Below are 144,179 nucleotides of genomic sequence, written 5' to 3' on the forward strand. Positions count from 1 at the left end.
GACAGGGATGCCAGAAGTGAACTACGTGAGCTTCGTGCTGAAATGAAAAGTTTGAAAGATTCCATGACTTTTATCAATGCAGAATTTGAGGAAATCAAAAAGAAACTAGCTGAACAACAAGATGAAAACAAAGATCTTAAGAAAGAGAATGAAAGTCTGCGGAAAAGGGTCAAGGCAAATGAACATGCCATTGAACAGCTTCAGCGAAGAATGGTTCAAACAGAGCAGTACTCTCGAAGGTGTAATGTCGAAATAAAAGGCCTGGTGCAGAAGGAGAATGAAAATGTTGCTGAACTGGTAACAAAGGTAGGCAGTGCTATAGGCGAGACTATCACTGCTGATGACATAGCAGTTTGTCATCGCGTGCCAACTCGTGAGGAAGGCAAAAGCAACATAGTTGTGCAATTCAAATGCCGCGAAAAAAGAGATGCGCTTCTGGAAAAGGCTCGAAGCAAATACATAACGAATGAACAAGTCGGCTTCGTAGATAGAGAAAGTGTGTTCGTTAACGAACACCTTTGCCCTACGCTGAAGCGACTTCTTTCCTTGGCGATAAAAAAGAAACGTGAGTTTGACTGGAAGTTTGTATGGGCCAGGAACGGAAAAGTTCTTGCGCGGAAAGCTGAGGGAAGCGATGTGGTGCGAATCGAACACGATAAAGACTTGTCAAAGATTGACTAAGGTGGTATGTTGCTAGTTCTTTGCTTTCATCGTCATCATGTTATATCGAGAGTTCTGCTCACCTTCTGATATAACACTGCAGGCGCCAACCCAGGCATTAATATCGGCTGTCCATATCAATGCACGTTCGTTGGCATCAAAGCTAGAACAATTCACTATGTTTCTCGACGAATTCCGGTTCCGAATGCATGTCATCATGATCACGGAAACATGGTATCACGATGAAAGCCAGACGCTAACATTAGCAGGCTATAAACTCTACTACCAAAACAGAACTGAGGGACGGGGCGGCGGCGTAGCGATACTTATCAGGGATGATATATGCTGTGAAGTGGAGCACCGTTTCACGTGTACTACTGCTGATCTGGAGGCGTTATGTGTTTGTAGTGGGAAAGATATGTTTTCTGTAGTATATCGCCCTCCTTCCGGGAACAAAAACCATTTTTTGACTTTCATCGAAGAAATGTTGGAGTACGCTTCCTGTCATCAATACCGTTTGCTTCTGGGAGGCGATTTCAATATTAACTTAGCTGGAAATGACACACATTCCGTTCAGTTCAATAACACACTTCTGGCTTCTGGCTTTTATTCCGTTATCAATACACCAACGCGGGTAACCGAAACAGGCGAGTCTGTCCTTGATCTTTTCATTGTCAACTCAGATATTTCCGTACATACTGCTGGAACCATATGCTATGACTTAAGCGACCACTGTCCAATATTTATTGCGTACTCCAGCTATAGACCACGAGAAAAGACAAGCAAGGACGTACCTCTGTACAGGAATATATCGAATGGTAATATGGAATCCTTTAGGGCCCGCCTATCAAACAACGACTGGTCTCCAATTTATAACGAGAGTAATGCCTCTGAAGCTTACAACAAATTCCTGCTTATGTTCTGCTGTCTCTATAACGAATGCTTTCCATACAAGAAAGCAAGAAAAAAGAACAAAATAAGGAAGCCATGGATAACACCCGATCATTTGAAGGCGATTAAGGAGAAACAAAAACTATTCCAAGATTTCTTGCGTACGAGAGAAATGACAGCACTAACAGACTTCAAGAAATACCGAAATAAGTTAACCGCAGAGTTAAGAAGAGCAAAGATCGCTTACTATAATAGCCTCATATCTGATGCTTCAAGAACCGGTCCTCGGGAAGTGTGGAAGGTGGTCAATGAAATTCTCCAAAGGAAACGTCGGAAGTGCAGCCCCCCTGAAATGTCAATAGATGGCAAATGTATTTCGGGTGTAGCTTTAGCTGAGCATTTCAATGCGCACTTTGTAGACATGATAAAGCCAACCTGTGACGAAACAGGGTCAACGCCCACTGACGAACAAAATGCCACTATATTCTTGGAACCAACGGATGAAATCGAAATTTGTAGCGCATTCCTGAACCAGAGAAACACCAACTCAGTCGATGTCGACGATCTTCAGATAAAGCCTGTCAAGTTCGTAATTGACGTTATTGCGCCTCACTTGACATATATTTTTAACCTCGTCCTCACAACTGGCTGTTTCCCAAGTCGCATGAAAAAAGCAAAGGTATCGGTCATCTTTAAAGGCGGCAAAGAAAACGACGCGGCTAACTACAGGCCGGTATCTATATTACCCGTGTTTTCAAAGGGCCTAGAAAAAATAATATTGGTGCGCATAGAACACTTTTTCTCCAGACATAACATATTACAAGAGTACCAACATGGTTTCCGTCGAGGCAAATCAACCGAAACAGCGCTACTAACAATGAAAGAGCTCATCATCAAAAATATTGAATGCAAGACGCTTACGCTTGGTATTTTTATAGATTATAGCAAGGCCTTTGACTTTCTAAACCACAAAATTCTTTTGAAAAAACTTAGTGCTTACGGTGTCCGCGGTGTATCTTTGGTGTTGTTTAACTCTTACCTGAGTGATCGAAGGCAGTGTGTTAGTATTGGGGGCCATACCTCATCGTTTAAGAGTATTTCATCTGGTGTGCCACAAGGCAGTCTTTTGGGACCATTTCTTTTCAATGTATATGTCAATGACATTGTTCAACCCAATTCCGATGCTTGTTATGTTCTTTACGCTGACGATACCAGCGTGTTTGTTTCTGGTCATGACATACAAGAGGTGATTGCTAAAGCAGAAACTGAGATGACAAAGATAATCAACTGGTCCAATGCCAATGGTCTTAAGATTAACGCAAAAAAATCGAAAGCCATCATTTTTAAACCGAGTGGCAAACAGGCTATAATGCACCATCTTTTAACACTCGGTACTGCTACTATTGAAGTTGTCAACCAACATAGGATTTTAGGAGTGACATTCTCGTCTGATATGAAATGGACACACCACATCGATTTCTTGCGCAAATCACTATCATCGGCTGCGGGAGCACTTGCCAGATGCCGACATTATCTCCCGGAAAAAATAAAGGTTCACATTTACCACGCATTATTCACGTCACATTTAAACTATTGCTCGCTTGTTTGGGGAACAACAACGATTAGTAACATTAACGCAATTTTCCTTCTACAGAAAAAAGCTCTTCGTAATATTGGTAATGTATCGTACTACCATCCGACAGAAGAATTGTTTGTGAGGTATAAAATAATAAAAGCAAAACATTATCTAGAATTTCGCTTACTGCACACTTTCTTTTATGCAAATAATGCCCTTCAAACGTTTTTAAAGAACACCGCAAGTTTACGTAAACAAAAAAGCGATGGTCGTACTCGCAGTTGTGACAGATGGTTTGTACCACACCGCCGCACCGATTATCTCTGTCAGTCCCTACAGTACCTGCTTCCATTTCTTCTGAACGATTATGAAAAGAAGGATGTATATTTCGAGACCTACAGTAAAAAACAAATGCGACAGTATTTTGTAACCCACTAAACAACCTGTGTAAAATAACCATGCTAACTTTGTATTGTATGTCAATTCCGCTATGTTTTGTGATGTTCAGCAAGAATTGAGGCCGTACGCCGATCACCTGAAATTCTCATTAACAACGATTGTTTTGTTAATAATTGTACTGTATAGTTGTTCTAATGATTGTAGGAAGATGTGTACTTACACTGTAATTTAGTTTGTAACCACTGCTGCTTTGTATGGGCCCCCAGGCACCTTTCAAGCTGTCGTAGAACAGCTTTTACGCCTGGGGGCCTTCAACCTCGAGTTGAAAATAAATGAACTGAATACATATTTTCTGATTTCAAACATTCTACTATTTTACTTAGCTTTTTTTTCCCGCACTCATACCTCATTGGCATTCACCATCGTACCTTGGTCAACCCCCCGCGTGGGTATGTGCCATTTTCATATGGTGAAGAAGAAGAAGAAGAAGTACGTGACTCTGCGAACGTTCATTCAGCCCGAGGACATCATCATCATCATTGAAAGGCAGTCGTCGTGGAGCTCCCAGGAGCTAGCGAAGAGATACGAAGACGCGACAATTAGTGCGCCTGCGCCTGTTTTGGTGAGTAAACCAACTCTTTATCGCCATTCCGAGTACAAATGTTTGAGAACGAGAGCTAGAGGAGCTTCCAGATTGATTCATTTCCGTAATCGCATTCCCTAGGCAACATAGCAAGAGCAACACGTTTGTTGAAGTTCTCTTCGGTAGTATGCCTGCCTAAGTAGCGTTTTTTACAGCAAGCAGCCGTAGGACCCACACAACAAGCCGACCGCCGCAATTTCGGACAGATGTTGTTGTTGCGTCTGAGAGAAGAAAGAAAAGAAAAATGCACGGGCCTACCAACCGGCTCCAGCCGAGCCACCACCGCTGCCACCTGCAGATAGAGAAGGGAGTTAAAAGATAGGAGGAAAGAGGAAAAGAATAGAAAAGACGCGCGTCGCAGCAACAACCGCGTCCGCCGAAGCGGACGCAGGCTCAAAAAACAGATAAGCGGCCGTAGCCGCGATTCGTCACCACCTCCCACTTCGCACAGATGCAAATTCGATTCGCCTTAAACATCCCCTCCCCCCTGGCCAACATCAACGTTTTGACAGAATTTCCGACTACAAACGTATCAAAAGTTTCAGGAACCGTTCGTCCTACAGCGTTCCGGGTTGTGTCTTACCATTTATCTTTGCATGTAGCTGACATATTCTAGCTAAATTGGCGGCTAGCTAGCGACAAAGATTCGAACCGATGACATATGCACATTCAGTTGTATGACTTCCCCGACTTTATCTGTTTCCTGAAGGCGCGTCTGACGTGTCCACTAATTTGTTGTTGTTGTGACTGCCCTTACGAAAATGGCAGATATGGGCCAGATATATTTTATATATGGCTGTATATACTCATATATGGGATCATATAAAGTTAAATAGGTCCATATATGCTCGTATATATGGCCAGATATGACCATGGGAAACCTGATATGCCGCTATATACTGCTATATATGGGCGTATAAGACCACAAATACGGGCAGATACGGCCATAAGGTACCTTATATAGTGCCATATACTGTTATATATAGTCGTATTTGCGTCCTTATATAGATGCTCTTTCTTTATATGGGGACCTTCAAATCCTTATATGGAAACAATCTCGCAGATATGAAACATATCCTACCTCATATATGGGATGCTTGTGCCATATACTTCCGAACTTAAATAATTAACTTTGTGTCAAAAATAATATTGTTGGTCAATTAAGATGGTGAAACACACCGCACAACAAGGTACTAAGCTTTGTATGATTGAGGCTATCAAGTTGGACTGCTATTACATAGCGGCGTTTAATTAAGGTGAATTAAAGTACAGTGCTATAAATCACCTTCAACTTTTCTATGATTTAAATGCGCTTATACATGCATATACGCGCTTTCTATCTTGGGTGGACTTCGAACCTTCCTGACAAACTGAACCTTCCTGACTGGGTCTAAATAAGTGGATTACAAGTCCAGCGAATTGGTTGCGATCGAAATCATAGTTTTTAGAAACATAGATAGATTATAGAGTTCCGAACGTACAACAACCGCTTGGGGATCGAACTCAGCCCCTTCGCAAACGTGATGAATACTCAAACCATCAAGCCGGTGGTGCGGTGTACGTTCCTTCTTTGGGCGCTGTTCCCCAAAACTATGTCGTTCTGAAGGACTGGGAAATCTGCATTAATTGTTTGCGGTAATGCCGTACAACAAACGTTTGCAAAACCGCTGCAGCATACAGCCATTTCTTGTCCAGGAGCGTAAATAACACATCGCTCCTTGCGGCACAGGGATGAAGATTAAAACGCTCTAGTATAATTATCAGAGAAAAAATACAAAATGTTTGTAAATTCATCTATCTAGAGTTGCCAGCAAAACGTTTACAATGCAGATGAGAAAAACTCCACAGCTACACGCAAATCTTTTACCTATCGCCTTTTCCGCGCCACCGAGTCTCCGTGGTGTACTGACCAAGCTCGCCATTCTACTCCGACTGTTGTGCCAAGCTGAACAGTTTGTAAAAAATCTTCTGCAAATAGTTCTTGATACTATGCGCGTTGGTCTGTTTCTTTTCGCCTCAGCTTTTTCTTCCCTTGATAATCCAACCTCCCCTGCCGGCCGATATTCAGATGCCAGTTCTGAGACCGACCGTCACGGGAACGCAAGACATCCCTTATTTGCGTAATAAATGAGTCGCCGCTGTGTCCACGGTCAGCCACCACTCACGGCAAAATGTTCCTTACCCTACTGAGCGAGAGATGGCGTTGCTGAGGCGGTGAAAAAGCAGACCTTCGAGACCCGCCCAGAATAGCAGAAAAGCGACACATTGCCGCCTTCGGCGGTGCTCAGAAGGTAGCTGGAGGGTGGGTAGTCCAGGTCCGTGTCACTTTCCCCCTTTCTTTCGCTCCGAAAGGCACGCCGAGGGTACCGAGGGAACCAGAGCTTTGCAGAGGGGCGTTGCAAGCGCGAGTGAAAAGCACCATAGCACCGTCTCCCGCGACTCCCCACAATTGACCGGACAGACCTGTCACCCCTCCCATTGAGAAGTTGCGCGTAACGCCCTTTCTCTTGAAAAAAACCAGTTCCGCACATACTTTGCACGTGTTGGACTAGCTGGAAATCTGGTTGCGCTGACGCTTGCTTTTTCCTTCATGCTAGAACGCTGACGAGATTAAGAGGATTAGGAAAATGTACAAGGGCGATAGAAAATAATGTGAACAGCATGTTGCCTACGCACTGCGAAATTGGAATTCATGTCTGTAGCGTACTTGCGTTCGAATTAGGCGCCGCGCTGTTCGCATTTCTTTCTATCGCGACAGTACCCTCTCAGGTGCAGGTTCCAAGAAAGAGTGGTCAGCGATTTTTTTTTTCTGCGCCGAACCTGAAAAAAAAAAGAGAGAACTGACAGTGCATCAGGTCCACTTCGTGGAGCAGATTGTTGACGAAACCGCCGTTACCGTTGCGGCGAAATGTGTGTCGCAAGTAATTGGCAAGTTCATTTAAGACGTGTAATTCGAGCCTAATACCTTTTTTTTATGGCCGGGACATTTTCGCAAAATACTTAATTTTTTTGGGTAGCTGAGCAGTTCGATGTACGCAACTTTTTTGGCCAAATAGTTGGAATTTCTTTACGTTTTTCGCTGAATAATAACGAGTATGTGTTTATTTGGATGTAAAATGAAAATATTCCAGGCTGAAAAGAAAAACGAAAATACGCGCGAAATGCGCTTACCAGCTGCTCGCTTACGGCTAACAGAAAAAATGCTATAGTTTGGTCAATCACTACGCAGTGGTAGGTACATTAAATTTAATGCCGATTGCAGCGCACGTGCATTCCCAAAACAATTTATTTGCAAAGCCATCTCTTATATTCAAATGCTCACTCATGTAAAAGCTAATATCTTTACTACTTTTACTTGGAGACATTTTTTACATGTAGCAAAATAACTTCGGAAATTGAGCCGGGCGTCACACAAAGGAACAATGAGGCGATCACTGACCTTGCCTCACACGCGTCTGCCCAACGCAGCTGTTGATGTCAGCCTCCAAAATATTTGTTTGCATTACCTTACCGGCGGAGGGCTTTAATGGCAAAAAAAAATAGTTTCGTTAGCGCGAGCTCTACGACTAAACACTGCATGCTTAGTGAATTACAATGAAAGTTCGTCAGAAATAATATACACGCGCAGCATACCAAACCTATTTAGCAAGAGAAAACCGCCTACTTCAGCTTGCGCAAAGAAGTTATCCAGGCTTGCCGTCTCTCGTTCTCAATCATTTCACAGACAGCAATTCCGAGGAAAACCTATTCTTGAATGGGAAAAAGTGCATGAACGTATTTTTTTTTTGTACACTCGAAGATTTCATCAGACATGGCATTTGCGCGAAACACACACACACAAGACAGGTTACTGATTTTATTCAAAATGCAAAGCACATATTTAAAGGAAGCAAATAGAATGCACTAGAATGGAAAATAGAATGGAAGATTTCACTACACCAACTTCCCGTCGACATAATTGCATTCTTTTTTTTTGTCTTGCTATTAATGTTTTTGCTATCGCTCGATGCGAGCGATGGAAAAGTTCTGCAAGATTTTGCTACACATCGATAAGATTCACCATTACCTCCAAAATTTCCTTGGCAGGTGGTGACAAATTTTGAATATTGAGTTTTTTTTTCAGGAATGTGGGACATATGTCCAGGAAATCTATAGAGTTGCACGGGCTGCTCTTGGCCGTTGATGTTGTGAGAACTATTTTGGCAGCACCCGACACAACAATACGTTTCTCCACTCTCTCAACGTCGCGGCATTCCAGTCATGACTCACAACGAGCGGCAACCCCTCTTTTGTGCACACACGAGCAGGAAGGCACGTGTTCACAATGAAAGAAAGAGTGTCAGCAGCGCGAGCAGCACGCGGGTACCTGTCGAGGCGTTGCTGACTCCATGCGCTCCGCCGGCGACGTGCCCACACAGAATTTCGGAAATGACCAGCAGGCATAAAAAAAGTGCAATATAATCACTGTTTTACATTCCGGATACATTACAAGTCCGGATAGCGAAGCTGGTTGACTGGCTTTAGCATTGTAGTGAATTAAAACGAGGACGCAGGGATTATATTGCAGTTTTTCGTGCCTCACTCATTGACGTCCCACTCATAGTTAAGTTATTGAAATTTAAACAGCAAGATAAAAAATCGATAACAAATTATTTAGCAGTTGTAGGAACACCACGTGGTACTCCATGTATAATAATGCCTCATGCATGCAAAGAAGAAAACACGCATCCAAAAGTTAGGTGTCCATACTCCTTTAAGTGCCCTTACAGTTTGAAGAACAGGTGTCTAATTGACTCACATAATGAAATCAGCCGCATACCTAACATGGTCGGCTGGAATTGCGAAAAAAGCATCGTTACTATACACAGACAATGGTAGTGCTATATACTGGATGTCTTCAGGATGAACACTGCTTTGCTTTATGTAGATGTATCCCGCATGTAAGGAAACAAAAAGTCTAAGCATTTCTTGCTGAGTATGTTACAGGACTTTTGTGTTAGGTATTAACTCAAGGCTTAGGGGACAGCAAAGGAATTTTGCCGTGGTGTATCGCATTGTGATGGTAAACTTCAGGAAGGGTTTAGCGATGTGGCATGCAATAAATTACTTTACAAAATGTAATGCACTTTCTAGTTTTCTTTCTATTGATCCAGAAAAAGGTTTTACATGGCGGGAATTCACCAATATCAATATAAGAATTTTAAACCGCTCTATGCAACGTGATAAAAATCAATACAGAAAAACTTATAAGCGAAACATCGTGAAAAACTACGTAAGCACGCACAGAAAAACGACATCGTACCTACAACGCGCACGCACGCATGTAAAAAAAACTGCCCTAACCCGCTGAACCACACAGATGTATAAAAAACCGTAGTCTGAAACTACAGATGCCCGCTCCAAGAACGCCCCAAAAAACCACGGCCTATTACTCAACGCATTCCTTCTCTTTACACAAAGAAACAAAGCAACTCCTAGGACTCCTACCAGTGATGGCTCATTGAAAACACCCCAGACTATGTAAATCCGTTCCCATTTTGCACTCATGAATTTAGTTCCAAAATAGACTCTCTTCGATATATAAACACAGCAGTAGGTCGAGCCACCCATAATTAGCGAAGTTTGTTTTCGCTTTCGGAGGGAATATCTTGGCGCTCTCCTAGCTGACTGCAAACTGAACGAGAGAACGACGTCCACCCCCCCCCCCCCTCCCTCTTCCCTGTTACCCAGATGACGTCACTCGTGCTCGCAAACTGCAGCGCATGGAGCCTATACCTAACTTCGACACCACAGCTGTCGTTCGGCTATTAAAACCCTATTCGAAACACCATGTGAAAAAAAAATGCAATGTAAATTATTTACTGGTCACATGTTAACAGTTAAGCCCACTTTGTTCCGTCTACAGCAAGGCAAGGGAACAGCGCATGGGAACAAAACAAAATATTTTGCCTGTCTACTTTCAGCTGTCGTGCAGAACTAGCCTGATTCCTGTGTCTGGGTGAAGGGTCTACCGAAGTATATGTTTTTAAACTGGCTGCAAGTGAACACCTCTCTGCAATGTAGAAAAAGAAGGCGATATGCGTGTTCGCGTTTCATTCCGGCTGGATTGTACAGCCGATCCTACTTATAATGAACCTGACGCTCACGCTCATTATGTTTGCTTCTTAGTATGATGACTCCCCATATTACCGCAAAAAATACTAAATCAGAGAAAGATAGCTTTTGTCTCTTGAATTGAAGTCCATTGTGCACGCAACCAGAACATATCATGGCGCTTTCCGAGCTCTCCAGCGCCGTCATGAGCTGCTTCGATGAGACCCTTGCTTTCGACGAATAAGCGCTAGTCCGCATTGTTCGCGTATGTGGTCTCGGCTTTTGTGGAGTGTGAATACACAAGTTTTGGCGAATGCAAATTGTCACAAGTGAAGTTTTGGAAACTGTAACCCTTAGCGGAGGATTGCTGATATCGCAGGACGAATAGAACGAGCGGGAAGCGCCGGTGTCACCCGGCATGCCGAGCATTGTTTTAGGGAGCCGTCAACAGTCGACCACTGGCGCCGCTCGTGGATAACAAATGAGATCCTTTTCGTTGATGCGATCAATCGTCGAACATGCTTCTGGATAAAGCAGTTCAGCACCGAGTATTTGTGGTATGGAAGATAGCGGATCTGCCACGACCGAGAAGCGCCAGTTCTCCGGCTATCAAGTGTTTCGTCGCAATCATTTGGTCTTCTTGCAGTGATCATGCTGTGTAAACAAGTATAGTTACAATCCGCGCATCAGAAAGAGAATATTTAACATAGCTTGCGTTTTATGCCATACAAACGATCACAGGCAGCGGTGGTACTGCAGTGCAGTCGACATTTGTGTATTCCCGCTGAAATTTCACGCACACGCTGTAAATGCTGAATGACGAGTCATTAACTTGAAGCACTAAATTAGCGACAACGCAAGCAGTGTGCTAAACAAAGAGGAGAAGAAACAAGTCAGCAGCAGATGTCGAAATCAAGAGGGCCGAAGCAGTTGCGGGGCGCGGCTCTGAGGCAAGATAACGGCCACCGCCAATGACAGGGGCGGTCTCTGTTCGCATTTCGTAAGCATTTGAAACCGTCGAATGTCGGCCGGACGCCGAAGATCCTCTGAGTGCTCAACTTTCCGCTAAGATATCTTTTTCCCATTTTCCGCAAAGCTCTGTCGACTCGAGTGGCGATCGGTTCGACGGGATTTCAAGCAGCCGTATAGCACGCATTGGGCATGGCAAGGAAAATACTAGCGATAACGTCAAGGGGAGCGATTAGAGTATTACTGAACAAACTGGTGTCATCCATATCTTAGCACTAACAAAATGCGGAAAAATGAGCTTAGGGTGGCCAAGTAACGAGCCGAACAAAGGTCGGCGTTTAGAGTGGCAGAGTGGACTCCAAGGGCAGCGAGTCACAGTCAAAGCTTATGGAATGTCTGATGAGCAGATGTGACAAAAAACAAGGGTAGCCTTACCCTGCCCGACTGAATTCAACAGCAGCTAACCGGTGGTCGATGGGAGGGTTCTTTGTCTTGTAAAATTGATCACGGATGACGATGATGGCGATCCCCGTCCTCAACTTTGGAGTGAAAAGCGACCCTCAGATCAGGCAATTCGGTTCTTATAGACGTTGCAGCCTTCTGCTTCTCCTTAAAGAACTACAACATGTTGTTGTGTGCTGCAATGGAGTACAGCGCACACAAATCCCCCCCCCCCCTGAAAAAAAGAAAATTCCGACCCAATCCGTGCAGTAATGCATGCAAAACAGTATATACCAGCGATCTAATTTTTCCAATGAAGTATGCTAACTGCTGTTCCCTGGTAGAAGGCATTTGTTGCTGATTTTTGTGTGTTCATGACGACGAGCACTAGAAGAAGCTGAAAAGTGTTTTGTTTCATTCTAGGCAAGAGAAATCGAAGAAACATCACGAGATGCACCTGGTCATCACACCAGGGAAAAGTTTGGCGCCCTTGGTCACTCTAGTCAGGTCGTAATCACGTCGATTTAACCGGACATTGAAGATACCTCAGAACGCCGTCGTTTTTTGAAAAATTCAGGCAAAGATAACGCACTAACACAATGACTGCCTGTGTTTTCACAAAAACAAGCACTTAAGCCTCAACAAGTAATTAGAATTTTAAGAGGTTTGTTAGGAAATTAACGGTGATAATTCCACCACACTATACGGCCGCTTGGCCGAATAACTTGCATACAGAAACCGCTGTGGTGTACCGCTAATCATTTCTTAATATAAATTGTGAAACCGCACCTTCACAACATCATTTATGTGTGCAAAAACTCATGAAACCTATTTGTCCAAAACGGAAATTGCCGTTTGACTAGCTACATATTTGATAGAGAAGGCGCGCCGTTACCTTTGATAACCAGCTGAAACTTTCCCGTAATCTACCCTGTCCTAAAGCAACAAACATGTAAAATGACGTGATTATGTGCCACAACGGGCAGCTAGTATAGGCATTCAAGAAGAGAAGACCGCTCACGCATGGGGTGCCGAATCTGCGGAACAAGCAGATGCTAAATCTGCGAGCGAATGCAAACGTCAAGCTGCGCATCGTATCAATCTCTAGGAAAGGCGATTGGGACCTTTGTGATGTATCTGACGTGATGTATGGTCGAATTCATTGCGCAGTGTCCAGCACAAGGAGCAGAGAGCTAGCGATTTTCGAAATTCGCTTTAACAATCACTTCGAATATAACAGGTTTCAATCAAGCCTCTCTTTGGTTTATGTAGATAGGACGAAATATTTATTCGGTTCAGTTTACATAATACGTCCTACAGAGTGATCCGAAAACACGACGCAGCAGGGGTATCGTTAGTTATATTTATTTTGATAAAGACACACGCGATATAAAGCCCCATCTCGATGGACACTTCCAAGGCATACACGCGAAGCGCCTGCGCGCCCAGCACGCACCGCGACGGCCGTCGAAAAGTGGCATGAACCTCCATGCTCCTGGTGCTGGCTCGCTCTCCCTCGGGAGCCGACTGAAAAAAATGTCAAGCCGTGAACAAGAGATGGTTGGGGAGCTGCAAGGATTCCAAGAAAATTTAGGGGAGGAGAGCTTCAAGCCATGAAGAAAAAGAGTCCCCGACAGCCCCCGCGGTCCTCCCATTGTTGTAAACCGGACCCCGCTTCTGACGCGCGCGCGAGCGCCCGTGCGCAGGTGCCGATATCTGACATGCACAGATATGCACAGATATCTGCTAAGGAAGGCATTGGTGGCGCCACCCTTGACTGTCGTCTGTTGCACAGAGCTAGAAGCCGGACTCTGCAGTGTGCTACGCACTTTCGTGCCGGGCGAGCAATTTCCGGTTATACCCGTTGTTGCATCCACTTGTTTTTCCTTTGAAATCATGGTACAGCGCCACACTTGTGCGTTTTGAGGAAGATGACACTTTTGACGTCGTGAAAATGACCTGCGCCAAGCATGCATGGGATGATGAGCCATCGGAAGGATCCAGGGTGCAAGTGAGCGGGAAATACCAAGGTTTCTGTGAACCTGTAATCGTCAATATTTCAGGTAAGCGTGAACAACCATTTACTGTTTTTCCCGTATTGCTTTGTTGGTTACCTTTGTCAATGCCGTCGGCAGTTTTCGATGATAGGGCTATAAATTAAGCTAAATGGTATCATAATGCATGATTTATTTCTATGTGCAGTCGGAGAGTAATCTCTCATTTTTCAGTAGCTAAATTTTTACCGCCACCGAGTTGCGTTCCTGCCAGCGGTAGTTCAAGTGCATGATATGAATTGTGTAACGCAAAAAACATAGACTAACCTCGCTAAGCACATTGCGGGGCTAGTTAGGGATGTATTTTCTAAGTAACGAGACGTAGACAACAACCTGTCATGGATTCTGTCATATGCACGTATCAGGAACTGAACCCTTTTCATTGTCGTAAGTAATAGTGCTAATTCTATTTTAACACGGGATCAGCATTGCTGCGTTCTGCGTATCCAATTAGGCTACAATGGCCCCATTACATTTGCCACAAGGCTTGCGCTCTACAGCTAAGCAGGAGCAGTGGAATGAAGAGCTGGTACGCGTTTTATTTCGGGTGGTTAGTGCGAACGAACGTGTTTCAGAAACAGTTGGCGTATACCTGTTTCCGTTCGCGGTTGTGCCAGGAAACTTTAATGGTAAAGCCGAAAAAAAAAAGCATGAGGCTAAGCTTTTAAAGGGGCATCGCGATGATTTGCTCTGTACCAGTTAATATTATTAAATAGATTCATCATGCGTTCCAGAGACCAGAGCAAAAAGAATTATTGAAATCGGAGCATGCAAGCCAAAGTTATTCCACTCTAAAAATTCGAAATGAAAAGCTCAGACGAAAACGCATTTCCCTCTCCCATTTCACTCACCCAGTACCGAGATTGGGCGCTACAAATCAGAACCGCGCCTAGCGCCCACGCAGCGGAAGCGTGCATGCAGTTGTTGCTTTGTCGGGGCTGTAGACAGCCGCGCATTTTGACGGCGTCTTCCCCCCGTGTACGCGACACCGTAGTAAGGGCAGGGGGGACTAACGACAAAGGAAGCTTCCCGAAGTTTCTTTTTTAGTCGGACTCTAAAGCTGTCAGCGGTAGCCCCCCTCCCCCCCAAACTCGACTCCCGTCTCCTGTCCCGCCTTTCTCTTCACATTTTGGGCAAGGTGTATCGACTGGCTTTTTTTTCGCTGCCGTCTTGGTATGGTCACGGCCGGTCTCGACGCGCGCGCTTTCTGGTCTGAGCCAACGTTTTTTGAACAGCGCTGGCCGCCATGAAGGTTTGAAGCGGAATGGAAAGTGTCGCCCCTAGCTGCATTCTTGTTAGTTTTCGTTCGCTTTCCCTGCTTCTTTCCAGTTTTTGTGGCATGCGAAAAAGCTTTCAGTACTCAGAGACATAATATTTTGGATTCATTTCACAAGTATGAAGGAACAATATGCAAACTGGACGCCCAATCAATGAGAAAGGCAGCGCTCTATCTAGATGCCACCTCATTTCCGCTGCCGCAAATGGCCGCCGCGTTGCGACACCATCGGCTCGAAACAAGCATTTCTAGCGAAGATTAAAATATCAAATATTATGATTTCGGTGATCTCATTGCGCGTTCAGGACTCACAATGTCCCTTACTCTGCATACAAAGATTAAAGAACCCATGCTTTATGTACGTCGCAGGGCACCTTTAATATCCCACAATGGATTTTACGGTAGGGTGTCTCGGATTCAGTGCATAATTCTTCAACTTATGCTACTGTGGCCATGTGCACAAGTTCTGCGCAGATTTATATCATGATCGCTCTAAATTATCTCCCACGCAGCCTACACAACGGCCCTGCCGACCAAGAAGGGGCGGGAGCTCTCCGGAAAGCTGCTGTTGCTGGCCGTGGGCACTAAACTCAGCGAAATAAGGAGCGAGAAAGAAAAGCATCGACGATAAGAAGGATACAGAACTATAGAACCACAAGAGCATTAAATGGACCCCAATAAAATTTCCTGCGCAATTTCTATGTGGTAATTGTGTTACTTGTGTTACCTATGCTATATGATTATCAGGAGCTTTAGAGCAGCATAAAACCGAGTGGTTTTTCAATTTAAAGCAGCACTTAGAGATATGTATTGGATGACATTTTTTAACGTTTACAGATTTTTATTTTACAAAGTGCGAGAGATGTCGGTTTGGTCAGTGAAGGTGGACCGTACAGCAAGACGGGCATTATGTGCGTAATAGAGCTCAATAATCTGAAAAATGATTAATTATATTTAACTAATCAGCTCTCATAATTTTGATTTTGGGGCGTAAGTCTGTATCGCGAAAATGAAGGCCGTCAGTAAAAAAAGATAACCTTAGCTTTTAAATTTTCGTAATCGTTAATGTGGTTCGAAATACTGAACATACACACTTGCAAGCTCAATGAATTGCCTTGTCCGATTCGGATATTCATAAACGCGTCGCTGCGCGTCGTATCGTCGCCGAATTCAAATAAACTTTTTCTACATCACAAAATACACAAACGGTGTCCGTGTTTGATGCATAAAAAAAGTGACCGACAGTTTTATGCATTTTCAATGCGGGTAAACCAACTCAGCGAGCTTTGAAATGCGCAAAATCTGGCGCTCGATATTTCATACCCCTATACCAATTAAAAAAAAAAGTTAGAAACTGGGCTCACCTTTTACGATGACGGCCTTTAATTTGGCAACATAATATTGCCCCTTAGAATCAAAATCAAAGGTTCATTAGTTAATGTTAGTTAATTAATCGTCTATTAAATCAGGTTTATCGCTTACATAATGTTAACCATCCTGTATAACCCCCCTACACAGCACCAACGTATCTCTCAAAGTTTTAAAATAAAAATCTGCGTCAAAAATTTAAGCTGTATTACATATATGAAGTAGTAGCGGTAAGGACGTACTGCACAGTCGCTTACGTCTGCATGTGGCGATAACGGCATATGTATGACAGCATTCTGCAATGGTTGTAGCTAATTTCATTACATATTTTGTTTGGCCGCCCTCCATCACTGTTTGGAGACGCCACGCCCCAGGCTCACTCTTTATTGGCTAATGTGATAGAAGGCTGCGTCGCTGTTGCAGGCAGTCACTGAGAGCGAGCAGTACAGAACTCGAATGAGAATAGTTTTACTGGCTGTGATGCTGGTGTTGTTCTAAAGTAGCAGCCTGCAACATTGGAGAAGGGGAGCCTAGGTGCTTGCAGAGATTGCAGAAGAAGCGCGCCGCAAATCGTTGGATTTCTTCAATTTGTTTTTTGTACCGTCTCCTTCGGTAGATCTCGCCGTATGAGGGCACATATACATAGGCTGCCATTTATTATATATTTCCATATGAAAGCTTATAAGGTTTTAATAAGGGAGTAATCACTCATTTTCATTCCGCCAAGCAGTCACACGGCTACAAAGGGACGACACAGCTTCCACAGAAACTTTTGCTCTTTCGTAAAAAGATTCGTCCTGGTCTGGGGACATGGTGTATGACTGTGCTTGGATGGATGCGAATAAGTAATTAATAACTTAATGGAAGTCTGCTCCGCCTTAGGGGAAATTTCCCTTCAACATTTAACCAAAAGTATATAAGGTTATGTGCAGATCTGTCAGTATATGTTCGTATATAGAACCAGCTCCATATATAAGCTCCAACCAAATATGGACATATACAGATTTATCTATATTTGGCCATATATGGCCCATATAAGTATATTCATTCATATATGACTGTTCGCAGATATGGCTATATACGGATTTGGCCGTATCTGGGTATATAAAGACCATATATAGAAATCCCATATATGGGCTCCATCAGATATGGTCATATAAGGATAGGACATGTCTGGCTATATAAGGACCATATATACATATATTTCCATATATAAGTTCAATCCATATATGAATATATAGGGAATTGGGCATATCAGGCCATATATGCCAGATATATCCATATATGAGTTCAATCATGATATGGATATATAGGGAATTGGGCATATCAGGCCATATATGCAAGATATATCCTTATATGAGTTCAATCATGATATGAATATATAGGGAATTGGGCATTTCAGGCCATATATGCCAGATATATTCATATATTGTCATATATGAGTTCAGTCATGATATGGATATATAGGGAATTGGGCATATCAGGACATATACGACCATATATACATATATTTCCTTATATGAGTTCCATTCAGATAATGGTATATAGGGAATTGGGCATATCAGGCTATATATGCCCGTATATTCATATATGACCTTATATGCCCAATTCCCTATTTGTTCATATCTGGATTTTTTCATATCAAACCAGATATGACATTTCCGTACGGGTGAGAGAAGGATGAAAAGAAAATTGCACGGGCCTGTCTACTGTCTCGAGCCGAACCACCACCGCTGCCACGTGCAGATAGAGGAGAGTTGAAAGATCAGAGGAAAGAGAAAAAGGAAAGAAAAGACGCGCATCGCAGCAACAACTGCGTCCGGCGGAGCGGACGCTGCTGAAAAATAAAGATAAGCGGCTGAAGCGGCACTCGCCGAAGTGAGGACAGATACTGAGACAGTTACTGCGCGCTTTCCTTTTCTGAAAAACCCATTTGGGTATTAAGATTATGACGCGATCGTTCATCGTGCACCACTGCGGGTAGTTTCATACGGTTTCCCACTCGATATAGCACACGCTTCTTACTCAGGTTGGAGGCTAGCTCGCGGCAGGTATTCGAACCGTGTTTCCGAGAGTTTAACTCGGTCCTTTGTGGATTCAGCGTTTGTGTGATCAATGTTCGGACGCTTCATTTCTCATTGCGCAACCTGAGACGAGGCCAAACGCTCACGATGACCACTCATGCTTTCGCCTTCCCAGCACTTAAGCAGCCTTAACTGCCCCCTGAATTTTTGTTCCCGCGGCAACGACTGTCTTGAAGCCCCTCCGGAGTGATTTTTTCTGACAGGCGTAGGTGTGAACACTGGGAGTATACACTGAGCGGACATTTTAGAGCGGTAGCTCTACTAAACACAAAAGTCGGTCACCATTCCGTGCCTTATTTAACCTTTGTTTAACCTCGAAAATCATAGCAACAGACTGACCTTGACCGATTTTGACCAAAATCGGTGTCCACCCTAATACACCGTGCACGACACGATGGTGACCTCCAAATTTGGCATGGGTCATTTCGAAAAATTAGCCCGGGACAGCCCCGAATTTTGACCCTGGTGAGTTTGGACCACAAACGAAGTACATCCATAGCTGAGCACGCCCGGCAGGATGGTGACCTGCAAATTCAGCCTCGCCGATTGCCAAAATGCTGTCCCCAAGCAGCACAAATTGATTGGTCCAACAGTGGCAAAATAGTGGCGGAAATTGGTATGAATATTGGTCCTACACTAGCATTTGAGCAATCCGAGACTTTTTCCAACAATGGCCCTTCATTCATGCCTAGATTGTGCCTATACTCAGCCAGTCTAGCTACCAGCATTGACCCAACATTCAGCCAGTCTATTCACAAATGGCCAGCGTTCGTGCCAAGAATATGCCCATGTTCAGCCAATATATTAATTATGGCCCGACATTCGTGCCAATACTATGCCCATATTCAGCCAATTTATGAATAATGGCCCGAAATTCACGCCAATAGTATGCCCACATTCAGTCGATCTGTCAATAATGGCCCGAAATTCGCGCCAATAGTATGCCCACATTCCGCCAGTATCAATAAGAGCCCCAGGTTCGCTCCGACTTGTGCCCACTTTTCCACCCTTGATCTAACTTTTATAGGTGGCATATCAATTGCAAGGCCAGCGGGAAATTGTATGCGATCGGGGGTTCCACCTAGTTTTGTACCACACCTCTTGCTGGCCAACAACAATGCAGACATATACCGCTTGTTTTCCACCAGCCGGAGCTTGTATGTGTGACATTTTACATATAAGCAGTCAGCAGACATACAAAAAAGAAATAACGGATTCAAAGAACGAAATTTATTGCATCTACGGTGCCAGTACATCGTGAAATGCACTGTGCCGGAGCCGCTGAATCGATGAGTCATATCGGCACTAATCGTTGCACTCCCCTTGTAAGCGAACTTTTGCAGTGCCTTGAAACAAATTCCTCGCCAAGCTCTTGCACGATGACCTGGCTGTACATCGCAGCTGCAAAGAGGTGCATGATGTGATCATGAGTGTAAGTACAACCATCGCAGAAAAAAGACAAGAAATAAAATAACACATTGATCTTAGTGGCGCGCAGTGTGCGAGAAGGTACTCGCAACATATGTTGAAAGTATAATTTCTAAATGGCTCTTAATATAAATCCCCACACTAATAGCAAAATGTTGAATTGAATTTAACAATTTTTCCCACCGTATTGCTAATTTCTAATCCCAATTTGCCGTGTCACACCCTCAAATACATATTAAAAGTCACAAAAAGAGATAAATATAGAGTATTACAAATCAATCTATTTTTATATTTGCTATCAAAATTACATGTCTATTGCGAGCTGGTTGTTTGCCTTTTTGTTCCAACAAAGTATGGCACAGATGGTAGCAGCTCCTCCCCATTGAATAGCTGTGAGCAATTTTTTTTTCGCTATGAAATATAATATTCCATGCAAAGACGGCTTGCACAGTTTTGCGAAATGCGCTGAACGCAGGAGACCGAATAAACTTTTTTAAAGTAAGCAGATTATCGATGCCGCTTGGCATGCATGTAACGGGGCAGACCGAAATCTTACTTGAAAACCACACGAAATCACTCTTCTGATAGTCCATGGGTGATTAATTCCGGGACAACATGGATAAAGTTCGCTGGGACCAGGAATTCCGCTTTTTCTCGTACGCCTGCAACTGGCCAAGACAAAGGCACTCGGCACGGGAATATTACACGCGGCCAGAAAACTGCTGCAGTGGAAGAATAAGCGCTTCTGGTACTCATCTTGCACAAACGATAGACGACCAATGTCGTAATGAACGCAACATCAGTCGAGACACACAACACTCCGCCACGGTGATTGAAGAGATAGTCAACGTTCGGTAAATCCATTTTATCAAAGCTGAAAAATAAAGCTCTCACCATTCTGTGCATGCCTTTGCGCTAGACATTTCGCTGTGAAAGTTGGCATTCAGAAGTTGGCGCCAGTGCTTTGTCGCTTTCTCTTTTCCTGCCGGAGAAAAAAAAGGTCGGTGCTGATTCAAAGCGGCAATTACGCCAAGAACCATATTCATTTCCGAACACATTTCAATATAAAAGTATGGTGGTACTCGCAAATAGAATCTTGCAGGTCAGGTACTGAATTCCGTCATAACTGTCAAATCGTATCGGGTGTGGATTCTCGACAACGAACGGCGTCAGCTTGAGCGCGCATGCTTCGTCGGCACGCGGGTTGTGTGGTTTTTCGCCGCCTTGGTAGCTACAGGCGATACTCGTTGGGCGAGTGCTCGGGAAAGGAGGAGACGACGATGGGACAGGTTTCTTATATTTTTCGGAGAATTTGCTGCAGCAAGAGAAACGGCAGCTGGAAAAGGGGTAGAAGAAAATCTAGGGAGGGTGGATGAGCGGCGTTGCGCTTAGTTGGGCGCGAGGGGAAAACAGGCTAGAGAAAGTCAGTGTACCTAAAATCACAAAGAAAAAAGTAACTCCTAGCACGGTGAGGGCCAGCGCTCTTCCAAAAAAGAGGCTCGGCCCGGCAAAAGGTGGCTGTATCTGTATGGGACTTCAATTACGGGGTGGACAGGGGGGGTGGTGAAGTGAGTGAAAGAATTCCGGAATGTCCGGAGGATGCGCCATAGTCAGTTGAGCACGTGAAAAGCGGCAAGGAAACGACAATGCGGAGATGTTGGAAGTGGAAACGTGGAGCTTGGGCATGAATTTCGTCAAAACGGCTCCAAACATTAACGTAATATCTGCGGTCGTGTGCCTCTTTTGGTTGAAGCTGAGATAAATGTTTTACTATTAAAATACTGGAAATATAAAACAATAAATAAAATTAGCGGGAACAATGCGTGTGCTTTGAGTGTTTCATATATGATACTTGTGGCGGACAAAGTGGGATGACATACGTCCAAGCAACACCATTCATCAATATAATGCAATGATTCGCTTCTAGAGCGACGAATACCCTACATTTTATACACACCAGTGTAGGCAGGTCGGTCTAAGCCATAGTCATGCGGCCCACCCGTGCGTGTCTGCGCTAGCTCGAAATGACGCGGCGCGCTACTCAGCAATGCACCTGTTATGGCTCATTGGTATTAAGGATACGCGCAAAGAAAAGGCAAAAGAAAAACTAGTGGAAATGCGACCGGGAAAAAGTTCCGATCTTTAATTTGATAAACGTGATCATTTAAAGCAAAAACGTATGCTAGAGCCGTCGTTATAGAATACCCAAAAAGCACAGCAGAATAACAAAACAATTTGCGACATTAAAAAAACCTAGCCACCTTAGCTTCGCGGCTTCAGGAAGCAGAGCCGTTTGTTCGCTTATTTTTTTTTAATTTAACATACATCTACATTTTCTTTCCCGTCTACTGGTTCTTCACGCAGTAAATGTGCAGGAAGTTGTTCACGTCAACTGTTTATTTGCGATAAAACCAAAATTCCGTTTTACTCAGATCGTTCTTCTCTCCAAATGCGCCACGCAATAATTTGTGACCTAGTTAAATTGTAGTAGAGGAAAAAGCGATTTATTTGTTTTATTCTAGGGTGAGCATCCTGTGGGTGAGGCATTGTGTTCCGGATTGTGTCATACGATTCAGCGTTTCGTGCAGCATAAATTTATTAGTTAAGTTGAGCCTATATCTTGAGACACGAATTTGAACCGGCAGCCTATAATCGGGGGCTGTGGTATGCGAGGTATGCGAGAGATATGCGAGGCAGTACGTTAATTAGTGCGTTATTATACCACTCCTCGAATCGAAATGAAATGAAATTTCATTTTCTTGATTGTGGCACCTCTTTCTCTCTTTCTTTTTTTCTTTGCATACCATAATTACAAAAGACGCCGCTTTTCAAAATTCGTATACCTTCGGGAATGAATCTGACCTCTGCTCACTTTCGCACGATTAATTACATCACGCTTTTTATTGTAATTTCGCGTCAGAGTTCGACGCTAGCGTTGTTGTTGGTCATAAAAAATAAATAAATAAACAAGTCCGAATATTGAAAAAAAAACGGATTGAGAGAAATAACCACAGATAATCACAGGGACATCCTTTGGTGTGTCGTGGAGCGGCACTGCCAATACAAAGAAAACAGCGGACAAGTAGGGCCATCGTTGCGGGTGTAATGAGGCGGCACTGCCAATATGGGGAGGACAGCGGACATTTAGGGCCATCGTTGGAGGTGTAACTAAGTAGCATTGCCAATATGAGGAAAACATCGGACAAGTAGGGCCATCGTTGGAGGTGTAACTAAGCGGCATTGCCAATATGGGGAAACATCAGACAAGTAGGGCCAATGTTGGAAATGGCACATTGTGGCAGTGCCAATATGGGGACAATGAAGGCAACATTGGCCCTGTATAGGGCCACACATAGCCAACAGACTCCCAATACTGGGCCAACGGTTTGTGCTGCCTGGGATCCTACTTAGTCAATTCTCATGATCCGGATCTGCAGTCACTACCTGCCTTAAGTAGACGGATCGACGCTGTCTGCCGGCACCAGGCCAACCGCCGTGCTCGGGAAGACTGGGATGGCAACTGCCACTCCATCCGGTCTGTCCGGCAGCGGGCAACAGCCTGGCGCCTTCTGCGGTCCCTGCTTCAGGTCGGCACCAACCGGAGCACGGAGCGGCCTTCGACCGAGGAGTGCCTTATCGGGCACTGTCGGAACAGCTGGCCGACCACTTCTCCAAGGCAGCCAAACCGGCCCGTAGCCTCTCGCTGCCCCCCCCCCCCACCCCCATACCCAGACAACACAATGCTGCCCTCCCGCCTGCACGCTTTGTATGTGCGACCACGCCGTGCAACCAGCCCATCACCGCGCCACGAGCTCTACAGGACACTCAACCGGTCCAAAAAGAAGAGCGCTCCTGTGGCACACGGGCTCACGTTGCAGATGTCGGGGAACCTGGATGCCCCGGAAAAAGCTCTCCTCCTGGTTGTGTTCAACGACATCTGGACCAGTGGCACCTTACCGACGTGTTCTACCACAGCCTCATGGTCCTCATGCTCAAGCCCAGCTAGTCATCCAGGGAGCTTTCTTGCTACAAGCCATCTCGCTGACCTCCGCTGCCTGTAAATTAACAGATTGGGTGGCCCTCTAGCGACTCACCTGGATCGCAGAGGTCGCCAGTTTCCTCCGAGAGAAGCAGACAGGGTTCCGCTGGCATCAGTGCACAGCATACTCTATCGCGGACGTGAAGTCCTCCCGCTAGGAGGCGAAGCATCATGGAGACGTCCCCTTCTAGTCCTCCTGGACGCCCAGTCGGCATTCGATTGTCTGCTTTAAAGCACCATCGAGATGGAACTGGACGACCTGGGGGTGACGGGAAACCTACGACGCTTCATTGCCTCCTTTTTCTCCGATCGTTTTTTCCAGGTACGGGTAGGGGGCACCATACCACATTCCACCTCATCACCTCCGGGGTACCTCAGGGGATCGGTCCACAGCCCCTTGCTGTCCAACCTGGTCATGGCAGGCCTCCCCATCTCCATCCAGCTAGGCAACCGCCAAAAGGTTCTCTGCTCAGTACGCGCGGACGATGTGGTTCTCTGGGTTCGAGAGCGGAGGAGGCAGATCCCCTCACCAAGGCAGGCCCTCCAGCTTGACCTCAGTGGGGTTCAGTAGTTCCTGGCGACCAAGGGCCTGTCACTCTCGGCCACTAAATCCGAGACCCTGTTTGCAATCTGAGGGGAGCACGAGCCACGGCTCAAATTACTACAATCAACATCAATTGGACTAACCTCCCTTCGAAATCCTAGCTGAAGTACCTCGGCCTCACTATCGACCACCGGCTCACCTGGATCCCTGCTGACAAGGCCCTCCTGGCCCAATGGATCGTGTTGGCCGAACAGCCCAACGCCTCTTCGCCCGATGCAACGGCTGCACCCCCACCTGGGCCATCCGACTGTTTCAGGCAACGGCCACATTAGCCATCCAGCACGTATCGCCTCTTGTCCCCCTCAGGACTACCCGCCCTAATCGCGTGGAACTCTCCCGCCGAAGACGGATTCGTCGCCCACAGTGATCGCAGGCACTGGCCACCCTGGAAGATGCGGGCGTCTACGCGCTGCGCCCCCTGCTGCTCCAAAGAGGCCTGATGCACATGGACCCGCTCTCTCACGTTCTAGATGGGGGGGCCCTCCGTTAGCGCCTGCAAGACAACCCCAACTCCAGGATGGAGAAACACTTGGCCCTCCACCGGGGCGCCCGATCCTCCCTCCCCTGCTGGATATCCTGGGCCTTGATGGAGTGACCAAATGTCGCTCCCCTCCTACCGCACTCCGCTATAGCACCGCAATCTTCCTGGAGGAGTGCAAAGCTTCAACCCTCTTCTAAACCGACGGCTCGGTTCGATCAGCCGCTGTGCACGCGGTAGTGAGTCTGACGGTGCCCCAGTCGGAGCAGACCCGGACATGCAGGCTCTCTTTCCCGGCCAGCTCCACAGAAGCTGATAGACCCTCCTGGCCCCGTTATTGTCCTGTGCGATTCTCGGCCAGCCCTCCAGCTCCTGAGCACGCCCCACACCTCGACCCGCGTCCTTCGTGCCCAGCTTCACGCCCTTGAGGTCACCGGCTGCCAGACGTGTCTCCACTGGCTACCTGGCCATGCCGGCTATCAAGGCTACAAGGACGCCGACACCCTTGTGCAGTGCAGCCCACAGCAACGGGCTGCCTGTGACTACGAAATTTCCCCTACGACTTTGCCCGTCCGCTGCTCAAGCAGGTAGTAAGCCACTCCGAGATGTGCATCGCTGCATACCGGCCCTTCCACCGACTTTCCGACAAGATGCCTCGCCGGGAAAGAGCCCTCCTGCTGCGACTCTGCATCGGCTGCTCCTGGACGCAAAAGAGGACCATGAGTCGGTCTTGGGCCTGGCACCCTCCCCTGCCTGCGCATCATGCGGCGATGCAGGCACTTTGGAACACTTGCTGTGTGCGTGCCCAACCTTTTATCTGCACCGTCCCCGCCTCTTGCAAGTTACCGGGCTTTCGAACAGTCAGCCGACTCGGAAGACCAGCTCCTGTTCCCGGCTTGAACCCACCTCCCCGCCCACCGCGTCCTATTGATCGACCTCGAGGAGACCGGCCTGGACGCCCAGCTCTAGGCCTGCGGCCCCCCTGGACCTGTGCCTCCCCCCCCCCCCCCAAGACCGGCGGCCCCCTAGACCTGTGAATCCTAGGACCTGGACCATGACAGCAGCAACGAGGTTGACGCTGACTGCATCTTCCTCTCAACAACCCCTGCAAATCTTTCCCCCTCCCCTAGATGACAAGAGGGATCCCACAACTGAGGGTACCATAACCCGCGTCCAGTATACTCTCCCAAGAATACCCCTAAATAACCGCCACCACCAAAGTGTCGGGCTGTCACGAATGTGGCATGTGACGCCGGATCTAGAATGCCGAGTGCGCGCTGTATCGGTCTGTCCTTTCGGTGTCTCGACTCCCTGTCCCTGGTCGCCAGGCTAGCTCTTTACTCTTTCTCTCTCAACGTTTCTCTCTTTCTCGCTCGGCTCACCGTTCTCTTCCTCTCCTTCCCTGCTCCTCTCCGACTACTTCGTCCGGTTCTTGTCATTTTCTCTTATTGTTCGTCTCCCCCAAATCGCCGCTTCTCTCCACATCTCAGTTGTGAGGCTTGTGAGGCTTGTGAGCGCCAACGCCCAATTTTTTTTTTTGAAGTGGTGCTTCTAACGCTAACAGGATAAGAAAGATGGGATCCTTCCTAATGACAGTTTAACAAAGGAAATGCCAAAGTTTTTAGGTGTTCTCTTCGCGCTGTCTACATAGTAATTCGAAGGACGTGCCTGCAATTAAATTGTGTACCCTTCGCCATCACCATTTTACATAGAAACACAAATAGCTACCTCACAGAAAGGCCAATATGCGGCTGGCCTAACCGTCAGTTCGTGGGAAACAGACATTCGGGTCCACATCGCCGAAGGTATACCATCGTTCTCTGCCAATAACCGCTTGAAACGAAGTTTTTCCGCCCACTATGGGACCTTAACTTATGTCAGCTTGGCCGAATGCCCATTCTGGTGGTGGGCCAAGTGGGCGTTCTGGGATGGCAGACTGACAATTTTTTGCACGTAGGCTAATACTGAAACTTTGGGAGGTGGGACAAGTGCCAAATTTGATGGTGAAATGTTTTGGAGGTGGGCTAACTTTTAAAATTAGTGCGTAGGCCAACTGCAAAATATTTTGAGGGTGGGTCAACTGCTTAGTCTTCAGAGAAAGCCAAATGCAAAATTTTGGGGGTTGGCCAACTACCAAATTCTGGGGATGTCCAATTGACAATCATTATAGCCGGGTTAAAAGGCATAATTTTTGGCCATGCAAAGTGCCATATTTTCGAGGTGGGACAAAAGAAAACTTTTTCGTGCTGGCACCTGCCAATTTTGGAGGTGTGTCAAGTTCCAGAATCTCATGGTGGCCACCAGCCAAATATTTGGGTCAATTGGTAAATTTTTGTGATGTCGGCCAAATGGTGAACTTTCGCGGTCCTTCATAAATTTAAATATGCCAGTGTTCTCTGATTGGGCTCTGTACGTTCACGTAATCATGATGGCGTCATCTCCAAATTCACTTATCAGGGGATTTCGTTGTGAAGAAACCGGGTGGGTTTTGCAAGGCGGACCCAAAAGAGAAGTAGGCACGGTTGAGATGTACATTGTGATGTCGAGATTTTAGAGCTACTGCACCCTTTCCTCAAAAATCTTTGCTTCCCCCGAAAGGCATGTTTTTGCATTCCTCCACGTAAGCAGACTTAGTGTTCTCAGAATTCTGATGCTAACAAGAAGTTGCTTGTTTTTTCACTCTCGTTTCAACAGGCGGAGAGCGACAGCACTTGAAGACTCCGAACACGCCTAGCTCTGAAACCTCAAACATGATCCATGCTGTACAATACCGGAGAGTGGCCAGTTGAAGTGTTCATTCTTGCAATAGCGAAGACCCTGGGGTGGCGTCAGAAAGCGACCACGAGTCATTACTAACTATCCTAGATGAATTTTCTGCAAGGTGGAAGACCTCGCCTTCTGCTGCACCGAATCCACAGCAGAATATATACAGCCGAGAAGAGGATGCATCCAGTGAGAGAAGTTATTTTTATGGCCTTGACTTTGACGGCATCGCACCGCAACGCTTGCAGGGGCTCGGAGTGGCCAGTGGAAATGCTCAGTCTTGCAATAGCGACGAGCCTGGGGCGGCTGTAGAAAGTGGCGACAAGTCATTTCTTTCTGTACTTGATGAATTTTCTGCAAGAAGTACGACCTCGACATCTCCAGCGCGAAGTCCGCAGCAGATTATAAACAACCCCGAAGAGATTTCATCCTGTGACAGCAGTTCTTTTTCTGTCCTTTACTTTGAAAAGAGCGCACCGCAAAGCCTGCCGGAGCCCGGGTGCGTTGTTTCTCATTTCCGCAACTCGGAGGATCGAAGCTTATTTTGGCCAGACTGTTACAAATTCAGGAGTGATCCTGAGAGGAGCAGCCATGTGGTTTCTATGGAATATCAGATCGTTCAGCTCGGGCTTCACGCGATGGAAATGGAGTGACCCGTGCAGGCAACAGCCAATGCCAAGATGAGGTAAATGAGCGCTCTCACCAGGACAGTGAGTACGGAGTTTCTGGTCAGCCTAATAACGGCACTTGTGACAAACAAGATGCACTCGGCGTTCGAGATTGCGGAGGTTAAAGATGTATCCCGATAACAATTGATAGCAGTGACGATGAAGCCTCTTTCGTTGTTGGAGAGAACAGTCTCGCAACAGATGCCCAATTCACCATTCCAAGCGTGCAGCATACCAGCCCAGGCACTGTTAGGGCATTTGACTTTAACGCCCTAACTTTTCCAGGCCAGCCTCCGCTCAACTACATTTCGAATGTATCATGTCCATGTTTGTTTTGTGTGCAACGTTTCCAGCCACTATGAGTGACAAACACGGCCAAAACGCAGCGATGCTGAACTACATTTCTAATGAACCGGGCTCTTGTGCGTATCTTTGCGCCTGTGTGTCTCTCCGTGCTTGTCCTTGTTTGTTGTCTGCGCGAAATATTTAGAAATAAACGTTTAAAGAATCCAATATCCGCTATGAGCAACCAGCCCACTCGAAACTCAGCGGTGATAAATTATATTTCTAATAAAACGGGCCCTTTTCAATGTGTTTGTCTGTTCGCCTGTTTGTGTCCCTTTTCTTGTCCATAATTGTGTGAAATATTTCCAGCTACTATGAGCAACCAACTCGCTTTAAACACTGGGATGCTGCTATCAGGTGCCACCACATGGTATGTTCGTCAAAATGGCAAGCATAGCATCAAGGGCGATGGTAACGTAAGCTCTGGTTTTAAAGACGACCTTTGCGGGACGACAACAGCAATTATTCTTCAAGAGTTCAAGTTGGCACCTACTCTAGACGCATGTGAAGTAGGTTACGAATTCCAAGATGTTTATTTACAAGATGCTAAATCGACTGCAGCAGCTGATTCAGATGATTCCACGGCATGTGCTCGAGAAGAAGAATCGTCAAGACGTCCGACGCCACGAACGTACAGGTTCCAGAGCACCTTTGAGACCTGATGGACATGAACCCGAGAAATTAGGTCCCAGAAAACAGCATCCAATGCAGCCGCGGCCGCGTACTGCAGACGCGCGTACGTTACCTGACCTGCCTGAGTGTGCTGATGCACAAGCTGCTGTGCCGGCTGCAGCAACTAAAGATAAAGAGCCAATTGTATTAATTATTGAAACGCAGCTTCTTATGCATACACCGAATTTCAACCCACACCGGTCAGATCCGGGGCCGCTGACTCCTTCATTGTCGGGCAACTAAGTACAACAGCTAAGCGCAGAACAGAGGGAAAAGACATTTACAGTCCACTTTCAAAAGTGCTTGGTCACAATCAAGGTTCCGTGAGCAGATCTGTGACGCCAGCTCGGGTGCTACCTCACCGTGTGAAATAGAAGGGGAAGTAATGGTCACCAAATACGGCTCAACAGCTCCAATTCCTCCCTCCTGCTCGTCCATGTCAGTGCTCACCGAAGGAAAGGTCATTAATTCTGAGCATAAACTAGATATTGCCATTTGCGTGTCAACAGTTTCACTGGTTTCACTGAGCGAAGACGAAACAGTAAGTAGACTCTAAAGTTTGCTTCGAAATTCTCCCTTCTCAAAAGCTCCATGAAAAAAGCAGCCGTCTGCTCTTACCTGCTGTAAACAGCCAAACGCTGATTTGTGTTCTTCAGGCTAATCCTTAGGAATTTGAAAATCATCGCCCAGCTACTTCAATATTTGAATGTGCCACTCAAACAAGGGATGAGATTGTCCCGCGTAAACATTCAGATGTAAGAGGAATAAAGCGATTGAGGCTGCAGCTTTTCAGGAAAAATAAAACCGAAAACTTCGCACAGACAATAAAAGCTTAAAGAAAAAACTAAGCCCAATACAGTGCAATCTGCATTGAGCAAATGCTTGCAAAAAGTGGCCACAGCAAATTTTTGCCTGGAACACTATAGTTGAGCAGCTAGCAAACGCTTCAAGGCAGCGTCCTTCTTGGTCACAGAACTTTGTGAAGGAGTGTGAGTCGTGCACTACCTATCGCCGAAGACCTACCATTACATACATAACCGAGGCCTTCTGAAGCTACCCTCAAAAAATGCTGTGCTCCGGTATGTTGGGAAGTCCAGCAATAGGAGTGGAGTCGTATTGCTGATGAAAGAGCGTCGCATGAAAGAAGGCAAGCAGCTAAAAGAGCAAGGAAAGATATGTTCAATAATTATTGACGAAATGACCATAAGTTCAGAATATATATATGACCGCAAAATGGGCTCTTTCTTTGGTCATGAAGCAACAAAGGCTGACACCACCAGCCAGGAAAATGTAAGCAATGTTGTTCTTGATAATAAGGTGTGGTGCTTTGTGGCTGCAGGGCTCTCAAATCTTACAAAATTGTATGCAGCTTCTTCTTCACGAACCGGCTAAGTGGTCAAATGCTGCACAAATTGACAAAGCATGTGATCGAAGAAGCCGAAAAGTGTGGTCTTCACGTTTTACGAATCATTACAGTCAGCCACAAAATTAATGTGACTATGATGCGCCATTTTGGAAATGGAGCTGTCAGTTACCCATCTGACCCAAGCTCGTCACTATTTTTGTCCTTCGACCCATGTCACATCATAAAAAATGTGCGAAATCTGTTTATTGAAGGTGAAATGACTTATGAAAGCTTGCCAATAACCAAAAGTGGTTTGCTATCCATAATGCTATCAGTAAAAGATCCCACTTGCACTTAAACAAGACCGACCACATGCATTTTTTCTGTGCGGCAGATGGACGCTGGAACTGGCTTGAGGACGATTTCCCGCAGTACCTTGAGAGTCTCCACAGTGCCTGCAAATCAAATGGAAAAAAAATGTTTAGCGTAGAAATTTACGAGGCACTTCTGCTCACAAGCAAGCCTTCTGTTCTTTGTAGTAAATACCTGCTGGAGAGTGGGATCTTTTGTGTCCTCACGAGAAATCTGTTGAGTGACCCGGTTCAGGCCCCCCTCAGCGCTTTGCGCGAAATCGCTGGTTAAATAACTGTCTCGACGCCAGAGCTGCCGCCTTCGGCATTGAAAAGTTGCGGCGGACCGGCATCCGGTGTGCATCGCAGGCATCAAATGTGGGAAATGGTCACAGTGTTATGAGGTAAGCACACAAGTTTTCCTGCAAAATGAAGTGTATTTCGCTATATGTCGAGTTCTTGTGGTTTCATTTCACTTGTTTACTAATGCTAGTCTGAGCTGACCATGCAAAAAAATTTTCTTGGCCTTTTCTTCTTCTGGTGTCATTTCTAGCATATTCACTTTTTTTTGTTTTCCAGCTTATACAGTGCTTCTACATCAACCCATTTGAGCAGAGTTGATCCGGCTCTGCTGGGCAGGACATCTTCAGGACTGAACACATCGAGCTTTCCTCAGAACCTCTTGGCTACATATAGTAGTGCATTACTCAGGTATGCACATCTGCTGTAGCGCCATTTATTTGAAGTCTGTTTTTCAAAAAGGACGCGCGCTTCCTTTGGTTGTTTTACCTCTGTACACCACATATAGTGGTAACCAACTTCAAGTTTTTTGCGCTGTTCTGTTTTTCAGGTTGTCTGAACCATCCGATATTTCAGGTGACCAAAGCAGTGTGTCAGATGATGATGATGTATGCGCTCACAAACGCAATGACGAATGCCAACATCAATAGAATAGAATGTTGTGTTCACACACATAACACAATGTTCGCAGTGCACTTAAATTACGCCGAAATTCGGCAGTACATTGACACAAAATTATAAACAGGCAGCACACAAGTATGATACCTACTTCCTCCTATACTTCCACATTTAGCCTACTGAGTTCACACTGAACATACTGGCCCGGTGAGGTAATTCGGGGGCACTCCTGGTTCTCTTTCTTACGCGGCTATGTGTTTTCTTCCTGTCATGTGCTCTAGTCTTCTTCCTCCTTATGCTGAGGCTTCTCTTCCGAACACGGTTTTGGCTCCGCTTCCTACTCGTACTCCTGTCAGATTTTGTGCCCTTGGCCTTCACCTGGGGCGAGCGCGACTTGGGCGAACAAATTTAACTCCAGTTCGCATATGACGGCTCCGCATCTAGTGTTTTCTTTCTTTTCGGTGCGCGCTGTTCTGTTTGCGCTTTCGTCTCCAGACTGTGTCTTTACTGGACGCTGGGCTCGTTCGTCTCACTTTCTTCCACACTTTTCTGCGATGCTCGTGCAGCTCACTTGCATCTGACTCTGTTGTCTTCAGCTTAGTTCTGTTTCTTTCCATTCGCTTCCTAACCTTTCTCCGAGATTCGTCCGGTTCGATTTCACCTTTATCCGCAGTGCTCAATTCACTTCTCTTTCCTTTTGCTTTCTTCCGAACTCTATTTTGTGGCGAGCCCGGTTCACCGACAACTGCGTCATCCGAGTTGCTCTCTCGCGATGAATCCACTGGTTCAGCTCCTTTTTTTTTCTTCGAGGATTGAGCTTTCTCCTTCTTCTGACGTTTTCTCTTTTTTCCTATTTCTGACCTTGCTTCGGGCACAGTGCTCGAAGCACGGCTCGTCACTCATTGGAGAACCTTTTGAATTCTTGAACTCATTGGAGAAGCTTGTCAGTTGGTCACTTGCAGTGCAGTAGCAAAACGTCTTTCCTTCTACGGCACCTACTCCTTCCTCAGAGGCGAAAATTTCGTCGCCTTCGTCATAGGCACCAATTTCGTCGCCTTCCTCGCTGCTCGAGGGTTCACTCGGAATGGTTTCCGGGTTTTCGCTGAGTGCGCTCTCCTCAGCTATTCCTATATCGGTGCTTTCGTTCTCTTCGACATTTGACCGCTCTGTCTCACGGTCACTACTGCAATACTCACTCGAGCACTTCTCTGTCTTTTCGCTGGAGCTCCAGCTTTCTTCCTGATCTTCAGGGGACTGCCTTAAAGGGCCTTCTGACTGCAGCGACTGGTTGGGCTTCTCCTCGGTTGCTACTACCTCGGTAGTAGCTACACTTTTACTTTCCTGAGGAAGCAACACTCCGGTCAGGTCATCACTCTCCTTAATCAAAGGTATAGGAACCGCCTGCTCCACAACGAGGCTCTGACCTGTGGAGCTAGCTACCACCACTTGCATTGTTCCCAACAAATCAGACTCCTTAGTCTTCCACCCGGCCTCCTCTCCGTGGTTAAGCTCCACTGGCTCCCTGACGTTGTTCAAATGCCGAATGTCAGCAAGCTTCCTCTGAATGATTGCCACCTCTATTTCATAAGCTCTTCGGCTTCTTCTCTTTTTTTATGTTCTCTCTCTTCTCCTTCACGTTTTCTTTGCCTCGCTTTCTCAGTGGCATCTCTAGCACGCCCTCTTTCTTTCCTTCTTTCTTTCTTTCTTTCTTTCTTTCTTTCTTTCTTTCTTTCTTTCTTTATTTCTTTCTTTCTTTCTTTCTTTATTTATTTCTTTCTTTCTTTCTTTCCTTCTTCCTTTCTTTATTTCTTTCTTTCATTCTTCCGTTCGTTCGTTCGTTCTTCCTTTCTTTCGTTTTTCCTTTCTTTCTTTCTTTCTATCTTGCCTTCTTTCTTGCCTTCTTTCTTTCTTTATAAGCTCTGTCTCTCTCCTGGTCCACCCATTTTTGCAGTTCGGCTCCGGTCATCCCATCTGGATGCCAGCCTCTACTAGCTCCTTTAGCTGCTTTAACCTCATATTTGGAGACTGAACTGTATGTTGAAGGCAACGAATACCTCTATACAGTGAACCTCACTACCCGCTTCGGCGTGGCACCTCACAATATCACTTTGCTGCTAACACTCATCTAAGACCTCTTTGTAAACTCCTTCCGACTCTTTCTCCGTTCCGTGCGCTTAAAAAACACCAAACATCCTGTCCGCGGACGCTGGTATATATGTCACCCAACTTCACGCACTTTTTGTTTATTTATTTATTTATTTATTTATTTATTTCTTGATACTGCAGGCCAATAAACTGGTCCTAGCAGGAGGGGCAATACAGTAAAAAGTGTGATAATGCAAAACAACAATAAACACTAACGAAAAATAATGCTGGGTGTAGCAGTGTTACTCAATGAATACATTCTGGTACCAGCACAATAACTAGCAAAACATGAAGAGCTGCACAATTGAAATAACAAACAGACGGGTAATATTTACTCAAAACAACAGAAATTTTTTGGGGAAAAAAAGGTATCACAGAGTGAAGAAGTTAGGAAAACATAGCAGATTGCGAACAGTGATTTTGTTTCAGTTAGTTTATAGAAGAAAGAAGTTTTTCCAGCTCTTCTGCAAAGTTTTGTGACTGCAATACCTCGACAGGTATAGAATTTCATTCGTGTATAGTACGCGGAAAGAAACTATTCATATGGTATTTTGTTTTAGAAACTATTGGCGTAAGTGAAAGGTTATGTCTGTGTCTTGTCCGGCGTGAACTTAGAGGTTTTACGCAAGGAGGCTGCTGAAGTGCGCTTTTTCCATTTATAATGTTATGTAAAAATTGGAGATGATTTACCTTACGCCTGTTTTCCAGCGCATTGATTTTATTTGCAAGCATTATTAAAGACTGGGAATCCTGTCTTTTATATTTACTGAAGATGAATCTGATAGCTTTCCGTTGCACACTCTCTAAATTCATTATATTCTTTTTAGTATAGGATCCCATACAACTGTTGCATACTCCAATTTAGAACGGACAAATGTGTTGTATGCTAACATTTTGGTATTTCCAGGTGCGTTTCTAAGTTTCCTTGTCAAGAACCACAACTTGTGCAACGGTGCTGAACATGTAATGGAAATATGGTTTGACCAAGAGAGTTTATTATTGAATGTGACACCCAAATGCTTGTATTTTTCAACCTCCATTATTATTCTGTTGTTAAGTACATAAGAAAATACACTAGGTTCTTTTTTCCGTGTGACTCGCACCAAAATTTTTTTGTTTGCATTGATTTCCATGCACCAAAGTTCACAACAATTACGGATAGCATTAACTGATTTCTGTAAGTAATTGCTGTCGTTCCTGGAAACAATTTTTCTAAAAATGACACAGTCATCTGCAAACAAATTAACATGGACATCATCAGGAATTACGTCGACTATATCATTAATATAGTTCAAAAATAAAAGTGGTCCTAATACGCTGCCTTGCGGTACACCAGAAGTTACCTGACGGATATTGGAAGTACATATTGGAAGTACAGCGCTCCATGTGTGTCGTTTCTTTTCTTTGTGTTCGTCTTTTGCGCTGAACGAAGTTTCAACTATGCCCCACCAAGTAGCCCAGCACGAAGTATTGTTGAAGTACATTGGTTTATTTCTACAAATTGCTGTCTGTGACGGAGATAGGCCTGGATCCATGTTATAATATTTGTAGGAAGACCAATGCGCTCCAGTTTGTGAAGTAATTTTCCATGGGGAACCTTATCGAATACTTTACTAAAATCAAAAAAGAGCATATCGACTTGCCCAGATCGCGTCAAGCACCTGATATTTCATGAACAACTGACACAAGTTCGGTTGTTGTCGACAGTCCCCTTCGGAACCCTTGTTGTAATGGAGAGAGGACATTATGGTCTGTCAAAAACTGACAAATAAAGCCTGCGACAATGTTCTGTAATAATTTACAGCAAGTGATCGTTATAGAAATGGGACGATAATTGGATAGTGTAAGGTGGTTACCCTTTTTATGAATTGGAACAACTCTTGTGGTACGCCAGAATTGTAATGATAATTTTAAAAAGTCAGTAGAAAAACGCATATCTGTTCCGCATACCTACGTAAAAAAGCATTTGGTATATTATCCGGTCCTGCAGATTTCCTGACATCAATTTTTAAGAGCACATCCAAAACACCTTGCCTGGAAATCACAATGTCGTGTACAAAAGACCTATCAGTGTTATAATGTTCAAATTCATCCAGGTCAGCAAACACACTCCAAAAATAATCACTAAAGTGTTCACCAATACTTGAAGCGTCTTCAATAATTTCATCATTAACCTTAATTTTATGAATTGCCTGTTTAGATTGACCTAAAAAAGGCCAAAACTTCTGTGGAGCATGCAAATTAAAATCAGCAAGGCCATGACTGAAGAACTTATCTCGGGCTGCTTTCACTTTTGTTAGTAATTCAGTTTTCAGCTCTTTGAAAGACGAACTTTCCCTGCCATGTTTCTTCTTCATTCGCTTTAGCTTTCGCTTAGTTTGGATAATATCTCTGTTTATCCACGGGTTTGATGGAGGTTTCTTTAAACTTATCAGTGGAATGAATCTATTAATGCAATAAGAGCCTCTGTCCCTGAACATTGAAAGCTCGACATCATCATGGACAATATTTAGGTGTGGGTCTAAGTAATCGATAATTGATGTATCATCTGCTTTAGCATAGCCCCTAACCTCAATTAGTTCTCGTTGTTTTCTTCTATTGACACTGATTGTTGTTGAAAAAGAAATTAATTTGTGGTCTGAAATGCCTGCATCAATTTCAGCGGTTCCTTCATGGAAAATTTCAGTGAGGAATAAGAGGTCTAGAATATTGTCTCCTCTGGTAGATACAGTAATAACCTGTTCAAGACTAAAAGTTAGCATCATATCACTGAGTATATCACAGGAAAGACTGTGCCCATAGCTCCAGTTATTCCATTTTATTTGAGGAAGATTGAAATCACCAGTAATTATCAAGTTTTTTTCCTCTGAATTTCAAAAGGTGATCGTATAATCTCTGCATAAAGTGATCATCAGCATTTCGCGCGCGGTACACAGAACATACTATGAATGAAAAACCCCAGACAGAGATATTCAAAAACAAGCTTCCGTGGTTATCCAGCTGATCTAGTTCTCTTATATCAACACTATTTTTTGCTATAACTGCGACGCCACCACCTCGGGAGAATCTATCTCTTCTAAACAGTTCGTAGCCTGGCGAAATTATTTCGTCATCCTGCACCCCGTCATGCAACCAGGTTTCAGAAATAACGCATATATGAGGATCATATACTAATAAAAGATCTTGCAGCCTGTCTATTTCGTTGACAATGCTTTGTGCTTTTAGTGAAAGCAGCCGAAACTGAAAAGACCGTGACTGCTAGTCAATTACGGTCAATCACATCGGATAAAGACGGGTAATGCAAACTATAGGGGCTACCGCACTATAGTGAACCTGATCCTAATAAATCGAACGACTAGCATTTCTTCTCACGTCAACGCAAGTTTTTCCAGTGTACCTCCTGAAACAGGAGCTATATGCACGGAGTGCAGGCAAACCTGGTGCTTATCGTCCCAGCATAGCACGTTGTTCGGTCCTTCCCGGTTTTACACGTGGTACTGCAGCAGTAGGTTGAGCAGGAGGACGGGGTGGTACCGCCGGTTCTATAAAGCACATGTCTTTGAAAAGAAAGCGGCTTCATGACGCTCTGGTGGATTCCATAGAAAGGCTGGAAGTTACCGCATGCTTGAGAATCGATGTAAGTAAAAGCCCTCGCACGCACATCTCGAAAAACTTTTGCGACGTTGACATACGAATTACTGTCAGCACCATAGCTGTTGAAGTCACACAAAACCTAGTCTTAATTTTCTTTTTCTTTTCAGCGTGCTCTCCCTGCGTGAATGAATTTCGTTTGGTGCGCAAGGGTGTTATACCAAGCATAGAAGATGATAGCCTCCCTCCAACGTACGTTTGCCAGGTGAGCGGTATTAGAAAAGCAAATATGCCCTACTGTTCGAAGCAGCTGCTAAAGAATTGCGCGAGCTTCGCGGGAGAGCAAAATTTTGCAATCATAAGTTTTTCTTCTTCACTAGCAGCTCTATGAAAAGCGCAGTGATCGAGAGACACGGCGCCAGTTTTCAAGAAACATGCGCAGTTACTCAGCAATTCGGGCTCTCCATAGAAGAAGCGGAAAAGGCAATTTTTAGTTACCCGCTTCTCACGTTTTTCTTTTATTCTGGCAAAGCCGGACAGCAAAGCCGGCTCACAATCCGATTGGGCAGGCGTTTCATGACAACTGCAATCAGGACTGATACACGGTAAGGTTGCGCCATGATAAGGATGCGAAACTAAAAGAATAAAGCGTTCTTTCTTAAAACATGGGCAGCAGAATGTCATCAATATATCGTTCACATATTTTATAAGGTCGCGCAAAATTCTAGCACCTATCACTGCAGTTCGCTATGAAGGATGCGATAAGACAGTTTTAACTGGCCGGTTTTACGGTCCCCTCCGCTTATGCTGGGCCGCACAACATAAGCATAGCGGAAGTGCGGTGAGCAAGTTTTATAAAGCAAATTGTTCCGCTGGTAAGGTTAAGAAGAGTGGTTTTGACTTGTGACGCCATCTAGAGGTGAAAAATAGAACCGAGTGATGAACAGACTCAAAATTTGTGCTTTTAGAACAACCCCCCACGGTGGCTCATTGGTTACGGCGCTCGGCTGCTGACCCGAAGACGCGGGTTCAATCCCAGTGGCGGCGGCTGAATTTCAATGGAGGCGAAATTCTAGAGGCCCGTGTACTGTGCGTTGTCAGTGCACGTTAAAGAACCCCAGGTGGTCGAAATTTCTGGAGACCTTCACTACGGCGTCCCTCTTAGCCTGAGTCGCTTTGGGACGTTAAACCCCAATAAAACAATAAACCAAACCTTTTATTTCATATCCACTCTGCGGATTCCAGGGAGTGGATTCCAAGTGAAGGCGAACGTACCGGGCGGCGGAAGAAAGTTAGGTGGGCGGATGAGATTAAGAAGTTTACGGGGATACGATGGCCGCAACTGGCAATGGATAGGGTTGATTGGAGAGACATGGGAGAGGCCTTTGCCCTGCAATGGTAGTAGTCAGACTGATGACGATTATCAGTTCATATATCTTTGTTTTTGTTTCCTTTGAACTTCACTGGTTTTCAGTGAACAAGGCTGCTTAAAGGGCACCTGATCGGGCAGCTCAGTGAAAGAAAACGCGACTTGCATTGGAAGTTTGATCCCTACCGACCAATGCCGCACTGTTCGTGCGTGGCGTCGCTTTCAACCGCTATTTTAGTGCCTTTCCTGCTCTCTACGCTGCGCACAACAAGAACTCAGACTGCGGCAGTTTATGTTCCCTTTCGCGCTATTAAACTGGAGATAAATAGACGATAACTTCATTTGGAAACGTTTGCAGTTTGTCGGGGTGAACACTTCTGCATTCGAGTGCACAAACGTCTTCTCATTAGCAAATTAAATTGAGACAGAGTGAAGGCGTCGACTTTCTCGAATGTGCTCTGTATTTCGCTGGAAGTAGCCCGTAAGGAGGTTAACGCGGTTTTCGCAGCTCGCAACGTCCAATCTTGCTTTGTTTCGACTGCGGCATTTTCAGACACCCGCTTCCACATCAGCTCACAGTCGCGCTAGAGGATTCACCACGACTACGCAGCAGTGCAAACTGCGATCTTTGTGAATTTTGAAGCGCTTTAAACGAGTGTAGTGTACAAAATGAGTGCTTGAGACAGTGAAACTGGTAAGCGCTCTCAGACGCGACCGTCGAGCCAGAGGCAGACATCTTGAACTAATCGGAAAACCGGAGGCATTTCCGTACGATGCGAGGCTGCACTAAACCGGCGCGCCTGCACAACGGAGGCGCCGCTCCGCTTACCGGCTAGCGGGTGAGCGGACTGCGCATGCGTACTTAAGCGTCCGCCTCGCTCAGCTCTGTAGCGCACCACAAAACCGGTTAGCTAAAAGTGTTTAATGAAGAGCCAACTGGGAAGCATTAAAGGCGTGGCTCTCAGCCTCAAGACAGTTCGCTTAGAAACAGGCTCGCAAAATCACTGAAGTGCCTGCCTCACCACTCGTATAACTGTTAAGGCGATTTTAGGATTTTTTTTCTCGGCGACGGCAACTTTAAAATTTCTTCCTGGAACGCTCATCCACCTGCGCATCATGAAATGACGAAAAAATTCTAATATAAGAGAAACATAATCATAGCCACCCTTCAAATCATCGCTGGCGCACGCGCCGCGGAAACTGATCACCATATCGCTGCTTCAAGAATAGGCCACGTGAGGTCCGCAGAATCGCTGGAACGATCGCGCCGCGTTTCTCAGTGCACTAGGTGCCCCATCAAGATGTGGACGGTGCGACTGAGTGGTGTTCCAGAGCAAGTCAACCACGGTGCCGCATGTACGTGTGGGGAGGTGGCATAGTGCCACTTTTCTCGCTGGTCGCTTTGAAAATGTCTACTCTTTATACTACCTGGAAACAACCACCTCGACCTGGGTGCGCCCACAGGTACAAAGCCTTCCCCCCGTGGCTCGGTACGGGCATTCAGCCTTTGTCTACAGAGGCGGGCTGTACATCTTTGGGGGGTACAACCAACTTATGGACACTTTCTGTGCAGATATCCACAAGTATGACCCCGAGGCATCGTGCTGGACTGAAGTGAAGCCGTGGGGCTCAGGACCGTCTGCCAGGTGGTTTCCAGGCTGCTGCATTTCTGGCGAAAGAGTGTTTGTCTTCGCCGGCTATGGCCCGGAAGCGAGCATGCAGGAAGGGGAGATTATTGAGGAGGGAGCGACGCTGACCGATCTTCACGTGTTGCACTTGGAACCGACACTAGTGAACTTATGCCTACTTGCGGTCATCGATGCACGACTGGATGTAGGCCATATCCCACTGATCAGAAATTAGATCAACGCTATCATGTCACCCAAATAGAAGTCCCTAAGCAGATGCTGCACTTCAAGCAAATGGAGCCCCTTCGACGAATCTATATTTCTCGTCGCCGATAAATGAATTTTCAACCTAGATACCTATCTCGTGAATAAACACTTTTACTGTCAAAACTTTTCGTCTCACTCTCAGTATTCTGACGCAGCAATGTCGGTAGTGTTCACTTGATAATGATGTAGCAGTTTGTTAATTTTTAACAAGACGACAAGTTTGTCCGAAGGAATATTTTCTACCGTATATCGATTTCACTCTATCCTGGCTGCTTCTTCTGGTATTTCATGATATTATTTCGCTTCAGTGTCGAGCTCGTGTCTAGCTGCATGTAGCACCACGAGACATCTTTTTCAAGACAGACGGAAGTGCGACTTCCCTGATTAGACAGTAATCCAGCATTTCAGTTGGGCGCCAGGATGGATTCTTCTACATCTGCATTGCTTTGGAAAGGACACGGTCTTCCCCTGTTCTTGCATGTCGGTTCACAGGTTGATCCGATAGAATATAATCGGTCGCAAAGCTGACGACTCTGCATTGTCGGGTCTTTTTCTACAGTTTCCTAATAACATCTCCCAACGAACCGACAAAGATCCATGTGTTAACCTTGCCCGGTAGTACTCTTGATGGCTTGTGTATCAGATCGTATTCAAGGTAGGCGACAGCATGCTGGCCTTAACAAGAAATTTCTTTTTTTTTTCTCTACGTCGTATCAATAGGGATGTGGCGGTGGCGCAGACGCACATGGCGTATCAGTTAGATTCCTGACGAACCATCGCACTACCCTGATAAAATTGGCACTGCGCTTAACAAGTAACGTCATGTGGTTGTCTTCCAGACCTTGCCCACGTCAGGAAATGCAGACGGCAGAGAACCATGCTAGAGGACACTGCGCACGGCATTGAACAGCGCCTTGTCTGAGCGACTCTACGCATTTTATCCGGAAGGATGATCAGTTCGTGCTAGACGAAAAAAATCTTCCTTTGCGCGCGCTTTTTCTGTACAAAAACGCAGCTCGTGTTCGCGGCTTTAATAAAACTGCGCAAAAGCGCGCTGTTTTTGCCAAACCCATTTTTCTTTTGTCGAGACTGATAAACCACGTGGTGTCTGATATAAAAACTGACATTCAAAGCAACATTTAAACTCAACTGCGACACAAATGAGCGTCAGGTTTTCTTCGTATCCACATATTGCATTTTCTCAGCTCGCTCTGATACTTTTTTCGTTCAGTGTGTCTTTCAGTGGCCGAGGTCTTTCAGTGGCTTTCGCACCAGGGTTCTGACTCCACGGTCACGGGTCGAATGTCGCCCATTTTCATCGCGACAAATTACAAAAACACGTTTCGCAAAGTCGGTGCGCGCTAATGAATTCCAGGTGGTTAAAAAAATATGATTTTAACACGGGCGTAGGGTTAGTGCGTTCATTACAATAACACAGCCTTCTATTACCGTGCTTACACAGGCGGTACCCCCTGACAGACGTAGTTAACGCTTATAGTGTATTTATTATCAGTCAGATTTTTTTTTTATAATTCCGCTTAACCCAAACTCCTCAAGTATGGTACTGCCCAAACCCTACGTACAGCCTCGGGGCTCTAAACACGCAAAAGCCTACCACTCAAAAGCTATGATGCGCTTCAACGAGGTGCGTACCGCTCCCGAGTCTGGGAGAAATCGCATACGCGCTAAGCTCATGCGTCATGTACTGATTGTCCACGAAGTCAGCCGCTTCGTCGCCATTAGGTAGCCGCGCGCCGCGTCATTCATCACTAAAGTGACCGCCGCTGAACATCACTGGCTCTTAGTGCAGCAGCTGGGCATCTGCACACATTCTCGTGCCCGCGAAGAGAACGACGCCAGAGGCGCCAGCTGCACGCGAACATAGAAAGTGCTTCGCAACAAGTGAACATGGTCAGGCAAAGCATCGCACTGACGTCGTGCCCGATAAAAGCCTCAGAATGCTCGGCGAAGGAATGCGGGCTGGTCGTGGCGCAGCTGCCAGTTTTTATAGGCGTAGCGAAAATACTGCTCGAGTTCCCTAGTGCGGAGTACTCATATTGGTGCTATTTCTTCAAATATCAACGTTGAGTGGTCAAGCAGAGTTTACTTTCTCCTTAACCTTCTCGGATATCCTCAAGCACTTATTTGTCTTTGCAAAAATTCCTGACATTGTTCTAAAGTTTTCTTCCTTGCGAATACAGGCGTGAGTCTAATATAAGAGCCGTGTGCTCTCAGAGCAAGTTAATGTGTATGGGGCCCATTGGCCAACCTAAAGCGCACACAGCAAAATAAAGCGTCCCCTGTGAAACTACGCAAGTTTTTCACCATGGCATCGTTAGGCCCGGGAAGGAATCCTTTGTAACTTCCGCCCTTAAAACTGCTCTTCTGCCTTACTGCCGATGCATCTGCTGGTTAGGAATTTCTGAGAAGCTTGCGTATCGCGTATAAGCAGACATGACCCGGGAAATGAGGGGCATTTTCTGAGAGGCGTTGGAACCAAGGGGATGAAACTTTCTATTGTCCCCAAGACGCCACGAACAACCGACGCTGGCGCCAATCCCTGCGACCAAAACACGCAGGCGCGGGGGTTGTTCACAAGGCATCTGCTTCAGCCGTGGACTGGGAAAAATCGGGCCACCTAATGGATAGTGGACGTATGTAGAGTTGTCCGACTGCGCCCCGCCGCGGTGGCTCCGTGGTTACAGCGGTCGGATGCTCACCTAAAAGACGCGGGTTCGATCCCGGCCGCGGCGGTTGAATTTCGATGAAGGCAAAATTCTAGAAGCCCGTGTACTGTGCGATGTGAGTGCAGGTTAAGGTACACCTGGTGGTCGAAATGTCCAGAGCCCACAACTACGGCGTCCGTCATAGCCTGAGTTTATTGGGACGTTCAAGCCCATAAGCCATAAACCAGTCGTCCGACTGCTCTGCGTGTTGCAGTGCGCCGCGCTTTACACGGGTTTTCCTACACCATTTATTTCTTGTTGTGGCATGGCAAAGTTTGCTGCGCTTCTAGTGAAGTTTAGTAACCGCGGTCGGACCTAATGTAGGAAGACTGGAACACATTTCTAAATGGCAACTTATGTCCTTGTCGTTACTTTCAGTCTAAAAGCGATATTTCTCAAAATAAATTTTGTCGCCATTACAGAATTCCACACGACTCAGATAATCTGTGTCGACATACCAGAGATGTTAAGTTTATCGCAAACGGCGCACCTAACAATCGAAGTCCATCAGATTGGGCATCATTCACGCAATAAGTGTGCAATCATTTCGCGCATGCTGTTCGCGCAGTACAGAAGGATCCTTCTGTGCACAGTGAGTTCACGCAATTTAATACGTGCACGATGTATCTTGCAATCGTAGATAACTGCAAAAAACTTCCTACTACTTATGCGAACACTTGAAAGCAAACCACTATCACGCTAAGGCCTTCACTTTACGTGTTAATATATGCGACATCAACAGAATTAAATTAACATTGAGATGCCCAATCGGCTCCTTTGATGTGCCAACCCTTCTGCGGAGCAAGCACGATGACTGTTTCGTCAATGGCAGTGAATAAGGCACAGTTCGTCATCCACAGAGCCAAATAAGCAGTGGGTTCCGAGTAGGCGAGCATAAGCAATTGTACCGGTCTTAGCTGTGCGGGTCTCGCTGCACCCTTGGCAATTTCGAAGGTCGAGAGCACAAAACAGAACACGACCGTAGCTGTGGCAGCACCGACATTACTAATACATCAAGGAACACAACGCCAGTGTCTGTGACCGGCTCCGCATAGCAGGCGACAGCGCGACTGCACAAGTTCGCGTAACCGAAACCGAAAGACCTTAACCAAATCCAAACTTGGTGCAAAATTGGTTAATGTCACTCAATATTTCCAAAACTTGTTTAATTTCGTTCCATCGTCAGCAGACGCATACTCCTTCTAAATACACTCTTTTCAGTTCAGAAGTGTCGCCTGTCTCTGCCTGTAAGCACTTGTGTATTACTGTAAAGTAAAACCTAACATGGTCATCTCATATCACGAACATCGCTAACGAGGCTAATCGTACCCTTGGTTTCATACGGCTCAATCTACCATTTGCTACCCCATCCGTTGAATCATTACCATACATAACTTTTGTCCGTCCTAAACTAGAATATGCTGCAGCCACATGGGATCCTCACCAGTCTAACCTCTCTTTACACAAATACAAAATCGGGCTATCCGCTTCATTTATTCTGATTATTCATACTACATTAGTGTGTCTGCTTTAAAATCTAGAGCCAACTTACCCAGCCTTGAAACGCGACGAAAAATTTCTCGATTGTTCCTCTTTCATATATTTTACCATTCACCTTTAGGAGAATCAGTCATATCACCTGCTCATCGCCTCCCTAGCCGTATTAATCACCATAAGGGCGTCTACGACCCCTCCCCCCCCCCCCCCCCCAAGGACCCCCACCGCTAATTCTCCATCTGTTTTCGTCACGTCATCCCGGGACTGGAATGATCTGCCACAGTACGCCGTGCATAACATCAACGCCATTCATTTTAAGAACGCTATCATGACCATTGTCGTTTAACCGCCATCCCCATTCCCCTTGTAATGCCTCAAACCAGGGTCCTTTGAGTCATCAAATAAAAAAAAAGAAACACACAAAGGATGCACGACTGTTGCAAGGGCCGCGCGGCTCAGAAATAAGAAGGGATAGAGAGAGAGAGAGAGATAGCTTTTCTACTTTTAACTTTTTCTACTTTTTTTCTACTTGTTTTTATTATAGCCGCTACAGCCGAGTACTTAAATTAAGTTCACAGCGGCTGGAGGCGCAGTTACAGCTTATGCGATATATTCCTTAACCAGAGCTGTTGTCGGGCTAGTTGGTGATCTACGTAAGCAATCTTATATTGCGCTAAAACAACGACACATAAGAGAAGAACACAAGTACCGGACGAGCGCAAACTATCAACTGATTTATTCAAGGGCCGAGCCCCTAAATTTTAGAAAAACCCGTGCATTCAAACCCGCACAGAAAATGCCCATAAAGTAGATATTCCGTTCAGGACTGTAGAGAGCGAGACAGGTTTTTGGCAAAGCCTGGTAAGCTTGTGTCTGCTAAAGCATTTGAAAAAGCTTCACATACATGACCCGTTTGCTGCCAAAAATTCGAAGGATGTAGCAGCCAACATGAACAGCAGGATAATATCGGGTACACGTTTCCTGTAGTTTTTTACTTTGTCCCGTATGCTGATGAGGAAGTTAGAGCGCAAAAAAAAACAAAGACAAAGTGGAGACGTGGACGGGACAAGCGCTAACTTTCAACAACTCCTTTATCGAAGTGCGGGAAGGGAACCTTGCGGGGCCGCCGCGCATGCGCTAAACCTCTTGTCTCCGAAACTTGCTGTTGTTAAACCCTGAGGCGCGTGTACAGAAGGGGGTGAAGGCATACATGGTTCAAAATAGTTAAAATTATACACATTATGATAAAAAAAATCGATGTTCTTTTGGAGTGATGTGCACTGAGGGCGTGCTGATGCATAGATCGTTCTGAGCGATCTTAGCGGCTTCAAACAGCTCACGTTCGAGCCTACCTTGATGCCTCCCGATTACCGAGGTGCTTGTCCCGCCCACGCCTCCACTTTGTCTTTGTTTTTTTTTTGCGCTCTAACTTCCTCATCATGAACTACCCACAGGCCCAAATTACTACTCTGCCGCATGCTGAGCTGCTGGCGTCAGTTAAAACATGCATTGATGAAAATGGAGAAGTCTCCTTTCAGAACACAACAGAGATGACGGCAGGTTGCTTTATCACTGTGCTGGTATTTTCCCTGACAGCAGCTTTATAACGTACAACAGGTTTATCTTGCAACGGCACGGTATATATATCGGCTCATGTGCGGCAGCTGTGTTGTGCAACATTTTTTTGTCATTGACCAATCCTTGACGACAGCTTTAAAAGGCTTGAAAGTTTTGAAAGTATTCAGGTTTATAGATGACTTTTTAATTCTTTTAGCAAGTAAGAATGATGTGCAGTGTGAAGACTTGAAGTCTGATATTTCAGATCAATTCAGAAGATTTGGTAAGGGCTTGACCTTTACGCACGAATTCCCCACTGCGAACACTTTAAAGTATTTGGACATGCAACTGATCGTGTCCAATTTTTACTCATGTTTATGTTCCATCCCAGGGCAGCGAATAATTTATTGCTGTTTGATTTAGCTCACTCGAAAGCTGTCAAAAGACGCATTGCTGCCCTGTCTCTGGAGTCAGCGCTGAGGAGGTCGTGCAAGCATAGAATGATAGCTTTGGAAACCAAATGTCAAGATTCGACGCTGCGGTATGTCAATTCATTATCCTGAAGTTCAAGATGTTGAAAGAAAAAGCGCGCAAAAGGAGTACAAACAATGCTACGAAACCTGTTGTGACGCCTTACGTACACATGACCGCGCACAACCTGAAGAAAGTGGCCAGCGGGTACGAATTAAGCAAGACAGCAATGTGGGCTAGTTGGTTGTATTTTTGAGGGGACGACGGCACTTGCCCTGTGCCCGTTGATTCAGATGCTGTTTTTGTTCGTGTGCAGCGCGTTATTCCTCTCGAAGGTAAGAAGTAGCGATGGCATTCACAGCGCCAAATAGGCTAAGACAGCTGTGCTCACGCACGGCAAAACATAAAGAGAGGAAAAGTGGTTGTGCAAAAATGCACCTCGAGCCCTTAGTAGAATGCGCGACAGGAGTGGTTTACAAAATACCACTGATATGTGAAAAGGCTATATAGGTCAGACAGGGCGCCTCGTAAATGGGCGCACAGGTGAGCATGAGCGTTCATTAGGAGATAAGAATATTAGGACAAATTTCTCAACATTTCAGAGATTGCAAATGCCTACCATGTCTTCATGAGACAAATGTTCTTGACAGGTCTGTAGTGTCATTGCGCGCGAAAATATGGAAGTGTTTCTTATTAATAATGATAGCAACTGTGTACGTGATGCATCAGTAGGGTTGTACAATAAGGAGTTGGCATTTTCGGGCTCTGTCTTTACGGTACGATGAGTGCGCACGTGTATCAGCGCCTGTCGTGAATGTACCTTGCGCACATGGTCGTTTTTTTTTTTATATTACGGGGCTCAGCCCCTGAATAAATCAGCTGATAGTTTGCGCTCCTCCTGTGCTTGTGCTCTTGTATTATGTGGCGCAGTTTTAGAACAATATAACATGTCTTATGCAGCTTAAGCGAATGATTCTCCCATAAGCCGCGAAGGCAGTTCCTCACTCTTTCCTCCCTCTGTTTGAATCCTTTGAGGGTTAGGGTACGCGCAACATAAAAGTCCCTGAAAACAAAAGATAGGAAAGAGAAAATTGAATGTCGTGGGTTCGCGTCCCACCGGTAGCATGTGCTGTTTGTCCCTCTGCATTTGAGACGAGTATCTTTTGGCGATAAAGTAACTACACTATTAATTTTCCTCTCATAAACACCACAGAACAAAAAAACTGTAGGTCCTCTTTGTACCCTCGTTTTCGGTAGCAGTTAGCTTGCTTCAAGTACGTTATCACGAGCCCCTCTTTTCCCGTCTCTTGTGGGGTCAGGAACTTAACGAAGGCCTCGTTCTGGCAGTCTTGATGCCGTAGGTACTATAAGAGCATCTGTAGACATCACAGGTAGCGCCTGTCGTGCGACATATCCTTTAAAGCCGCTTGCGTTCCATGTCACCCCTGGCGGCTGTATCATATGTGCGGGCGCTAGTGCTAGACAGGCGCACACGCAGTACGGCACGACGTCAAGTCACGGCAGGATGCTTTCATGACAACCGTTTGAACCGTTTAAATGAAAAAAAAAACTATGGACGTTTCGGCACCCCTACCAGCACCTTGATCAGACTATGAGGAGAAAATGGGCCACTGCCTTAAGTTGCGACAATTTTTCTGGAAGATAACTTGTGTATCCTTTAGAGATTGTGTCGTGTTGATTGGTAGTATGTTGTGTCATGTGCATGCAGATCAATTCCGTGAGCAAGCGTGCTGATATGGATTTCACCTTGGCAGAAACACGGGCCACGTCCCAGACAATGGCTTGGTCAGTGCCTTTTCATGTTCCGTTAAAGCATTTGAACCATTATTGCATTGACAGGCAAGGACGGTATGGGCCACCATATGAACCAGGATCAACTTATGGCGGTCGGCGGGAGACGCCCATGCTGTAGCAAACTTTATACTTTGAGTTCTGTACACGAGGTAGCCTTGGAGAAGCTCGGAAGGACCAACAGCCCTGATCTGCCGGGATAAACCACATACATTCGCAAGCCGACTGCAAAATGCGCTGCCACCGTAGAAACTCTGGGAACTGTAATCAAAATCCACGAGAACATAAGGCTATCAGGAATAGCCAGCAATTAGCACAAATAATGATCTATCGGTGTGGATAACGTGGCCATATTAGGTTTCACATCCTCGCCCGTCAGAGCACGAACGCTCACTTTCCGTGTAGCTACAGTGAGCGATAGCTGTGAGCCCTGAAGTGTTTCGAATTCCACGCTGGTGACCGATCGCAAATAAGTACGTAAGGCGTGTTCTTCGCGTCAGTGTGCCGCATTGCGCGTGCTACTCGGCATCGGACAATGCGGATTAAAGTGCTTAGCCTGACTATCCCCGCTCTTCTATGATGTCGTTAATCAAGGACTAGCTACTACAGCTCTTTCAGCGTCGTGCATAATTGCCAATGGACGGAATATTGTACACCTGCTTGGCCGTGTCTGCAGTGCGTGGTGAACATTGAAGTCGTTTCCCGAGCAGAACAAAAGTCATTTTTTTAAGTAGCTCGCATTCACCACAATATAGTTATGCCTAGGATATGGGGATGTCGAGGATAGGCTCGCCATGTATGAGCGAATCCGCAAGCACAACCGCTGGAACGCGACGCTCATGCTTGCTAACGTTATTTTCTACCCGGCGGGCACGGCGCTCGTCTGGTTTGAGACGCATGAGGAAGACCTCACCTCTTGGGACAACTGCAAATAAAAGCTGCGAGACTTATTTGGCAAACCAATTGGACGCAAGCTGGGTGCTAAAAAAGACCTTGCTTCTCGAGCACAGCCGTCTACGGAGTCATACCTATCATACATCAAGGACGTCCTCTCTCTGTGCCGAAAAGTAGACAGCGCCATGCCAGAGACCGACAAGGTGGGCCACATCCTGAAGGGGATTGCTGATGATGCATTCAACCTTCTTCTTTGTAAAGATTGAGCAACGGTTGACTCCGTCCTCCAGGTATGCCGGCAATTCGAGCAGGCAAAACATCGCCGTATTGCTTCTCGTTTTGATCGCCTTCCGAACACCGCGGCGACATCCTCCTGCGAAGACCTGCCAACACAGCGACAACCGTCCCATCCTCCCAATTTAACTAGAATTGTCCGCAGAGAACTGGAAGGTATGACTCCCGTCACCTTCGCCCCTCAAACGGCCGACTCTTCGATTGCGCTGATCCAGGCCGTTGTTCGCCAGGAGTTTGCGAAAGTGGGCCTCAATTCTGGCCAGCCGTCTGCGTCGCCCTGTTTGACAAACACCGCTCCACTGGTTGCTGCTGCTTCACCGACTCCGACCGTACTACCACGTTACCGCTACCGGAATCCTCCGGATTGGCGCACCCTGGACGACCGCCCAATCTGCTTCACCTGTTCGCGTGTCGGCGACATTTCCCGTCATTGCCGCAGCCGTTGGTTTTCACCACCTCACCTTCGTTCCACTTACGATCGTCGTGCAGGGTACGGACCTAGTTCCAATTATGATCGCCGTGCCGGCTTCGAACCACGCCAGACGTCTTCCCGTGCTGAGTCTCCACACGCTTTCGACACTTCGACCCCGCGAAGGTCCAGCCGCTCGCCTTCCCCTCAGATCCGCCGCTCTCGTTCTCCGCAATTTCAACGCCCGTCCACTCCACCCTTACCTGGTTCTCAGTCGGAAAACTAACCAATGCAGCTCCCGGAGGTGATGCTGCATTGATGACCCGGCCCGAAAATCCTCTCCTGACCATCGCTCCTCGCCACAACCTTCTCGATATCTGCGTGGGCGGTGCACCAGTTACTGCTCTTATTGACACTGGCGCCCAAATTTCTGTCCTGAGCTCCTCGTTTCGCCGTCGTGTGAAGAAGGTTGTGACACCTGCCGTCTCCTCAGCCGTTCGCGTCGCCGACGGAAGTGCTGCTGCCGTTGTTGGACTGTGCACTGCGCGTGTTTCCATTGCTGGTCGTACAACCCCTCTCGCGTTCACTGTCCTCGACCATTGCCCCCGCGATGTGATCCTCGGCATCGACTTTTTAACGACGCACGCGGCTCTAAGTGATTCCGCCACTGGCCTTCTTCGTTTGGACTTGCCGCTCTGCTCCAAAAGCGTCGATATCAAGCCGCCTCGCTTACGTCCCACTGAATTTACTCGCTTGCCGCGTGACGCTGCAGTCTATGTCCCTATGTCCCCGTTTCCCGCCGTTCCTGATGGTGTCTACGTCACGTACCCAATCAAGGACGTTGTCCTCCAGCGTAACGTCATCCTTCCACACCTACCTTCCGATTCTGAACTTCAGTATCTCTCCCGAAGTTTAACCCTGTGGCATAGCACTCGCTGAACTGGTTCCATTGGCCGAATGTACAGTTTCTGCTCTAACAGCTGAGCCTAACGCTGGTCTCCATGCCCTTCCCCGCTGGGCCGCTACACGCCCGGACCCTACTTTTGTAATGATCGCGGCGGATTTGCCACCTGACCAGGCTAACGCCCTCTGCGCCCTTTTAGCTTCCTACAGTAATGTCTTCGATTTCGGGAATCGTCCTCTTGGCCAAACTTCTGTCGTGACCCATCGCATCAATACGGGCGATGCCATCCCTATACACAGAAGGCCCTATCGTGTCTCTCTTCCTGAGCGCGATGTCATCCAAACAGAGGTGGACAAGATGCTGGCGAACAACATTATCGAGCCTTCTGGCAGCCCTTGAGCATCCCCTGTGGTGTTGGTCAAAAAGAAAGATGGCAGCTGGCGCTTCTGTGTTGACTATCGTCATCTTAATCAAGTAACGAAGAAAGACGTCTATCCTCTTCTCAGAATTGATGACGCCCTCGACTGTCTACATGGTGCAAGCTAGTTTTCTTCTATTGATCTCCGTTCAGTATACTGGCAAATCGCTGTTGACGAACGGGATCGTGAGAAGACTGCCTTTATCACCCCCGATGGCCTGTACCAATTCAAAGTTATGCCTTTCGGCCTCTGCAACGCTCCTGCCACCTTCGAGCGCATGATGGACTCGCTTCTGCGTGGCTTCAAATGGACAACGTGCTTGTGCTACCTAGATGACGTTGTCGTTTTCTCCTCAACGTTCGAAAGCCACATACGCCGTCTTGCTACTATCCTTGCGTTCTTCCATCGCGCTGGTCTCTAACTAAACTCCAAGAAGTGCACCTTTGGCCAGCGCCAAATTAAGGTCCTCGGCCACTTGGTTGATGCGTCTGGTGTAAAGCCCGACCATGAAAAAGTTCGTGCCGTTCGTGACTTCCCCACTCCCCGTTCCTCGAGCGATGTGCGCAGTTTCCTCGGGCTCTGCTTGTATTTTCGCCGGTTTATCCTGAACTTCGCCGACACAGCCTGTCCCCTTACCACCCTCCTGAAGAAGGATGTCCCTTTCTCCTGGGGCCTTGACCAAGCTCACTCCTTCACGGCACTTGTTGCGGCCCTCAGTGCTCCACCTGTGCTGGCCCATTTCGTCCCATCTGCGCCTACGGAACTTCGCACAGACGCCAGTGACCATGGTATTGGCGCCATTCTTGCCCAGCGCCAACACGAGCACTTTCGTGTGATTGCATACGCCAGCCGCCTGCTCTCTCCTTCGGAACGTAGCTACTCTATTACGGAGCGGGAGTGCCTTGTTCTTGTTTGGGCGTCAACAAAATTCCGCCCTTATTTGTTTGGAAGGCCCTTCTGCGTAGTTACGGATAACCATGTTTTGTGTTGGCTGTCCTCCCTTAAAACCTCTACAGGCCGTCTGGGTCGCTGGGCCTTGCGTTTGCAAGAATACACATTTAGTGTAGTCTACAAGTCCGGCCAGCTGCACCAAGATGCTGACTGTCTGTCCCGCCATCCTGTCGATCCCCCTGATTCCCACACCCGTGGTACCGACGACTGCGTACTGTCCGTATCATCAGACATTCTAAACATTGGTGACGAGCAGCGCCGTGATCCATCTCTGGTGGTGGTGAAAAACATTTATAATGCAATAAATATTTAGAGAGAGGTGATTGGGGTAGGCCCTATTGGCCCTTTCCCCTAACAATACTAGGTGGAGCCCCTATTCCGGGGCCCCATTGGCAAGCAACGCCGCCCGCGTCCGGTGAACCAAGGCCTTTTGGGTCTTTAGGTCTTGACAGCCGAGCAGGGCCGCCTCCCAGTCCCCTCTGGTGGGGTTGGGGTTGGGGGGGGGATAGATGGGTTTGATTGCCACGCCCAAACCATGTGGAAGGTGTCAGCCACCTCCCCACAGAACTGGCACGTGCCATCAAAGAATGCGTTGAAATGTTTAAGTACCGCCGGGCACACTACAGTGTTAGTAAGAATTTTGATGAGGAGGCGCTCGTCAGCGCGATCCAGTCCCTTACAAGGGGCCGGGTAGCGCCGGTGATCCATCTCTGCGCCTTATAGTCGACCGCCTCCGCAGCGACCCTTCCGATCCTGCTCTACGAATGTTCGTGCTGCATCACGATACTTTGTACCGGCGCAATATGCACCCAGATGGCGCCGACCTCTTGCTCGTCGTCCCGACCCATCTCCGCTCCACAGTACTTGCCCAACTTCATGACGCTCCTACTGCAGGGCACCTAGGCGCGTCATGCACGTACGACAGCGTGCGCAGGCGGTTCTTCTGGCCTGGCCTTTACCGCTCTGTCCGCGGTTATGTTGCCGGTTGTGACCAATGCCAGCGCCGGAAAACGCCCCCACTTCCACCCAGTGGCGAGCTTCAGCCCATCGACATCCCGACTGACCCATTTTTCCGTGTTGGTCTCGACCTGCTTAGTCCTTTCCCGCCATCAACTTCCGGGAACAGGTGGATTGCCGTTGCGACCGATTATACTACCCGGTACGCTATCACGCGCGCTATCCCCACCAGCTGTGCCTCCGATGTCGCCGACTTTCTTCTCCATGACGTCGTCCTACTTCATGACGCTCCTCGTCAACTGCTTATGGATCGCGGCCCCTGCTTTCTTTCTAAAGTGGTCCACAACCTTCTGCGCTCCTGCTCTACCCGCCAAAAGTTCACGATGGCCTACCATCCTCAGACCAACGGCCTTACTGAGCGTCTTAACCGCACGCTGACGGACATGCTGTCTATGTATGTCTCAGACCACCATCGTGACAGGGACGTCAGTTTACCTTTCGTGACGTTCGCCTACAATTCCACACGTCATGATACCACCGGCTCCTACCCCTTCTACCTGCTCTTTGGCCGTGACCCGTTGCTACCCTTCGACAGCCTCCTGCCTCACGACCCTTGTACCAGCAGTTACGCTTGTGACGCCATTGCCCGAGCTGACGCCGCCCGCCAAATCGCTCGAGATCACCTCGACGCTTCACAACTCGTTCAAAAACGACGGTACGACCTTCATCACCGTGACGCCCATTACCCTCCCGACTCCCTCGTACTCCTCTGGCTCCCTGCGCGTTGTGTGGGCCTGTGTGAGAAGTTACTGCCTCGTTACGTGGGTCCTTACCGCGTCTTGCGGCAACTGAGCAATGTGACCTACGAGATCGCGCCCCTGCAACCCCACACTCCTCGTGCGGCCCCCTCCACACAGCTCGTACACGTCGCCCGTCGTAAGCCCTACCATCCAAACCCACCACCTTAGGACGCCCAGGGACTGTGCTTCCTTCCGCCAGGCGGAGGAGGGGGGTATGTGTTACGGTGCATGTTGCTAGGCGAAGACGACGTTGTTTTGGGACGTTCGGCAGTGGACGACGACGAGGACGTGGCAGTTTGTGCTGGAGTGATTTAGCTCGGTGTGCCTTCTGACTGTGGCCTGTCCCGTCTGCCGCTGAGCTAAACCCCTCGTAATAATATGGTGGACATCGGGGAGGAGCTCCGGAAAAATGAACTCTTCCAAATATCAGGAAGTACTTGCTTAAGCCGTTCGTTTGTAGGCACGCCGATATTCCTGTCATGTCATTTGCAAGTATTGGGAGAGAGTGGCGGATTTTCTTTTCTATTTCAATCGCCTTATTTCCCTTGGCGCGACAGGTGGCTCCATTGTGCCAGTCCCAAAGGTTTTGTAGGCAATACCACACGACCGCTAAAGGGCTCTCGAAATCGCACCTGTCAGTTCACAGGGGACGGTTAAACTGACCACTTTATTTTTTTACGCATACTTTCAAGGCGCGTAGGCACTTCAGAAAGGAGGGGTGAGTTTGTGACATTAGTTGCATAGCAACAAAAAAAATTAAGGTACTTTCAACCGCGATCTTGAAGGGAATGACATCACAGATGAAGAATGTGTAGGTCAGAAGGTGGTGCCATTCATAGCTGTTCTTGGCCAAAAGGAAGAATGGTGCGAATTAGTACGGAAAGCTGGCACTCCAACCTTGTGTTTTTGATCGATGCGAGATGAAGTGTAGCTGGGTGCGGTGAAAATATTTTATTTCAGGAATGCATTAAAGAAGTACATTTTATGAGAAAGACATAGGCGCAAGTTCTTGAGACACAGAGAAAGGTCGGGCAGAATAAGTGTATGTTCAGTGGACATGACGCTGGAATGATTGCACTGGTGCACTGGTTCAGCGATGGGTCCGAGCCTTGCGATGGCAGGCGAGGCAACGGTGGAAATTGGGAGACTTCGGTGCCTCTTCCCGAGTACCTCTCACGAGCATTCATTAACGGAGCTGCCACCCGCTTTGGAGGTCACTGCGTATAGGACAGTACAAGGGTGCTTGATAGCATCCAAAGTCACACAAGCGGGCCAGTAGAGCAGCATTTCTGGCGATTCTGGGTGTCAGTCATGGTTGAGCGGGAGGTCTGGCGGCAGTGATCGGCACCTTGCGCGAGTTCAGATACAGGAGTATATTTCGTAGACGCCGAGTTGGTGAGGGAGAGTGGTATCTACTCTAGCAGGAAGATAAAAGTCGTAAAGAAAGAAAGGAAAGAAGCCAGGTCAAGCTCAGAAGCACGCGGCGATGGCAATGCCGCTAAGGCGCCAGTTCATCTTCGTCTTTCGCACAAATCTGCCTCATCTTTTTACAATACATAACAGGTGTTTCAGGGGCGACTCAGAATTTTCTTTAAAAAGGTTTTTGGGGTAAAGATACACTTTTTGTTGCATAGTATTACCGGTTTAAGAGCACTTGCTGGGCGTGTTGGAAAATCATGCTTACAACTACACGGCGCAAAGAAAACACGGACAAGTGTATACACATGTCATTTACTGATTGTCCAAGAAGTCAGCCGCTTCCTCGTCGTTAGGTAGCCGCCCGCCACGTCATTCATCACTAAACTGACCACCGCTGAACATCACTGGCTCTTGGTGGAGTAGCTGGGCATCTGCACATATTCTCGCGCCCGCAAGAGGCGCCAGAGACCAGAGCCACAGAGCCACAGCGCAGAGCCACAACACTAGGCTTGCTTTTCCGAGCGTTCGCTTCTGCTAAGAGCGCCTCAATGCGTTGTTACATTCCTGTGAGTGCAGTTGTGCACCCTCGGTAACTCGGGCAGTTGCAACTAATCTCGGCTCAGTGCCAGCGCACAAGCGACACGACGCAGCGGTCGCTGGAGGCGGGCGCTGAAGTGGCTTTGACAGTCTCTTCATGGTCAACTCGAGTTCTGCACAGTCTTCAATCAAACGAATTAAATCTGTATCCACCCCAGTCTTCTGGCGTTTTTTCACCGTGCGCAGCGGCAGAGATCACCTACGCTACAACGTCAATGAAAAAGGACAAATAGAAAAGGAAACGTATGGAAAAGAACTAATATAGCTGCCTTCTGTGGTGATTCTGCCACTTCGCTGTTTTGTCTGTCCAAATCCACTGCATGTGTACGTTTTCAGACGGTTACAGTAGCACATTAGGCAGACCTGCATTTTTTCTCACCGGGAATATAAACGGGAATAACAAAGTTCATCTGTAAATGAACGGAACGAAAGGCTTCCGGAAATATCGGGGTTTTCGTGCCGGGTAGGCAAAACAATGCGATAGGCAATGGAAGGAATTGGGGATGCGCAGTGTTAGGAACAACCTAGCAGGTGATTTCCACCCTTGCCTGTGCGTTATGCGCATCGCGGCAACTCTCGCCGCGTTGGCCTCTTCACTCCGTCGTAGGACGCTGATGAAGGGAACAGTCCACTCTTACGTGATGTGGCGGAAAACGCGAAACACTCTGCATACAAGGCGCATAGTAATACGCGCATGTGAAACATGAAATGCAAAAATGTGCATACCGTAACCAAGCACACTCCACATTAAAACAAGAGCAAACCTCTACTTCGCATGGGGCATTACTGGGCAGCATATGTGCCGTTCCCTAAAGATATATTTGCGAAAGTATTAGAATTTGTCCTTTAGTGCGCACTAATGTTTCGCTCCGCCCCTCAATAAAAACTTGAAACGACACAGCCAGCCACTGATTCCGCGCATTCGTGGCGGAGATGAAAAAAAAATGGTTTTGAGGAAAGGAACTCGCGTGTATCTCGTCGGCCACGGGAATCGCAGTGGAAGGCGGTCGAATTTCGATCGAGACGAAATTTTAGAATCACGTGTACTGCGCGATGCCAGTGAACGTTAAAAAAACCCAGGCGGTCGAAATTTCCCGAGCCCTTCACTAGGGTGTCCCTCATAGCCTGAGTTGTCCCTCAAACCCCATAAACGAAACGAAACGCCAGGGAGTGAAAGAAGTTATGATGAAAGAGGTTTGGTTTGGTTTATGTGGGTTTATCGTCCCAAAGCTACTCAGGCTATGAAGGATGCCGCCGTGAAGGGCGCCGGAAATTGCGACCGTTGGGGGGTCTTTAAAGTGCACTGGCATTGCACAGCACACGGGCCTCTAGAATTTCGCCTTCATCGAAATTCAAGCAGCGTGGCCAGGATCGTACCCGCGTTTTATGGGTCAGCAGCCGAGTGCCATAACCACTGAGCCACCGCTGTTGCTGGATGAAATAGGTGCCGTAGTGAAAGGCCCGGAATGCTTTCGATCACCTGAGGATCTTTAACGTCTACCGACATCGCACAGCACTTGGGTGTCTTTTTGCGTTTCGCCCCCAAAACGCTGCCGCCGAAGCCCGGTTGGAACCCAGGAACGCCGGGTCAGGAGTCAAGCGCTCTAACGGAGCCACCGAGACGGGTGTGGCACAAATCCCAGTGACACTTGTTGGGCTGTCCGGCTTCTACTGTTAATAACCGGAACCAATCCTTGTGTGCGATGATGATGATCCAACCACTGCTGGCCGGAATGGTTTGTGCGCCCTATCAGAGCGAAAGATGCCAAAGCAGAGACGCTCTTCTGACCTTCTGAACTTTTAAAAACGAATTCCTGTTCACGCAATTCTTGACCAAGAAATTGTACCATAATTGTTTTGTGAATTGCAGGCAGTGATCGACATTCTTTTGCAAAGTAAATGTAGTTCATTTACCAAAAGTTTGCGAAAGTTCAATGAGGATGACTCAGGAGGACCTGCAGTTGCTACAGGCATTATTATTTTTGAAATGGCAACCAAGAATTAAGACCAATATTTAGGCCGTCATATATAAAATATACTGAAAGTGACTGCAAGGGTTTAAGCACCATGACAAATATATGGATAAAAATACTTTTTAAAACCAATCTGCTTTAAGCCGTTTATCTTTTGGGAGGATCGTCATTATACAGTGTTGTCCACTTCCGGCTTGAACATGACTCCCTGCCACCTTTATCGCGAGCAGCGCCTGCGGTTCCACACAAGCACGTCACTGCATTTGGTTTGGTCTGAAGCAGCAAACTGAAGGAGCAGAAGACAAGCTCAGTCGCACAATGCCCATTGTTTGGAGCACCGCCATCGCAGGGCCGTGACGCATCGCCTAAACGCTCCATCACTTAGCCAGGAGTGGTATGAAGGCTCCCAGGGATCAATGAACGCAAACTAGTGAATGAGCCGCATATATCGCAATCAACTCTTTACACTATCATGCCATACCCTTTAGGCGTAGCTTTGGTGTCATTTCCATTTTTTTATTCCAGAATAATTTACTACGAACAGTGCTTAAGCAGCTGATAATTTGTATATGGACATTCTATTATAATTGTTACGCTGATACAAATATATCAAATGCAATGTTAGTTTTACAAATATATTGTAAAGATATAAATGTTATCGGTTAGAAAAAATCCCTGAATGGTGGCGTATACTTGCCTTAATCAATCGAAGAGGGTGCAGATTTTCCAGTGCGGGAATCCACCGTAGAATTGCGTGATTCTTGGAGTGGCAAGCCGACGTCTGGTTGCGATAGGCACTCACGCAGGGCACGGTAGGCGACGCCGTATACGTCCTCGATGTTGTTCTTATGCACGCAGAGCAGCATCCAAGGACAGTATCCTATCGCCGTGCGCAGAGCTACCATCCCTCGCTGCTGAATAGTGTTGCCGGAATAGTCGACGGCCAGGAAGGGCTGCCCCGGCCACAGAGCTACATGCACGGCACTTTGTGTCTGGGCCGGGTTCTCCGGCTCTTCGGTCAGCAAGCAGGCGGTTACCACAGTTCTGTGCACTGTCCAGCCAAGTGTTGCTTCCCTTGGCCAATTCCCAAGGCAGCAGTGCACATCAGCAATGCGGGATACTCATCATAAGCAGGTGAAATCCCAAGGCAGTGGACCCGCCACACGTATATGCACTGGCGATGCGCCATCCAGCCGCGCAGCCATGCTATCCGCCGGAGACGGAATTCGTCCCTCTGTGCAGCTTGGACGCCTTCGCATACCGCACGGTGAGTGTGGGACGGCGGCAGTTCCCGGAGCCGCGGCAGCCACCACAAGTTCTCTTCGGCCAGAAGGCAGAGATGCGCTGCATTGAAACTACGCAGCATAAATTGCAGATTTGACATGTGGAAAGCCGCCATTGAAGAGCCGCTTCTCGATGCTTATGCGCAGCTCTTTAGCCAGCGTTCGCCGATGTTTGGAAGTGCGCACTCTTCTCGATTAGGTAAGAAACGTAATCAGTTCACTGGCACAATTTTTTTTTCATTACATACATATTGTTACCGGTGAACTGGTTACTCAATAAGTGAACGAATCGTGAACGAAGTGGCGGTCCGCTGGACGACGACGACGTTGACAGTGGGTAGCTGGGCCCTTGGAGTCTGAGCTGAGTGCTGACCATCTCAGAGCAGCCGCCAATATAGACTTACAGTAACGATAATACCGTAGCATCCCCGTAACATCTTTTGGTGGAGATCGCGGGTTCGAGCTGACATGCCGACGACCCGACGAGCCGACGGGCCGAACCGTCGAGCTGACTACTGATCCGGCCCCCCTATCTGCGCCTGCCACGCCAACTTTTGTCGTAGCCCACCCTCGCGACCCGGGCACATTCTGCGGTACAGATGGCGTGGACGTCGAGGAATGGCTCTCGCTTCATGAGCGCGTTAGCCAGCACAACAGGTGGGACGCCACGCTGATACTGGCCAATGTGATATTTTATCCTGCCGGCACCGCACGCGTCTGGTTCTAAACCCACGAAGAAGAAATTGCCACGTGAGATGTCTGCAAACAGAAGCTCCGTGACCTCTTTGGGAAACCAGTGGGCCGCCAGCTTGCTGCCAAAAAAGAACTTGCAGCTCACGCCCAACCGGCCACTGAATCTTATATTATATACATCCAAGGCGTCGTGGCATTGTGCCGAAAGCTCGATCACAACGTGACCGAAGACGATAAGGTAGGCCACATTCTTAAAGGCTTTGCCGACGATGCCTTCCATCTTCTTCTATGCCGGGACTGCTGTACGGTTGACTCCTTTAGCAGGTGTGTCGACGCTTCGAGCAGGCCAAGCACCGGCTCATTGCACACCGCTTTGACCGCCTGCCTAACACAACTGCCAGTTCCACGTGCGAGGATCTGCCGACAATGAGGCAGCCTTGAAACCCTGACAACGTGACTGGCATCGTTCGCCGTGAACTGGAGGCTCTGACTCCTGTTACGACCAACGCGCGCTTGTCGGACAACACCCTCGCCACAATATCCCTTATTCAAGCTGTCGTCCGCCAGGAGGTCACCAACTTGGGCATGCCCTCTAGCCATCCCGTCGAACCTCGGAGTGCGAACCCCATCTCTCCCGTGGTCGCCACCGCTACGGCCCGCAACATTTCGTCCCAAGTTACCCAAGATATCGCAATCCAGATGAGTGGCGTACCCCTGATGACCAGCCGATCTGCTTCACCTGCTCGCGCGTAGGCCACATCTCTCGCCACTGCCGCAGCCGTTGGTCCGCACCACCCCGACTTTTGCCCTAAGTCGACCGCCGTTATCACTATGGACCCCGTCGCTTCTCGCCTCGGAATGACCCAGCGAGCGCCGAGTCCCCACCGCCTCCTCGGAGAACCAGCCGCTCTCCCTCCCCGACAGCCCACTGTTCCCGCTCACCTCTTCCGCACTGCAGTTACTCACCGACCTCTGCAGGCCGCCTCGCGGAAAACTAGCCAGTGCAGCTCCCGGAGGTGATACTGCATTGGTGCCCCGACCTGAAAATCTTCTACTGACCCAGCCTTCGCCCTGTAATCTCCTCGATGTCTTTGTGGACGGTGTTCCTGTTTCTGCCCTCATTGACACTGGTGCCCAAGTCTCGGTTCTTAGCTCATCCTTTTGACGTCACCTCAAAAAAGTCCAGACCCCGGCTGCTTCGCCCACCGTTCGCGTTGCCGATGGCACCACTGCTGCCGTCACTGGCCTGTGCACTACCCGCGTCACTGTTGCCGATCATCACATCCCAGTTTTGTTCACCGTCCTCGAACAATGCCCTCACAATGTGATCCTTGGTCTTGACTTTCTAACCGCTCACTCTGCCCTTATCGACTGCTCCAGCGGCCTTCTACGATTGGACCTGCCTCTCTGCTCAGCTGACACATCCTCAAGCTCCACGCCCCACCTTCGCTACACCGAGTACGCTCGCCTGCCCCCCGACTCTGCCGTTTATCTGCCTATGTGACCATTTCCTTCGGTTCCTTATGGGGATTATCTTGCCTGCCCACTCGCCGATGTCGTTCTCTTCCGCAATGTTGTTCTTCCACACCTCATCGTGAGCGTCACCAAGAATAGCACCTACCTTCCTGTCCTCAACTTCAGCTTGTCAACACAAGTTCTTCCTGCAGGCATATCGCTTGCTACTTTGTCTTCTCTCACCGACTGTACCGTCACTGCTCTCTCACTGGACCGCCTTCTACTGTTTCTCAAGCGCCCGACATCCCGGCCACGTTCTGCAATCCATTTCTGCGATGATTGCTTCTGACCTGAGCCCCGAGCATGCACAGGATCTTCACAACCTTTTGGTGTCCTACACCGACATTTTTTACTTTTCTTCTGCTCCCCTGGGTCAAACATCGCCAGTGACTCAGCGCACTGACACCGGCGATGCAAGACCTATATACCGGAGGCCTTATCGTGTGTCGCTACCATAGCGCCAGGTCATCCAGCGGGAGGCTGACAAGATGTTGGCCAACGATATAATCGATCCTTCCAACAGCCCTTGGACATCTCCTGTCGTGCTCGTGAAAAAGAAAGACCAAAGTTGGCGGTTTAGCGTCGACTATCGTCATCTCAACAAGGTCACGAAGAAAGACGTCCATCCCCTTCCGCGCATAGATGATGCCCTGGACTGTTTACATGGCGCCCGCTACTTTTCTTCCATCGACCTTCGTAGCGGGTATTGGCAAATCTCTGTTGACGCAAGAGACCGCGAGAAAACAGCCTTTGTCACCCCTGATGGCCTTTACCAATTTAAGGTCATGCCCTTCGGCCTTTGTAACCCCCCTGCCACATTTGAACGGATGATGGACTCGTTACTCCGCGGCTTCAAGTGGACGACCTGTCTTTGTAACTCAGATGATGTAATTGTTTTCCCGCCCTCTTTTGAAACCCACCTGCTTCGTCTTTCGTCCATCTTGGCACTTTTCGCCGCGCAGGTCTTCAACTAAACTCGAAAATATGCACTTTCGGCCGCCGTGAACTTAAAGTCCTCGGCCTTTTGGTGAATGCGAGTGGCATACAACCTGACCCTGGTAAAGTTCGTGCCGTCAGTGCTTTTCCCTGTCCCCACTTGCCCCGCGATGTCCTCAGTTTCATCGGTCTCTGTTCCTACTTTCGCCGGTTCGTCCCGAACTTCGCAGCCGTCGCTCGCCCTCTCACCAATCTGTTGCAGAAAGGCGTTCGTTTTTCCTGGGGACCAGAGCAGGCTACTGCATTCTCCAGCCTTATCGCCATCCTCACCAACCCTCCTGTATTCGCCCATTTCAACCCGTCTGCCCCGACTGAACTTCGCACCGATGCAAGTGGTCCCGCAATTGCCGCCATCCTTGCTCAGCGACAACGCGGCCAGTACTGCGTGATTGCATACGTAAGCCGTCTTCTTTCTTCCGCTGAGAAGAATTACTCCATCACAGAACGTGAGGGCCTGGCTCTTGTTTGGGCCATTGGAAAATTCCGCACATACTTGTTCGGTAGACCATTCACTGTTATAACCGACCACCGCGCCTTGTGTTGGCTCTCCTCTCTCAAGGACCCTTCTGGCCGTCTTGGCCGGTGGGCACTGCGATTGCAAGAATACATACACCTTTTCCGTGCTTCACAAGTCCGGTGGCCTCCATCAAGATGCAGACTGCCTGTCACGCTATCCCGTCGATCCTCCTTCTTCTACAGACTGTGAGTCGGATGCCTGTGTCCTCTCCATCTCCGACCTCTCCCACATTGCCGACGAGCAGCGCTTGGATCCCACCCTCACCTCTCTCATCGACCGCCTCAGCACAGACCGGCGCGACACTTCTCTGGCCCGGTTTTTGCTGGATGGGAACACGCTGTACCGCCGCAACATGCGACCTGATGGCGCTGAGCACTTGCTAGTTGTTCCCCGACACCTCCGATCCACTATCCTCGAACAACTGCATGACGCACCTACGGCTGGTCATCTTGGTGTCTTCCGTACGTACGACCGCGTGCGCCGGCGTTTCTTCTGGCCTGGTCTGTACCGCTCCGTCGAACGCTACGTGGCCGCTTGCTACCTCTGTCAGCGCCGAAAGAAGCCCGCTGTTCGCCGTCTGGACACCTGCAGCCGCTTCCCATCCCGACCGACCCGTTTTGTCGTGTTGGGCTTGATTTACTTGGGCCCTTCCCGGAGTCCTCCTCAGGCAACTAGTGGATTGCCGTCGCCACCGATTATAACACGCGGTACGTGATCACTCGCGCCATTCCAACCAGCTGCGCCACTGACGTCGCTGACTTCCTTCTGCACGACGTCATATTACACCATGGCGCTCCCCGTCAACTCCTTACCGACTGTGGCCGCTGCTTTCTCTCCAGAGTTGTTGACGAAATCCTTCGTTCGTGCTCCGTTCGTCACAAGTTCACGACGGCTTATCCTCAGACGAACGGCCTTACGGAGCGTCTCAGCCGCACGCTGACAGATATGCTCGCCATGTATGTATCAGACAACCACCTAGACTGGGACATCAGCTTGCATTTTGTCACCTTCGCGTACAACTCTTCGCGCCATGATACTGCTGGTTACTCGCCCTTCTATCTTCTCTTTGGACGAGACCCCTTACTGCCCTTCGACACTCTGCTGCCCACAGCCGGCCCTGTCACTAAATATGCGCGAGACGCTATCGCCCGAGCAGACGCCGCCCGCCAGGTTGCTCGTCACAAGCTCTCAGCCTCTCAAGAGGCTCAAAAACTCCGCTACGATGGCCTGCACCGTGATGTGCGCTACCCTGCCGGATCTCTCGTCTTGCTGTGGCTCCCATCCCGTTGTGTGGGGTTACGTGAAAAACTTCTGCCGCGTGACACAGGTCCTTATCGTGTATTACGGGCAGTTACCGACGTAACGTACGAGATCACACCGCTCCACACAAAGTCCCCGTCCGCTCCACTGACATCCGAAGTCGTTCATGTGGTAAGGCTGAGATCTGGGCGAGTCGGTATGCATTCATACTGGTGAACAGCGCAAAAAAGGCGGGACAACAACAAGACAAGCGCTGTCTTGTTGTTGTCCCGCCTTTTTTGCGCTGTTCACCAGTATGAGTCGTTCATGAGGCTTGCCTCATGCCCTATCATCCACCCTCGACATCGCACGCCTAACACGCACCGGGACGTTGCCTTCAGCCAAGGGGGATAGTGTTACCGGTGAACTGGTTACGCAATAAGTGAACGAATCGTGAACGAAGAAGTGGCGGTGCGCTGGACGACGACGACGTTGACAGTGGGTAGATGGGCCCTTGGAGTCTGAGCTGAGTGCTGGCCATCTCAGAGCAGCCGCCAATATAGACTTAGCGTAACGGCAATACCGTAGCATCCCCGTAACAATATAGACGCGAGAGTCTTCGAGTGCTTCTATTAGAGGAGCGCTCCAAGCGCTCCCGAGTGCTGCTGCTGATAAATCTTATTCCATATGTGTCGCTTGTACGAATAGTTTGATCTAATGGCTCACTTCAAACCCTTGGCATGGCGCGATGTCCTGATGACATAGCGCAAGGACATTTTATCATTCTTAATGTTGAGATTCTGCACTACTTTTGTGGAAGATACGGAAGTATTTATGTCCTAAGAAGCATTTTCAAGCGCTTCCGAAACAAAAGAAAAAAATGCGTTGTGTAAAGTTATCAGGTATAACAAATACGTGCGACGCAATTCTCTGAACCATATCTTAGCTCACGAGCCTCTGTAGAAAAAGTACCTAGCTTGTTGTCCTCATAAGCCTAAGTGCTTTCAGGCTGTCAAGCTAAGGACCTGCCCTCTTACTCGATTACGCTTGTCGGCCGGACACAAAAAAGAAAGTAATTGGGGGCTCTAGCTTTTGCTTTTATGTCAAACGGATAGTAGCAGAAGAAGTGGCACGTGCTCACGACGGCAGCTACAGGCGGGAGATGCTTTCTTTCAGCGCAGATGCCTTCCATCGCTGTATCGGCTGACACACACGTTCCAGTTTCCTAAAGCAACCATTTTGATCAGTGGCTTTCGTGAAGGCCAGGAAAAGGTAAATACCTGTATATAGTGGAAACATGCCATTCATAGAAGGCCATACGTTCAAAGCATGATGGCTTGTGGAGGGAAGCCAGGGAGTTGTCGGACGTGAATGGAAAAGCGAGGGCAACCATACTTATGCGCAAAAACATAACAAAAGTTAGACTACCTGAAAAGCACTCTTAAAAGTGCAACGAATGAATGCAAAGCTAGCAGCTTATAGATCCCTGGTCAGGCCTCTCCTTGGATAGGCGTCAGGCGGGTGGTCACCTCGTCTAATTTATGACAGAGATAAAGTTGAGTTGGTACAGAGAAAATCAACCAGATTCATTTTTAACCGGTATGATCGCAACTTCTCTCCTTCAAATCACTGCCATGTGTTATCGCTGAATTTCCTCGAGCATCGAGGGAAGTGTGACCGGCTTATCATAGTAGAAGCTTGGGCTTGGGCAACGGTTCTTGCCACATAGCGCTAAAAAAACAGGGACACAGGGAGACACCCAGGACGGGCCTGTGCTGTGTGTCTCTCTGTGTTCCTGTCAGTTTAGCGCTATGCGGCAAGTAAACGGCTTATCATGTTGCACAAAACTGTGCACAAGTCCGTTTCTTTAGCTGCCCCCATTTTATTCACTAGTCATTCTGCACGTGTGACGTGCCGGACCGATCTTATGAATATTACACCATTCAGGTCTTTGCTTGGTTGCAATAAATTTTCTTTTTTCTCGAACACAGTTCAGATGTGCAATAAATTTGATGGTTCGTTCCGAAAGCTACCACCTGAGCAGTTTTTGAAACAAATGCCGACTTATGTACCGGGATTTTCATTTCTATGCAATGTCAAGTATCCCTGCAATCTCAAGTACCCAGACAGCAGTGTCTCTAAATAATAATACTGTCACGAACTAGAAGCAGGGCGGCCACATATGCAGAGAGAGATCTCATAGCGGTCGAGTTTAATCCCACAAACCTGAACTGCCCGAGGGCTCCTGACGCAACTGTGTTCGCATCGTCGTCCTCTCTCCTCAGGGTGGAGGTGGCGCGGCACAAGCTTTTGGCATTAGTCTACCCTACCCTCGTGAAAGAAAAGCGTCATCCCGGTGCGGAAGGGACCAATTAGAAAAGACGAGAAAAAAAAAAGAAATGTAGACAAGAAAATTAGAGGGTAAAGCTGACACATATTTCACAGGGATGAGAAGCTGAGACAAACAAAGGACAGATAATGTGAAGAAGGCGGGAGGAGTGTTTAATATACAGCCTTAGGAGCCCTGCAGTCACATAAGAGTTCCGGTATCAAGTGGACCACATGCACAACAATAATTCGTGCTCGCCGACGGCAACAGTTCCGTGGGGAACGACACCATAATTCATGCTCCCGACGTGGCCGAGGACTTCATGTAGAGTGAATTAGTAGTACAGGTATATTTCACCATTTTTTGCGGAAAGTGGTCGACACTCAGGTACGGTCAGATGGGACTTAGGAACTTCTCTATGGCAGAGGTTGTAATGTTGGGAGTTCGTCTTCTGCGGCTTTTTCATGAGTAAGCGAGCCAAGTGACGCATTTGTTCGGTTTGGGCGACGATTGTGCCCGCGTCTGGTGCGACGTCGTCATCCGTGCTCGAGAGCTCCTCGTACAGCACCATCTATACTTCCCTCTCGTAGACAATACGGAACGCGGTAAAGCAGGATATTTCCTGAATTGCGGTGTTAAACCCGAAGGTAAAGTACGGGAGTATCTGATCGAACGTTTTGTGTTCCGCATCCACCTAAATAGAAATTATATCCGCGAGCGTCGTGTTCAGGCTTTCTGTCAGCCCAATTATGTGGGGGTGATCTCCTCCTAGTTTGTCACAACTGATGGACGTACTGTAAGAAAAGTACGTACTATGGACGTACTATACCCGCGGCCATTCGTTCATATCATCGCTATTCGTGAGGCCGTTGTGTTTTCATCTGCTTGCCGTGACGCAACAATTGGGCAGCTGCTTTCGGTGAAGAACAGCAAAAGATCGATATAAAAATTATTTTGGGACTAAGAAAAAGATTTAAGAATAAAGAGTCCCACACAGGAAAAATATACATAGATTATGTTAGGACTAAAAAAAAAAGTGCACACCTGCCTGAACAGAATAGATATAAAGTGGTAGAGTACCTTTCACAGACGGTCATCCGTTCAAAACATGGCGGCTTGAGGGCACACACCAGCACAATCTCAGATGTGAGTGGCGAAGCAAGCGAGACCATCAATATAAAGAAAGACTTTACGTGATAGTTTACATATTTCTTAAAGCGTACGCTGTGGTATAACATACATCGTCACGTGCAAAAAAAAAAAACAAATTAAACAACGTTACAGCCTTCAGCGCTGCACGCCACACGTGGACGAAGACAGAAGACACGGTGAAACGCAGCGTTCCCCGCAATTCTACACATGGAAAAAAAAGCGGTTGGCAAAAGACATACACTCGACAAAGGTTGAAGAAAAAAGGAAAAAAAAACTATTGACGCTTAATCACCCCTGCCGGTCCGTTGATCACACTATAATGAGAAAATGCGCCACTGCCTTAAGTTGCGACAAGTTTTCTGGAACATGTGTATCCTTGAAAGATTGTGTCGTGTTGGTTGATCGTATTTTGGGTCATGTGAATGCAGAGCAATTCCGTGAGCAAGCGTGGTGGTAGAGATTTTTGCTTAGCAGTCACACGAGCCACGTCCAAGACGATGGCTTGGCCAGTGTCTTTTGATTTTCCGTTAAAGATTTGAACAATTATTGCATTGACAGACATCATTACGTTTATAGGTAATGACGGGATGTGGCCCTATATGAACCAGGATCAGCCGATGGCTGTCGCCAGGAGACGCCCAAGCTGGAGCAAACTTTAGACCTTGAGTTCTGCACACGAGGATACTTTGCAGAAACTCGGAAGGACCAACAGCCCTGATCTGCCGGGGTAAACCACAGACATTCGCAAGCCAACTGCAAAAGCCGCTGCCATCGTGGAAACCCCGAGAGCTGTAATCAAAATCCACGAGAGGATAAAGTTGTCCGAATTAGCCAGCGATTAGCACAACTAAATTTCTATCGGTGTGGATAAAGTGGTCACATTACGTCTCAGATCCTCGCCCTTCAGAGCACGAAACCTCACTGTTCGTGAAGCGGCAGCGAGAAACAGCTGTGAGCCCTAAAGTGCTCCGTTTTCCACGCTGGTGATCGATGGCAAATAATTACGTGAGGCGTGTTCTTCGCGTCAGCGTTCCGCATTGCGCGTGCCTCTGGCCGCCGGACAATGCGGGTGAAGTGCTTGGCCTGTCCGTCCCCGCCCTTCTTCATTGGTGTCGTTAAGGAATAGCTGCTTGAGCTGTTTCACCATCATGCATGATTGCGTATTGACGGATTATTCCAGACTTGCGTGGCCGTCTCTGCAGTGTGTGGTGAACATTCAAGTCGTTTCCAGAGCAGAACGGAAATATTTTTTTATGTATGCTGCATTGTTCACAATATGGTGGTGCCTAAGCTGGTAGACATCGGGCAGGAGCCATGTTGTCAGGGCCATGTTACCACCGGCCGACCTCTCCACCTTTCCCTCATTAAAATTCCTTTCTCTCTCTCTCCGGAAAAATGAACTCTTCAAAATATTGGGAAATCTGCTTAAGCTATGTGTTTGCGGGCAGGCCGATATTTTTGTCACGTCATTGGCAAGCAGTGGGAGAAAGTGGCCGAATTTCGTTTCTATTTCAATCGCCTTATTGCCAATGCATCACTGCGACAGGTGGCTACACTATGCAAATCGCAAACGCTTCGTGGGAAATACTAGGCGACCGCTAAAGGGCTATCGAGAGACAATGCTGCGGTAAGTTCACAGGCGACGACTAAACCGACCAGTTTATTAATTAATTAATTTATTTAATACGTAAACGTCCAAGACCCATAGGCACTACAGAAAGGAGTGTTGAGTTTGTAACATTAGTTGCAGAACAATAACAACTAAAAAAAACTTCTTTAACCGCGATCTTGAAGTGAATGGCATCACAAATGGAGACTGTGTAGGCGAGAAGGCGGTTCCATGCAGTAGCTGTTCTTGGCCAAACGGAAGAATGGTGCGAACTAGTACGGCAAGTTGGCACTCCAACCTTGTGTTGATGATTGATGCGAGATGAGGTGCAGATGGATGCGGTGAAAAGATTTTGTTTCAGGAATGGATTTTTGGAGTTCTGGATTTTCGGAGTTTTGGATTATTGGAGTTTTGGAGTTTTAGAGCTTTGGGGTTTTGAAGTTTTGGAGTTCTGGATTTTCGGATTTTCGGAGCTTTGGAAATTCCGAGTTTTGGAGATTCGGGGTTGTGGAGTTTCGGAATTTCGGATTTTTAGAGCTTTGGAGTTTTGGAGTTCTGGATTTTCGGAGTTTCGGAGTTTTGGAGTTTTGGAGTTTCGGAGTTTTGGAGATTTGGGGTTGTGGAGTTTCGGAATTTTGGAGTTTCGGAGTTTTGGAGTTTCGGAGTTTCAAATTTTTTGAGTTTTGGAGTTTCGGATTTTCGGAGTTTCGCAGTTTCGGAATTTTGACTTCTTGGAGTTTTGGAGTTTTGGAGTACATTTTTTGAAGAAGACATAGGCGCAAGGTCGTTAGACACATAGAAAGGTCAGGCAGAATAAGTGTATGTTTCGTGGAAATCACCCTGGATTGATTTCACTGGTGCACTGGTTAAGCGATGCGGCACTGCCCTTCGGTGGCAGGTGTGCCAACGTTGGAAATACAGAGACTTAGGCTGCTCTTCCCGAGCACCTCTCAAGAGCATTCATTAACTGAGCTGTCACCCGCCATGGTGGGCACTGCGTATAGGACAGTCCAAGGCTGCTTGATAGCATCCAAAGTCACACAAGCGGGCCAGTAGAGACGCATTTCTGGCGATGCTGGGTGTCAGTCATGGTTCAGCGAGAGATCATTCGGCAGTGTTCAGCACCTTGAACGAGTTAACAAACACGAGTATATTTCGCAGACGCCGGGTTGCTAAATGGAGAGTGGTATCTACTGTAGCAGGCAGATAAAAGTCGTAAAGAAGAAGGAAAGAAGCCAGGCTAAGCACAGCAACACGAGGCGATGTCAATGCCGCTCAAGCGCAGGTTCATCTTCGTCTTTCGCTCAAATCTGCGTCTTCACTTATTGCGTAAGCAATACTGCGCCAGGTTTCGAGCCGTCGCGTACCTCCCGGTCGTGGTCACGGTAGACCTTTAACCGCAGTGAGGTCAAAGAGAAGGAGCGCCGTAGCCATAGCAACCGTTTCAGCGTAACGGCGTTACTACACAAACTCTGTCGAGGCTGGGAATCGAACCAGGGCCTTTGGCACTTGAAGCGGAGACGCTACCACTCCGCCGTGAAGGCTCAAGATTTTAGCATTAATAAAGGCGCATATAGTGAATGCATGGGTTTAATAAATAAAATAAAATATATAAAAGAACAAAAATAAGAACAGAAACGAAAAATTGCCTGAGGCTTATTTCTGGTTAAACCGGCCAAGTTGCGTGAGCAGTGTCGAGAGCGCTTGACTAGGCACGCGGCGGCGGCGGTCCTGCCATCATAAGCAGCGTCGAGAGCCGTTGCCATAGCAACCGTTTCAGCCGCGCTCCACCAGGCGGCAGGACCGTCGCTGCGCCGCCGCCGCTGCCGCGCCACTTGTCGCGCGCCCTCGACGCTGCTTACGCAACTTGCCCGTTTAACCAGAGCTAATCCGTAGCTAATTTTTTTACAATACATACAAGGTGTTTCAGGGATTAATTAAAATTTTCTAAAGAAAGGTTTTTAGGGTAAAGATGTGTATTTGCAGCATACTATAACCAGTTTAACAGCACTTCCTGGGCGTGTTGGGAAACCAAGCTTACAACTACACGGCGCAAAGACAAACCCGGAAAAGTATGGAAACACCACAAAGCGCTGACTTCACCAAAACTTAATGCCGCTTGCAGCGTAAACAAATACCCTATTGCGCGCATGTGCAGCAATGAAAGGAAAAAGGAGATGTTACGCTTTATCTGGCACCGGCATCACGTTGCACCAGTACCGACTCTCCCACGAACAGGCAAGGAAAACGCAGGCTAAAAAACTATCACGCACGAACCCAAGATGCCCAGGGTTAAACCCCCACATCCATAACTCAGTGCAGGTTATATTCCTAAAAAATTGCCGCTCTTCTTCGGAAGAACCACAATAGTTCACAAATACTAGAACAAAGTGGCGAGGGAGATGGTGGAAGCTTCTGAAATTGCTGAGAGAGTGGACAATTGTGTCAGCACTCCACTGGTGTTTTTGAATGAGAAAGAGAGCCAATTTCGCTGCACAGTGCGAGAATACACGCGCTTTCGAAAGCATGTATTCGAAGCAACCCCTCCAGTGCAGCTAAAAAAGCCAAATTTTCACGAGCGACAGCGCCAAGAGTAAGCGCGTTTTCGAAATTCTACTCTGTGATAGGGCTATTACCAGCGACCGTCTGCAAAACAACCGGCTACAGTTGCGACTAGGTGCCCAGTTTTACTAGTTAATAAGTTAATTACCAATACTTAGTTAACCAGCTTACTACGACACAATATTAATCGGTTTTGTAGCGTCCGCCAAATCTGATAATAATATGCCGCAAATCCGTATTTTTACACCAAAAAGCCTATTTTTGAATTTTTTAAAGCCTGCGCTGAAACACCCGCCATATACACGCCTAGCGGGAGGTCCATAACTCGGAAGGACGGTTGGCAGCTTGACACAAGACAGACTCCTGAAAAACAGACAAGCCAAAAAACAAATCATCACTGTCAACTAGACTACGTTCACTGCAGGACAAAGGCCTCTCCAATACCTGTGCATTTAACCCTGTCCTTTCGCAGCTGGTGCCGCCGTATCCCCTCAAACTTCTTTATTTCACTCGCCCTCGTAATTTTCTGCCGTCCCCTGCTACGCCTGCCTTCTCTTGCTATCCACGCCGTTCCCTTATGACCACGGGTTATCTCGCCGTCCCATTGCATGCCCTGACCAAGCCGATTTCTTCTTCTTCACTTCGGCTAGATTATCATTCACCCCGGTTTGTTTTATGACCCACTCTGCCTTCTTCCGCTAGCTAGCTCTCTTGTCCTCAATCAAATTTGAAGCCTGTTTGGTATCCAGCACGCTTTTGCCTCGTGGGTTAATGCCGGTAAGAAACAGCTGTTACAAACTTTTCTCTCGCGAGATCGTGGTCAACGACTTCCATAATCTCACGAAACAGGCAAACAAAAACACATCGGATAAAGACGGGGAATGCACACTATAGGTGCTACCGCACTATAGTGGGACTGATCCTGATAAATCCAACGACTAGCATTTCTTCTGATGTCATGGCAAGTTTTTCAAGTACACCTCCTGAAACAGGTGCTACATGCGCGGAGTGCAGGCAAACCCGGTGCTTATCGTCCCAGCGTTGCATGTTGTTCGGTCCTTCCCTGTTCTACATGTGGTACTGGAGCAGTATGTTATGCAGGAGGAAGGGGGTGGTAACGCCGGTTCTATAAAGCACACGCCTTTGAAAAGAAAGCGGCTTCATGACGCTCTGGTGGATTCCTTAGTAAGGCTGGAAGTTGCCGCGTGCTTGAGAATCGATGTAAGTAAAAGCCCTCGCACGCACATTTCTAAAAACTTTTGCGATGTTGACACACGAATTACTGTCAGCACCGTACCCGTTGAAGTCACGCAAAACCTAGTCTTATTTACCTTTTTCTTTTCAGCGTGCTCTCCCTGCGTGAATGAATTTCATTTGGTTCGCACGGGTGTTATACCAAGCATAGAAGCTGATCGCTTGTCTCCAGCGTACGTTTGCCAGGTGAGCGGTATTAGAAAACCGAATATGCCTTACTTTTCGCAGCAGCTGCTAAAGAATTGCGCGAGCTTCACGGGAGAGCAAAAATTTGCAATCATGTTTTTTGTTTTTTTTTCACTAGCAGCTCTATGAAAAGCGCAGCGATCGAGAGACACGGCGCCAGTTTTCAAGAAACATGCTTAGTTATTCAGTCATTCGGGCTCTACATACAAGAAGTGGAAGCGCAATTTTTATTTACCCGCTACTCACGTTTTTCTTTTATTCTGGCAAAGCCGGACAGGTAGTTTATTGCTCACAATCCGATTGAGCAAGCGCTTCATGACAACTGTAATCAGGACTGATACACGGTAAGGCTGCGCCATGATAAGAATGCGAAACTAAAAGAATACAGCGTTCTTTCCTAAAACATGGGCAGCAGAATGTCACCAATATATCGTTCATATAATTTTATAAGGTCGCGCAAAATTCCAGCCCCTATCACTGCGGTTGGCTATGAAGGATGCGATAAGACAGTTTTAGCTGGCCGGTTTTACGGTCCCCTCCGCTTATGCTTGCCCGCTCAACATAAGCATAGCGGGAGTGCGGCGAGCAAGTTTTATAAAGCAAATTGTTCTGCTGGTAAGGTTAAGAAGAGTGGTTTTGACTTGTGACGCCATCTAGAGGTGAAAAATAGAACCGATTGTTGAACAAACTCAAAATTTGTGCTTCCAGTACAACCCGCCACGCTGGCTCATTGGTTACACCGCTCGGCTGCTGACTCGAAGACGCGGGTTCAATCCCGGCCGCGGCGGCTGAATTTCAATGGAGGCGAAATTCTAGAGGCCCGTGTACTGTGCGTTGTCAGTGCACGTTAAAAAACCACAGGTGGTCGAAATTTCCGGAGACCTTCACTACGGCGTCCCTCTTAGCCTGAGACGCTTTGGGACGTTAAACACCAATAAAATAATAAACCAAACCTTTTAGTTCATATCCACTGTGCGGATTTCAGGGAGTGGATTCCAAGATAAGGAAAACGTACCCGGGGGCGGCAGACAGTTAGGTGGGCGGATGAGATTAAGAAGTTTACGGGGATACGACGGCCGCAACTGGCAATGGACAGGGTTAATTGGAGAGACGTGGGAGAGGCCTTTGCCCTGCAATGGTAATAGTCAGACTGATGATGATTATCAGTTCATATCTCTTTGTGTTTGTTTGCTTGGAACTTTACTGGTTTTGAGTGAACAAGGTTGCTTAAAGGCACCTGATCGGGCAACTCAGTGAAAGAAAACGCGACTTGCATTGGTAGTTTGATCCACACCGACCAATGCCGCACTCTTCGTGCGTGGCGCTGCTTTCAACCGCTATTTTAGTGTTTTTCCTGCTGTCTACGCTGCGCAAAACAAGAATTCAGACTGCGGCAGTGTATGTACCCTTTCGCGCTATTAAACTGTAGATAAATACACGATAACCTCATTTCGAAACGTTTGCAGTTTGTCGGGGTGAACACTTCTGCATACCAGTGCACAAACGTCTGCTCATTAGCAAAATAAATTGAGACAGGCGTGAAGGCGGCGACTTTCTCGAATATGCTCTCTATTTATCTGGAAGTAGCTCGTAAGGAGGTTAACGCGGTTTTCGCAGCTCGCAACGTCCAATCGTGCTTTGTTTCGATTGCGGCATTTTCAAACACCCGGTTCCACATCAGCTCACAGTCGCGCTAGAGGATTCACCACGACTACGCAGCGTTGCAAACAGCGAACTTTGTAAATTGTAAGCGCTTTCAACGATTTTAGCCTATAAAATCAGCTCTTGAGAGAGTGAAACTGGTAAGCGCTCTCAAACGCTACCGTCGAGCCAGAGGCAGACTTCTTGAACTAACCAGAAAATCGGAGGCATTTCCATACGATGCGACGCTGCACTAAACCGGCGCGCCTGCACAACGGAGGCGCCGCTCCGCTTACCCGCTAGCGGGTGAGCGTGCTGCACATGCACACTTGAGCCTCCACCTCGCTCAGATCTCTAGCGGACCACAAAACCGGTTAGCTAAAAGTGTTTAATAAAGAGCCAACTGGGAAGCATTAAAGGCGTGGCTCTCAGCCTCAAGACAGTTCGCTTAGAAACAGGCTCGCAAAATCACTGAAGTGCCTGCCTCACCACTCGTATAACTGTTAAGGCGATTTTAGGATTTTTTTTCTCGGCGACGGCAACTTTAAAATTTCTTCCTGGAACGTTCATCCAGCTGCGCATCATGAAATGACGAAAAAATTCTAATATATGAGAAACACAATCATAGTCACCCTTCAAATCATCGCTGGCGCACGCGCCGCGGAAACTGATAATCATATCGCTGCTTCAAGAATAGGCCACGTGAGGTCCGCAGAATCGTCGGAACGATCGCGCCGCGTTTCTCAGTGCACTAGGTGCCCCGTCAAGATGTGGACGGTGCGACTGAGTGGTGTTCCAGAGCAAGTCAACCACGGTGCCGTTTCCATCAACGGCAAGGTGTACTCGTTCGGCTCTTTTCACGAGGACGGGCCTCACCCCTTAAGGAACCTCGTCGACGTGTCCATCTTCGACCCTGCAGCGTCGCAGTGGGATATCGTGCTAACACATTCGCCGTTGAATGGCCAGCCGAATAGCATTTTTCGTCGCACCGTTGTCGCCTATGGTCACTGCGCGTACCTTTGGGGCTTGCGGAACGGCTGGCAGCCGGAAAGCGTCCTTTATTGTTTCGACACCAACACCATGACATGGAGCTGCCCTCAAGTGAACGGCGATGCGCCGACACCGCATTACGGCGCCTCAGCTTGCATGGTCGGTCAGCGCATGTATGTCTTTGGTGACGCGGATTTTGCCCAAGATGTCAGCGCGCTTGACCTGGATACCATGGAGTGGCATCGTGTCCCCACCAATGGAGAAGTCCTTGCTCCGCGATCCTTCCACACAGCCTCTTTAATCGGGACCCGCATGTATGTGTGGGGAGGTGGCATAGCTGCCCCTTTTCTCGCTGGTCGCATTGAAAATGTCTACTCTTTATACTACCTGGAAACAACAACCTCGACCTGGGTACGCCCACAGGTACAAGGCTTTCCCCCCGTGGCTCGGTACGGGCATTCAGCCTTTGTCTACAGAGGCGAGCTGTACATCTTTGGGGGGTACAACCAACTTATGGACACTTTCTGTGCAGACATGCACAAGTATGACCCCGAGGCATCGTGCTGGACTGAAGTGAAGCCGTGGGGCTCAGGACCGTCTGCCAGGTGGTTTCCAGGCTGCTGCATTTCTGGCGAAAGAGTGTTCGTGTTCGGCGGCTATGGCCCGGAAGCGAACATGCAGGAAGGGGAGATTATTGAGGAGCAAGCGACGCTGACCGATCTTCACGTGTTGCACTTGGAACCGACATTAAAGAATTTATGCCTGCTTGCGGTCATCGATGCACGACTGGATGTAGGCGAGATCAGACTCATTAGAAATCAGGTCAACGCTATCCTCTCACCCTAATCGAAGTCGCTAGGCAGATGCTGCACTTCAAGCAAATGGAGCCCCTTCGACGAATCTATATTTCTCGTCGCCGATAAATGAGTTTTCAACCTAGATACCTATCTCGTGAATAAACACTTTTACTGTAAAAACTTTTCGTCTCACTCTCAGTATTCTGACGCAGCAGTGTCGGTAGTGTTCACTTGATAATGATGTAGCAGTTTGTTAATTTTTAATAACACGACAAGTTTGTCCGAAGGCTTATTTACTACTGCATATCGATTTCACTCCATACTAGCATTCCTTTTTTGGTGATTCGGGATAATATTACTTCGCTTCAGTCTCAAGCTCGTGTCTAGCTGCATGTAGCACCTACAAGACATCTTTTTCAAGGCAGACGGCAGTGCGACTTCCCCGATGAGACAGTAATCCTGCATTTCAGTTGGGCTCCAGGATGGATTCTTCTACATCTGCACTGCTTCGAAAAAGACGCGGTTTTCCCCTGTTCTTGCATGTTGGTCCACAGGTTGATCCGATAGAATATAATCGGTCGCAATGCTGACGACTCTATATTTTCGGGTCATATCTACAGTTTCCTAATAACATCTCTCAACGAACCGACAACGATCCATGTGTTAACCTTGCCCGGTAGTACTCTTGATGGCTTGTGTATCAGATCGTATAGAAGGTAGTCGACAGCATGCTGGCCGGAACAAGAAATTTCCTTTTTTATCCCCACGTCGTATCAATACGGATGTGGCGGTGGCGCAGACGCACATGGCGTATCAGTTAGATTCCTGACGAACCATTGCACTATCGCGATAAAATTGGCGCTGCGCTTAACGAGCAACGTCATGTGGTTGTCTTCCAGACCTTGCCCACTTCAGGAAATTCAGAAGGCAGAGAACCACGCTAGAGGACGCTGCGGACGGCATTGAACAACGCCTTGTCTGAGCGACTCTACGCATTTTATCGGGAAGGATGAATAGTTCGTGCTAGTCGAAAAAATCTTCCTTTGGGCGCGCTTTTTCTGTAGAGAAACGCAGCTCGTGTTCGCGGCTTTAATAAAACTGCGCGAAAGAGCGCTGTTTTTGCCCAACCCATTTTTTTTTTGGCCAGAGTGAATAACCACGCGGTGTCTCATATAAAAACTGACATTCAATGCAATCTTAAAACTAAACTGCGACACAAATGCGCGTCAGGTTTTCTTCGTATCTACATATTGCATTTTCTCAGCTCGCTGTGATTCTTTTTTCTTTCAGTGTGTCTTTCAGTGGCCGAGGTCTTTCAGTGGCTTTCGCGCCAGGGTTCTGACTCTACGGTCGCGGGTCGAATGTTGCCCGTTTCCATCGAGACAAATTACAAAAACACGTTTGGCAATGTCGGTGCGCGCTAATGAATTTCAGGTGGTTAAAAAATATGGTTTTCGCACGGGCGTAGGGCTAGTGCGTTCATTACAATAACACAGACTTCCATTACCGTGCTCACACAGGCAGTACGCCCGGACAGATTTAGTTAACACCTATAGTGTATTTATTATCACTCAGATTTTTTTTTAAAGGCCGCTGAACCGAAAGCCCTCAAGTACGGTACTGCCCAAACTCTACGTACAGCCTCGGGGCTCTAAACACGCAAAACCCTACCACTCCAAAGCTTTAACGCGCTTCAATGGGGCACGTACCGCTCCCGAGTCTGTGAGAAATCACAGACACGCTAAGCGCATGCGTCATTTACTGATTGTCCAAGAAGTCAGCCGCTTCCTCGCCATTAGGTAGGCGCGCGCCGCGTCATTCATCACTAAACTGACCACCGCTGAACATCACTGGCTCATGGTGCAGCTGCTGGGCATCTGCACACATTTTCGGGCCCGCGGAGAGACGGACGCAAGAGGCGCCAGCTGCACGCGAACATAGAAAGTACTTCGCAGCAAGTGAACATGGTCAGTCAAAGCGCCGCGGCGTCGGGTGCCCGATAAAAGCCTCAGAATGCTCGGCGAAGGAATGCGGGCCGGTCGTGGCGCAGCTGCCAGTTTTTATAGGTGTAGCGAAAATACTGCTCGAGTTCCCTAGTGCGGAGTCCTCATATTGGTGCTATTTCTTCAAATATCAACGTTGAGTGTACGAGCGAGTTTACTTTCTGTTTAACCTTCTCGGATATCCTCAAGCAGTTATTTGTCTTTGTAAAAATTACTGACATTGTTCTGAGGTTTTCTTCCTTGCGAATACAGGCGCGAGTCTAATATAAGAGCTGTGTGCTCTCAGAGCAGGTTAATGTGTACGGTGTCCATTGGGCAACGTAGGGTATAGATTGTTTTTTTTTTGCGCACACAGCAAAATAAAGCGTCTCTTGTGAAACTATGCAAGTTTTTCACCATGGCATCGTTAGGCCCGGGAAGGAATCCTTTGTAACTTCCGCCCTTAGAACTGCTCTTCTGCCTTAGTGCCGATGCATCTGCTGTTTAGGAATTTCTGTGAAGCTTGCGTTTCGCGTATAAGCAGACATGACCCGGGAAATGAGTGGCATTTTATGAGAGGCGTTGGAACCAAGGGGGTGAAGCTTTCTATTGTCCCCAAGACGCCACGAACAACTGACGCTGGCGCCAATCCCTGCGACCAAAACACGCAGGCGCGGGGGTTGTTCACAAGGCATCTGCTTCTGCCGTGGACTGGGAAAAATCGGGCCACCTAATGGATAGTGGGCGGATGTAGAGTTGTCCGACTGCGCCCCGCCGCGGTGGCTCCGTGGTTACAGTGGTCGGATGCTGACCTTAAAGACGCGGGTTCGATCCCGGCCGCGGCGATTGAATTTCGGTGAAGGCAAAATTCCAGAAGCCCGTGTACTGTGCGATGTGAGTGCAGGTTAAGGTACACCTGGTGGTCGAAATTTCCGGAGCCCTCCACTACGGCGTCCCTCATAACCTGAGTTGATTGGGACGTTCAACCCCACAAACCATCAACCAGTTGTCCGACTGCCCTGCGTGCGGCAGTGGGCCGCGCTTTACACGGGTCTTCCTACACTATTCATTTCTTGCTGTGGCATGGTAAAGTTCGCTGCTCTGCTAGTGAAGTGTAGTAACCGAGGCTCGGGCCTAATTTAGCAGGAGTAGAGAAGACATTTCTGCATTGTGTTATTGCCACTTATGTCCTTGTCGTTACTGTCAGTCTAAAAGAGATATTTCTAAAAAAAAGCATTGTCTCCATTACAGAATTCCACACGACTCAGATAATCTGTGTCGACATACCAGAGATGTGAAGTTTATCGCAAACGGCGGACCTAACAATCGAAGTCCATCAGATTGGGCATCATTCACGCAATAAGTGTGCAATCAATACGCGCATACTGTTCGTGCAGTAGAGAAGGATCCTTATGTGCACAGTGAGTTCACGCAATTTAATGCGTGCACGATGTATCTTGCAATCGTAGATAGCTGCAGAAAACTTCCATGTACTAATGCAAACACTTGAAAGCAAACCACTATCACGCTAAGGCCTTCACTTTACGTGTTAATATATGCGACATCAACAAAATTAAATTAACATTGAGATGCACAATCGGCTACCTTGATGTGCCAACCCTTCTGCGGAGCAAGCATGATGACTGTTTTGTCAATGGTAGTGAATAAGGTGCAGCCCTTACAAAAATGCACATTGAGAAGCAATTAACTGTTTATAGAGTATTTGTTGAGTCAACAAAAAGTCTATTAATACTCAAATCCTAATGACATTGGACTATAAAAAGTCAATATGTTCTTGACTGGTATACCCAATATAAATTTAATTGAATACAAGTGAATTAAAACTCAATCAACAAAAGATCAATTTACATCGATTTCTCACTATGTCATTAAAAAGTCAATAAGTTCTTGACTAATTTGACCCAATACAAATTTAATTGACTTCAAGTGAATTAAAACTCAGGCAACAAAAATTCTATTTACAGCCCATTTCTCACGACTCATTAAAGAGTCAATATGTTATTGACTGATATGACCCAATATAAATTTAATTGACTACAAGTGAATTAAAACTGAAGCAACAAAATTCCATTTACAGCCCATTTCTCACGACTCATTAAAAAGTCAATATGTTATTGACTGACATGACCCAATATAAATTTAATTGACTACAAGTGAATTAAATCTCAAGCAAGAAAAAATCTATTTACAGACGATTTCTCACGAGGCATTTAAAAGTCAATATGTTATTGACTGATATGAGCCAATATGAATACAACTGACTACAAGTGAATTAATACTTTAGCAACAAAAATTAAATTTACAACAGATTTCTCACCAATTATGGAACCAACCACAACAACAGCTCAAACGATTCCCATTTCAGCTGAACAGCATTTATTCATATTATATCTGCTATGGGAGAGGTCATGATGTTGAAGTTGGTTGTAGGTTGTGACTCGGGAAAACACTGCTCATGAGGTCGCTTCGCAGTGTAAAATTTAACGTATAACTGAACACAGTATTCTTTTTTGGTCCCAAGTTAGAAATGTGGTATGAAACTCTCCTTAGGTTGGAAGTGCACAATGTAAGGGAGAGCTAACTTGAGTTACTGATTCATAAATGTGACAGCATAGTGGTGCAGAGGCAGCATTACCTGAATGCCGGGCGTTTCAGGAATCACTTTCAAATATTTTCAAAAATAGGCTTTTGGGGGTAAAAATATCGTTTGTGCTATCACCAGTGTTGGCGGACAACAGAAAGCCGGTAAATTGTCTTCAGTAAGCTGGTTTACTAATTTTTAATAAATAACTTTTTAATCAGTAGAGTTAGACGCCTAGTTGCAATCAGAGATTTGTAGCTGGTCGTAATAGCCATATCAGTTTTTAGAATTTGGAAAACGCGATTACCCTTGGGGCTGCGGCTCGACAAAATTTGGCTTTTTCGACTAGTTACATGCACTGGAGGGCTTGCTTTGCCTGCATGCTTTCGAAAGCGAATGTATTTTCGCACGATGCATCCAAATTTTGCATCCAAATTGCATGCTATCAGTCACAGTTTTAGTCAAGAACACTGTAAAAAAAAATCCGTCAAAATGACGGTAAATATGTTGGCAGCTCTATTTCCAAGCATCTAACCGTCAAAATGACAGCCGGCCGTCATTTCCAAATGACGGTGTTTTTGATCTTTTTTACGTTCTGCTTGTCAACTAGCAATACAACTGAGCCGTCAAAATGACGGCCTCATGTCTTTTCATGTTACAGTATGGCGTCATTTAAACGGTTCGCTGTCAATATGACGGCATGGCGTCTATTCATTATACAGTGTTTTTGTCAACCTGAAATGCATTTATGTCGTTAGTATGACAGCCGGAGGTCTTTTTATGTAAATTGTGGAATCAATTCGGAATAACAGACACCAAATCTAAGTTTCGAATCTTGTTGCAAACGATGTGTTACACATTAGAATGCATAGATCAACGCACGGCGATCCGTGCATAACCGCAATTTACAAGTTAATTTCTTGATGTCTTTCGGTTTCACCAGCCAAGCAATACATGTGACATGTATTTGGATTATTCCACGTGAGGCATGAATCAAACTACAATATAATGGCTGACACATAGTGTTCATTCACGAAGATATGAGAACAAATGACGTATAAGCAATTATATTTTTTTTCATGCCTCACGCGACCTAAACAACTTCTACACATCACAGCAACCAATTGCCTCATGCAACCAAAATAGTACCAAGAAACTGGATTATCTGTAGCGGTTGCAGCTAAATACCATGTGGTGATCCATTTGTTCTAATGTATTACGCATTATTTTAAAGATGAAAACACACAAGCAGAAATTTGTCTATACTTCAAATTTTTCTTTGTCAATCTCGAGCACACTTAAATTAATACGACAGCCTGGTGTGTTTTCTGCACAACCTATAATTCTGTACAGTTACGGTCCATATTTATGTGTATTGCTACAGGCCTAAGCAAGGTCGGGCTGATGGTCATCCTTCTTGACACGATCTCAACTGTTGTTTCTGTCCGTTGTTTGAACTTTCTCTTGCTCCTTCCTTGATCAAGAGTACCCCGAATACTGGAAGTCTACAAGATCGCTTGTATCTTTTGTTAGTTTCTGAAGCTAAAGTTGTTTGAATTATGCAATATCTTATGAAAGATGCTGAAAAAATTGATATCCTTTGAAGGTATTTATTGCTCATAAGTGCTTTGTTACTTGCCGAAATACAAAAATGGCGTGAAAACTTGCAGCTCCTGTTCACCTTAGGTGCTTCCCCCAATAACATCCATGGACCATGGCATCTGAAAAACAGAAAACAACATATATCCAGGTTAGATACAATGATGATACACAAAGAATATGTACAAAATTGTACAATATGAAGCAATGAGAAAAGGGCCACACCAAGACAAAAAATGACAAGGAACAAATTTGTTGCCATCATTAAATACTTTTAAATGAAATCAAAACATAATTCTCTTTTCTATAAAAGGGAGATAACACATCTGTCCAACTTCCATTTATGAACTGTGTTGTGTTTCAACTGTCATGCACAACAATGAATTTTAACCTGACTCTTTAACCTGGCGTGCAAGGCATGGGCTTTGTCAAGCTGCGACGACAGCCCACCACTGCACCTTGTGGAAAATTTTGACTGTACTGTAGTTCGAAAGGTGCACTGTCTTGTTCCCTTATTGCATCACCCTTTTGTAAATGTAACCATTCAGGCTATATACACGACGTTACCTTTACATTTACCACTTGAAAGCAACATAGTTATTGTACTTTAATTTGTCAAAGAGAGGTACACATCACATTTCCTCAAGGCAAAGCTTTGATCAGCAGGCAACGGCACATAAACCAATCTAGGCGGTCTTGGGAAGGCAGGTCTGGAAGTAGAAGGTATCAGAAGCATTCCTTTCAACTGGACAACTCTGGCGGATCAATGCATCATTCTGGAGGAAAGCACTTGTGACCATCACAAGGTGTACAACACATGTACTGATAGAGTTACGCATTACTTGCTTCAAGCCTGAGTGAGCAGCGTAGATGACCCAAGATATTTTGAATTACATAAACAATTATACCATGTGTTTTCTGCAATGTCCTGAAAACCGTGGCACGGGACTAGAAGAAGTCGCACACTTTTGGCGGACTTACAAATGATTCATTTTCGGCTCATCCACGTGCTTGAAGCCATTTTTTCTCGCTCAAGCGCCCATGCAAATGAAAAAATCAAGTTCGATCATCTTTCCCTCCTCGGCAAAAAGCGGCACTCTTTCTCTATGCTAGGATAAATGGCTCGCTTATGCAGGACCTCTCATTCTTTTTGATTAAAAATTCTTCAACCAGCCCTCGCTCGTGCAAGGACTTCCACCTGCTAGTAATGTTTGTGCGGTGAAACAGAGGCTAACATTTGCTACAGTCCCTCACATGCAATGCCAGGTTGCTCCCTGTGCTCACATGCAATGTGTTTCCTGAGGCATTCATTCAGGCATTGCCCAGCCTGCTCGATGTATACTTTCCCACAGCACTTGGGGTTGAATACACAACTACCACCGCACACTTTGTGAACCTTGTTTGGTGGTTGGTCTTGCATGCTCGTTCTCTGCACAGCCAGAGATGCGGGTAAAAAGACCAGATAGCTCATGAGGGGCTGAAAACACCATGTTGACACCAAATTTTTGGGATGCTCTTTTCAGCCCATGGGAAATTTTATCGAAGAACAGGATCACCTGAGTGTTTCTTGTCCCATACTTCCATAAAATTTCCCATGGGTTGAAAGAGTGTCCGAAAATTTTGGTATCAAGTTTGTGTTCAGCCTGCAAGACCAACTACCAATTGGAGTTTACAATGTGTGTAATGAGGGTTGTGTATTAAATCCATATGTCCAGTGGGAAAGTATACATCAGGCAGACTCGGCAATGCCCGAATGAACGTCGCAGAGAACACGGCAAGAAGTTGCAAGCAGGCACCGGCAGCAACCTTGCTTTGCATGTGAAGGACTGTAGCAAATGCTCGCCTGTTTCACAGCACCAACATTATTAGCAGGGGTAAGTCCAGACATTAGCAAGAACTGCTTGAAACACTTCTAACAAAATATAAAAAAGAATAAGTGGTTCTCTGTCCTTATCACAGAAAAAGAGTGGCGCTTTTTATCGGGAATGGAATGACAACTGGGCTTGAGTGTTTCATTTGCATATGCGCTTGCAAAAATAAATCAGCTGTAAGTTCGGCGGTAGTGTGTGTACCTTCTCATCGGCCTGTGTCTCAGTTTTCGCTGTTTTTTTTTTGTTAGAACACGAAATAACATGTAACAAATTTGATAAACATTGTAAGCGATGATGCACGATATGAATAGTGCCAGCTTGCTGTGCTAAGGGCTGCCAAGTTATAAGATTACTCACAAGTGCATTTACCAGAAATCCCTGAAAGAAAAGATTTCAGTCCCGCACCTTGTATTGCAGCACCCTATATGAGACCACAAAGCCAAGGAAGCTGACCAGAGGTCAGCTAAGCTTCTTCGTTCGAAGAAGTACTCGATTTTAAGTCATGAATATTATTTGAATAAATTTTTTACTGGTCCTGAAATTCCAACCAACCTTTATAGAAAGGGTCTTTCTAATTATTTCACACTCATTTACCTCTGCAAACTTTCCATAGTGAGAGGGCTGCCGGGTGGATACCAGATGTTGAAACCAAGAAAGGCTCCAAGAAGGAGTCCCACTGCCTTGTCCAGACTGGTTTTGGAAATGCACTCCTCCCTGTCGACTGCAAGGGCAAGTAGGTGGATGTCGCCCACACCTGAGCCTGCATGGGAACAAAATTACTAGCACGTAATACTATTAAAAGTTTTGTTGTGTAATTTCAAGACTAACACAAACTACGCATACGGCAAGCTTTGGGCCATAGGAAAGACAGAGATTATTCACCCTTAAGGTTATAGGACAGCGAAGGCTCTTGATCTGGCCTGGTCTTTTGTTTTCGAATATTTATTCCTAGCAAGGTGCTCGTTCTAGAAAATCGGGGTCCGCTTGCACGAAGCTATCACAGCTTGCTGCAGGTGCACCGGACTTCGGAGTTATCACGCCAAACTACGGCCAGTGCAGCAGGAACATACAACAACCAGCGGGCCGCCCGCCGCCGCCTCGCAATGGCTGCAGCGTTAGGAGCCGGGGCGAGTACAGCCGACCGAAGAGCTGCAGAACAGTTCCGGACAGATGAAATAGGCGCGGAAGAGCGCGCACGTAAACGATACAGGCGTGCTCGAGATGTCCCGGCAAAAAACGAAGGGAAAGGCGGACGCACCTACTACAGGTAGAACCAATACGGCAGCGAACACACGGGATCATCGCGATGCGGGTCAATTGAGCCCCTGCGGCTGTTCTAAAAACTGGATGCAGGACACGTCTTGAGCAAGACGATGAGTGCGTGCTATACTTTTGGAACAGTAAGAGTTTTAAAAACAGTGAGGCCGATTTAATTCGAAAGCCGAATACGCACCGAAGGAGCACTATGGGGTGATAGCTGTCATGCCACATCTTGCCAGCCGCGCGACAGCGTTGTTTACAACAGCCACAAGCGCGCGATCGGCTCGCATCGCAACGGGCTCGCGTGTTCCCTCCACCTTTGTGTAGAAACATACAAGGCCACCTTTCGCGTTAGGAAGGAGCGGGCTCACAAGGAACGCACAGAAGAAAGTTTGCAGAGATGGTAACGCTTGTGTAGGAAAGCGGGCGAGCACAGCGCGAGACGAATCCACGACGGGCTCACGCACGACGGCCACCGCGGTGTGCACGCCACGACGGCTCGAACGAGACTCTCCGAGCTTGTGTCATACACGTACCGAAAGGAAAATGTAAGCAAATATAGTAAACATGCAGTACACCTACCGTAATCAGGCGCACTTGGCTTGACACAGCAGCCGCTTCCATGAATCCAAGCCTCGCCGTCTTCTCACCGACGCGGAAAAACAAAATGGCGCGAGGACACGAAAAAAAACAAGGCCCGCAACATGATGCGCAACATGGCCCGCAAACACCGACCACGCCAAGATCGCAGGAGGAGGAGGCCAAAAAAGCTTCGTACGTAGCAGAGTCCGCGCCGCGCCAAACCCGACCGCATCGCGATAGGCCATCGGTCGTATGACGTTTGCAAAGAAGAGCTAATCAGAAGGCCGAGAATTTTGTTTATTTTTTTGCGCTCCTCGATGCTCTGCCCTCTCCCCCTGATTCACGGCGAAGACACCGTCTTTTCCAAATGACGCCGAGGACCCGTCAAAACTGACAAAACGGTGACCGTCAAAGTGACGGCTAGTTTTTACAGTGAAGTTCAGAGGCTGAGGTCAGCAGGCTTTCCGGATGATGCTATAATACTGGCATGCAATAAAATACTTTAAAAAATTAAGTCCTATTGTAGGCACAAGACACCGGAGCCTTCAGGTCAGGTTAAAAAGAAATTTGCTGTCGTGCCCTACGTTCACCAGTTGTCCCACCGTTTAAAGCAGGTAGGCCGCAGATATGGGGTAGATGTGCTTTTTCCAGCACCTAATAAGCTGGGCAAAATTTGCACCAGGGTTGATAGGGAAAGCAGAGAAGAAAAACAAAAAAAAGAGAAAAAACGAAGACAAGAAAAGAGTGAAGTAAATCATGATTTAAAGTTCGTCCCTTGTGCCAAGGGTGTGGTGTACAGGGTTCCCTTCATGTGCGGCAAGAACTATATAGGCCAGACGGGAAGATGCCTAAATTCCCGCCTGCGTGAACATAACACCTCTTTGAAAGGGGACCCTTCCTCGAACCTAGCCTTGCACTACAAATAATGTAATAGTAACACCTCCGCGCCTGCTGCCCAACAATGTTTTCCACTTTTTAACAACACAAAGGTCTTGTACAATAACAAAGACAGGTTAACTAGGGAAATTAGCGAAGCATTTCATATTCAGAAAAACCACGACACATGCGTAAGCACTCCATCCGTCCTCGTTAATGAGGGTGAGATATCGTTTCTTGAAGGTCATGGCTGATTGTAACATCTAATCAGTGTTGTTGGCGTCAATCATGCGTGCTCCTGGTTGTTTCTAGAGTATATTTTTTTCATGTTTCGGGCAATAAACCTTCAGTTGCTACTCAGCGCCTGTCCCGTCTTCTTTTCTTGCGTCCCTGTTCCTGCGCTGTTTTTTTCTCAATTCGAGAATTGCAACTGAGGATTTGTTAGTGGTTTATTAGGAGGCACAAAACAAAGGATAATAACAAATGTACGGGATGGAAGCTAGTGACCAATTCACTGTAGGTATGTCATCATGTGAAACTTTGTGTACTATCAGCAACGAATGAAATGCGAGCAAGAAAACATCGGTGGCAACACAATAACACCAAAGTATTAGCTCCTGGATGAGAAATACTAGCGAGGTTATATAACACTTCTAACGAAAAGTCTTCGCGCCTTCGAAAATAAAATAGCAGAAGCCAGTATTCAGCTTCCCCTGGCTAAGAGCTGCGTATTTTCCTGTCCGTGGTTCAGCTGTCTTGTTCGCGTTTCATTTCTTGCTGATAGTACAAGAGGTTAATTGATGGGCATAGTTTGTAGCTCATGTGAGGGACAGTATAAACAGCTTAAATGGCGAGGTTCTGAGAGCAATGGGGCAGTGCATGAGCAGAAAAACTAGCCAGGAATTAACAACTTTTAATGAATTCTCAGTTGTCATGTTTTAGAAATAAGGCTGTTGGTATTTGGGAGCCATGTGCTGTGAAGCTCGGTATTTTAAAAGTGCTGAGGCCTAAGGGATTCTGATTCAGTGTTGGCATTCATGGGTGCTGTCACATTAGCCATCCTCCTTTAATGCAAATAGCAGCATTTGCTAGTTGAGTTTGCAATGGGATCATTATAGCAGTGCATATCATAATAAATATATAATTTTTCTCCCTTAATCTTCAGGAACTGTCGCTACACACAAATGGATTCAAGCTGCCATCAAGGCAATGAAAGATATTCGACTTTCTCGGAAAAGATGCATGCTATGACGCGAGGGGCCTCCAGTGTGACTCATTCGCTGCTTTTGTCTACTAATAAAGCTAAGGTTGCTCTTAGGCAAATGTGAGCGTTTTTTTTGTGCTTTCAATACGTACTTGCTCTTCGTACTTGTCAAGAACATGGATCATGTAATAATTATTTGCATGCTGCTACGTACATACTACCGTGCTCAAATTTGAGAGACCCCTGTGAGTTCTTGCCGAATTTTACCAAACTGCATGCGGGCGCCGCCTGACGAAGCAATCCTGTTGTCGAGACTGATGCCCATATGCAATATGACACGTTTCAGCATGCACTTGCATTGGTTTCTTAATTTTGCTCACGATAGTACGTCCAAACATTGAGCATCACTATGAAGACATGTTAGGTAACAAATTTGTTTCTGGATGCTTCACCCTTCCTTTGACATCATCATCCCGGAATGCTACACCAACCGCACCAGGGAACAGTAAACCAAAGCACACCAGAGCTGGTATCAGCCGGCTAGGTCACACCAGATGAGAACACACTATGCCATGTCACAGAACCCATTTCTGAAACCCTGATCTGGAAACACTAGGAAGGGTAATTCGCCAATTTTCTTATGTGCGAGTGTATCACAGTGTTGTGATTTTTAGATCACCACACGCACATAGCGGATGCACTATGTAGCTCGGAACACTGTGGCAAGGTAATAAACAACCAGTAAACTTTCGACTGGATGTATTTAGATCGTTTAATAAACAGTGAGTTAAATGTGAACTGCAGGTCAATTAAATAAAAATGCCAACACTGTTCCCACTTCGAGTTATTGATCAATTCGCTCTCGCCCTACCATAAGCTTGCCGTCCCGGTTAGCTCAGTTGGTAGAGCGACTGCTCCGGTGAAGCGGTGGTCCCGGGTTCGAACCCCGGACCAGGACGAATTTTTCTTTATCTACGAAGTTTCTGAGAAAGCTGTATAGCTTTCCTTTGTAGCCGTATGGCTGCGCTTGGTTGGATGAGAATGAGTAATTGCTCCCTTATTAAGTGTTAATTGACATGCAATTAAATGTGAACTGCAGGTTTATAAACCGTCAGTTAAATATGTATTGCCAGTCAATAAAATCTCAATTTGGATCTATCGAGTTAAGTTAATAAACAGCCAATTGGAATACGGTGGCCAATTTTAAATTGAAACTCAACACGAAAAAGTCTATAAACTGTCAATTAAACCCCAAAAGAATTCATAATAAACTGGCAATTAAATGCTAACTTAATATAAATTCAGTATTAATTGACATGCAATTAAATGTTAACTGCAGGTTTATAAACAGTCAAATATGTATTGCCAGTCAATAAAATCTCAATTTGGATTTATCGAGTTAAGTTAATAAACAGCCAATTGCAATACGGTGGCCAATTTTAAATTGAAACTCAACAAAAAAAGTCTATAAGCTCTCAATTAAACCACAATACAATTTATTGCCGAGACTCAATAAGTATTTAATTAAAACTGGGTACAAATTTTTGTAAGGGCTAGTTTTTCATCCACAGAGCGAAATAAGCAGTGGGTTCCGAGTAGACGAGCATAGGCAGATGTTCCGGTCTTAGCTGTGCGGGTCTCGCTACACCCTTGGCAATTTCGAAGGTCGAGAGCACAAAACAGAACACGACCGTAGCTGTGGCAGCACCGACATTACTAATACATGAAGGAACACAACGCCAGTGTCTGTGACCGGCTCCGCATAGCAGGCGACAGCGCCCGACATGACGCGACTGCACAAGTTCGCGAAACCGAAACCGAAAGACCTTAACCAAATCCAAACTTGGTGCAAAATTGATTAATGTCTCTCAATATTTCCAAAACATGTTTGATTTCGTTCCATCGTCCGCAGATGCATACTCCTTCTAAATACCCTCTTCTCGGTTCAGAAGTGTCGCCCGGCTCTACCTGTAGTCACTTGGGTATTAGTGTAAAGCAAAACCTAACATGATCATCTCATATCACGAACATCGCCAACGAGGCTAATCGTACCCTTGGTTTCATACGGCGCAATCTACCATTTGCCACCCCATCCATTGAATCATTAGCATACATAACTTTTGCCCGGCCTAAATTACAATATGCTTCAGCAATATGGGATCCTCATCAGTCTAACCTCTGTTTACACAAATAAAAAATCGGGCAATACGCTTCATTTATTCTGATTATTCATACTACACTAGTCTGTCTGCTTTAAAGTCTAGAGCCAACTTACCCAGTCTTGAAACGCGACGACAAATTTCTCGATTGTTCCTGTTTCATATATTTTATCATTCACCTTTAGGAGATTTAGTCATATCACCTGCTTATCGCCTCTCAAGCCGTATTAATCACCATAAGGCCGTCTATGGCACCCCACCCCCCCCCCATCCCCGCAAGAACCTCCACCGCTAATTCTCCATCTGTTTTCGTCACGCCATCCTGGGACTGGAATGATCTACCACAGTACGCCGTGCATAACATCAATGCCATCCATTTTAAGAACGCTATCATGACCACTGTCGTTTAACCGCCATCCCCGTTCCCCATGTAACGCCTCATACCAGGGGCCTTTGAGTTATCAAATAAAAAAAAAGAAACACACAAAGGATGAGCGACGGTTGCAAGGGCCGCGCGGCTCAGAAATCAGAAGGGATAGAGAGAGAGAGAGAGAGAGAAAGCTTTTCTACTTTTAGAAAGTTATTGCGGTTCGATCTTGTTTTTATTATAGCCGCTACAGCCGAGCACTGAACTTAAGTTCACATCGGCTGGAGGCGCAGTTACAGCTTAAGCGATATATGCTTTAACAAGAGCTGTTGTCGGGCTAGTTGGTGATCTACGTAAGCCATCTTATATTGCTCTAAAACTACGACACATAAGAGAAGAACACAAGTACCGGATGAGCGCAAACTATCAACTGATTTATTCACGGGCCGAGCCCCTAAATTTTAGAAAAACCCTTGCATGCAAACCCGCACACAAAATGCTCATAAAGTAGATATTTCGTTCAGGACTGTAGTGAGCGAGACAGGTTTTTGGCAAAGCCCTGTAAGCTTGTGTCTGCTAAAGCATTTGAAAAAGCTTAACATACATGACCCGTTTGCTGCCAAAAATTCGAAGGATGTAGCAGCCAACATGAACAGCAGGATAATATCGGGTACACGTTTCCTGTAGTTTTTTACTCGGTCCCGCATGCTGAGCTGCTGGCGTCAGTTAAAACATGCTTTGAGGAAAATGGAGAAGTGTCCTTTCAGAACACAACAGAGATGACGGCAGGTTGTTTTATCACTGTGCTGGAATTTGCCCTGACAACAGCTTTATAACGTACAACAGGTTTATCTTGCAACGGCACGGCATATGTATCGCCTCATGTGCGGCAGCTGTGTTGTGCAACATTTTTTTTGTCATTGACCAATCCTTGACGACAGCTTTAAAATGCTTGAATGTTTTGAAAGTATTCAGGTTTATAGATGACTTTTTAATTATTTTAGCAAGGAAGATTGGTGCGCAGTGTGAAGAGTTGAAGTCTGTTATTTCAGATCAATTCAGAAGGCTTGGTAAGGGCTTGACCCTTACGCACGAATTCCCTACTGCGAACACCTCAAAATATTAAGGCGGAAGCCTTTAATGCCTCATCGTTGTAAGCAGGAGCTGTTGACAGAAATGTCGCGCTTTTCAATTGGTCAAAATGCTCGTGACGTCACAGTGCGCGAATTTCAAATGGGGCCAATTTTACTTTGGCTCGTAACCATGCAACCAATTAAAGGGATCGTATAGTGGTGCTCCAACTAAGTGGGACTTTCGTTTAGGTAATTACTTAATTAATCAAATAGCCTAATTCAGATAGAGGAGAATCAAGAGGTCAGACCTCTTTCAGACCTCTTTCTTCGAGGTCAGAAGAAAGAGGAAAAGAAAAGAATGACGCGTGTCCCAGCAACAACCGCGTCCGCGGAAGCGGCCGAAGCCGCGTTCGATCCACCACCACCCACCACCACCCTTTGTAGAATGCGCGACAGGAGTGGTTTACAAAATGCCACTGACATGTGAGAGGCCTATATAGGTCACAGAGGGCGCTGCGTAAATGATCGCACAGGTGAGCATGAGCGTTCATTAGGAGATAATGATAGCAGGACAAATTTCTCAAAATTGCAGAGATTGCAAATGCCTACCATGTCTTCATAAGGCAAATGTTCTTGACAGGGCTGTTGTGTCATTGCACGCGATAATTTGGAGCGTTTCTTATTGATAATGATAGCAATTGTGTAGGTGATGCGTCAGTAGGCTTGTACAATAAGGAGTTAGCATTTTCGAGCTCAGTCTTTTACGGTACGATGAGTGCACACGTGTATCAGCGCTTGTTGTGAATGTACCTTGCGCACACGCTCGTTTTTCTTTGGATATTTAGGGGCTCAGCCCCTGAAGAAATCAGCTGATAGTTTGCGCTCCTCCTGTGCTTGTGCTCTTGTATTATGTGGCGCAGTTTTAGAACAATATAACATGTCTTATGTAGCTTAAGCGAATGATTCTCCCATAAGCCGCGAAGGCAGTTCCTCGCTCTTTCCTCCCTCTGTATGAATCCTTTCAGGGTTAGGGTACGAGAAACATAAAAGTCCCTGAAAACAAAAGATAGGAGAGAGAAAATTGAAGGTCGTGGGTTCACGTCCGACCGGTAGCATATGGTGTTTGGCCTTCTGCATTTGAGACGAGTATCGTTTGGCGATAAAATAACTACACTATTAATTTTCCTCTCATAAACACCACAGAACAAAAAAAGGAAGGTCCTCTATGAACACTCGTTTTCGGTAGCAGTTGGTTTGCATAAAGTACGTCATAACGAGCCCGTCTTTTCCCGTCTCTTGTGGGCTCAGTAACTTAACGAAGGCCTCGTTCTGGCAGTCTTGATGCCGTAGGTACTACAAGAGCATCTGTAGACATCACAGGTAGCGCCTGTCGTGCGACATATCCTTTAAAGCCGCTTGCGTTCCATGTCACCCCTGGCGGCTGTATCATATGTGCGGGGGCTAGTGCTACACAGGCGCACACGCAGTACGGAACGACGTCAAGTCACGGCAGGATGCTTTCATGACAACCGTTTAAACCGTTTAAATGAAAAAAAAAACTATGGACGTTTCGGCACCCCTACCAGTACCTTGATCACACTATGATGAGAAAATGGGCCACTGCCTTAAGTTGCGACAATTTTTCTGGAAGATAACTTTGTATCTTTTGAAGATTTTGTCGTATTGGTTGGTAGTATGTTGTGCCATGTTAATGCAGATCAATTCCGTGAGCAAGCTGCTGATATGGATTTTACCTTGGCAGCCACACGGGCCATGTCCCATACGATGGCTTGGTCAGTGCCTTTTCATGTTCCGTTAAAGCTTTTGAACTATTATTGCATTGACAGGCATCTTTATGTTTATAGGCAAGGACGGTACGGGGCACTATATGAACAAGGATCAACTTGTGGCTGTCGCCGGGAGACGCCCAAGCTATAGCAAACTTTATACTTTGAGTTCTGTACACGAGGTAGCCTTGGAGAAGCTCGGAAGGGCCAACAGCCCTGATCTGCCGGGATAAACCACAGACATTCGCAAGCCGACTTCAAAATGCGCTGCCACCGTAGAAAATATGGGAGCTGTAATCAAAATCCACGAAAACATAAGGCTTTCAGGAATAGCCAGCAATTAGCACAACTAATGTTCTATCGGTGCGGATAACGTGGCTATATTAGGCTTCACATCCTCGCCCGTCAGAGCACGAACGCTCACTTTTAGTGTAGCTACAGTGAGCGATAGCTGTGAGCCCTAAAGTGCTTCGAATTCCACGCTGGTGACCGATGGCAAATAAGTACGTGAGGCGTGTTCTTCGCGTCAGTGTGCCGCATTGCGCGTGCCACTGGACACCGGTCAATGCGGGTTAAAGTGCTTAGCCTGACTGTCCCCGCTCTTCTATGGTGTCGTTAATCAAGGACTAGCTACTACAGCTCTTTCAGCATCGTGCATAATTGCCAATAGACGGAATATTGTAGACCTGCTTGCCCGTGTCTGCAGTGCGTGGTGAACATTGAAGTCGTTCCCCGAGCAGAACAAAAGTCATTTTTTTTTTAAAGTATCTCGCATTCACCACGATATGGTGATGCCTAATCTGGTGGAAATCGGGGAGGAGCTCCGGAAAAATGAACTCTTCCAAATATCAGGTAGTCCTTGTTTAAGCCGTTTGTTTTAGGCAGGCCGATATTCCTGTCATGTCATTTGCATGTATTGGGAGAGTGTGGCGGATTTTCTTTTCTATTTCAATCGCCTTATTTCCCATGGCGCGACAGGTAGCTCCATTACGCCAATCCCAAAGGCTTTGTAGGCAATACTACACGACCGCTAAAGGGCTCTCGAAATCGCTCCTGTCAGTCCACAGGGGACGGTTAAACTGACCACTTTATTTTTTTTACGCATACTTTCAAGGCCCGTAGGGACCACAGAAAGGAGTAGTGAGTTTGTGACATTAGTTGCAGAGCAACAAAAAAAAATTTAAGGCACTTTCAACCGCGACCTTAAGGTGAATGACATCACAAATGAGGAATGTGTAGGCCAGAAGGTGGCGCCATTCATAGCTTTTCTTGGCCAAAAGGAAGAATGGTGCGAATTAGTACGGAAAGCTGGCACTCCAACCTTGTGTTTTTGATCGATGCGAGATGAGGTGTAGCTGGGTGCGGCGAAGAGATTTTCTTTCAGGAATGGATTAAAGCAGTACATTTTATGAAAAAGACAGGCGCAAGTTCTTGAGACACAGCGAAAGGTCGGGCAGAATATGTGTATGTTCAGTGGACATGACGCTGGAATGATTGCACTGGTGCACTGGTTCAGGGATGGGGCCGATCCCCACTATGGCAGGTGTGGCAACGTTGGAAATTGGGAGAATTCGGTACCTCTTCCCGAGAACCTCCCAGGAGCATTCATTAACGGAGCTGCCACCCGCCATGGAGGTCACTGCGTATAGGACAGTCCAAGTGTGCTTGATAGCATCCAAAGTCACTCAAGAAGGCTAGTAGAGAAGCATTTCTGGCGATGCTTGATGTTAGTTACGGTTCAGCGGGAGATCTGGCGGCAGTGATCGGCACCTTGCGCGAGTTCAGACACAGGAGTATATTTTGTAGACGCCGAGTTGGTGAGCGAGAGTGGTATCTAGTGTAGCAGGAAGATAAAATTCGTAAAGAAGAAAGAAAGGAAAGAAGCCAGGTCAAGCACAAAAGCACGCGGAGATGGCAATGATGATGATGATGATGATGTCCTCAGGCTGGATGGATGGCAATGCCGCTCAGGCGCCGGTTCATCTTCGTCTTTCGCACAAATCTGCATCATCTTTTTACAATACATACCAGGTGTTTCAGAAACGACTTAGAATTTTCTTTAAAAAGGCTTTTTGGGGTAAAGATACACCTTTTGTGGCATAGTATTACCAGTTTAACACCACTTGCTGGGCGTGTTGGAAAATCAAGCTTACAACTACACGGCGCAAAGAGAAACACGGACATGTACGGAAACACCACAAAGCGCTGACTTCAACCGAACTTTCTTGCTGCGCGCAGCGTATACATATCCCCTATCGCGCGCATGCGCAGCAACATAAAAAAAAGGGGAAGGTGACAGGCTTTATCTGGCACCTGCATCGCATTGCACCAGGCCCCACTCTCACACGAACATGCAAGCAAAACTCAGGATAAAAAACTATCACGCACGAACCCAAGAGACCCAGAGTTAAATCCCAGCATTCCTGACGCACTGCAAGTTACATTTCGAAAAAATTGGCGCACTTCTTCGGAAGAACCACGATAGTTCACAAATACGTGAAGCAAGTGTCGAGGTAAATAGCGGAAGCTTCTGAAATTGCCGAGAGAACGGACGATTTTGTTAGCACTCCAAAGGTGTTTTTGAATGAGAAAGAACGCCAAATTCGCTGCACAGAGCAAAAATGCATGCCCTTTCGAAAGCATGCATGCAAAGTAACCCCTCCAGAGCAGGTAAAAAAGCCAAATTTTCTCGAGCCACAGCGCCAAGGGTAATCGCGTTTTCGAAATTCTAAACTCTTATAGGGCTATTACCAACGACCGTCTACAGAACAAACGGCTACAGTAGCGAGTAGGCGCCTCATTTTACTAGTTAAAAAGTTCATTATTAATAACTGATTAACCAGCATACTACATTAGAATATTCACCGGTTTTCTCGTATCCGCCATCACTGACAATACTGTCACGCAAAAGCCATATTTTTACCCAAAGAGCGTATTTTTGAAATTTTTTTAAGTGTTCGCTGAAACACCCGCTATATACACGCCTGGCTGGTGGCCCACAACCTTGAGGTACCGTTGGCAGCCTCACACAAGGCAGTGTTCTGAAAAACAGATAAGCAAACAAACAAATCACGATTATCAACCTGACTACGTTAACTGCAGGACAAACGCCTCTTCCATGCCTGTCCAATTAACCTTGTCCTTTGGCAGCTGGTGCCACCTTAGGCCCGCAAACTTCTTTATTTCACTCCCCCTCGCAACTTTCTGCCGTCCCCTGCTACGCCTGCCTTCTCTTGCTATCCAGGTCGTTGCCTGATGACGACGCGTTGTCTTGCCGTTGCATTACATGTGATGATGATGATGCCTCAGGCTTAATGGCACATACCCACGGCGAGGCATTACATGTCCTGACCAAGCCCATCTCTTCTTCTTCACTCTGGCTAGAATACCATTCACCCCGGTTTGTTTTCTGACCAACTCTGCCCTCTTCCGGTACCTTTCTGCTCTCTTCCGCTAGCTAGCTCTCTTGCCCTGAATTAAATTTGAAGCCTGTTCGGTGCCCAGCATGTTTCGATATCGTCGGTTAGTACCGGTAAGAAACAACTGTTATGTTAGGAGAAGGTAAGTGACGCCAACCAAGTAAAATACAGGAAGAAGAAGGGGCCGAGCCGGTCCCGAAACGTCGTGTTTTTCCTGTATTTTACTTGGTTGGCGTCACTTACCTTCTCCTAACATTAAATTTCCCAACCAGACAGACTTCTGTCGAATGTTTTCTTTTGAACAACTGTTATGTACTTTTCTCTCGCGGGATTGTGGTGTACTACCATTCATAATAGAGAACCGGAAAAAAAATGGCTGGGGCTTAGCTAAGGTTAGGCCTGCATATCTCGATGCGAAAAGCTGCGGTGATGCTTATGGTTTAGCTTATGGTTATGCTTTATGATTTAGCCTATGGATATGGTTACGGCTTAGCTTATGGTTATGATTTATCCTATGGATATGCTTGCGGTTAAATGGGCGGATGAGATTAAGAAGTTTGCGGGGATACGGTGGCCGCAACTGGCAAAGGACAAGGTTAATTGCAGAGACATGGGAGAGGTCTTTGCCCTGCAGTGGGAGTAGTCAGAGTGATGATGATGATCAGTTATATCTCTTCATTTTTGTTTACCTGGAACTTAACGAGTGTTAAGAGAACAAGCGTACTAAATGGCACCTGATCGGGCAGCTCAGTGAAAGAAAACGCGACTTGCATTGGTAGTTTGATCCACACCGACCAATGCCGCACTGATCGTGCGAGGCGCCGATGTCGACCGCTATTTTAGTGTTTTTCCTTTTTTCTACGCTGCTCACAACAAGAATTCAGACTGCGGCAGTGCATGTTACCTTTGGCGCTACTAAAGTGGAGATAAATAGACGATCACTTCATTTGGAAACACTTGCAGTTTGTCGGGGTGAACACTTCTGGATATGATGGAACAGACGTCTGCTCATTAGCAAAATAAATTGAGACATGCGTGAAGGGGGCGACTTTCCCAAATTTGCTCTGCATTTTGCTGGTGTAGCCCGTACGGAGGTCCACGCGGGTTTTCGCACCTCGTAACGTCCAATCGCGCTTGGTTCCGACTGCGGCATTTTCAGACACCCGCTTACACATGTGCTCACAGTCGCTCGAAAGGATTCATCCTCACTAAACCGCAGTAAAAACAGTGATCTTTGTCAATTTTGAAGCGCTTTAAACGAGTGTAGTATAGAAAATGAGCCCTTGAGACAGTGAAACTGGGAAGCGCTATCAGACGCGACTGTCGAGCGAAAGGCAGACGTCTTGAACTAACCGGAAAACTGGAGGCATTTCCATACGATACGACGCTGCACTAAACCGGCACGCCTGCAGAACGGAAACGCCGCTCCGATGACCCGCTAGCTTGTGAACGTACTGCGCATGGGCACTTGAGCATCCGCCCCAGTCAGCTCAGCTAAAAGTGTCAAATAAACAGTCAACTGGAAAGCATTAACGACGTGGCTCGTAGCGTCCAGAAAGTTTTCGGTCAGGAACAGACTGGAAAAATCGCTGAAGCGCCTTTCTGATAGCTCTTAACATGTTATAACGGTTTTTGTTCTTTTTTCAGCAATTTTAGTATGCAGTTTCTTCTTGCAACGTTAGTCTACTTGCGCATCATGAAATAACCAAAATATTCTAATATATGACAAACATAGCCACCCTTCAAATCATCGCTGCCGCACGCGCTGCGGAAACCGGCCACCATATCGCTGTTTCAGGAAAGGCCACGTGAGGTCGGCAGAATCGCTGGAACGATCGCGCCGTGTTTCTCGGAGCACTAGCTGCCCCGTCAAGATGTGGACGGTGCGACTGAGTGGTGTTCCAGAGCAAGTCAACCAACGTGCCGTTTCCATCAACGGCAAGGTATACTCGTTCGGCTCTTTTCACGAGGACGAGCCTCACCCCTTAAGGAACCTCGTCGACGTGTCCATCTTCGACTTTGCAACGTCGCGGTGGGATATCGTGGAAACACATTCGTCGTTGAATGGCCAGCCGAATAACATTTTCCGTCGCACCGTTGTCGCCTGCGGTCACTGCGCGTACCTTTGGGGCTTACAGAACGGCTGGAAGTCGGACAGCGTCCTTTACCGTTTCGACACCAACACCATGTCATGGAGCTGCCCTCAAGTGAACGGTGAGGCGCCGACACCGCATTACGGCGCCTCAGCTTGCATGGTCAATCATCGCATGTATATTTTGGTAACCCACATGATACCCAAGACATCAGCGCGCTTGACCTGGATACCATAGAGTGGCATCGCGTCCGCACCAGTGGAGAGGTCCTCGCTCCGCGATCCTTCCACACGGCCTCTGCAATCGGGACCCGCATGTACTATCGCGCTCAATATGAGTTGCAACGCGCGGTCATCGACCGTGGCTCGTTCCGTGGTGTGCCTCCTCCAAACAGTCGCTCGGAATTCTGGGAGAAAGTGCTGTTCCAGGAAACAACAGCACCCCCGCTCAGGAAAAAGTTTCTCCCAGAATTCCGAGCGACTGTTTGGAGGAGGCACACCACGGAACGAGCCACGGTCGATGATCGCGCGTTGCAACTCATATTGAGCGCGATAGTACGTGTGGGGTGGCGGCTTAGCTGCCACTTTTCTTGCAGGTCGCTTTGAAAACGTCAACTCATTATTCTACCTGCAAACAACCACCTCGACCTGGGTGCGTTCACACGTACAGGGCGTTCCCCCCGTGGGTCGGCACGGGCATTCAGCGTTTGTCTACAGAGGCGAGCTGTACATCTTTGGGGGGTACAACGAACTTATGGACACTTACTGTGCAGACATGCACAAGTACGACCCTGAGACATCGTGCTGGAGTGAGGTGAGGCCGCGGGGCTTAGGCCCGTCTGCCAGGTGGTTTCCAGGCTGCTGCATTACTGGCGAGAGAGTGTTTGTGTTTGGCGGTTATGGCCCGGTACAGGACCCGGAGGAAGGAGAGGAGGAGGAGGAAGCGGCTCTGACCGATCTTCACGTGTTGCACTTGGAACCCACACTAAAGAACTTGTGCCTGCTTGCGGTCGTCGATGCACGACTGGATATAAGCGAGATCCCACTCATTAGAAATCAGATCAACGCTATGCTGTCACCATGATGGAAGTCACAGGCAGATGATGCACCTGAAGCAAATTGAGTGCCTGCGACGAAACTGTATTTTTAGTGGACGATAAATGAGTTTTGTGCATGTATAAACACCTCTATTTGAAAAGCACTTTTGGACTCAGCCTCTGTTCTGTCACATACAGTTGTTTATAATGATATAGCAGTTAAGCAGTACTTTTTGTAACAGGGCGAAATATTTGTCCGAAGGAATATTTACTCCTGTATATCAATTTCACTCCATCCTGGCTGGTTCTTCTACTGATTCAGGATAATATTATTTCGCTTCAGTCTCGTGCTCGTCTCTAGCTACATTAGAACATACGAGACATCTTTTTCAATGGAGACGGCAGCGCGGCTTCCCAGATTACACAGTAATCCTGCATTTGAGCTGGGCGCCAGGATAGATTCGTCTACATCTGCAATGCATACGAAAGCGACACAGTTTTCGCCTGTTCCTGCATTGGTGTCCACAAGTTCATCCCATAGAACATAATGGGTCGCAATGCTGACGACTATATATTTTTGGCTCGTATCTATAGATTCCTAATAACATCTCTCAAAGCATCAACGTCTGTCCATTTCTTAACTTTTCCCCGTATTACTTGTGATAGCTTGTGCATCAGATCGTACTGGAGGTATCCAACAGCATCTTGGCCGGACCAAGAAATTTACTTTGATATCTAGGGCGTCGTATCTATACGGATGTGGTCGTGGCACAGGCGCACATGGCATATCAGTTAGATTCGCAACGAACCATCACACTACCCCGATAAAATGACGCTGCACTTAACGAGTAACGTCATGTGGTTGTCTTCTAGGCCTTGCCCACTTCAGGAAATGTAGGCGGCAGATAACCACGCTAGAGGACGCTGCGGACGGCATTGAACAGCGCCTTCTCTGAGCGACTCTACACATTTTATCGGGAAGGACGACTAACTTTCGTGCTAGTCGTAAATGTCTTCCTTCGTGCGCGTTATTTCGTTAGAGATAGTGCTGCTCGTGCTCGCTGCTTCCATAAAAGAGTGCAAAAGCGCGCTAATTTTGCTAAGCCCATTTTTTTATCGATATGAAACAACCACGCGGTGTCTCAAATAAAAACTCAAATTAAAAGCTGTCTTCAAACGCAACTGCGGCACAAATGCGCTTCAGGTTTGCTTCGTCTCACCCTACTGTACTTTCTCAGCTCGTTCTCACACTTTTCTCTTTTCTCTTTCCGCGGCTTCTCAGCGGATTTAGAGCCACGGTTCTGACTCCATGGTCGCGGGTCGAATATTCACCCATTTCGATTTAGGCAAATTATGAAAACCCGTTTCGCATTGTATGTGTTCCCTAATGGAGCCCAGGTGCATAAAAAATATGGGTTAGCATGGGCGTAGGGCTGGTGCGTTTAATACGATAGCACAGCCTTGCACTGGCGTGTTTGACCAGGCGCTACGCCTGTACAGTCGTAGTTAACGCTGATATCGTATTTATTATTGCCAAGACATTTAATCACGCTTAACCGAGAGCCATACAGTACAGTCCACACCTTACGTACAGCCTCGGTGTTCTAAACACGCAAAAAGCTACCACTCCAGAGCTTCGATGCGCTTCAGTGGGGCACGTGCCGCTATTCTGCAGCCGTGGCCGAGTCTAGAAAGTCCGTGGTCTATAATGCGGTGATTGACTGCAAGTGCGTGAGTACGACCACAAGGCACGTTCTTACGTAGAAATGCGTCAGCCGTAGTCGACTTCACAGTTGTCATCTAGATCATCATCAGCCTGGCTACGCACATTGCAGGGCAAAGACTTCTCCCATATCTCTCCAATCAAAACAGCCCAGAGCCATGCCTCCGCAAACTTCTTAATCTTATCCGCCCATCTACTTTTCTGGCGCCCCCCGCTACGCTTACCATGAACTCAACCGATTCGCAGTTGTGCGTGCTCGCAATTTACGCGTCGTAAGCTTAGTAAGCGCACACATATTGGAGGCTCTCCGGCGTGCTCCCTCCTGTTGTGGCAGGTTGTGAACCACTCCTATTAATTTTTATTCGATACCGCAGCGCTCTGCATTACTGCACTGACACTTCACCTGCTGTAAATGACTGCGGCCACCTGCATAGATTCAGGTGATAACACAGATAAACTAAACGCGAGTGTTATTTCTTGATCGCCCAAGAAGTCAGTCGCTTCCTCGTCTTTAGGGAGCCGTGACGCCGGGTCAGTCATCACTAAACTGACCACTGATGAAAATCACTGGCTCTTCGTGCAGCCGTATCTTCACGCATTCTCGCGCCCGCGAAGAGACGGACGCAAGATGCGCCAGCAGCATGCGAACATAGAAAGTGCGCGCAGCGAACGAACATGGTCAGTTATAGCGCCGCGGCGTCATCGTGCCCGATCGAAGCCTCAGAATGCTAGTCGAAGGAATGGCGACCGCCCGTTGCCCAGCTATCAGTGTTTCTAAACGCACTGAAATTCCTGCTGGAGTTCCTTATGTGGAGGCCTGATATTTGTGTTATTTCTTGAAGAATCAACATTGGGTGGACGATTAGAATTTACTTTCTTCTGAACCTTCTCGAATATCCTCAAGCAGTTAGTTGCCTTCTTAAAAATTACTGTGACTATTCTAATGTTTTCTTCCTTGCGAGTACAGGCACGAGTCTCATATAACACCCGTGTACTCTGAGAGCAAGTAAATATAAATGGCTTTAGGCAACGGCGAAGCGTATATTTTTCTTTGCGCGCGTAGGAAACTAAACCCTGCCTTGTGCAACCCCGCAAGTTAGTCGTCGTGACATCAGAAGGCCCGGGAAGGAATGCGTTGCAACTTCGGCACATCAAACTGCTATTTTGCCTTGGTACGGATGCACGTGTTTGTTAGGAATTTCTGTGAAGCTTGTGTCTTATGTGTAAGCAGACAAGAAAAGGGAAACCAGGGGTGTGTTATGTAAGGCATTGCAACCAAGGAGGTGAAACTTCCTATATCACCCAGCAGCCACGAATTACTGACGCTACGCCAATCCTCTTTCACTTGCGTTCATAGCCGTTGGAGGCCGAAATCTGGCAACGGACGCCCGAAACACGTGGGCGGGGGTAGTTGCTGGCAAGGCATCTGCTTTAGGCACGGAGATGTAAAAATCGGGCCTGCTGAGGGAGGTCGCCGGATGTATAGTTGTCCGCCTGCTCTGCGCGTGGCCGTGCGCCGCGCTTTACATGGGTTTTTCTACGCCGTTTTTTTCGCTGTTGTGGCATGGTAAAATTGGATGCGCTGCTAGTCGACCATAGTAACGGGGCCTCTCGCCTAATGTACGAAGAGCAGATAACATATTCCTCCATGGTTTTATTGACACATATATCCTTGTCGGTACATTCAGTATAAAAGGGATATTTGTCAAAATACACTATGTCTCGGTTACAGCATTCCACACAATACAGATATTGCGTGTCGACAGACCAGAGTTGTTAAGTTTATCGCAAACGGCGCACCTGACACTCTAAGTCCATAAGTTTGGGCATCATCCATGCAATACATCTGCAGACATTTCGCGCATACTGTTCACTCAATTGAGAAGGATCATTATGTGCACAGTGAGTTCACGCAATTTAATGTATGCACGATGTACCTTCCAATCGTATATTATTGCAAAAAATTGTTAGTACTTACGTAAACACGCGAAATGCAACCACTATTCCGCTAAGGCCTTCAGTGTCCTTGCTAATATATGTGATATTGTCAAAAAATGCGGCGCATTTATGAAAAAACAACAGCGCCGTGCGAAAACGATCTCGACAGCGCGCGCAGCTAGAAAAGGGGAGAAGGCAACTGTAAGGGATCGGTAGCGCGTGCGGGGTCATTAGTATCGCTAATTCTTTGTCTGCGGCCCGCCGCTGCCGTCTTCAATGCCCTCCTCCCGGCGGGAGGGGGCGGCTCGGTGCGCTTGACCTTTGTGTCACCTTTCTCGGAACGATGCGACTGCGCGCGAAGGCACCGGGCCGGGCGAGTGTCCATCGCCCTTTGGGGTCGATTCGCACCGGCTATTCAGGGAGCGGTGAGAGCCGCCGCACGCTGTTCGCCCCCTTGTCTTGGCGGACACCAGGTATGCAATACAAACTCGCGATGAAAGTCTGGTTCGAAACGTTGCAGGCCTTCCGGAGTTTAAGCACTGCCGGACGGAACGGTGTCAGGGCGCTGTTGACGAGGGGGGGGGGGGGGAGGCAATAAAAATGACGAAAAGCTGGCGACAGCGCGGCTAGCCGGGAACAGCGAAGGCCTGAGTTTGGTGACCCGACTGACCAGGTGTTGGTGGGGCGCCGGATAGCTAACAGCCTTGGGAAAGCTAAGTAGCCATGGATAGCGCGTCCAAGCTCGCAGTGGCAGTTACAGCGGCAACTGCCCGTTTCAGCTCAATAATCCCTAATTCCGGGACGACGCCAAAGTCGAGGGTCATCGGAGGAAACCGATCGCACGTGGTGGCACGACTGTGTGTTTGCATTTGGTTTTTCTCTTATCTTTGCGAGTGAAAGGTTGCTTCGCCTGGCACGTGCTGGCACGACTTTGTGTTTGTGTTTGTTTTTACTTTTATTTTCCGCTGGAGACGGTGATCTGACCTACGGAAGCTGGAGGGACGGACATGCCCTTGATAAACCAATCATGTTAGTACCGCAACATGATTGGCTGCCACCGAATGTGGGCCCGGCCTTTAGGTCCTTAAAACCGGGCTACAGAGCCGGAAAAAGGGTGCCGAGCTAAGGTCAGGTGCTATGCATCTTCGGCTATGCCAAGTAGGTGCCTCCCCTAGTGGTAGCCAGTTCCGCCTTTTGTTGTTTTCTCTTTCTGCCGTTTAATTTGTCGCCAGTGCCTAAACTTGTATGGGATGTAAATTTCTGTACATAAACTTCAAGTACTCCCTTTGTCCGTGTATCATAACTCATCGCAACACCATCTCTGACGGGGCACACCTGGTACGCGGAAAACCTTCAGTCTTCCAGTTAAACAAACCGTGTCTGGTGGGGCACCCCTGGTGCAAGGAAAGAGAACCTGAAATTTACTGGCGCAGTCGACAGGATCCTGCGGCCATCGGAAGACGGCGCAGTAAGACGACTGAAGGCAGGAAAAAAGGCGACGACCAGGCAACATATCAGCGTTCGAGAAAGGACTTGCGGAGGGACGGCAACAAGGGCCACGGCAGTAGTCGAGCGACGCGTGAGTGCATTCAGCCAAGGGAAGCAACGCGTCGAGACGGAAACTGGACGGTCACCTACGTGTCGAAGCAAGCGACTTCAACGTGCACAAGACCAGCGGCGTGCTACAGCTCATCGCAGCGTGCGGTGAAAGTGACGGTGGACTCAGACACCAAAGAGCTGGCAATGCGGATCGACGCATCGAAACTGTGAGTTTCCTTCGTCGCATTGTTCACGTCCCTTGTTCTTGTGTTCAGCCGGTAGGACAGCTGACAGGTACAGAAGGCGCTATGGAGGGTATCTGTGGTGACCCACACTCGATGTGAGGTACCAGGTGGAATTAGCGAAGGCGCGCTTAGCGTACCTTCAGGTCAAACGCAGAAGTAAATGGTTCAAAGGCGCCGCTATGCGAGGAAAAACCTCCGGATTTGAAGGTGTTAGAAGCAAAGCGCCAGCAGCAAGAGCTCGAGCTGACTCAGCTCAAGGAGGCTAGGAGAGCTAGCGAACTAGCCAGGGAGAACTGCTCCGAGTCCCGAAAGGAGAGGCCACTTGTGCTGGAAGGCATAAGCTAGTGCTCGTCAAGCTCAGGTCAAGGAAACAGCAGCTAGGTGGCTGTATACAACCAGCTGGCATGCGCGGACGCCTCGTCGTTAGGAAAGGCCAAAAAAGGTTCAGGAAGTGAAAACGAGATTCCTGAAGGGCGCGAAGGTATCACAGTTTTTCCGCCACCACGGGCGGCTAGCAACGAAAAAGAGCAGCCAAATTCTGATGATCCGGAGGCAGTCGAGACCAAGTTGTCCGATAACAAGCAGGACAGCAATATAATTCCTGCAGGCTCTATGAATGAGATTGTGACCTCCGACACGGAGCTAGTGTCAGGAGGAAATCTAACGTGCCGCAATGGCAGACGGTGTCGGGCAAATGGCAGGAAGTGCCTCGTAGCGTTAGTGCTGGTAAGAGCCTTCCATCCGAGGCAGAGAACGGAGGTGGGCCTGTTGAGTCGACAGAGCAGAGCGCCGCGCAGTTGTAGAAGGCACCCGATGTGTGTCCGATCAGCTCATTTGAGGACCGGGAAATGCGTGGCAACTTGCCACAAGGCAAATTCGGGTCACATGACTTCGAAAGAGCTCATGCATCCCCAGAGTTATGTGATGCCACGAAACCGACGAGCGCCTATAATGCAGGGAGCGGTAACTTCAATGCTTGCCCGTATAGGAAGGGGGCAAATGGCTCCAAGCGAGGCGAAGTACTTGAGGCAGGGGCGTGGCTTTCACATTGAAAGTCGGCGCGAGGAACAGTACGTTCCGTGCTACAGGTCTCAAAATCAAGTGTAGCAAGACTGACCGTACTGGTATGGTTGGACGGGGCAAGGGCTATGCTCCTTATGTAGTACGCGGTTCGTATTGGGCGCCAGAGAGAGCGTGCCCTCAAGTGTGCCGCGTAGTCGGAGATTTGCACCTATCGATGACCAGGACGTTTTTGAAACTGGAGGGCTGGACATGCCTTTGATTAACCAATCATGTTAGTAGCGCAACGTGATTGGAGGCTACCGAATCTAGGCCGGGCCTTTAGGTCTTTTAAACCGGGCTCCGGAGCCGGAAAAAGGGCGAAAGTACATATAAACAGCGCTAAACGACAGGACTAGAAGAGGAGTAGACAAACACGGCGCTGAACTTACAACTGAATTTATTGGAAGGAAAAAATTTTCAATATATACATACAAAAACGCGCACACGTGCGCACAGTCAATACATCAAAGTGGAGATACAATCAACAAGCCACGTTGGTCACACGTGTTGCACCTGCCTTCAAGCTACCCTTTGTGCAGTAATGTCATTTCTTTCTTTGACAAAGCTAAAGAAGTATTGCTAACGCAACCTTTTGATTTTCTAGTGATATGAAATGCTTCGGCGACTTCTCTCGTAATCTTGTCAGTATGAAAAAATAACAATTCTGTATCGTCAAAGAACGGCACGCATTTGCATACACTGCAATGACTTGACAAGTTAGTATCTTTTTTTTGCAACGAATTAGCATGCTCCATAAGCCTAACATTAATGCATCGGCCTGTCTGGCCTATGTAAGTGCGACCACATGATAATGGAATCTGGTAAACTACCCCCATCTTGCCATTAACGAACTTGTTCACATGGTTAACTTTGCAGACAGACTTACGTTTGGCACCTTCCTGCTTTCTCTGAACTGCTGCTCCTAACCTACCCAGTTTATTAGGAGCAGAAAAAACCACCCTCACGCCATACTTGGCCCCTACCCTTTTAAAACGATGTGACAACGCGTGCACATAAGGCATGACAACTGTTTTCTTCTCCTCAGCATTTTCTTTAGGCTGACCCGAACATTTCAATGTTCTAAGAACCTTATCTGCACCAGCCACTAGTACGGAATCAGGGTACCCAGCCTCCCTACATCTCTGGGCTTGGACTGCAAGACTAGCAGACATTTGATGCATACAAGATTTTTTGACGGCCATACCAATACATCCTGTCACAATACCGAATTTCACAAGCTTGGAATGGAAAGACGCGTAATTAACAAGAGGCTTTTCACTCCTGGGAGCATATCGCCAGCATACATGGTTCGGCAAGAAGGACAAGCTCAGATCTAGGAACTGAGCTTCATTATTGAAGCCGTTTCATTATTGAAAGGCTTTGGGTTTCAAAGTCTGGCAAATAAAGTTAAGGTTGCAGAGTGTTCTGTGCTTGAAATCTTTTTTTCCGCTAAAACGCATAAACCGGACGTTCCGTTTCGAGCAATAGTCTCAGAGCGTCAAACTTGGCAAGTAGAGGTTTCGTCATACCTTAATAAGCATTTGTCATCACTCTCCGTTCTTGACCCGTTTGTTGTTCCAAATTCGGAGGAAATTGTGAACTTTCTCTTGAATGAGAACCCGGCTTCGTGCTCTGGTTTTAGCATAGACGTGGTTGATTTATTTTATTCTCTTCCCCATAATCAACTTTTGCAATGTGTTCAGAATTGCATCTCAGAACAGAACGATGAGTGCGTATTTCAAAATGATTGTGGCATTTCCGTTGGGTCCTTCCTGGAACTTTTATCCTTTTATCTAGAGAATACCTATGTAACGTGGGAAGGTAAAGTTTTTAAGCAAAAGTCGGGAGTGTGTATTGGAGCCAAAATTGCGCCAATTCTTAGCAGCATTTTTCTCAGTTATGTTGACAGAGCAGTAGAAAGTGACTTAAATGGAAAGTGCATTAGAATTTTTCGGTATGTGGATGACTTCCTGGTTCTAGTTAGGTCTTTGGGTACTGAGTGTGTGTCTGAGGTACTTGATGTTTTTTCACAGCATGGGTCCGGACTGCGGTTTACGCATGAGATCCCTCAAAGGAACGCCTTGCAGTTCCTAGATCTGAGCTTGTCCTTCTTGCCGAACCATGTATGCTGGCGATATGCTCCCAGGAGTGAAAAGCCTCTTGTTAATTACGCGTCTTTCCATTCCAAGCTTGTGAAATTCGGTATTGTGACAGGATGTATTGGTATGGCCGTCAAAAAATCTTGTATGCATCAAATGTCTGCTAGTCTTGCAGTCCAAGCCCAGAGATGTAGGGAGGCTGGGTACCCTGATTCCGTACTAGTGGCTGGTGCAGATAAGGTTCTTAGAACACTGAAATGTTCGGGTCAGCCTAAAAAAAATGCTGAGGGGAAGAAAACAGTTGTCATGCCTTATGTGCACGCGTTGTCACATCGTTTTAAAAGGGTAGGGGCCAAGTATGGCGTGAGGGTGGTTTTTTCTGCTCCTAATAAACTGGGTAGGTTAGGAGCAGCAGTTCAGAGAAAGCAGGAAGGTGCCAAACGTAAGTCTGTCTGCAAAGTTAACCATGTGAACAAGTTCGTTAATTGCAAGATGGGGGTAGTTTACCAGATTCCATTATCATGTGGTCGCACTTACATAGGCCAGACAGGCCGATGCATTAATGTTAGGCTTATGGAGCATGCTAATTCGTTGCAAAAAAAAGATACTAACTTGTCAAGTCATTGCAGTGTATGCAAATGCGTGCCGTTCTTTGACGATACAGAATTGCTATTTTTTCATACTGACAAGATTACGAGAGAAGTCGCCGAAGCATTTCATATCACTAGAAAATCAAAAGGTTGCGTTAGCAATACTTCTTTAGCTTTGTCAAAGAAAGAAATGACATTACTGCACAAAGGGTAGCTTGAAGGCAGGTACAACACGTGTGACCAACGTGGCTTGTTGATTGTATCTCCACTTTGATGTATTGACTGTGCGCACGTGTGCGCGTTTTTGTATGTATATATTGAAAATTTTTTCCTTCCAATAAATTCAGTTGTAAGTTCAGCGCCGTGTTTGTCTACTCCTCTTCTAGTCCTGTCGTTTAGCGCTGTTTATATGTACTTTCGCCATGGAACACCAACTAGCCCAATCTACCGTTCTTCTACGGAAAAAGGGTTCTGAGTTAAGGTCAGGTGCTATGCATCTTCCTCTATGCCGAGTAGACGGCTCTCTTTGTGTTAACCAGTTCCGCCTTTTGTTGTTTTCTCTTTGGGCCGTTTAATTTGTCTCCAGTCCCGAAACTTGTTTGGGATGTAAATTTCTGTACATAAACTTCAAGTACTCCCTTTATCCCTGTATCGCAAAACCGTCGCAAAACCGTCGCTGATGGGGCACCCCTGATGCGAAGAAAAGCTGCAGTCTTACAGTTAAACCATCTCTGGGGGGGGGGGGGGGGCGCCCCTGGCGCAAGGAGGGAGGAGAACCTGAAATTTACTGAAACTTCGGAGAACGCCTAGCCTTGTGTGTATTGGTGCCCTCTACACCATCCCTCGCCAGCGCGACGCCAAGGAATTACGTGAGCGCATTTCGTCGATTTTTCCATAATGTTGGAGTGGTTTCTACTCAATGATGACGGAGAGGGCGCAGCCTTCAGAGTGCTAAATGACGCCCTATCCCCCTTCACTCGCGCCGCGATGGCGGTGGCACACAAGAATGATCTCGAAGCATATCGAAGCGAGTCTTCGCGCCTGACCATTGGGGACTCACGGCGGGCTCGAGAGAGGAAGGAAATTGCACAGATGATACTGTGTGTATGTGCGCTCCTGTCTTGGAGCGAAGAACGAACAGATGCGTAGCTTACGTATATATGAAGGGCGTTGATTGCTGTCTGTCAGGCCGACCCACCGTTTAATAAAGACTCATCTCCATGGACATATCCGAGGCGCACGAGCGCAGCGCCTACGCGCCCAGCGCCGCGCCGCGACAAGCGTAGGAAAACATAGGCAACTCGATGGCCTGGCACCTCCTGTCGCAGGTACTCGCACTCAGCTCAGCTAAGAAAACGGTGCGAAGGGCCGTACCGGACGCCGAGAGAGAATGCGTTCTCTGATTGGTTACACCGACCGCAAACCAGCGAGCCACTTTTGGCGCCCGTGCGAGCGAGGCGCGAATATGTGACATGGACATTCATTTGCCAAGCGCCAGTGCCAGCTCGCGTTTGCGCCTGGTCCATGCGCAGACCAGCTATGGCTGTGCTCGCGCTCTTGCGCCTGTGATGGGCCCAAGGAGATGCGCCTTCAAAAGCTTCAGAGAAGCGCGCCCGCTCGACACCAGGGACAACACCACTCGCCCAGCTTCGGTCTAACGAGGCAGCGCGCGGCGGTCTGCGGGACGCACCGTTGTGAACCTCTGTTCGTCGGACTGTCGCAGTGCCGGTGAACAAATTTTGTTTGGTTGTTTGCCTCTCTCTTGTGTTAGTGCACTCTAGGTGCAATAATTCGTTTTTGTAATCTCTCTCGAGTGTAACTTTGCACGAGTTGCATTGTTTTGTCAATTACTTTGTATGTGCTCGTACGAGTGCTTGTGAAACCCTCTGTATCATCTCGCTGCTGTATAAAGTATGTTTTGTTTGTGAACCTTTGGCTCCGACGCATTCTCTGGCTTGCGGCCGATGAAAGCTGGGCACCAAACGTCCAAACCCCTCGTCACTTGGTAGCTGTTCTCTTGCTTAGTCTGCTACGCTGAGACGTGGCGATCCGCTTTGCGACCGAGGCCTCTACCCCCACACGCTCTCAGGGTGTCTGGGAACGCACGCTAAAGTGCTCGAAGTGCTGAAAGATGTGAGTAGAATTATATTTACATACAGGCGCATCAGCGGTTCCCACAAATTGCCAACCCTTCTGCGGAGCAAGCACAATGATTGTTTCGTCAGCAGTAGTGAATAAGGTATAGCCGCTAGAGCCAATTACTTCTTGAGTTAAGATCATAGCGGCTGGAGGCACAGTTTCTGCTTAAGCGAATGTTTGTCCAGTTAGCCGCACCTGAAGTTCCTCGCGCTTCCTCCCCCTGTGTGAATTGTTTCAGGGTTAAGTTACGCGCAGCGTATACGTATACATCTGAATGTGAAATACTTGAAAAAGAAATTTGAGGCATGGGTTCGCATCCCAACGCAAGCATATGGTGCATTGTCGTTTGCGTTCCAATCAATTACCGTTTGGTGATAGAATAATTATATATTTAATTCCTATTCATCAACACAATAGAATGAAAAGCATTTGAAAGGTCCACTATGTTTCGCCGTTTTCGGCAACTGTTTGCTTCCTTCAGGCATGTCATAACGAGCCCCTCTTTTCGCTTCCCTTGTGGGCTGAATAGCTTAACGTAGGCCTCGGTTCTGGCAGTCTTGATGCCGTAGATACTATAAGATCCTCTGCCGATGCAGAGGCAGCGTCTGTCGGGCAACATATTCCAGCTTTAACCGCTTTTACGCATTTTATTGGGAAACATTGGTTGTTGGATAAGAATGCTTTTGGCCTTCTTTTTGTGAAATTTTTTCATAGCAGGATTTTTTACTGTTTTGTATTTCAGAAGCGGGGGACATGAGCCAATTATTGCACCAATTTAGTACACTCTTAAGATTTTTCCGAGGAGCGTGATGAGGACAGTTGATAATGGTGTGATAATTGACACAACCATTAGCGAAGGTTTCAATTCTAGAGAAAACACGTGAGGGTAATCAGAAATACATACTAGAAATAGGAGGACATCAAGGACCGACCTTTACGGAACGCCCCAGGTAACCAGGAGGAATTTAGACAAGTGTCCGTTAAAGCAGACTGCCTGAGAAGGATTATTTAAGAATTCTTAAATGCATTTAAGAGCATTAGAATGTAGGTTCAGCTGCACAGGTTTTCGTAGTAGACGGCGGTGAGGAACGTTGTCCAAAGCTTTCGCATATTCTAGAAAAATGGCGTCGATCTGTATCTTACGGTCAAGATTGCTGTGCAGGTCATGAACAAAAAGCGCTAGCTGGTTTTTGCAAGAGAGGCCCTTACGAAACCATCTTTACAAAGAATAAAAAAATGATGTGAGTTCAAGATGTTCATAATTTTTGAGCAAACGAAATGTTCCAGCATTTTGCCGGGCACACTAGTTATTCTAATAGGGCGGTGATTCTGTGGTGAGTCTCTGTTACCTGAAATCTTGACTGCAGCGCCCTCTCCAGCTTTCCAATCACCTGCAATGATTGCTGAGGAGAGTGACTGCGTGAAACGCGACATAAATATGCTGCACAGATTGATTCCACATTTTTTGAAAGTTTTCAGTTAATCAAGTCCATGCTAGTAGAAGAATGTGACACCCTCTCGACTTTGGGCTTGTATCTTTGATCTTTGTTGCTGGCGGGTCAATAATTAGCCTCCTGTATGCCTGCGTAATGCGTTCATAAGGCGCTTCCTCATATATTCTGTTCCGTATGGTCCCTTTCGCACCTTCCATTATGCCACGCTTACAATTGATTGCATCACATGAACACATCACTGAGATATTTGCAGAGATATGTACATCATGCGGCTATATTCTTGACCACTTTTCCAATTTGACAGTTCCTCTAGCGCTATGTAGCGAATGTATGCCCCGAAAATTGTCGTGAGCTGAACTGCTGAAGGTTTTAGTATATGTTTTTTCCGTTTGCGAATCTTTTTATGCATAGTCAGCTAAGTTCTTTCGGTTGTCTTTTTTGTATAATGTTAACATTTGTGGGAACAAAAAAAAACGGGCAGGAATGACAAGTGATGAGAAAAGTTGCAGAGCAGCTCCAACAAAAAATTTGCGATGGCTCATTTTAATGTGGATATGTACCCGAAGCCGCGGTTGAGTGGCTAAGGTTTGGTTTCGACACATGGGGTTTATGCCCCGAAGCGACTGCGGCTATCATGTATGCCGTAGTGAAGGGCTCCGGATATTTCATCCACCTGGGGTTGTTTAATGGGCACTGAGATTGCACAATACATGTGACTCTACCTTTTTCTCTCCATCAACTTGCGAACGCCGTGGCTGGGCTCGAACCGGCGTCTTTCGAATCAGCAGTCGAGCGCCATAACCACAGAGCCACCTCTTACAATTCTAATAATTACGACAACGTCCGTGCTTTCACCCCCTGGGAAGACTCCCAGATGTTGCTCCACATCGTGTTCTACTTGCCTGATGTCGCAAAAATTTCTTGGAAGCACTTAAATATGTCTTAAGTGCGGAAAGGCGAAAGCCGTTTGCGACTCATGGCAGTAATTTGAATTTGCAGCTCTTGTATACATTTCAGGACAGAGAAGAGCGTGGCGAGAGGAAGCGACGACGTCCCGCTGCGCACGCGCAGCGCGTCCGGCGTTGTTGTTTGGCGGCGAATCAGATTCCTTGAATATCCTTTCGTCTGATGTGACGTCATCATCCACTATTCATTGTTGTTGAGCCATTTCTACACAAAGTATAGGTATTTCGCTGACCTTAAGAACTAATTGCGCTTAACTACACATTTTCAATCCAATTTTACAGAAATCCTGCGTTTTTCCGCCATTCTGTGGTAATTTTCATTATGCTGTGACGACTTGCTGTGGATCGGACGTCACATTGTTGTTTCATTTGTTTTTTTCGATATAATTGGCTATAACATAATTAACTATCACTCTACAGTCATCAAACTTGTCGTTTTTTCCCCTCTAGCTGACGCTACTATTTGTTTTCTTCTATCCTGGTTAGTTGCCGCGTTATTCGTGGAAGACAGTGTTACACCGGATTTAGGAGGGTAGATGTGTAGGCCAGTTGCTGAGACATGAAGGAGCTAAACACCGCAGCGGACACAGGACAGGGAAAGAAGACGACACAGAAGACGACACCGCCCTGTGTCGTCTTCTTTCTCTGTCCCGTGTCCGCTGCGGTGTTTAGCTCCTTCGTGTTACACCGGAACTGACCTTGGCCGCGAATATGTGTCATGAATGGCTTTCGCCTTAAAAGCGTGATTCTTGAATCACGAGGACGCCATGTGCGATTGGCACACTTTCGCAGAGCAACTGCGCAAGGTCTTCGGCACGCCTTCTGGTCGGTGTGAGTGAGCTAAAAAGCTCCCTACTCGTATGCATACCCGCCGTGGTGGTTTAGGGGTTATGGCGCTCGGCTGCTGACCCGAAAGTTGAGAGTTCGATCCCGGGCGCGGCGGTCAAATTTCAATGGTGCGAAATTCTAGAGGCCTGTGTATTGTGCATTGTCAGTGCACGTTAAATAACCCCAGGTGGTCGAAATTTCCGGAGCTTTTCTCTACGGCGTACCTCATAGCCTGTGTCGTTTTGAGAGATTAAACCCATAAAAACCAAACCTACTCTTATGCAACAACCTGGCGAGTCCTATATGTCTGATATTGAGGACGTCATCGCCCTTTGTCGTCGGGTGAATGCTGTTATGCCAGGATCGGACGGCGTTCGCCCCAGTCTGCAGGGCAAGGCCCTGTGGGTTTGAACACCTTCCTGGCCCAGAACCCCGCTACTGCAATAACGGAGTGATCTGATAGGCGTTATTATTCACTCGCCACCAGAGACATTCTTTTTCTACAGCACACGGACCACCATTTATTGCATGGAGGAGAAAGGTAGCACACTACTTCACCGAACACGGCAAGTCAACCACACAACTCTGACAACCCCGTCCGCGTCCCCACCACGATCGTCCCGAATTTCTCCCAGAAAGGGCATTCAATCCCCTCCGAGGACGTCGTGGGTGAAGTCCGGCGCGTCCGGCACCTGCTGGTCCCAAGGTAAAGCGGTAACGCCCTGTGCGGCTACCACCACCCGTTTCAACACTCACCCCCAGAATGCGCGGGAGCGCATTCTACAATTCTGTCAACTCCAGTGAAAAAAGGAGCTGCACCGGCCTTCGGAGAACTGATCTCCGCCACACTCTTATCTTGCAAGAACGTACCTGATTTTCCTTTCCGTTGAACACCCTCTGCACTCTCCTGAACTTCCATAGCAGGCAGAAGGGATTCTCTAACTAGCGCCAGCTGATCGACTAGGCGAGAAAGACTGCGCTTTGTGTGTCGCGTAAGCTGATCTTAACTAACCGAGGTATTCCGCTCTTCAGACCTCACAGAATTTGTTCAGGACCATTTTTCTCTGCCGCCCAAAGCAAACCAAGCACCTCAGGGGCCGAAACGGGCGGCTCCTCATCCGCCGTCGGCAGTGCCATTAGCCGTCTCCTGAGGTGAAAACTTTATGGGGTTAGCGGGTCGCCCTCTCCGACCTCGTTGTGCACATAAGTCAATGGCCGATAATTTAGAACGCGAAGGATAGTGGCTAAGTGTTCAGAGTATACGAATTTATTTCCGATCACTTATCTTAATGCCATCTTCAATGAGCACATCATCCTTTCTTAGAAATAACCCCACCATGGCGCCCGCTCAACAATAAAGCTCCACTCAACTTCTGCACGTGCCAAATGGTCCACGACATCTGGGTGGAGCAGCGTATTTTACAGTTCGGTCAGTTCCTTTGCTGCTCGCCTGAAGGTCTGCGCGTTGTACGAATAAATGGTACGGCACAGTCCCCTTCGCGACACAAGCCTTCGGAACGCGAACAGAAAGCTGCTTGTCGAAATTTCAGTGACAATCTCGAGGTGCACAGCTCACATGACAGCACAAGTAAACTGCACTATATAAGCTTGGCACATGCGACTGCTCTCCTTTACATATAGCGGTCCCGCAAAGTCTATACCGACCACTTTGAAAGGCTCTCCTCGTGTTGTCCGGTCTTCTGGTAGCGGTCCCGTCGGTGCACTTAGCGGCGGATCACTGAACCATCGACCAGTGGCACAAGCAGGCACAACTTTTTTCACGAGCTCTCTGCCACGCAGGACCCAGTATCACTCACCCAGTTGCACGAGTGTGTCCCTTGCTACGGCGTGTAGCATTTGTCGGTGTGCGTCGATCGACAGGAGAGTGGAATACCAATTGTCTTTTGGCAGGACGATGAGGATTTTTTCGTCAGGTGTCATGTTCGCCGAGCGAAAGCGCCTTTGATTCTCAGCAGTTCGTCTGGGTCGATAAAAATTGCAAATTCCCGCAGAGAAGAGCTAGGTGGGACAATAGTTACGTCGGTTGCGCAACGAAGTTGGGCAAGAAACGCGGAATGCTGCACTTCATTCTTTCAACCAATGCGTTCTTGCCTTCTTTACCTCGTCTGCTGTCAGGGGGCCCGATCGCTTTTCCGTAGAACGGACGTTATGGACGAATCGCAGAATCCAGGCTGTTGTTTGATTCAACCTTGACGCCGAGCTGAACCTTGATACGTCGAATGGATGTGGAGCCGCCATTGTGGTGATGTTCAACACCACCGCTCTCAGTTCTCTCTCCTCAAGATCGTCATGTGGAAACTCACTACGCGTTTCCGGGGACCACTCTGTCGTTCCTAGCGCCAACCTTTTTGGTCCCGTCCACCAAGATCGCGCCGAGAAGAGATGAGGGCGGCAATGCCTGGCGTCATGAGGTCGGCGGGATTTTGTCTCCCAGGGCAGTGATGCCGGTTCGCGCCTTGGCGATTGCCTTGGATTTCTGTCACTCGATTCTTGACGAATGACTTCCATCGGCATGCTTTGCCTCTCAGCCGGTACAAAGCGATCATAGAATCGGTCCAAAAATGAACTTCGAAAACTCGATCTCGACGGAAGTTCGTACGTACTTGGATAGTCTCGAGGCGATCAGGCAAGCCATCAGTTCTACTTTTGCCAGAGTGACCGTCTTCAGCGGGGTAAAGTGATTTGTGGCGAGCAACAATTTTGTCGTCATCACTACATGGCCATCGGTCATGCACAGGAATACCATGGATCCGTATGTTGCACTGCTGGCATCGGCGAAAATCTGCAATTCTCGATGGGTACCACCTCCACGCAATAAGTTGCCGTCGAACCTTGGATCTTCAATTTTTTTTTTCAGCGCAGCCAGCTCGCGACACAGGTTGGTTCATTTCGACAGAAATTCATCCCGCAGGGCCACGTCCCCACGAACGTTGCGTTTCCAGTTCTCCTGAAATAGTATCTTGGCTGTCACGACGAATGGCGATAAGAAGTCGAGGGGGTCATGCAGCCGGGCTGTTGTTTGGAGAACGAAACGTGTCCTTTCTGCGTTCGGCTAACCGAACAACATGGTCTGGAGAGAAGTACAGGATAACGCCTTCGGGTTTTCACGTTATGCCAAGCACCTTGAGCATCCCGGCAACCTTTCGAGCGATCTTTCACCGTTTCCATTTTCTTCGAATATTTCCCTTAGTGCCTTATTATTGGAGGTCCCTTTGTGAAGCTTCATGCCAGCCTTATCGTATATGAGGTAAGCTTTTGTTTAAGCGCTTGGCTTCATCTTCGCTGGCTGCTCCTGTCAAGAAGTCATCAACGTGCACCGAATTCTTCAGCGTCTTGGCTGCTACTGGGTGTGCGCTTTCCTCCATTCTGTAGTGGTGTTGCAATGTAGCCGGCCATAGGAATGGGCCTGATATCGTTCCGAACGTCACCCTTGTCATGTGCCACGTTTCCACCTATGAGACTCGTTGATTCCGCTGTGGAGACCTTTTATACGTGAAAAACCGCAGAGCGTCGCGATCCTCTTCCCTGACTTTGATTTGGAGAATGGCCTTCTCTACATCCGCCGCCAACACTACTGGCCGTGCGCTGAAGTTCAGGAGGACGGTGGCGAGATCTGGATTCAGGTTAGCGCCACTTTCAAGGTTATCTGCATTAAGGATAGTTGCCGGGCCAGTTGGTACATGATCACACCGTAAAACAGCGCGCTTACACGGGACGAAGAAAGAAGGCACGCACACACACGCTGTGTGTGCGTGTCTTCTTTCTTCGTCCCGTGTAAGCGCGCTGTTTTACGGTGTGATCAAGGTTATCGTTCAGCTACTTTGAGATCCCTTCATGAGAGAAAGCGTCCAACACGACTCGGAGTTTGGTGGTTGCGTTATCGCATGTACCAACAATTTGATGCGGCATATAATACATCTCCGGTGGTTCTTCCATTCGTGTTTCATGGCCGACTTTCTCAGCCATTGCACTGTCATGACACAGCCGATTGCTTGATCGTATTTTCGCATGAGCTCTGTGTTTCTGTGTAGTTTCTTTCGTAGGTTATCTAACCTTCGTTGTGCAATATCTTCGTTTGCAGCTAGCTTCCCGCTTGCTTCCATGGTGGGCCAACTTTACACCTGCCATTGCGTGCAGTGATGCTGGTCTCAAACCTTCGTATCACTTGTTCTCGCTTGGGCTTTCTGCCGGTGTGTCGATAATTCCCAAGCTCTCTAGCTCCCAGAACTGCTTGGGAACCACTGTGCAATTTCCCTCTACTGTGGCTCGCAGAAAGATTGCCTCGGCGCAACTCAGTACCGGTGAACACGAACTGCATTTTCCTGCACCGCCGATCTGATGCTGCGGGTCCCGAGCAGGGAATGACGGCCGTCGCGGTAGTGCACAAAACTAAAACAGTGGACGGACTAGTACTGGCTAGCCAGGACATACTGGCTGCGGAAGGAGTGGCAATTGCCCTAGCTGGAACACACTCTAGCTCAGAATACATTCTCAAGGATTCATAGACAGCGTACTGCAATTACCTCAGGGGCAAGGCCGCGCCGCTAGCAGCTAAAATCCTGCAAGATAGCTGCACCCGTGGCTACCAACCCACACAAAAACACTTAATATGGACACCAGGTCATCAGGGCATCCCAGGGAACGAAAGCGCACATGCCTCAGCCCGAGAATTGCTCCCCCGGGCACCCAGTACGGATGCCGTGGAACCTCCTACCCCACTGCTAACTTACACCGACATACTTCATCACTTAAGTTGATCCCGTAGGGTCTGCCTTCTGCCGGCTAAGACACTAGACAAAGGGGATGAACACCACCTCCGAAAGCTGCAGACCAACACTTGCAACAAACCACGAAGAATACACGCAATAGGCTCGGAGTCATTTGACTCACAATGCAAATTCAGCGGGGAGAAGGCGGACCTGTACAATATGGCATGTGCCTGCCAACGAAATCAGGCGATCACTGTTAACAACCGGCCAACGCAGGAGGGGTGGGAGGCAGCACTGACCAGCTCGGACGAAATGAGTCAAAAGGAACTCATCGAAACAGCCCGGACAGCAGCCTACGCCAATGGGGTTCCGGACTGAGAGCTCCAAACACCGCTACAACCTCCTAAACATATTCATTAAATTATTTTACCACCACCGAACATCATCACTGATGCGGTCAGGCTGCCTTTCAGACGACGAATTTGGCCTGTCACCGCTCCCCAGCAATGGTCCGATCCCATCAAAAAAGATAATAGAGAGGTATTCTAGCTTGTCCAGGTCTTCGCCTAAACTGCAGCTAAGGTTGTCTAACTCTTCCAAGATACTTTCGTCTGGGCTTGGGAGATCCTGTTCACAGATAGTCGGCGTTTCTAGAGGGTCGATTTCGTAGTATCTGTTATATTGCCTCCTTCGCAAAGTCAGCTGAACCCTTCTAAAGATGCATTCTTGTTTATCGCCTCCAAACACGCCAACTGATAGGATTTAGGTACCAAGTAGCTTCCAGTTCAGCTGCTTTGATAACTATTCGGTAATAATGAAGCGCTGGCTAGCAGTGTCAAACATAATTCTAGCCAGTTTTCTCTTCTTCTGACTCTCGGCGTATGCTGTCACAGTTTGGAGCAGAACCTCCGGTGTCGTGCAATACTACGTTGCTAGCAGGCTGATTGGACCAGCGCTTCCGTTTACGCCCTGCTGTGTCTCATGCGATTGAGCGTCTCGCCGGTCGGGAATGAAGCTCGGGTCACACATCGTTGAAGCATGCCTGCCATGACACTTGCTGCATGATAACATGCTCTTGCACATCCTTGGCGTATGTTTTGGCCTCGTACATCAGAAACATCGGCAATGATCCAGGAACATGCGTTTCTTCTCCGACAGCTCCCATGGGGTGCTGCAATTCTCCGTTGCATGCTGTTTTGACTTGCATAGGAAGTGTTCCACGTCCCTCATTGTGCCATGAAAGGCTGCCGCCGACGAGTGTCGAGGCTTGCCAAGATATGCTGCACCCTTCACCAGTTCCTGCTCCTGATTACGAGATATGGACTTACCAAGTGCGTCGTTCGGTTGCTTCCAGCCGACCCTTTCTCGGGTCTCAACTTCGTTCCGAAGGAATTCCAGAAGTGCGCGAAGCTCTGTCTTATGCACCGACTCTGTTTCTGTCTCGAAGCTAGTGTCGCTGCGAGAGGTGTTGCCATGGGTGGAACCCACTGCATCCTTCGAAGCCATCATCCTGCTGTACAGCTGGCTCAACCCGGGGTGGTAGCGCCCGTAGATCAAGAGGGTAGAGCATTAAGCAATACCATTCTTCGCCCACATAGAACGCCTTAATGTCTCGCATGTGAGCCTGAAGGCTGTCATACCAGCGCCGCCAGAGTGTGGGCACTGCCTGTCGATGACGCCTGTGCGGCAGCCATGAGGCTCTCCATCTGGTCCTGGGTGAGGATGACTTGATTAGGGAATTGATGTTTTTGCATGTCAGTGGCGTGGTGGTAGCACTCCGCCGTCAGTTGCAACCCCTCAATGGCAGATGCTCCGTCTTCTGTCTGAGAAGATCGCTAATACTGGAATTTCTCTGCTAGGGAAAGGTCCGAATTCTTGTAGATCGTTGTTTCAAATAACTCCCAAAATGGCTGCCAATTCCTTCTTTCGCCATTAAATTTCAGGAGTTCTAATTTAGGGAGCCTTGTCTTGGCAGCCGTTTCTGCCGTTGTGCTTCGATGTCCATTTGAGTCAGTTCTGTCTACGTTCGTTCCCTCTGTGCTGAATTTCGCTGCAGACTTCAGCTTCATTAAAGTGTTCTCGATCTTGTCACCGCATTCGATGATGGTTGCAAACTCTCCGTCGCCTTCCTGTTCGGTGATCGGAGGCTCGATCGCGGCGCCTAGATCCTTCTGTTAACGTTAAGACAATTACAGACGCTCGATAATAACCTCCAGGTCCTCGGCGTGCGGTGCGATAGACATCAACAAGGCTTCTGCCTCACCGGCGAGCCACGTTGTTTGAAGATGACTATGATTTCCCCAGGCTTAAACGCGTTGCGTGAGTTTTCAGGGCCTTCCTCTTTTTCTTCGAGATGTCCATGTCTTTCGAGGAGTCGATCTAGGGGGTCCGTTGATGTTGCAGGACCGTTCCCGGGTTTCGGCACCAGAAATTACTGTAGTAACGAAGAGATCCGATCGGCGTTATTAATCGCTCGCCAGCACACAGATTCTCTTTCTGCAGCACAACAACCACCGTTTATTGCATGCAGGAGACAAGGCGGCACACTACCTCGTCAAACATGGGAAGTCAACTACACAACACTGACAACCCCGTCCACACCGCTACCGTCCTTCGTCACCATTGTATATAATTTTGCTATTCAGCTCACCACAGGCTACAGCGCTTTCTTCCTGGTTTACGGCTGCCAGCCTTCTCTTGTATTCGACACCAGCTTCTCCGCCGCAGTCTATCCGTCCACGTCACTGGGCGAACAGTTTTCTTCTCGTATGGCCCACTGTCGTCATCTTGCGCGCGTCAACACTGAAGTCGCCCATCAAGAACGAATACACCTCTACGACCAGCACCATCGTACTGTCTCCTTTGAACCCGGTGGTGAAGCTCTCTTTTGGACACCTGACTGCACCCCTGGCTTGCGCGAGAAGTTTCTTCGTCGCTTCATTGGGCCTAACACGGTATTACAACCAATGTCACCCGTCCACTACCATGTTTCCGCTTCCCACGCCAGTGCCGATCGTCGCCGACGCTTAGAAAAGGTTGTTCACCTGTCACACAAGAAGCCATACCATACGCCTGTCGCCCCTTTACCATATCTGCGGCTAGGCCGGCCGCTTTACTGCCGGTGGAATTTGTGTGAGCGCGTTGTGCGAACTTCTACTTCTTTCACATGTATGTACTCACTATCGCCATCGTCGCTCGCATTTCTTAGGACCGCGTACTTAGGGCCAGGCTGTCCTAGACTAAAAACGTTCATCGAAGAGGAGGCTCACAATACAAAGTACGCACAGTTTGCATCTTCATTCACATGCACTCTTCCTTCTGGGCAGAGTTTCTTTGCTTTGAACGGCGCCTATTTGAGGTTGGCAGCAATTAACTCTTCCTCCTTAAGCACACCATAGAAAGGCTTTAAGACATACATTTCTACTCAGCTCATGCTTTTCCCTGATATACGTGCCAGAAGCTTACATATTAGGGTACGGGTAGCTCTCCTAGGTGTCGACATCTCTGTTGGAAGCGATGTGCTCAAAAGAAGTTTCGAGATTATTAACCTCGCAGATTTCTTTTGGTTTTCGCGAGCAGTCAAAGACATTTTGTTCACTTGGGAAGGCCAGATTAAATGCCATAAAAAACTGCTCATTCCATGGATCTCGTTTTCACTAAAAAAACCGAAGTTACCGCCTTAAGAAACCTGTTAATATTGTTGATTAACAGACGCACGCTCAAACCTCAAGCTTAGATATCAGGTCTGTTATCTACGGTAGAAACCTTGCCTTTTTGAGAAGACTGGGCTCAACTTAGAAGCTGGAATGAAGATGATTCAGCACCGCCACCAACGACGACGAAGCGCTAGCGCCGCCCGTCGAAGGCTTGTGCTGGAGAACTGCTGCTTGTGTGCCGGTCTCTCGCCTCGCTGGTTCCTAGACTTCTTGCGCCAGGGTCTTTGTCGTCGGTACTTCAACGTGCCAATAAACCGCTCTACATTTGGTCGAGGTTGCTGCGTTCACCTTTCCCCATCACCGTGGACCTTCGCAGTCGCACCATCCCGATCTCCAAGGCAGGTAAGCAGCCCCCCAGTCAACAGCCCGCCCCCCCGCCGGAGCCAGTCGTCTGCTCCGGTGCCGTCCGGCAGCGGCACCCCGCTGTTTTCAGCGGCCACAGTGACCAACATGTGGAAGATTGGCTGGAATCGTATGAACGGCTGAGCCGCCATAACAACTAGAACGACCCCGTCGAACTCACCAATGTGATATTTTACCTGAACGACGGCGCGAACCTGTGGTTCCGGAACCACGAGGACGACATTCCCACCTGGGCCGTTCTAAAGAGCACACTTGCGGAGGTTTTCGGCCGTCCCGCCGTGCGGAAACTGCGCGCTGAGCAAAGCCTGCGTGTCCGAGCTCAGCACACGGATTAGACTTTCACCAGCTACATTGAAGGTGTAGTTGACTTTGCAAGCGTGTTGACCCGGCTATGACCAAGGCTGACAAGATCAAGCACATCATGAAAGGCATCCACGATTACCCTTTTCAGATGTTGTTGGCGAGGAGCCCCACCATGGTTGTCTCGGTGTATACCCTGTGCCAGTTTCGACGAGTTGCGGAAACAACGCCTTTGCGCTCCTCGCCCCCCCCCCCCCCCTACCTGCCGACTCCATCTCCGGACTGGGTATCAACCATGACTTACTACCATCAAAGACTTCGTGCGGGACGAGGTCGCCAGGCTACTCTCGCTGCTATGCCGCCAACATCCGTCACCTCCCGTCCTCAGTCCTGAGATCCGGCATGCCATCACGCAGGAGGTCGCCGATGCACTTCCTTGTCTTCCGCAACCGGCTACTTTGGCTCCCCAGGCCGGTATTTTCCCGATCCAGCCCATCCCTGTTGCAGCCCCGTTGAGCTACGATCATCCAGTAACCGTGCCGCCTGCGCGCGCACCCGTGCCTCTCACCTACGCCGACGCTGTCGGAAGGCCACCGCGGCCGCAGGCCTATGCATACGCTCCTCCGGCGGTGCCCGCGCCTGCTTCTCCCCGACACCGTTTCGCGCCCGCTGCCTGCAATCCTTGGTGCACGGCTTACAACAGACCTATCTGCTACGCCTGCGGTATTCCAGGCCACGTCGCGCGACTCTGTCGACGTACTCTGCCTGCGCCTCTGCACCCCCTGCCGGACTACCCCGCTACGAATCGCACCTTTCGCCCACCATTCGAACCACCCCATCGGTGCACCTCACCTGACCGCGCGCTTGGTCGACAGCCGTACGTTTCCCACCGCTCGCGCTCCCCTCGCCGCCGCCCCTTGTCGCCCATGAGGCGTCGCACCGTACCTGCCGATTCGGAAAACTAGCAGCCGCAGTTGCTGGGGCACGAACTGAGCTCTCATCGCCCTGCTTAAGTCCTAGCCTTTCACCGCCGAATCTTCTTGACGTGTTTGTAGACGGCGTCCCGACACCTGCGCGTGTGGACACTGGGGCCACCGTTTCTGTAATGAACGAAAACTTCTGCCGTTCGCTTCTAAAAGTTACCACCTCATCTTCTGGACTCTCTCTCCGTACAGCTAGCGCCCAGCTTGTTCACCCTTATGCCGCTTGCACAGCACGCGTCGTCATCGCCGATGTTTTATGTTATGTCGGATTTTTAGTCCTCCGTGCAAGCTCCCATGACGTCATCCTTGGCTGGGATTGTATATCCCGCCACAGCGCCGTCATTTACTGCGCCCGTGCGCATGGCCTTTCTCCGCTCGATGAACCTCCGATTCGCTTTGATGCTTAGCCTGTTGTTGCCGAGGACACCGATATTCCCACTGCGAGTGCTGTGCTCGTCCCTGTGTGCGCCGCCTCTGTTTCTGACGCCACCGTTCTCTTAGAGGATTCCCCCCTCCTTGCCTCTCGCCGACTTCTCTCTCTTCCCTTCGCCGTCATCGACATTCACCACGGTGCTGCCGCAATCCTCGTCTCTAACACCTCATTCTCTGCGTTCCCCCTGCTCTGTGGCGCGAGTGCATTGGTCATTTTAAAACCGCAGACTTGATCTTTTCCTCGGACACCGATGTGACCTCCTCCAGTCCCAACATCGCTGCCCTCACCCCACGTAGCGCTAATCCCGATCACTCACTGCCTTCGGACATTTTAGACCGCTCTGTTGGCCCCGCCCTCGACACAGCTCAACACGCGCAGCTTCTTGCCTTGCTTAACCAATTTCGCCCATCGTTTGACCACGAGTCCTCTTCTTTGGGCCGTGCGACCACTGTCCAGCACCACATTGAAACCGGTATTCATTCTCCTCTCCGCCAGCGCCCCTACCGTGTGTCACTTCCCGAGCGCCGCCTCATCGCTGAGCAAGTTGACCACATGCTGCAACGCGGCATTATTCAGCCATCTGCCAGTCCTTGGTCATCCCCAGTTGTCCTGGTGAAAAAGAAGGATGGCACATTACGATTTTGCGCGGACTATCTCCGGCTCAACAAAATTCCGCGCAAAGATGTCTACCCGCTACCCCGTATGGAAGACGCCCTTGACTGCTTGCAAGGCGCCGAGTTCTCCTCTCTGGATCTCCGTTCCGGCTATTGCCAAGTCCCGATGTCGGAGTCCGACCGTCCTAAAGCGGCATTCGTTACCTTTGACGGTGTATATGAATTCACCGTAATGCCATTCGGTCTCTGTAACGCTCCCGCCACGTTCGAATGAATGATGGACAACATCTTGCGCAGCCTCAAGTGGAGCGTTTGTCTCTGCTATTTAGATGATGTTGTTGTGTTTTCGCCCGATTTTCCGACGCATCTCCAGCGCTTGCGCCAGATATTGAGCTGCCTCACCCGCGCTGGCCTTCAACTTAACCTCAAGAAATGTCACTTTGGCGCTCGGCAACTGACAATAATCGGCCACCTTGTATCCAAAGATGGCGTTCTACCTGATCCTGACAAACTCCGTGCTGTGGCTGACTTCCCTAAACCGACCTCTACGAAACAGGTGCGCCGATTTTGTGGGCCTCTGCTCCTATTTTCGGCGCATTGTCCGTAATTTCGCCTGTAATCGTCGCGCCCCTTACGAAACTCCTCAATGGTCCCGCGGACCTGTCTACGTGGGACTCTGCTTGCGATGGAGATTTTGCTGCGCTCAGTCTTCTTACTTCACCCGCTATTCTTCGGCACCATGGCCCCAGTGCTCCTACTGTGATGCACACCGATGCAAGCGGAATAGGCCTCGGTGCTGTCCTGGCCCAGCGCAAGCCCGAATTTTCTGAATACGTTGTTGCGTACGCCAGCCGTGCTCTCACCAAAGCAGAGTCGAACTAAACCGTAACTGAAAAGGAGTGCCTGGCCGTAGTGTGGGCTCTCACGAAATTCCGCCCATATTTATAGGGCCGCACATCCACCGTCGTTACTGATCAGCACGCCTTGTGCTGGCTGGCCTCCGTCAAAGATCCTTCAGGAGGCCTTGGCCGCTGGGCGCTCCGTCTTCAGGAATTCGATATTACCGTAGTCTACCGGTCGGGCCGCAAGCACTCCGACGCCGACGCCTTGTCACGCTCGCCACTGCCCTCTCCTGCGCCCTCTTCTCCCATATATGATTCCCTACTCGCAGCGCTCACTACTTTGGACATGCCCAATCAACAACGCCAGGACCCATGGATTTCATCCTTGCTCGATGTCCTTCGTGCATACTCTATATTCTCCTTCCCTCGGGCCCTTCTTCGCCAAGCTTCCCATTTTGCTATCCGCGACGATCTCTTGTACAGCCGCAACTATCGTCCGGACAGCCGAAAGTGGCTCCTCGTGATTCCCCGACATCCTCGGTCTGAGATCTGTGCACACTACCATGCCGACCCTCAGAGCGCTAACGCCGGATTGTTAAAAACCTACGAGCGACTACGCCAGAGGCGACTACTACTGGCGGGGCATGTACAACTTCGCTCGTCGCTACATTCACTCCTGCACAGCCTGTCAGCAGCGGAAGTCGCCACCTCGACCCCCGACTGCCCCGTTGCAGCCATTACCGTGCCCGGCTCACCCTTTCGATCATGTGGGCATAGACCTATATGGGCCGCTCCCGTTCACGACCGCCGGGAGTCGGTGGATTATAGTCGCCGTGGACCACCTCAATCGGTATGCTGAGACCGCTGCCCTACCTGCGGCTACTGCACGCGACGTCGCCTTCTTCCTTCTTCATCACTTCGTCCTGCGTCACGGCGCTCCGCGAGAACTTCTCAGTGACCGCGGCCTTGTTTTCTTGTCTGAAGTTGTTCTCGAGCTTCTCGATGCGTGTCACTCAGTCCACCGTACCACTACTGCTTACCACTCCCAAACCAACGGCCTTACCGAACGATTCAACCGGACTCTTGGCGACATGATCGTCATGTACAGTAGCTCCGACAGTTTCTAATTGGGATCAAGTCCTTCCGTTCGTGACCTATGCCTATAACACCGCATCTCAAGCAACCACCGGCTTTTCCCGATTCTTTCTTTTATTCGGGCGCGAGCCTTCCTGTATGCTGGACACAATCCTTCCCTACAACACCGACAGCTCAGAATATACTTCCCTTTTTGACATTACCCGCCATGCTGAGCAGTGCCGCCAGTTGGCTCGCTCCTTCACCGCCGAACGTCAAGGACTCCGCAAACATGAGTCCGATCAAGATACGCCCGCTACACACTTCTCCACTGGATCATTGGTCTGGCTCTCTGTTCCGGCTGCGTCCATATTTTCGTCCAAGCACATTGTTCCTTACCGAATCTTAGAGCGTACGTCACCAGTGAACTATATCATCGAACCGGTGACACCTTCTTTGGACCATCGCCGCCGTGGTCGCGACGTCGTTCATGTCAGGCGCTTGAAGCCTTATTAAAGCCCTCTCGTCGTCTCCTTGCCTTGAGTCGCCAGGATGGCTCCTTCTTTCCGCCGGGGCAGTTAGAATGAAGATGATGATTCAGCACCGCCACCAACGACGACGAAGCGCTAGCGCGGCCCGTCGAAGGCTGGTTTTCAGAGAATGATGGACGCAGTTTTGTCGAGTTTCGCATCAGCTCAGTAAACGTGTCGCAGTGGAGTAAAATCGAGCCAAGAGTAAAGGTAAAATGTAAAAGTGAGGTCATCTTGGAATCAAAGCTGTGTGATAAAACTGCGAGGTAGGCAGTAGTCTCCCTATAGATATATGATAGTGGCTACATGTTGGCTATCATAGGCTTCCTACTTTGACTATTCAGGAAGATATTTCACATGCCTTCAGAGCCGTCGCATTACATAGCGGAATCGCTACTTGTGCGCACACCTGTAGCCGCCGAGTAGCAGGTTGCTTCATCAAGTGGATTTAAATTTGATGTTTAGTGAAAAAAAAAGGAACTTACACTAAACATTCTGCAGTATTATCTATCAACTCAGACTAAACTTTCTGCAGTATTGTCTATCGACTTAGGATGTTTAACACATTCTTATATTTACTGCGGCAACGTATAGATTGTAAGAACGGCTTAATCTGTGTCACGGATTAAATTTGGGTAGAGCACCTTCACTAGAATAGCATGCCTGAGCCCCTAACTCCTCTGTATGCTTCACTTGCACGGCAAAAAGCCAAGTTATGTATTTGGAATAACGGGGACGTATTGCACTTACTGAATTAGGCGAACTAGCGTTAGATGTTCCGCAGCCCGAAGAAATATTAGGAGCGCCGGCACCGCCTACGATCAGGTCGTCTGAGCATTACATCGAACAATTGAGGACAAAAATATTTGTCAACGAGAAAGATATTATGAACAGATTTTTTATGTATTGAAAGATTTCGCTGCAACATCAACATATCCGCAGATCTCCCTACAGTGTATTTGAATTTTATTACTATTGACGTCTTTGATCTGAGCAAAATCGTTGGCTGCTGGTTGTTATGGCAGTTTTAACTTCTCGGTGCGAGCGATGGAAAAACTTTAGAAGAAAGATTTTGATACGAGTCGGAGGAATAGGCCATTATCTTCAGTATGCATATAACAGTACTGTAAAATATTCCAGTATTCAAACTTTTATCAAAGGATGCTGGACATGAAGCCCTGAAGCAATGAGGACTAAGCAGATTATTTGGATTTTGAGCAGAGCCACTGCCATGTTGTGTAGCTGGCATTACGGGACATCAATCACCGGCGGTGATGGCCTTCAACACCATTTTACTTTCTCGCCTAAACGGAAAACTGGTCTCCTGAAAACCACTGAGCGTAATTACAATCATGCTAGATATTCCATGAGCAGCAGTTTGTATTTTCACTTCAACTGTGTCAGCATGCAATTTACGCCTCAAAAAATGGCAGTGGTTTAACTCCCCTAAACCTAATTAGCGAGAGCGAAAGCTTCATTACACTTGGCGACGCTTGGTTAGACTGGATTGTCATGCAATGTTACACAATTCCTCGCCGACGCAGCAGCTTGGGCTCTCCACTGATTCCTCTTACGATTTAAAGCAGCCAATTAACGAGTCGTTTCCCACGCTCTTCCTCAGTTTAGGCTTCTGGCTCAGCACGCTTAGCTTCTCGTCTTCTCTGTAACGAAGCAGCACGTCGTAACATTTTAGCCGGAAGATCAGCCATAGCCTACTGTCTGCTGTACAAAGTCCTCGCAGGCGTTTCAAGCACACTGCCAGCCGCGCTCTCATCCGTGGCGAAACTGCATTCGAGAGCGCCTTCACCTTCTTTAAACAAATGCCAAGCCACATGCAATATTCACAAGACCACATCTGGTGAAGCTGTGGTCGGCTGTCCGCGGTTGGGGCAGTGGCGTGGTGCCTGCAGCTGCGGCGACTCACGCGATCTGACGTCGTAGCCTGACCCTCAGCTCTCCTCCTGCTGAAGGTAAAACTGCAACACCCGATGACCTCGACGAAACTTGGCACAGTGGAGCTCGCGCTCTAATATAAAAATGTTTTCTCATAGCAATTTATTTTTGACTCACATTGAAGTAATTTGTTTCTCTATTGTAGAGGAGAACGCTACGCCAGTTGGTGTAGTGACATATTCAGGAAAACTTGCGCAGATTAACACGAGGTGGAGGGAGAAACACGCACACACACACGAACGCAAACCTGCAACTGTATGCTCGAAAACGATACAACCCCTTAGGAAGCAGGAAGGGCGCAAGCGTACAATATCTAGTGCAACACGTGTGGGAGCACATCGGTGCAGAAATTATAGCATCAGTGATAGGGACAAGACAATCGACACCGTAACTCAGCGGAAATGCCCAGAAGCCAGGAACAAGGAAGCGGGTTATCAATTGCGAAGAAAAACAAGTTCTCTTTTGAGAAGGGCTATCGATACCTTGCGCTCGTGTGTGTGTGCCTGTTTCTCCCTCCGTCTCGTGTTAATCTGCGCAAGGTTTCTTGAATTTCTTTATTGTTTAGGGGATTTTTTTGCCTAAAAAAGGAAATGTTTTGTTTGTAAATCTTTGCTTGAGACCTCGTTTTCCCCTCATTTTGAAAATTCAAGCGAGTGTAACTTGTGGGGAAGGTTTATTTTTCCATAAATATTGCGGGAATTTATTTTCGAATGTGCGACAGAAACGCATTCATACATACAGGTATAAGAAATCGGCCAATCTCGAGAGCATGCTCTTTGGCCTTCGGCATGCAAATACGGAATCCCAGGATTAAAAGATAAGAAGTGTCGTTTCAGAAGAAGACCTGGGATTTAGTCAACCCACCCCGCTGTAGGGTTGATGCTGTCTGATCTGCCGACGGTAAGTTAGCTAAACTTGCTGAAGTTACAAGAGTGAGTGGCAGGCAAATTTTTGCCCGAGAAGGCAACTCGACAAGTCGTAGCTGTGCTCGTGTAAACTAATTGTGTACTTCCAACGCTCTTGTGTGCCACGCGTCAGCACCAAAAGTAAGTTGCGAGTAAAATTAGTTCCCTTGCCTCAACGCATATTTTTGCGCCAGTTTCATCTTTACCTCGGGAATGAAGTTCGACAATAATTTTAATTGCCAGGGCTCATTTATAAAACTTCCTACGATTTCCCTGAAGCAAATAATTTATTTATTTGTTTAAAGTACGTACAGTGCCCATTAGGTATTGTTTTTTTATTTACGGCATATAATGTCACACGTAACGAAGGTATTAGGAAGATGTCATCAAAGTACCACAAGATAAGAAAACAAGGAATGATTCACAACTAGTTAGTATCAACGATAACGTAATATAAGATTCATCAAGTTCCACCTTCAAGTAGTTTTTGGAAATTAAGTGCGCAAACAGCATCATTTGGAAGATAATTCCTCTAAAGGCGAAACGAATTCTTGAAGACAACAATACAGAATGGATTGCTCTAAATCATTTTTGCGTTCTCTACTCTCTGTGATATGTAGTGTGGCTGGTTTAGATAACTGCTTTCATTATTACTGGTGTAATCACTGTATATACTATGCAAAACTTTCGCCTGCAGATTTTTTTCCGGATAGACAGTCTTCCACCCAATACTGTCGCCAATTTCTTAGCTCTTTATACTAAAGATATACTTCTTGGCCATACACCTTCCGCGTGTTTCGTACCCTTTGTAACTTGCCTATCGGAGTACCGGTGAAAGGGACTAAAGCTGCGCAAGCATATTTCAACACTTGCCTGACATTTGTCCTATGCAATTTTCAGTTCCCGAAAAGAACTTTCAAAGTTCTTCTGGAAAAAAAAACAAATACGGAACGCTTTGACAGTTATCATGTCAATGTAGGCTGTGCAGTCTAGGTTTGGTGTTAACATGACTCCAAGATGTTCTACCTTTTTTAAAGTTTGGATAACTTCATGGTTTAACACGTACAATCCAATATTTTTTCTGTTTCTCACCTTCCTGGATCTATCGTCGAAATGTCTGATAATTCTATGTTTAAATCTGCTTTAACCAACCTGTTGCTGTCATAAACTCGAGAATCCTTAACACTGTCATCTTTTTTTTTCTTTTTAGGGTTGTTTCACTTGTTTTATATGCGCGCATGTTAATGCCTTTTGAACGTGATTTCTCTTGTCGTTTGTTTTTATTGTATGCTGTTGCTTTTTGTTGTTGTTTTCATTCTGCGATATGCGCTGCTCATTTTGTACTTGTTTTGACGTAACCTGTTTATTCGTTTTTTTTCTGTGAGCTTCATTTATGTCTAATTATTAAGTGTATTTACAGCTGTATTTTTTGTTTCACTTTCGTGTGTAATCCACTCCCCTCTGTAATGCCCTCTGGCCCTGAGGGTAATGAAATAAATAAATAAATAAATAAACATCACATGGCAGTCAGAAACCTTGTCAAGGTCAGTTTTTCACCAATTCAAATAAACTAGCCACATGACAAAGAAATACCAAACGCAGTGAGCATATAGTCTGATATAATGAACCTGAGACCGACTGGTAGATCACTGATGAATATGGATGGAATCCTAGCAGAGAAACCTTGGCACTCCAGATAAAACATACGCTGCATTTATGGCGTGACGCACCATTTATAGCCACCTGCTGCTGATGTGCGCTTAAGTTATCTTTTAACCAGCCAAATAAGCAGTCTGGAAGACCAAGAAAGGGTAACTTCTGCAGAACTTGGTGCGGCACAACCTCAAAGGCCTTCTTAAATTCCAGCAAAATTCCGTCCATTTGGAAACAATTGTCGATACCCAAGGCATTGACGTGAATAAACTCTGCTGCATTGCACACAACCCTGCTCGAAAACAGTGCTGCGCTGGTGTAAGAACTTAATATGAAGATGCTTTGTAAGTGCAGAGTAGATTATGTGGTCGAGCGTTTTGCAGCTAACCTGAGGTCAGTCATATGGGTCGGTAACTGCACCCTTGGCTGCGATCACAGTTCTTAATGCGAAAGCATTACTTGACTATATCTGCGGTTTCTAGTGCGCAGAAAGTGGACAGAAAACATGCCCGCAGGCCTTGCGTCTTTCGCGGATGACATGCGACTAAAAGAATCGTATATGATAGAGGATGAAAAAATGTCACTGCGCGTCTATTTTTCTTCATGCGGAGTAATTAATTAATCACTTAGAGACGAAGAAGTCAATTAAACGTCGAAATAGTCCCGCACATCGATAGAGTGGTGACCGTCAAAACAGCCGTGGACGTAAAAATTGTGCGAAAATACACAGTCAAGCCGTATGAAGGTTTGAAATAATCATAAAGTGATTATTTAACTTAGTTAATGAAATGAAAACCTTTGGTTGATGTGGAGTGACTAGAGGCGAATAATGTATTTTCCGAAAAAAAGAAGTGATACAATTACTGCATAGGCGGTGGCGGCGAAAAAACTTGGTTCTCATGGTAACGCGTGAGGACATGCCGTATCGTTGAAATGGGGTCACCGTGACGTCAGAGGAGATGGCGGTGGCGTGGTGGGGTGGGGTGAACGGTGGCACGATGGATGAACCTTTTAGAAAGTTGCTTCGGGCGCTTCCGCTTTGCGTCAGTCGTTGCCTTGTTCCGTCGACTGCGCGCTTTCCTTTGCTATGAGTCGAATGGTACGGAATATCGTTGCGTCATTGCGTGCGCGTTGACGCGTATGCGGTCGTAGACGTGGCGTCTATGTCAAGTGAAGCAGAGAGAGGCGACAAGTGTGCAACAGGCGTCCATGCTTTCGCATTCCCCCAGTGCGGGTCGCAACAGGGATCTGTAACGTTTTTGTAAACGGCTGTGTATTGGACATTTTGCAATCCATAGGAACTTTTTTCGAACTGTTGTGATTTGTTGAATAAAGTCACCAAAAATGACTACTGTGATCCACACAACGCTTCAATATAAGGTTGGATATGCCGTCGTGGCCTGGTAGTGAATGCGCATTGAGATCACAAAGCAGCTGCGCTGTGACGTCCTGTTGGGTTACAACTATATCTGGCAATGCAGCAGCTGCTCCTGCTGCTTTGTGACTGCATATGAGCATGAAGCGGAGAAGACGGAACTAAAATATACAGCGAAACACTAGCTAGTCTTGTGTCGTTTTTCAGTAAATTTTCGCCGTTCTTAACAGCTCGTCCAAAAACATATTTTTTGTTGATTTTGATAAAGCGCCACACTTCGCTTGTGTGGGTTTTAGCTTGTCTGCCAGAAAGGTTAGCTGCAATCGCTTTGTCGCGTTTAATTCCCTCTTATGGTTTGTAGTGGAGATCTTCAGTCGTGAGGGCACAGTCAGGTTGTTGATTTTGCAGCTTTTGTTTGTAAACTACAGCTATCTTTCTGACTCGCGCAGCCATTTATTGATCACTGGTTTATCCGGGTGTTTGCTTGACGACCCCGTGACGTTGTGCAGGTTGCCTTCCCGCGGCAACCTGCACTTCCAGAGACAACGTTTTCCACATCTCGCCTGTATGACAGAAATTTGAGCGATCTATGAAAACAGGGAGAAATGAATACACCGCCCTAATTACGGCGTCGCATTTGCCCTTTTCTTACATATCAACTTTCCTGGGACATTGCTTCGGCACTTCTACTTCTCTACATGATCACTAATTCCAGACGTGGGCGTGGCTACTACGTCCTCTACTAGATCATTTGGATTACAAAAGAACAGAGTTAAAGTATTACAATCATTTGGCCCAAAATTCGTTGGAAAATCCACAATGGAGCAGCATTTAATCATTTACAAGTTCACAGGAGCAGATGAAGTGCGGGACGACTACCTTCAACTTGATAGTGGTGGTTCCTTGTAATCCCTGGCAAGTTAAAGCCGCCTTGTAATAAGATTAGTTCAGAAACCAGAGTGGACAATGAACGGGACAGGCTCAGGATGTTTACTAGTCAACGTAGCCGGCCTTAAAACGAGCCCACAGTAAGGCTGTTTCCACTCAAAATTATTAATGCGTAAGCATTGTATGGCTATGTTTGCGGTTTCGTGTCATCACGAGCTTGTATGCACGAGTACGTCCGGACGAATGGGTTTATGCGAAAAAAATGTACCATCGCATAGGCAATCAAAAAATCTCGTTTGGGAAATTGGGGGGGGGGGGTTGAGTCTGGTTAATTAGATAATTATTAGAGCCAAATATGTCCAAAAAGTGGGCGGAGCTTCTGCGCACGATACGTCCGAACGAACGGGTTTATGCCAAAAAGAATGGTACCACAAGAGAGAGCATCGAAAAATCTCGTGCGGGAAATCGGGGGGGGGGGGGGGGGTGAGATAGGCTATTAAGTTAATTAGTTAAAGCCAAAAATGTACAAAAAGTGGGCGAGGTGGAGCAAAAGTGGCGCCAAATTTGAAAACACCGGAAGTGTGCCACCACGTGACCAGAAGTGTGGGCGGAGCTAACACGTGGAGCCAAATTTGAAAACGAAGCCTGGCGCGAAGTTTAAAAATTCCGATGGGCAGATGCTGAAGATTAAGTAAGACATTCAATTGTGGTATCGATAAGGTATCGCCAATGCTTACGCATTTCTCTAATGCTGGGGCCGCAGTGATCTCTAACGTTTTTAATTGGCACGATACTGGTTGGTTTGGTTTATTGGGGTTTAACGTCCCAAAGCAACTAAGGCTATGGGGACGCCGTAGTGAAGGGTTGCGGAAATTTCGACCACCTGAAGTTCTTTAACGTGCACTGACATCGCACAGTGCACGGACCTCTAGAATTTCGCCTTCATCGAAATTCGACCGCCGCGACAGCGATCGAACCCGACTCATTCGTGTCAGCAGCCGAGTGCCGTAACCACTGACCCACCCCGGCGGGCAATTGGTACGAAACTGAAAATCAGCTTGGTGCAAGGTGTAGGAGGGGTTAGCCTTCCGGATTCTGCTCGAAATTGCTCCATCGTAGCGACACTAAAATGTTAAATGAGTTCCGCAAATCAGGAACATACCTGACTTATGACTCATCTGCATTCCTCTAAACACAATCACTAATAACAGTGAAAAGTGAACTCCTGCTGTCACCATCTGGAGTCCAGATCCAAGTCTTGCAGGAACTTGAAAAGAGGGCGTGCACACTCCTTCCTAAATGATTGTTTTCCGCGCGGGTAGAAAATGCCCTGAAGAGAACTGGGAGGGGCTCTTGTCTTCTTGAGAGAAACGAACAAACACCCTTCCGTGTTGTACACTTGACAGCCCATAAGATAATGTTCTATTCGCCGCACACACCAAATGTGCAACACAGAAGAGGCGATGACAGGCCCGTCTTACACATCCGCGCAGAGGTGCAAGCGGAGCCCCAGCGAATGCGATTGCACTATTTTTAGCCCCTTGGTCACAAATGGCTTCTTGGGCGAGCTCCACGGGGTACTGAAATGACGGACCACAGTTTCTAGAAGCCTCTTGGCATCTTGAGGAGGTTTTCTTCATGCATTACCTGACAGCGCTTTATGGGCTAAGCTGTCAGCCATCTCGTTGCCTATGACACCTACATGAGAGGGCACCCATTGGAATCGTATGAAAAAACCTGTGACAGCTAAGAGACGGGAGATTAGTATGTAATCCAAACTCTAATCTATGAACGGGACGGTTGAAACCGTCCGGATGCCAACAGATTGAGCCGTACAAGACCCTAGCTTCTGTAAAGCCGCTTCAATTGCTCTGCTTTAAGCCGTTCTGGAGGACACGACTTCTGTAAGCTGTACAGAAAAGGCATGTGAAAGAAGGAATCTGAAAAGGTGCTGCGCTAACTCCTCTGACATTTTCTGCAAAACCATCAAGGAAAATTAGAAGATGGCGGGCACATCGTGTTTCTCAATGTTCAAGTACGATCGAACGCGTTGTCTCCAAAGGAGAATTGAGCTGAGCGTGCACGCACCAAATTGACTCTGAGCAGGCATCAACACAACCTAGAGGCCTACTGTGTATTCGATTAGGAAAGTTGTTGCGATAGACTGTGTATTCCGATGGCTAAACGTCAGAGCTTGAAATATTAAGCTTTACATAACTTATGCCACTGTGAGTAGAGGATCCATTATGGCTGATTATTTTTTTTAATTTTGGGCTGGAAAGTAGAAGTAGAAGGTTGGTCAGTTAATAAGCCTACAGCGACCTTGCAAATGAGTGTCGCCAGCTGCTATTCGCCCACTTTTCTACACATTTGCAGCCGCGCGGCATGCCAGCGGGCGCATTTCGGCTAAATAGGAAGTGGGCATGAACGCATAACGAATGCGTCGCGGGACTTTGAGAAAGAGAAGTTACAGCAACAGCTAAGCGGTTTTGGAAATGAACCAAGGCCAAAAAGGCACAGTAGTGGGCAGCAATAAACTTCTAACAGCGGTGGCGCGGGCATGGAGGCGGTTGCTAATGCATGGTGGTCCTCGTGCACTAATGAGTCAGATGCTTTGCTCCGATGGAAGATGTTGCGCAGCCTTGTGAGCTTCTGCCTCTGCAATAATATGGCCGTATCAGTTGACTCGCCATTTTTGCAAGCCCCTTTCGGCGGCTCGGCTATAACTGTACTGAAGAAACTGCTATCGCATTTTAAGGGGAATATGGATATATTTTCCTTTTCTCAAGGTCTCAATCTGCCACATCGTTATACTTGCTCTAGCATTATAGACGTGTAAATACGGTATACGTAACATTTGATTGGACTTAAAAGATGGCCTGGTGGCTGAGTACTCCTGAGCCTAAAGGCCCGAGTTCGATCCCGGATGCGGCGATAGCATCTCGGTGGAGGCAACATGATAATGACCGTGTATTGTTTAGTGTAATTCCAGGCTAGAAAGTCCGAGGTGGCAGACATTATCCAGAGCCCTCCACCACGGTGTCCCTCATAGCCTAAGTCGCTTTGGGGCGTTAAGCCTCATCATCATCAGCGTGGCTAGGCCCACTGGAGATCAAAGGCTTGTCCCATGTCTCCAATTAACCCTGTCCTTAGCCAGGTGCGACCCCCGTATCCCCGCAAACTTCTTGATCTCCCCCGCCCCCCAAACTTTATACCGCCAACGGCTACGATTCCCTGTTCTTAGAATCCAGCCCGTTACATTTACAGAGCAGCGGTTATCTTGCCTTCGCATAACATGCCCTGCCCAAGCCCATTTCTTCCTCCTGATTTGGACTAGGATGTAATTAACTCGTGTTTATTCTCTCAGCCACTCTGTCCTCTTCCTGAACGAGGTTTGTTTTGTTTGTGAACCTTTGGCTCCGACTCATTCTCTGGCCTGCGGCCGGCAAAAGCTGGGCACCAAACGACCAAACCTCTTGTCAATTGGTAGCTGGTCTCTGCTGAGCTTGCCACGCTGAGTCGAAGGCATCTTTTTTTTGTCCGAGACCGCTACCCCCCACGCGCTCTAAGGGTGCCTGAGAACGCATGCTAAAGTGCGCGAACTGGTGACATTTATACTGGTGTCCGCGGACAGGACGTTTGGTGCTTTGTAAGCACAGGGAACGGAGAAAGAGTCGGAAGGAGTTTACGAAGAGGTCATAAACGAGAGTTAGCAGCAGAGCGATATTGTGAAGTGCCACGTGGAAGCGGTTAGAACAGGCTCACAGAACAGAGGTTATGTGCTGGATTTGAATAGTTCATGCTCAAAATGAATCTCAAGGAGATAGTTGAGTTAGGAGGTCTAAAGAAAGCGGAACTTGTTCAGTGGATGTAGCAGAAATGGAAAGAGGTTCTAGAAAAGGAAGAAAGAGAATGGCAAATGAGACCAGAAGAAAGAGAGAGAGAGAGAACGGCAGAGAAAACAACAAGAAAGACAGCGCGCTCGAGAAGCCGCTGCGAGAGAAAGACAGCGTGCTAGAGAAGCCGCTGAGAAGGAGAGGCAAATGAAACGGGAAGAAGAAGAAAGAAAGCGGAAAAGGAGAGAAGAAGCGGCCGAAAGAGCTTTTGAAAAAAAAAGAAAGCAATCATTCCGAGGAAGCTTTGCTGAAGTTCGGCGTTTGAAGAACCTCAGGGAGGCAGTGGAGCTTTACACCGTAAACGTCGGGAAGAAGAGCGGAGAGACCGATTCTCTAACAACCCCAGAAGAGGTTATAGCTTGCTCTACAGGGCAGAGCTTGGCTCTAGATCAGCCCGCTCCTGCAGCTTAGATTACAGAGAGTGAAGGCCAGACTGGAGTGTCGCTTCCTGAGGAAAGTGAAAGTGTAGCTACTACCAAGGCAGTATGCACGGAAGAGAAGGCCAACCTGACGCTTCAGTGAGTGTGCAGTAAGGAAGCCGCCTGAGGACGAAGAAGCAGTTCGGACCTCTATAGAGAAGTCCCAGTGCAACAAATCTGAACGTTGCAGTGCAGATCACAAGAAAGAGTGGCCAAGTGGCACTGAGTGTGAAATCTCCAATGTAACTGTATCTAAGGAGAGCACACACAGTGAAAACCAGTGTGCCGTTCCCAGTGAATCCTCGAGCAGCGAGGAGGCTTTTGCCGATGAGGAAGGCGACAGTACAGTATCGAAACAGGTAGAAAGTCTTGCGAGGACTGCACTGGACCTGTCGCACTGTCGCCTGCTTTCGTGATAGCAATGTCTTTCTTGCTGTGGTGTAGTGGGAACCCGATTGTTCCAAGCGTTTTCTTACTGCCGCTTTCTGCCTGTGGCGACGTTTGCTACTGCGTGGTGATATCTAGTCGAACCTCAGTCCAATGAAAATGTTCGATTATGCAACACCCGGTTTCGCCTGCATAATCTGCACGCATATCATTGGAATGGCATATACTACTCCTGTTGAACACTTCACGAACAGAGTGTCATGTCGTGTCCAAAAAATGCACCAAAAAAAAAGTGGCTCCAAAAAACTTGGATGTCAGATACGACATGACACTCGTTGGTAAGGTGTTCAACAGGAGTGGTCTAAGCCGTTCCCGTAACGTGCGGGAAGGTTCATCACGATGAAACCAGGCGTTGCATCAACGAGCGCCTGGGGGAAACACGCCCGGCATTAAGTCAGTTAAAGAACAATTACGCACATCTCGGTGCGCAGGTAAGTTTTGAGATTGCGTGTCTCGGATGGGTGAAACTAGGAGTCTAAGTAAGAGTAGCGACAAAACTACGCATGCCAACCCGGAAACATAAGCAGCAGCTGCCTCAGCTCTCTGTCATTACAACTCTTCGCAGCGGAGGTCTACTTTTTTGAAGCAGCTGAAGTTTAAGTTTTTGTGTTTCTTGTTGCTTTCTTGCGCGTGCTGTTATCATTAGCGATAGTTTGGTCTCCCCCTTTCCACCCCTATTCCTCGCCTTATTTAAGGTAGTCGCGAATTGGGTGACGCGTCCCCGAGTGCTGAAGGGGAGCGCTTTTGCGTGCAGGTTCGAAGAAGAAAACAAACGAATCGAACAAAACAAAACGAAGCCGTGCTTATACTTTAAAGGAAAGGAGCCAATAGAAAAAAACGAAAACACGAAGAAAAAACACACTAGACACGCGTACAACACTATGGATAAAAGGAAAGAGTTCACCGGCTACAAAGCGTCCCAGGTGGAACGGGAATGTATTGCAGGCAGCACAGACGCAGGTTGATGACTTGCAATGCGTCACTGGCGTTACGTCCAGGGAAGCAGTGCTAGAGAGCCAGGAGATGAGGAGCGGAGTTGGACACGGTAGACGCTGATAAACCCCTCCAGCCGCCCCCAAGAACTGGGCAGCTGCATCAGGAAAACCACAGCCAGGTACCGTCGATGGCGTTTCAAAACACCGTAGGCTTATGCAGCCTATCCATGGAAGCCTCGGCAGCAAGGACCCTCAATCCATCTGCTGCCGCTTCCAAACTCGAAAGGGACGCAGTAGGCCTTCGTCGTTGATTCAAGCAAAGTCCACGGCAGCACAGACCCGAAGTCCGACCGCTGCCACCTCCACGCTTGAATGGGACTCAATGGTCTTTGTCGATGATTCAAGGGAAGTCACCGGCAGAATAGACCCAACGTCCAGCAGCTGCCACTTGCACGCTTGAATGACCAGACTTCTGCTGCGGTGTCTTCCTCTACACCTCGGTTTGCTGATACGTCAGCTCTCCGCTTCTCGTGCCTGCCTCGCACACACCATTCGCACGCGCACACGCGCAACGCGGGGCTGGCACGCACGGCGCTCGGCTGTCCGACACACCACTGTCGACACGCCGCGTTTCAAAAAATCCCTCGACAGTTTGGTTGCACATGCCAAAGGTCTGTGCCTTCCATCAGTACCATTCAGTTGACAGCCAGCACTTCGATCTTATTCTTCATTCTTCTGTGGTTACATGCTTCAGCGCTACTGCTTTTCTTAGGTTCAAAATGCACCAGCTAGCCCAATAAGAAGTTTCGATGATTGTTCCAGTATACGGTCGCGACGAGCTAGTAGAAGGTGACTGAAAATTGGTGCAACGCATGAACCGATGAATCTCCTCGTCGTTGGATGTACAAGTCATCATTATCTCTACAAAGGTAGAGCGCTGACAGAGGGCCAGCAACTCAAGGAATCTAATAGCATTTATTTCGCAGTCGTTCTGAACACATGTTGTTCCCATGTAATTGATGACTTCAATTACCATCTCAAACTAAGCAGTATGTCGTAGCGTTTAACAAGGGTCTTTGATGGCGATTGAAAAGGCAGTTACTTCTTCTGGGCAACTAGCTACCTCAGGACACTTCTGGTTTCTTTACCAGGCAAGCAAAAAGAGCGAAAATCAGAGATGCTACCCTAAGGGCTGCTTCCACGATCCTCTGTTAGACATTTGCTTTAAAACGACAATTGTCCTTGTGGGTTACTGCCGTAAAGAAGGCATTCAGGCATAGGTCCTTGCTCTTTTTCATTGCACGGGGGCGCCAGGAGAGGGAGGAGGATGTTTTGTAGTATATGAACGTAAAGTGTAGTGATCAGTTGAGCATACATGTATATGGTCATGTGAACGGGACATAAACGACAGAAAAGCAGTACCTTGCGTGGGAGATTCTCTAGTGGTGTGGCATTGTATTCTTAGGGGAGGTTGATCGATATGTGATGCTGAAACAAAGTACAATGCCTGTGTCTGCTAAGCGACGTGATAGCCAAAGCACTCGATGCTGCTTAAGCGACCCATTGCCACAAACAGTTATACCTTTAATCATACCATACAGTTTTGCCCTCTCTAGGCCTGGCATACAACATGTTTGCAGTATTTCAGAAAAAAAGGAGTTCACAGAGAGAATCAAGTTACTGTCATCTTTGATTATAAAATGGTAAGACGAAACGGCGCTGACGGATGGGACGGGAGAAGAGCGCAGGTGTCTGTCTCTTCCTCTTCCGTCCCGACCGTCAGTGCTCTTTCGTCGTACCACTCAACATGAACCAACCATCCGACTCATCTCTCTCTTCAAATTATAAAAACGGTTGGAAGGTTTCATTTAAATGCACAGTGCGTCTGCACCTCATTTCATACTGTGTGCATAATATCCTATACGCCGTGAATGTAATCAAAAGGTATTCTTCAATTTGAGTAAGAATTGTCGAAGTCTAAATGCCTTTTCATTAAAAGGTGTAGTCTAGTGTAGCATAAAATCAGAATACTTACCTGTGAAGAGAATCCTGCTTCAAAGCGTCGGGGCAAATCTCGCTTTGAAAGCTGGGTCAGAATTTGTTATCTTTGTGCACGCTATGTCT

The 144,179-nt window shown here is 47.5% G+C and overlaps 1 pseudogene; it reads left to right on the plus strand.

Moving 5' to 3' along the window:
* Positions 1-24,165: 24,165 nt before the first annotated feature.
* On the plus strand, positions 24,166-86,298 carry LOC149326523 (uncharacterized; annotated as a pseudogene).
* Positions 86,299-144,179: the final 57,881 nt, after the last annotated feature.

Source organism: Amblyomma mixtum, chromosome 10 (genome assembly GCF_055824585.1).
Source record: "Amblyomma mixtum isolate Tamu chromosome 10, ASM5582458v1, whole genome shotgun sequence".
In the NCBI taxonomy this organism is placed as follows: domain Eukaryota; kingdom Metazoa; phylum Arthropoda; class Arachnida; order Ixodida; family Ixodidae; genus Amblyomma; species Amblyomma mixtum.